The 144,179-nt window shown below is 37.1% G+C and overlaps 2 protein-coding genes and 1 pseudogene across 3 annotated transcripts; all 3 read left to right on the top strand.

Annotated features, from left to right (window-relative positions):
• The first annotated feature begins 29,512 nt into the window (after positions 1–29,512).
• On the top strand, positions 29,513–50,739 carry LOC149077089 (glucose dehydrogenase [FAD, quinone]-like). The gene is made up of 13 exons (XM_089242339.1): positions 29,513–29,597; positions 34,623–34,627; positions 36,136–36,295; positions 37,591–37,793; positions 38,943–39,126; positions 39,230–39,361; positions 39,779–39,900; positions 40,004–40,171; positions 41,526–41,676; positions 44,441–44,586; positions 46,243–46,420; positions 49,259–49,481; positions 50,464–50,739. The coding sequence occupies exons 1-13, from the start codon at positions 29,513–29,515 to the stop codon at positions 50,600–50,602; spliced, it is 1,896 nt and encodes a 631-aa protein (XP_089098465.1). The 3' UTR covers positions 50,603–50,739.
• Positions 50,740–56,453: 5,714 nt separating this feature from the next.
• On the top strand, positions 56,454–73,430 carry LOC149077088 (glucose dehydrogenase [FAD, quinone]-like; the record flags this gene model as incomplete). The annotated part of the gene is made up of 11 exons (XM_089242338.1): positions 56,454–56,619; positions 58,309–58,511; positions 59,423–59,606; positions 59,701–59,832; positions 60,277–60,398; positions 60,500–60,667; positions 62,544–62,694; positions 63,695–63,840; positions 66,290–66,467; positions 69,553–69,775; positions 73,236–73,430. Coding segments are annotated over 11 exons (1,812 nt in total), but the record flags the coding sequence as incomplete, so codon positions are not given.
• A 13,558-nt stretch (positions 73,431–86,988) lies between these two features.
• Positions 86,989–115,082, top strand: LOC149077087 (uncharacterized; annotated as a pseudogene). Its single transcript, XR_016193955.1, has 13 exons — positions 86,989–87,046; positions 88,094–88,098; positions 89,051–89,210; positions 94,095–94,297; positions 97,071–97,254; positions 97,351–97,482; positions 97,744–97,865; positions 102,195–102,362; positions 105,441–105,591; positions 106,300–106,445; positions 111,092–111,269; positions 112,912–113,134; positions 114,895–115,082. The product of XR_016193955.1 is annotated as an uncharacterized LOC149077087 (transcript).
• Positions 115,083–144,179: the final 29,097 nt, after the last annotated feature.

The following is a 144,179-nucleotide window of genomic DNA, read 5'->3' as shown; positions in this document are numbered from 1 at the left end:
ATTTACATATTTTCAGTGATATTTGCATTCGTGCAGCACCCTCTGTCAGCAAAAATTTGAACTAATTTAATTCTATACCAAATGAATAATAAATAAGTACATCCCCGTTCATGAGACAAACTTTTTCGCAGACCGCATTCAAATATATCAATTCCTTTGACTACTATGAATTTTTGAACTATTTACGAATTCATTAAATAAAATTTTGCTTCTCTCCATAGTGCTTCTTGCATTGACTTAAAGCTTGTCTTTGTTTGAATTAGCGATTACGCAAGAAGTATTCTTGTTTTCATTAAACACTTACGCTAATAATCATTATTATAGCCCGGATTATATTCAGTTTACCCCTTTTCATTTAACAATGAAAAGGGGTTCTCTATTTGATTTTATGCATTTATATAATCAAATAGAGAATAAGTACATATTTCTTCTATTGATTACGTTGTACTTGCAGGATTATTTTTCTGTCTCTTTCCATTGTTCAAATTTAATCATATTTCTTAATTTTTTTCAATAAAATATTTTTCCATTGCGTGTTGTTCATTTTGGGGAATATTTTCAGTCAGTGCGTACACTTATAAGTGCATGTTTTTTACACTTCTAAATACACGTTTTTGCATTTATTACGCATATATTTTCTTATTTTACTGCATATATTTCTTTTTCTTATGTTAGGCTAAGTTCAGTGCTATAAATATGCATATTTTTCTTTTTGTGCATGCTTTACATTTTTGAGAAATTAGCATTTTCAAAAATGCAAAATTTTTCTCATTTCACATATATTTTTTATGCGGATAATACATATGTTATTTAGGGCATAATAAAGAATTTTCAAGGCATATTCTTTATTTCATGCATATTTCGGAATTTTTAAATGAATATTTCGGAATTTTTAAATGAATATTTCGGAATTGTTAAATGCATATTTTCACAATTTTTATGAATGTTTCTATTTTCCGGTATTTTAAAATGTATATATAGATATATTTCATTTTAGCTTACATTTTTCTCTAATTTTTCGTGCCATAATTTTTAGATTGGCTTGTTATCATTTCTCGAACATTTTTGATTTTACAGCATATTTCAGCATTTTTTTTAAATGCATATTTTGCCATTTGTTTAGCGCATATAATCCACGGCAAATTTGCTATTGGCACGCTTTTTATCCCGATAATAAAACTCCTGTCGAAGTCTACCGGTGCATAAATCAATTCATTGCAATATCTCATGCGGTCGCACAAGGTGGCGTTATAGGAAGGATGCAGAATCGGGGGGGGGGGGTAAGAAAAAAAAATTGCAGTGGAATTCGGAAAAAAATTTTATCCGTAAAATTCAAACTATGATTGTAGTAGATAAAATAATTTGCAAAAGAAACAGTAATTTCTGACGAATTAATCCCCAGCTGAAAACGCAACCAGGTGAATATTGTCAGTTTATGAAGTGTAGGAGAACACAAAGCCTGGGGTAAACGTTCAAAACGACTTGATTTCTCCATATTACGAATATTCCGAGAAGCTGCTGCCTGCAACGCTGCAGCTGACCCCCTGTGTTGACCCTCGAGCAGAAGGAAGTTTGACACCCTTGCAGTATGTGATGGATGTAAAATGGCAAGTTGCTGTTCAGCTGAGTTCAGTTGAATTTTTTAGTTTTGAACATGGTTTTACTAACGTTGCGACGTTTCAAATGTTAGTTTTGAAAAAATCTCTAGCAGCCCCCTCTGGTTGATTAACGTGAAACACACATTTTGGAAATCTTCTGCCGTAGGTCTACCATATCGGATCGGGATGAGATCATCAATCGGATACCGTAGATGAGACTATAATCTCTAAATACCGGACAAGCAAAAAGTCCTGGACACGTTTTAAAAATTAGTAAAAATTCAATCGATTCACATAAAAAAAGTATATACTTTGCACTGAAATACTTATCCTGGCCCCCCCCCCCCAGTTTTTTTTGTTTTTTTTCGATAAATTAATAAACAACGGTTCAAAGTTTTACTCTCAGATAGCGCTGTATCACAAAACTCAACACAAACGTTGCATAATTAATGATTGAAACTAGAGCACGGATTATATGCAATTGCACAATTGCATATTTTAGTACTTTTTATAACAAGTGCATATAAATGTATAAATTCACTGAAATTTTTGAATAAGCACATATTTTTAGTATTTCTTTTCCTTCTGATCGCATTGTACTCATGTTTGCAATATCATTTTTATCTTTCTATTCTTTAAATTTAATAAAATTTCTTAAATTATTTCAAGAAAATATCTCACCATTGCGTATTGTTTATTATAGGGTGTCTTTTTAGAAGGCATTTTTAAATGCACATTTTTCATTTTTACGTCATATTTCTGCTTTTTTAAATGAGCATTTGTTTTCTTCATTTTTTGCTTATATTTTCCTTTTTTAGGGAAACCTCAGCATTTTGAAATGCATATTTTTTGATTCCAAGTATATTTCTCAATATACCTTTAATGTCCTTTAAGACATATTGGAGAATTTTTAAGGCATATTTTTTTCCAGCATATTTCGGTATTTTAAATGCATATTGCAGAATTTCATGCATTTTTTCTGGCACTTTGAAACACATTTTTTTTCGTGTATTTTTCCTTTTTAGTGATATGCTTCGGCGTTATTAGATGGACTTACTTTCGTTTATCACGCATATTTTTGATTTCATGGCATATCTTGGCATATTTGAATACGAAGGCCACAACAGACAAAATGCCAAACGAGGTGGCTGAGAAAAGATACCCATAAAAAATATGGATCTCAAGTATTTATCGAAAATGCAGCAACACAATAAGAGCCATAAAAAACCAATGATTATGATAAAATATAAATACACCGCCCGATATAAAAGCATATATCACGAAAGAAAAAACTAATAATTATTACTGCCCATAGAAAAAGATTACGGTGGTTGTTTTAATCTTGAATACAGATTTATCTTTATTTTTAGTGCAGATTTCAGCATTTTCAGCGCATATATTCCAGGCTCTATTTATACCAATTTGCAGTACGATCAATAAATACTCTTTGTAGCTCAGGCTACGCCTAAACTGGTGAAAAGATGCTTATGTTGATATATGGTTGTTTAAGTAACGCGAATCGTCATAAACATTAATTATGTACTGTTTGGGTTGCATTTTATGGGTTATGTCGAGTGTATATTGGCTCGTGATATGTAATTTAGTGCATACCGCATCTTTTTCCGCGAAAATCGATTGGTTTTTAAATTAATTTTTAAAATATGTCGAGGACGTTTTGCCTACCCTGCACATGGAGATCCTTTCGAAGATGAATAGTTCGCCGAAATAACTCAGTAAATATTACTCTTATGAAAAACATGCCATTGTTTCCGATCTTTTCCGCAAATGTGACATCAAAAACATTTGTATATGAAACTTTTTATGACTTACTCCCTTTATGGAATAACAGCAAATACTGAATTACTACTTTTTAATAACAATCGGGAAAATAATTGAAAAAACGGGTTCGAAAAAACAAAATAGATTTGCCGTATTTCTAGACCTATTTACCGGCGCTTACTCTTTTAACAATATACTCTTAGAGGCTTGCGGTTGCTTAAATTAGTATTTTTAAAGACAGCCTCCGCGCGAGGCATATTTACTAGTTGCCAGGGGACAAAAAAACAAGTATTTAAAAATAATTTTTGTTACGTTGCTCCTAAAGGTCAGTAGAAATCCATTGTAACGACAATCAGGGTAAAATTGTCGCTATAACGGACTTCTCGTTACACGCGGATGTTTTTGTAATATTAGGTCTTTCACAATCACCTGCAAATCACTCGTTCTATCGAGATGGTCGTTATAAGCCATAATCGTTATAACGGGCTTTTACTGTACTAAATCTATTTCACACTACTATTACTTCTAAACCATACATGCACCTCGTCCATATTCGTCTGCGGAAGTTCTTAACGAATTGGTACATGTTGGAATGTACGTATACGTGTTGTGAGGCTGATTTGTAGTTTGTTACTACTACCACTACTACTAAACCACACATGTACCTCGTCCATATTCCTCGGCGGAATTTCTAACGAATTGGTACATGTTGGGATGTGCATGTCGGTGTTATGAACCTAACGTGCAGCTTGTTTCTGAGTAATGCTTGTTACAGTGCTGCCATCTACCACATATATTTTGAACTATGAGTGAAGTGTAATGTTTGAAGATTTTATCGTTGTAGGCATGTTGCTCTCTGCGGCGCGACTTTTTAATGCGGAGATCGGCTCACATTCTTGCCTCGAAGTTGAGAATCACAGAAAACCAACTTTAGCTAATCACCTTTGCGGGGACGGTGGGGTTTAAACCCGGGTCCTTTGCTGCTTGTTTCTGAGAGTACGCAGACGCGGCGAGCCTCAAAGAAACGGGTTTCCAATTGTTTGACGGTCATGTGTCCTTTCAGAATTTATTTCTCTCAATGTTTGCAGCTTCATCCCCAGAGGGTTGGAAAGTGCATTATAAGCATTCTGAGGGCACAGGTCTACCGATAAGAGACACACAATTACGGTACACAACAACACTGTTAACCATGCGAGTATTACAGTGGAACGTCGCTTGTACGACATTCAAGAGGCCAGGTCAATACGTCGTATAAATATATAAGTGGAATAACTGACACTTTAAAAAAAATGGTTTTCCTCTCTTCCCAGACATACAAAATATTATAAAATTCAATGTATTTAATAGCATCTCCAATTCTGTTATTAAAGAATATCATTTCAATCATACTTGAAGGAAAACTATTAAATTGCATTCCAAACATTGTGAACCTTCATTCGTATGTCGGGGTGCCGTGGATGAGACTTTCACAGCTCATAATTTCAAATCACTTGAAGAAATAGAATTTAGCAGAACATTACTTTTTTGGGACACGGTATTGGGTAAAAAATTGCAACAAAATCTTCTCGACTTGGGAAAATTTCCCATCCTGGATTCTCATTTTTTTGGCTGTAGGCGATTTTGAACCAGCAGCTTGACATTTGATTTTGTTTCTCTGCTTTATAATCGTTTTCAAAGTTAACATACAGGGATATGCAACTGCTTTACAAGATCAACTTCCGTCTTTCACTTGAAATTCTTGTCGAGTTCTTCACAGCCAGCAAGCGAAGCACAACAACGAAAGAAAACTCTACAGGAAATGATCGAAAGAACTTACTTTTTCTGTATGTGTGTGTCTCTTATCGGTAGGCCTGTGCCCTCAGAATGCTTATAATGCACTTTCCAACCCTCTGGGGATGAAGCTGCAAACATTGAGAGAAATAAATTCTAAAAGGACACATGACCGTCAAACAATTGAACCCTTTGGGGCTCGCCACGTCTGCGTACTCTCAGAAACAAGCAACGAACAAACCACATAAGTCTACTCTAAGTGGTCATAAGACAGCTAGCTCATTCACAATTTTCGTATACGCCAGCAATCACCATAAAATTTATGGCTTTTGCTTTGACAATATCAAGAAGAACAGTTGCATCAATTCACTGCACATAAAAATTGGGCTCATTTGATGGATATAAAATGACGTTTTTTCAAAACATTCGGAATTCAAGTCGAAGTGAAAATGTCGAATAATTGAGGTTTTGCTTCGAATAAATAAATTATTTTTGAATACAATTGGGACCGAAGAGAAACGCCGCATAAGCGCGAAAGTCGTATAACTGCGCGACGTATCAACAATTCTCCACTCTGATTTCAACATTAGGGGGGGGGGGGGGTGTTGATACTCAACTCTAACAAAAAAAACTAATGTAATTTTATCCCAGTATTGATGGATAAAATTTTGAGTATGATCATATTATTTTTTTTGCAAACTCCTAGACATTCTAAAAATTTAACATCAATCAAACATGTAAACTCCATCTATATTGTGGTTTACACCAAAATACTTATGGAAGAGTCGAGTTCTCTTTTGATACATAATTAAATAAAAGGTCAAAATTTCACTCACAGATCATATACATATATATACACACACACATACTTACATCACAAAAAACTCTACAAAACGAGTAAAATGCGGCACAAACAGTGCAATGTTTTTTACGATTTACGTTGCATAAAAATACCACACATATTCCAATCTGAGCACCTTTTTTTCAACTCGGGCTACATCTAAACGGATTAAAGAATACTGGAACGAAAATGTAGTAGTTTTTCCATATAACGCAAATCGTGATAACATTAATACAAATACAAATACAACGCCACAACAGGCAAAATGCCCAACGCGGTGGCTGAGAATTATGCACTGATTGTGTAGCATTTTGTGTTATGTGGAGTTTTTAATGAGACAACGCCATTCTATCAGTGAAGTTTTAAACCTTTTTTTTTTTAAATACATTATTTTGCTTTTGCATTATTTTATTATTATTATTATTATTATTTTATTTGCATTATTTTTACATTATCTTGCTTTTGATAAAATACATATTTTATCAAAAGCAAGAAGCTCCATCTAGGCCATAAGCATTTTTAGTGTAAGCTGTTCTTTTCTGTGTTAAAGGTTAATTTTTATCAATTTTTAAAATCTGTTTAGGACTTTCACTAATTTTCAGTTTAAACAAATGTCCAATGTTGCTTACGTCCTGTAAAAGAAAAGTAATAATAATTATGAATCTCTTAGTGATTTGAATAATGTTTGAAATATCGAAAAAAGCATCAATTATTTTAATGTTGAAATGGATATTTCGAGTACGCTACTGGAAACAATATATATATATATATATATATATATATATATTGAATTATACATTCCATACTCAATATATACTTGTGTACATAGATATAGGGATAAGATAATAAGGCAAGTAAGTATTCAGGTGGGCTTGAAAATGAATCTGGAAAATACTAAATTTATGACCAACTCCTTTACGTTGAAGAAGACGATCTTGCTCAACAACACAGACATAGAAGAAGTAGAAAGCTACTTGTATGTATACCTGGGACAAGAAATAACCATGGACAACGGAATCATTAATGAAATAAACAGAAGGATCACTATCGGATGGAACACTTTCGGCAAAAACTGTGTAATTCTGAAGAGCCACATGCCATTATGCCTGAAAAGAAACGTGAGTACTAGAAGCACTGACTTATGGAGCTGAAGCATGGACACTCACAAGCAAGATGATGCAAAGGCTGCAGATAACACAAAGTAGCATGGAAAGATGTATGAAAACACATCACAAGGAGAGATACAGAAAACGAATCACTTGAATAAGGAACCAAACAGAGGTACATCATGTCATGGGAAGAATTAAACGTCTAAAATGGAAATGGGCTGGACATATTGCAAGAAGATCGGACAGCAGATGGACTACAAGTATTCTAGATTGGTACCCCCGTAATGTTAAATGTCCGAGAAAGCGTCCCCGCACAATATGGATCGACGAGATCAGGAAAGTGGCTGTAGTCAACTGGATGGCTAAAGCATCAGACGGGGCAAAATGAAAAAATTTAGCGACCTTCACCCAGCAGGGGATTGAAAATGATTGATGATGATGATGATGGCGTACATATACTTACAGGCTGATTCAAGATAACCAATGAAATAAGCAAATTTAAAATGATTAAAATATTTTTTCAATGAAACAATTTATAAATGGTGATTTAATAAATTATACACTGCTCAAAACAATTAGGGGAGCACATGGTTTTAACAAAATTACGCAAAGATATATACCGATAAGTAACATAAAATGAATCATACATAATTTAAAGCCTAGCAGGAAACGGAAGAAGAAAACTTCATATGCAAATCAAAGTTCATGACGTCAAAAACCAGAAAAAGGAGATAAGGGCAGAAATCGGGATGTTGCAGAAACGTCTGTTTTACTGCCGTAACTGTGAAATTCGATTGCGCAGTATTTTTTTTTTTTTGAGACAAGGTGACTTGAGGATGTCTCAACAACGTGATTTACCGGAATCCATGGCATGGCGTGTCATAGGCAGACTGGAATCCGGGCACACACAACGTAGTGTCACGGACGCAGTTGGAGTCGCCAGAAGTGTTGTTGCAAGGCTGTGGAATCGATTCCAAGAAACAGGAAATGTTAGACGTCGACCAGGGCAAGGTCGGCCATGCGCCACTACAGCAACTGATGACCGGTATGTACGGTTAACAGCCCGTCGAAACAGAACAGAGAATGCTACGCAGCTGCAAAGACGGTTGCTCTTGGCAACAGGACGAAGGATGTCCAGCCAAACAGTACGTAATCGGCTTCATGAGGGAGGGCTCTATGCACGTAGGCCAATGGTCTGCATTCTGTTGACCCCACGCCACCGTGCGGCCCGAAGAAGATGGGCTGCTGAACATCGAGATTGGGAGCAACATGATTGGAGCCAAGTGCTGTTTACAGACGAGTCCCGATTCGGTCTGGAGTGTGGCACCTGACGTGTTCTGGTATGGAGGGACAGGGGCACTCGAAATAACCCCGCATTCGTTCGTGAAAGGTCACAATACAGACGAGCTGGTTGGATGGTATGGGGTGGAATCAGCATAGGCGGACGTACGGACCTGCATATCATTCGGAATGGCACTTTGACGGCCCGAAGGTATGCAGACGAGATACTGCGACCTCATGTGATCCATCCCTTACGCTGGAGCCATTGGAGATTCCTTTGTTTTCCAGGATGATAATGCCCGACCACATAGAGCTCGTCTGGTGGAGAACATGCTTGAAGCTGAAACAATACAGCGTATGGAATGGCCAGCGTGCTCTCCTCACCTGAATCCAATCGAGCATGTTTGGGACATGCTCGGACGACGCATTGCTGCGCGACCAAGGCCGCCTGTTACTGTCCGAGACTTGCAGATTACACTTCTTGAGCAGTGTAACAGTATTCCCCAAAATCTGATCGATAACCTCATCGCATCCATGGCAAACAGGTGTGCAGCAGTCTTAGCTGTTCGAGGAGACCACACGCCCTATTAAAACTCCTGCATCATGTCTAAACAGTACTTTTTTTTTATCGTTTACATGTAACCAAATTGTTGCCCTAAATCATCTTTTCATGTTTTTTCCATATTTTCAAAGAATTAAAGCTTAATTCCAAATTTTTTTTACGTCTTTTTTCTGTATTGCGCATTGATACGCGTGTACTATCCATTGTATGCCAATACGTGGCTGTCTCGTACTTTTTTGCTTGCTCCCCTGTTTGTTTTGAGCAGTGTAGTATTTATTATAAATTTTAAAATTCAGTAACAGGAAAATTCATATAAATGAGCTTTTAATACAAATACAAAGGCCACAACAGACGAATTGCCCAACGAGGTGGCTCAAAAAAAGATGCCCATGATATATATGGGCGGCAAATATAACTAAAATACACCAACCCGATGTAATAGCATATATCACAAAAAAAAAACTGAAAATTCATGATATATAATACACTGCCCATAAAAAAGTTGCGGTTTGCCTCATCTAAATGTGAATAACTATTCGATTTATGACAATATGTTTATCATACTTCTTTTTAAACGTGACAACTGTGTTAGAATCCACGACCATCGGAGGTAAGCTGTTCCATTTATGAATAACCCTGTTGCAGAAGAACTCCCTGCGACACCACAACCTGGAGTTGCCCCTTACTAAATCATACTGGTGTCCTCTTGTCGAAGAAGGTGATTGACGGTGAATTATCCCTCCAGCCACGGGCAACGCTAATAGCGAGTTTCGCATTTTCAGTAAAATTTCGCGGGCACGCTATTATCGCGTTCTATATACATAGCGGGTAAAAATACCCATCGATTTTGTTCGGAAAAATTCAAAAACCGCCAAAGTGTGAAGTGTACATAACTGTGCATGGTAAGAACTTTGAGCGCTTGTGAAACTTAACGTGTGCACTAACTGTCTCGTGTAAAGTATCGCTAATTAAAGAGTTTTTCCATCCGTTGCTGGCTTGTCATTTCTGCATCTTCGTTTATCTTCCAGCTGATCAGGTTGAGGTTTCCGACCATACATTCCTAGGTGATTGTGTTTTGTTTTTGTGTTTTATACCTCCCCTAAAAGTTTGAAAGTTTTGAACAACCCTGTATATTTATATAATTCAACTGTAATAATAAAACAAACAGATCAGAAAATTTTAACGATAATCTTTACTACTTACGAACTAGCATAAAATATAATTCACAGTCGTTGTTAAATGAAGTAACATTTCGAGTCCTGCTGGTGAATATTATAGAGACTCTCAATTATCCGTCATTCACGGGACCAAGTGTTATGCCGAATCACCAAAATCGTCGGAAGCCCGTATTGTAAGTGCCGTTATTCAAGTTACAAACATTCAAGTAAAAACATAATTACGTACCCGATTTATAACGAGCTACATTTTTTGTCTCGCCCATAAGATTATCTCTTATCAGATATGATGTAGTGAATCAACTGATAAGAACTAAATTTTTTCCAGGTTAAAGGCTCCTTACGCTCCACTTGTCAGTTTTGTCTTTGCTAGGCAAGGCGACCATTTTAAATCCATCGCAATGTAATTTGATCAATGTGCGCGAAGGACAATAACAATCAAAATGTAACACGTTGAAGGACTGTCGCGTCATCTGTTAGCCGAAGCTGCAAATAATTCGCAAACCGGCTTATTGTAATTCAAATTCCAGTCCTGCTTCTTAAACTATGTACTTGTTTCATCTTTACTTCTATCGCTGTACCCATGTTATACACCATTTTAAATTCAGAGTCCTTTCTGAAATATCTTGTGTTTCGGATGAGGGAGGTTCTACTACATTTTTTTGTATAAACCCATGCTTCAATTTTCTCATTGAAGAAGAAGACACTGCTTACGGTGTATTGGGGTGCATTGCATATTATGGTACTTTGCCTATTGCAATGCATCACGTATCGAAATCAGAGTGGGAAACTGACAATTGAATGACTATTTTGCAGGCATTCGCAATGCCTGAGGAATATTTTGCTTGATAATTAAAGATGTGATGAGTAGTTAGGTCCATTGGAGGAGTTGGGGAGGGGGGGGTGGACGCCGAAGGGTCAGGTCCTAGTATAATACAATATAAATGCTTCGTATATTCATACAGCTGTTAGTAACCTTTCAGCTTAGTTTTTTTTCATCTAATATAATTGTCAGTTGTTTAGAAGTGACACCAAATGATTCTGATGATATTTTGGGGAGTGTTCATGTATATGCATTTGAATTTTTTCTAAATTGAAAGATACTGTTTTTTTCAATGTGGATAAGGTGTTATAAAAGGTTATAAAAATACGAGGTGACTATAAAAAAACTATCCCGACATATGGGCCCCTAACTATCATACCATTCACAGAAACTGAATGAAATTTTGGCATAAGGTATTTTGAGGTATCCGTTCAAGAATGATATGGAAAACAACAGTGTCACTCTAACAGTTACGGTTACAGTGAGAAAATTTCGAAAATATCAAATGGCAACACCAAGTTTTTTGTATTGGAATGCGATCTCCATACTGAAAAACACCAAATAGCATTGGAATGGCACCTGTGGCACGAAAATTCCCGGAGCTAGGCAAGGAAAAAGTGAAAAGGACTTTGCCGTGCACCAGAGCATTAATGTTCGTTTCATTCGTCACACTGTTTCTTCGGCTGAGATCCCAGCCTGATTAGTCCGCCACAAGGTCACGTGGAAAATTTGTGAAACACAATAAAATGCTTTATTTTATGCTGCTTCTATCTTTGTCCTCATTGGTTGTCCTCACTTTTAGCCTGCCTACCGCCGGTGATTTTCATGCTACAGTTTCCGTTCGAACGCTATTTAGGGGTTTTCACAGTGGAGATCACATTCCAATACAAAAAACTTGGTGTTGCCATTTGATATTTTCGAAATTTTCTCACTGTAACCGTAACTGTTAGAGTGACACTGTTGTTTTCCATATCATTCTTGAGCGCATACATCAAAATACCTTATGCCAAAATTTCATTCAGTTTCTGTGAATGGTATGATAGTTAGGGGCCCATATGTCGGGATAGTTTTTTTATAATCACCCTGTATGTTATAACTTTTGCAGATTGTGTCAATGTAAATCACTATAGTGATATTGAATTATTTGATATTTTACGTAAGAAAAAGGAAAAAAAACCCCATTCATTTACTAGATTGATTATTGGAATGCATTGAAAAGTAGATAATAACATAAATTTTCTGTAAACTCATATAACCACTTTATAACCTTCCGATTCATTTTACTTTGATCTAATATGTATTCTGAGATGTTCAAAAGTCACGTCGAATAATTCTGATGATATTGTGAGAGTTTTCATGTATGTGCATTTGGACTTTTTCTGATGTAACTTTTGCAAATTGTTGTAATATAAATCACAATAGTGATATTGTATTATTTAATATTGTAGTACCGATAATATTGTATGTAAATACATTTATTCACTGAATTCGTTATTGTAAAGTATTCAAAAAAAATATATTACATAATGTAAACACCCTGAAAATCCATATAACCATTGCATAACCTTTTACCATAGTTTATTTTTGTTTTGTATAATTGTCAGATGTTCAAATTTATTCAAACCCGATAGGAAAAAGTTCTTATACGTATATTATAAAAGAATCAGAGATGATCGTTTGCACGCAACCATCTTGGCATTGGATAATCAATATCTTACCTAAGTAGAGAAACCAAGACGAAGAAGACGTTTTTTTAATTTCTTTTTTATAGAAAACACAAATGATCATCGAAAAACTGGTGAATAGAGTTAAGTAAATAAATTATAATAAATTAACTTTTGAAACATAATTTTTGTTCAAGTTTCGATAGATTTAAAAATAATTAAAGGCATCATGTGAGCTTGTTGATACTTTATCTCTTCATGATGATCAACTCGGAATTTTTATTAGTTTTTGTACACGACACTTTCATAACGGTGCGTGCGTGTGGGTCTTTATATTTGTCATCAAATGAAGAGTATCAATGATTGGGAAACACGTTTAATTTATTACTTACATCCTTTCAACAGAAATAACATTCAAGAGACGTTGAACACACCCCAATCAAACATAAAAACGAGTAATGAAGTTAAGAGATCAACACCATAAAAGACAAAATAAGAAATATTTATTGAAGTGAATTTGATTGAATACTAGCAAAAATACCCGGTGCTTCCCGGGTTTTCTTCAATTACTGAGAGGTTTGGAAAAGTCACAAATCATTATGAAGGGGGAATGAACTGTTACACATAATACTGACATTATTAAAGAGGTGGAAAACCATTGTAAAGACATGTACATGTCTGAAAAGCATTGTTTGAGAACCACGGCAACCAAAGTAAACATTCTGAAAGTGACTGTTGGAGCCCAGGAACCATTGTTGCCCGACGGTTTTTCGGGCTATGGTTCAATCCCCAGTCCTGTTTGGTATATATGCAAAATTTGGCAATGATCGGTCTAAAATTGTAGATTTGTATATAGGACAAACATAAATACAAACATCATACGTTCATGAAAGAATGGGAAATTTCAGTGAAAACAGATTCTTGGGCCTTTTGATACGCACAAATATTACAGGGTGGAAGAAGTACCCTGGACACATTTTGAAAATTAATAAAAAGTCAACCAATTGGCATAAAAACGCGGGTTCGAAATAAAATATTTATTATGGTCTAGAGCAGTGGTTCTCAACCTTTTTCGGTCCATGGCCACCCCATTTGGACCATATTTTTTCTCTTGCCCCCCCAAGTGTAATCCGAACCCTTCCCAGTTATTGGGCAGATTTTTTGAGCAAATCCATAGTCAACAAAAATTTAATGAGTAAAGTCGACTCCTCAAACAGTGAGGATTCTGGTAATACTTCTAATATCAGTGCCGTCTCATCACTCAACACCACGGGACCCTCCTAAAAATATATCGTTCTGGCACCCTCACAATTAGCTGGACGTAGCAGCTTATACATATTTGTTTAATCTCGCAAATCATGGTATCAAATATTTTTATGTAGGCCTCCCTATAGCCATCAGACTCAGAGCCATGCCCGGATGCGCCATCGCCGACTCTATTCATGAACATCGAGTGGGCCGTAGATGGATCCACGTGTTGAGAGGGCTCTGATTCTATGCACAGTGCCACAGTGCCGTCTTAACGCATGGGCCTACCCGGGCCTCAAGAGAAAAGGGTCTCACAAAAATGAGATTCGGTTGAAATTTTCTATAATTTACCGGGTAGGGAATGGAGGAAAAATGCATATTTTGTACGTGGTCATTACAACAGTCATAATTTTTTATTTTAACAATACTAAACTATTGTCAAACTATGCTCACCGGCTGTGGAAAGAAGAGAATATTCGTGATAGTTACTTACTGAGATCAAGATTATTGTGAATTCCCCTAGAACTTTTTGCATTATAATATTTTGTCATACGATAGTCAGTTTTTGTGTAGATTGTTTAAAGCAATTTTTCCTGACCTATGGTCATGACTCCTAACTTGTTCGCAAGGGCGAAGGAATAAGGAATATTTATGTTATGGTAAATGTGACAAATCCGGTGATTATGCGTAGTCACCTACGCTTTCGGTAAATTTGATAAATTTTGCGAATTTATCCCATTTACTGTTGATTATGCATAATCCTCAGCTCGTTCGTTAATATGAATAAATCGTATATGAATCACTTAAATTTACCAGACATTCTATATATAAACTTAAGTCTAGGTGAACGAAATCGATCGTTAATTTTGACTGTGTTTGTATTTATGTTGATATATGTGAAGAAAGCTAACACTAACAGACCGATGATGGTTTTATGTTTTTAATCTTCATAATTACTTGAATTCAATTTAATTTTTAAAGGCAAAATGTGTAGCGCACCCATCACGTATTGGAGAAACTGATAAGTGGTTGAATTTAATTGAATTTAAGCAATACTTCCACGTGGTTTTCTTTCCTCATATTTATCGAATTTTCCAATTTTATGTGGGAAATTATGCATAATCGCCGGTGAAAGTAATCAATGTAGGAAACTTTATCGACATTTACCGAGAGACGATTGGTGAGATGAATAATCGTCATTTATTATTGAATGATTACCATTCAGGTATTGATATCTCTTTTGCAAAGAACGGGGGAAACGGACTAATATCACAACATTGTAAAAATTTGTTTACAGTTATCAGGACATCGGATAATGTTATATTTTTTCCTCGACAAAAGTTTTTTTTTTGCGCTTTCTAAAGCTAAGGTTTAACAAAACTTATTTTTTACTCCTGCGAGCTATCGTTATATCGCTGAAACACTTTCTAGGAGAAGGTTTTCACCTTCACCCTCCTTGTTGACAAACATTTCCCTGCTATGTCCTAATCGGTGCGTAGTATTCGCTGCGATCCATGTACGTTCAGTTTTTGATCAGTTTCTTTCGATTGGCCAGATTCAAATTTATTTTTCCGAGGTGGCTTTCTCAAGGGAATGTATAGAACGTACCATTTTGAAAAATATCGTGATTCGTAATGCACATTAGAAAGTTTCATCCTAACAATGACCGCTTCATTCCGCCTTATAACGGCTGAATTATAAAAACCCAGGATTTTAGTTTTAAAAGGCAATTTTTTTGCCAAAAGAAGTCCCGTTTTAAAAGGAAATAAAAAAAAATGGAGTGATTGAACGTTTTGCAACCAATTAGTATGTGGAAAGAAAAACAGTTGTCACGTTTTACCAATATCCATATACCATATATCCACTTCGACCAAACGGGATGTATTGCCAAATGGTACTTGCAAATGGGACTATTCCAGATATAGTTATCATTCGGTTATTATTATCAGTAACCCCAAGTCCCGGTGTGATCTCATTAAGCAGCTCCAACTGTATATTTGAAATTTCCTCAAAATCAGTCATAATGTATTTCAACAATTTTGAAAATTATATTATTTCTAAACTAACCACTTTCCATGATTTTTTACATCAACTTACAGACTGTAAAAAAAAATAACAAAATATCAAAGTTCACAGGATAATGAATCACTGAACGAGATAAAATCTACTGGTAAATACACTGCTCAAAACAATTAGGGGAACACATGGTTTTAACAAAATTACGCAAAGACGTATACCGATAAGTAACATAAAATGAATCATCCATAATTTAAAGCCTAGCAGGAAACGGAAGAAGAAAACTTCATATGCAAATCAAAGTTCATGACGTCAAAAACCAGAAAAAGGAGATAAGGGCAGAAATCGGGATGTTGCAGAAACGTCTGTTTTACTGCCGTAACTGTGAAATTCGATTGCGCAGTTTTTTGTTTTTTTTTTGAGACAAGGTGACTTGAGGATGTCTCAACAACGTGATTTACCGGAATCCATGGCATGGCGTGTTATAGGCAGACTGGAATCCGGGCAAACACAACGTAGTGTCGCGGACGCTGTTGGATTCGCCAGAAGTGTTGTTGCAAGGCTGTGGAATCGATTCCAAGAAACAGGAAATGTTAGACGTCGACCAGGGCAAGGTCGGCCATGTGCCACTACAGCAACTGATGACCGGTATGTACGGTTAACAGCCCGTCGAAACAGAACAGAGAATGCTACGCAGCTGCAAAGACGGTTGCTCTTGGCAACATGACGAAGGGTGTCCAGCCAAACAGTACGTAATCGGCTTCATGAGGGAGGGCTCTATGCACGTAGTCCAATGGCCTGCATTCCGTTGACCCGACGCCACCGTGCGGCCCGAAGAAGATGGGCTGCTGAACATCGAGATTGGGAGCAACATGATTGGAGCCAAGTGCTGTTTACAGACGAGTCCCGATTCAGTATGGAGTGTGACACCTAACGTGTTCTGGTATGGAGGGACAGGGGCACTCGAAATAACCCCGCATTCGTTCGTGAAAGGTCACAATACAGACGAGCTGGTTGGATGGTATGGGGTGGAATCAGCATAGGCGGACGTACGGACCTGCATATCATTCGGAATGGCACTTTGACGGCCCGAAGGTATGCAGACGAGATACTGCGACCTCATGTCATCCATCCCTTACGCTGGAGCCATTGGAGATTCCTTTGTTTTCCAGGATGATAATGCCCGACCACATAGAGCTCGTCTGGTGGAGAACATGCTTGAAGCTGAAACAATACAGCGTATGGAATGGCCAGCGTGCTCTCCTCACCTGAATCCAATCGAGCATGTTTGGGACATGCTCGGACGACGCATTGCTGCGCGACCAAGGCCGCCTGTTACTGTCCGAGACTTGCAGATTACACTTCTTGAGCAGTGTAACAGTATTCCCCAAAGTCTGATCGATAACCTCATCGCATCCATGGCAAACAGGTGTGCAGCAGTCTTAGCTGTTCGAGGAGACCACACGCCCTATTAAAACTCCTGCATCATGTCTAAACAGTACTTTTTTTTATCGTTTACATGTAACCAAATTATTGCCCTAAATCATCTTTTCATGTTTTTTCCATATTTTCAAAGAATTAAAGCTTAATTCCAAATTTTTTTACGTCTTTTTTCTGTATCGCGCATTGAAACGCGTGTACTATCCATTGTATGCCAATACGTGGCTGTGTCGCACGGTTTTCTTCACTTTTTTGCTTGCTCCCCTAATTGTTTTGAGCAGTGTATATAGAATGTAATTTTTAAATATTCTTCTTAAGGGGTGTCACCGACCCTGAATTTGATTTTTCAGAAAGGCTTTGAGGAATATTTCATTCATTCGCAAATCAAATGCAAAAAAATTTCGTATCAATAGTTCAATTTGTAGAAATGTGCGCAGACTGCGCACATTTCTACTATAATTCATTAATTCTTTCTTTTATTTTGGAAGAACAAATTGAACTATATATATATATAAACACAGCCATCAATAATTGGGTTAACACAACTCATACATTTAGACCAGTGATTCCCAACATGGGTGTTAACGCCCCGGGGTGACGGAATGTTTCAGGAGTGCGGTAGAAGCTACTGGTATAACATAGGATCCTATGGGTTAGATTGCGTTGGGGGCGATGGGAGAAAGGAGAGAGAAAGGAGGAATGGCAGAGATGGGGCGACGGAGGAAAAAAAATTCTGTGGATGGGGCGATGGGACAAAAAAGGTTGGGAAACTATGATTTAGAGACCATAACGCCCACGTTGGGAATCACTGATTTAGACTATCTTCCGTAAAAGTTTCCCAGTATCTAGCATCATTATAATCACGTTCATTATAATCTAGTTCATTTATAACCACGTACCTTTTGAGTCTCGCTCGCAAAAGGAACAATGGAGCAACGCGCCACCATTACATTTTGTTTAAAATTAGGTAAAAGCGCCACAGAGAAACTTTTAAAATGATTCAGACTGTTTGTGATAATGAAGCAATGAGTCGAAAGAACTTTTTCTAGTGGTATGCAAGATTTCGTGATGGTGGATAGAGTACTGAAGATGATCTCCAAGGCCAGGAATTGACAGTTGAATTGTCCGTTATAAAGGAATTCCAACTTTATGCATTGTTTTTATGTTAGCTTATCTGGGGGATTAAAAAAAGTGTTCGTTAAAACGAGATTTTCGCTATATCGGTATTCGTTAAAACGGGTTTCAACTGAATTACGTGGGTGTTATAAATCGTTTAAAATATTTTGTTTTTGTGAAGATGGCACTGATATTTTATCCATTGTTTACACTAATTTTGAAATCAACCGCAAAATCTGTGGTCTTTTCGGACAATGTTCGTGAAACAACACATTTGTTAAAAAAAAGTTAAATAATTGTTCGACATGTGAACTATTAAACTACAGTGTATGAATTAAGAGTACTTACAGACTTTTGTAATTGAACAGTTAAAACGTGAAATTTCATGTTTTTATGTGTATTTACATGCATAATAAATTTCAGACGAATTAATACATTGTCTAAATTAATCATTATTATGTTTATGGGAAGATGAATTGCCTTTCCATTCAATCTTTTCGACTTCTAATGCCTCTTCTAAAAGCACCTTTTCATCCAAACCAGATACATGTCCGAAAAACTGCCTTAGGCCGGGATTACACTGTAAAAGTTTTCCCCAAAGTTATTTTTATAAAATTTGAAAAATTCAACCAGTAAGATTATCGGTTGGATTTGCTCGAATCTAACCTATGATCTTTATTGGCTGGATTTTTTAAGTTTTATAAAAGGGATTTTATGAAACTTTGAAAATGCAGCCAATAAGACTATCGGTTGCATTTGCGCAAATATAACTGGTACCGATTATTGTTTGCATTTTTCAAGTTTTATAAAAGGAGTTTTATCAAGCTTTTATAGTATAATAATATAAAACACTTTATAAACATTTTTGAAAAAATATTTTATAAAACACGAAAAATGCAACCAATAAGCGTATCAGTTACATCTAAGCGAATGTAACCAATAGGCTTATTGAATGTTGTTTTCAGGTTTTGTAAAAGATCTTTTATCAAACTTTTATAGTGTAATACCGCACCGGTATTATAATAAAAGTTTGATAAAAGTACTTTTATAAAACTTTAAAAATGCCACCAATAAGATTATTGGTTATATAAAATGCACACAATCCCGTGTGTTTACGTATTATTTTATTGCCGTGTTTTGTTATTCTTCTTCAAAGTTGTGTCGTCATTTTCCGTAAGCTAGCATTTATATACAATGTGATGAAAAAACACTAATTTCGTGTGTTACTTACACCCTGTTTTGGATTAACACAATTTGATGTGATATTTTTTCCCTCAAGAAATATTTTACTTATGAAATAAAATTGAATTTTTATTAACTTCTGACATTATATAAAGACATGGACATCAAATCAACGTTTATTACATATGAATAAAATGAAAAGATATGATATTCTGTATCCAAAAGTTATAATTCGAATATAATTTGATTCCTTTTGTGTGTAAATTATTCATTTCTAGGTTTACTTTATGTCTTTCTACGAGTATTTTGTATGTTTCATCGAAATAACGCACCATTTTATTAATTTAATTACCGTATTTTAACGTGTATAAAGAACCCTCATGGATATAAGGAAACCCCGATTCTTTGGGCATTAAGAGTTATGGAAAAAGTTTTCATCAAATATATATATATATATATATATATATATATATATATATATTATTTTAGGATGTGTAAGAAAAAAAATTTCTTTATTGATCATTAAAAACCCTTAAAATCCTGATCACTCGCATCTGATACGTCACCATCAGTATTCATTATCACCATTAACATCACTCTTGTCGTAAATTGCAAGGGATTGAGTAATTTGTAAATATCTATAATACTATTCATGTGTATGAAAAATACCCCCTATTTTTGCGACACAATTTTTGACACAATTTTTGGCAAAAAAGAGGGTTCTTTATACACGTTAAAATACGGGACTTATTTTTATACAGCGAAACCTCGCTGCAACGGTACTTGATGTAACGGTTAAACACTCAACAACGATTTTTTTTTTCTTCAAATCTTGTTTGGAATTGCCTGTAGTCTAATGTTAAACTCCTCGCGATACAACGACATCTTTCACTACGATAGATTCTTCTATAACGATATTTTTAGGTGATGTTGGAACCACTGTAACGATATTTTTTACATTTTACTAAAAACCGTTAAGAATTTAATTTTAACTTCGTCACTGGTTTTCTGTACTTCTGAAGACGTCCAATAACATCAATGTTTTGCAGTAAAGCAGGGGTTCTTAAACATTTTCAGCCGCGGCTTAAATTCAACAACATCAGTTTCGCGACCCATAGGACTATTTATTTTTGAACTTGGTAAAACCTATGATGCAATAAGTGCATTTCTAACAGGACTGTAAGTAGGTTTGTACGACTCATCTAGGAAGCCCCTGCGAATCAAGTCTAGCTTGTGACGCAAGGCCCAATAATCCCTAACTGTAAACTAGATTTGTACGATCCTTCTCGGAAGCCCATGCGAATCAAGTTTGTGCCGTGGCAGAAAGCTCAAAAATCCCTGGCTGTAAGTGTATTTGTGCGACCCATCTCGGAAGCCTCTTCGAATCAAGTTTGAATCGGGACCAAAAGCTCAAGTCCCTGGTTCTTAGTGGATTTGTACGGCCCAGCTCGGCAACCCCTGCGAATCAGGTTTGGTTCGTGATCCATAGAGTCGCTGGCTGTAAATGTATTATTGCATGGCCTATCTCGGAAGCCCCGGCGACCCAGGTTTGGGTCGCGACCCATAGGTTAAGAATCCCTGCGCTAAAGGATCACTGAAAGCTAATGAAGTTATTTGTACTGCTATACTTTCTGTGTAAGACACAGAAGTGAAATGCGAAGTGAATAAAATTTCTCTGCAATGGCTTTCCTACAATAAATATGGATGTGCGTCACGGAAAGAGATGGATTGTCCAAGCCGATACAGCGATTGAAGACTAACTGTAAGCAGTGACCTTTAAATTTCCCTGCACAGGGTTACCAGATTCGAAAACTGAGAAAGGAGGATGCCTGCGCCCGCAGCCTTGGTGAAGTCACGTATTCCAATTTTGAACAATAGATGGCGCCACTATTCCGACCGCTAAAACCGGTCACAACAATGATTTTTCCCAACTCCAAAGCAGAACTGTTGAAAAAAGCTGAAACAGAAAAAATTCTGTGTATTTCCAACAACTATTGGTGAATGCGTGTGCGAAAAAAAATGCAAAAACTCTCCCATATCAATGAAGAAATATATGTTTCAAAGCGGGGGGGGGGGGGGGGTATAAATTAAGGACAATTCAGAATCACACGGAAATCGAAATCTAAAGTAAAAATTTCACCTGTAGAATTATCACACACATCTGCAAGAATGAAAGAATGATATGCAAATTTCAGGAAGCCACCAGATGATGCCGATAGTACGTCACAATGACGAGAGTGTAAGAGGGGGGGGGGTATATAAGGAATGGTGGCAAGGAAGTGAAATTGTTCACAAGAGTTCTGTAAGGCGCTCAGTGCCATAAGCGAATAGTTATGACGCAGAGGACGATTTTTTACGTGGTAGAATTATCGGCCGCCTGTAATGTGGGCGTACTCAGTGGGCGAATTGCCCAAAGTGTCATCTCTAGGCTTTGGCAACGATTCCAAGATAACGGAAATGTCAGTAGACGTTACAGTACAGGTCGCCCCCGAGTTACAACGCCGAATGAAGACTGGTATTTGGCAGTAACTGCCAAAAGAAGGAGACGGAGCACAGCATCCGACCTGTCTCGTCAGCTATCTGCAGCCACGGGTACAGACGTTTGGGAGATATTGGTCTATATGCTCGCAGGCCTGTCAGATGTGTTCCGCTCACGGCAACTCACTGTCGGCAGCGATTAGCCTGGAGTAGAGAACATACAATGTGGACATCGTCACAGTGGGCTTGTGTGATAGATAGATAGATAGAACCGCTCACAGCCCCGGACTGATGCAAAGCACCTTACTTCCGTTACCTCAAAAGAGGCAGAGTTGTGTCGGAAAAGTTACGAAAGCCCAGAAAAAACTAACGGACAACGCTTTTTCCCCCCACCTTTGCTCCATTTTTTGAATTCGGATATCTCAGTGAATATTGAAATTTAGAAACTTTGAATTTTCTTTTGTTGGCTTCAGGAGAGACAGGGCAACAACTTTCTAATTGGAAGTTAGAGGGCAGGGGAGACCGTATAATTTATTTTATTTTGTGATACACTGTATTCTCACTCGCAAAACTGGCACAGGGAAAGTTTCGAACACCTTTTGAGCATTTTTTCAATTGAAACTATATCTCTACGACGGACCATTGCGATGGTAAAAGCCGCATTAGCACTCACAAGACCCCTGTATATATGAATAATACATGATCATTGGATGAATAATTCAAATATCTTACCTGTGGCTGCAATTGGGTAGAAAATTGTGCATACATATCAAGATATTCAGTAAGTACTTTATGTTCTTTATGAAATTGAAAAATACACGGATTTTGGCTATATTATTATTTTTTCATGTTGTGGTAATATAGTACGTGAATGTAAAAGAAAAATACCAAAATAAAACGATATTAGTAATAGAAAGAAAAATTGTACTTACATTTCTAATCTAAAGACAAAATATATAATATACGTTATATCTAAAGTGCATTGTTTATGATTAAAAACTCACCCGAGCATAGCCCAAATTTTCACGATATCTTAATGTGATCATGCGATAGAGATTGGCATGAAAAATGACGATATTAGGCAATAAAAATATAGTTCAATTTTTGACCACCAGGTGAAAAGTGACGCTTTTTTTATTGAATTTTCCTTTTTCCCATGGGTGTTTCTCAACTTTTCTGAACCCAAAGACCAGTAAAATGTCTGGAAGCAATTTGACGGACCACTTGTGTCCCCTATTACGGGACAATTCCTTTAATTTTAGTTCTGATTTTTTCTTACACAATAAATATGGAATTTCTAATATTTAACTACTGACATGAATACATAGCGTTTTCATAATACCTGAATTACATTATGATAATTATGACAATAAATTCTCATCTAACATATTTTTTAGGGTCACCTTTTTTTTCGCAATTTTTCAGCAATTTTAATTCAACAATTGGTGATTGCGCCTACTTCTGGCAACGTTTTTGATGACAATTGGCGATTTTACCCTATTTAAAATTCCCGTTTAACATATTTTTCTCAATGAAAGGTGGTCATTTGAATATCCCCCACGTGAAATACATTTTTGTTTACTGCGATTTGGTGCAATCCTTCATTTCCCTCCACCCTGTAGCAATTAGAAAATTGCATTTGAGGCAATAAATTGAATTTTTCTTCACTAAATATAGTAATACCCCCGTATTTCTCGCATGCCGAAGGATCGCAATTCCCGACATTTTCTACGGTGATATATGTATGTATGAAGGTATAATTTTTATGAACCGATACGGAAAAAAACTGATGATAATTACAAATGTTGAATAACGCTTCATTTAGCTAGAATTGAGCTTTATTAGAATTTATTTTCATCAAGTCTACTTGTGCGGACCATAGGTCGAGAAACACTGATATAGGGTATATATACCAAGTTTTTCAATGGAAAACGTCCGCTAGAACGGGCGCTACATAGGTCTGAGTAGTTTCAGTATACTCATCACTGCTCAGATCCACGTGGCGCCCGTTCTGGAGGACGTATCCCAATGAAAAACTTAGTACACAGGGTGATTCCGAAAAGATGGGAAAACTTTAAGTGGTGATAGCACATACCAACATAGGCGTACGCAATATTTTCTGGGAGGGTTCAATTTTTTTTTCTTCTCGGGGGGGGGGGGGTGTTACGTTTTCTTCCTGCAAAGTAACACTATCATCTCGGCTTGAAGGGGAGGGGGTTATAACTCCAAATCCCCCCCTGCGTACGCCATTGCACACCAATACAAACAATTGTCATAAAAAAATGCATGGTCCATCATGAAACGCTAAGTGCGTTTGCGTTTCATGTTAGACCGTGCATTCTTCGATGGCAATTGCTTGTATTGGTGTGTACTATCACCTTCTAAAGTATTTCCCATCTTTTTTGAATCGTCCTGTATAACCTATATGCACCATGGGAACAAGGGAAATACAACAAAAAAACGTCATTTTCTCAGCTGGTGGACAAAAATTGAACTATTTTATTGCATAAATCTCTCCCCCATGGTCTCCTCAATAAAAACTCATAGGTCGTGAAAGAAAAAAAAAATCAAAATTAGTGGAAGCTTACGACAATTTAGAGCAGAAACTCCTTGATTAGGGGCCCTGAACCAGGACGATGTGGTGGGAGGGGCGAATATTGTGTGAGCTTTCATCGTCCCGTACTTTACGGGACAGGGAATTTTCCCATTTTATCCGGTTCTAGAGAGGGGCGGTCGTTCCCCTCACTCCTCCCCGGATCCATGCCTGAGCGATGGCAGACATCTTCAGCTGAGAATGAAGCGGGGATAGAGACATGTTTCTATATTCGAATGGAGTGAAGGTAGAAATCTTCGGCTGTGAATGTAACAGAAGTAGACATCTTCGGCTGTGAATGTAACAGAAGTAGACATCTTTAGCTGCAAATGAAGACTAGGCTTCGAATGAAGCTGAGGTAGACATCTTCAGCTTCGAATGGAATGGAGGTAGGCATCTTCAGCTGCGAGTGAAGACGAGGCACACATCTTTATCTGTGAAAGGAATGGAGGCAGGCATCTTTAGCTACGAATGGAACCAAGCATTTTGTTATTTAGTAGTACTATTTAAAAATCGTTTTAATATTCGAAATAGATCCACTAGTTACGAAGTTGATAGTTTCGCTGATTTGTGGGTCACGACTAAAAGCGTTTAAGAGCCCTTCGATTTAGTTGTCAAAGCTATAAGATTATTTTTAAGAACAGAAAAAATTTAAAAAACAATTTTTTTCATACACCAGACTCTCAAATTTAAATATCACGTGATTCATATCTGACCATACACCACAGTGAGAAAAATAAGACTTACATCCTGAAGTAAAAACAGTGCAGAATTAAATTATTTCACACATTATTTTAGAATTGAATGTATCATTCTAGCACCGGGATGTGTGTGTGTGTGTATGTGCCTTATTCCATCCTGTACATAGGATTTTACCATGGAAGGTTACGCTCATTGGCCTACATCACTATTGCGTCGCTAAAACACGAGGAGAGGCTAAAAAGGCAAAGGGTTCAAAATGGTTTAGATGCAGTTATGTTACGGTAACGGGGCCGTATTCACCAACATAGGCGTACGCAGAACTTTCTCGGAGGGGGGGGGGGTTTACGTTTTTTCCTGTAAAATAACACTATAATCTCGGCGTGAGCGGGTTAGAACCCTAAAACCCCCTTTGCGTACGCCAATGTTCACCAACACATTTTAAACTACACTCACAGGTTAAACGATTAGCGATTGACACGGATTGGTTAGAATCCTCAATTTAACCAATCCGTTTCGATCTTCAATCCTTTCACCTGTGATTGCAATTTAAACTGTGTCGGTGAATACGGCCGTTAATGTGATAAATCAGTATTTTTTCATAATCGGCAATTGTCTCCGTAAGTTTGGTAAATTCGTCGCTTTCTCCGGCGATTATGCATAATACTCAAAAGCATCAGTACTAAATTTGACGGATACTGAAAGAATAATCGTTTTATGGGCAGGGGCGGAGGTACGGTAGGGCATGGGGAAACAATGCCCTCAGCGTCAAAGGTGGAGTCATCTGATCTAATTTATATGTGTATATATGAATCATCATGATGATCGTGCCCCCCCCCCCCAGATTTTCAAGTCTATCTCCGCCTATGTTTACTGGTGATGATTATATCCAAGTCTACCTGATTAATTCGATAAATACTTGAAATCTGTCGCTTTTACCAGTGATTATGTATAATCGACTTCAGGGGTCGTGAAACCCCTTTAAATCGTGATAGATGAAACATACTAGGCATTTGGGAATTTTTGTCATATTTATCAAATTCATCAATTACGCTAGGGTATTGTGCATAATCACTGGTGAAAGTGGTAAATTTAAACTATTTATCAAATTAATCACAAACGCTGGGATATAATGTATAATATCCCATAAAAATGATAATTATTCTTTTAGTATTGATCAAATTTACTGCCGATGCTGGGGTATTATGCATAATCACTGATTAAAGTGATGAATTTATCAAACTTACGGAGACGATTGACGATTATGCAATACACCAATTTATCATATTTACCGTACATGTATTGTATACCGAAGCATTTTGAAGCGCTTGCTTCCTTAGCCCCGCCTCGTCTTTTAGTGACGTAATAGTGATTTTGGCTAATGAGTGCAACCTCTTGTTAAAATCTAATGTATAGAATGGAATAACGCCACCGGCGTTACATTATAAAAGTTTCGTAAAAGCTCTTTTATCTAATTTGAAAAATTCAACCAATAAGCGTATCTGTTGCATTCAAGAAAATGCTACCGATATACTTATTGGTTGCATTTGTAAGATTTTATGACTTTTATAGTGTAATTCTAGTTTAAGATAAAAAAAAACCCAACTTCAAATAATTTTAAATACAGTCAAACTCGGTAGTAACGCCATCGAAGGTCCCATGAAATTTTGTTGTTATAACCGAGTTGTCGCTACAACCGAGAAATACAGTAATACGGCGAGTCAGTTAAAATGAATTTCACGGGAAAAAATGATATTTGGCAAATAGGTGGCATGAATGTTTATAGTCACAATTTACAAATTATAAAAATTACCTTCATTCATGATTCAAGTAAAGATTAGGAATTAAAGCAATATTTATTGGAAAATGAGGCATTTTTATGAGGAAATTGTCGGGAAGGACAAAATACGGAAATATTTGGTATAGTCGTCATGTCAGTAAGGCCGGGAATACACTATAAAAGCTCAGTAAAACATCTTTTACAAAACTTGAAAAAAGAACCAATAAACCGATAGGTTACATTCTCTCGAATGTTGTAACCCATACGCTCATTGGTTGCTTATTTTTCCAGTTTTATAAATGAACTTTTGTAATACTTTTTATGGTATAATCCCGGGCCTAAGTGAGTCGGAGCATCAATAAACATGTAATAAATAGAACTTTTTTTCAACGCTATGTATGAATATAACAACAGACGAAAATTTCCACAATCTAATCTTCGGAGTTGCTTGGGAAAACGTCCTCAAAACGAAACGGAAAAAGACGATAAATTTGTCGTTACTCCCGAGGTGGTTACTTTTCATCGACGTTACAAGCAAGGCTTATTAACAATATTTTCCATGAGAATCAGTTCCGGACCTCCACTTATTGCCGTTATAACCGAGTTTGACTGTAATTAAGGTTGAAACCATTGACTACTACTACTAAACCACGCATTGTTCACATTTTTCTGCGGATCTTCTAACGAATTGGAATGCACGTGTAGTGTAGTGTAATGTGAACTAAACTGGGTAACTAAACTTGAGGTAAAGTTTGTTTCTGTGTAATGCTTGTTATGTGTAGTGTCGCCATCTGCCATCAGTTTTTATAATTATGAGTGAAATGTAATGATTGAATAATTGTGTCGTTGTAAGTGAGTTGGCCTCCGTGGCGAGACTTTTAACGGGGAGATCAGCCTGCATTGCGAAACCACTGACTACATAAATGCAAGCAATACTGTTGCTTTTCTTTTTGTGGTTATTGCGCGTAAGCAATAAAAATTGAACCCCTTATAATAGGCATTACTTACTCCTCCTATTAATGAGACATATTGAATAGAGATGAGAATAATCAACGTACATGATACGAGTATATACAGGGTGGACAAAAAGTCCATAGAAACTTTAAAAATTCATAAAAACCGGAAAAATAACCGAAAGAGAAACCGGTTTGCATCTATCGGCTGTTTTAAGTTATTTTTTTCTTCTTTCCTGTTCCAAAAAAGTTCTCGCGACCTAGCGATGCTAACCCTAAAAACCGTTTTTTAGTTCGGTTATTTTTCCCGGTTTTCAGGAATTTCTAAGGATTCTACGTACTTTTTGCCCACCCCGTATATATTTTTTTCGGTCCATAACATCTTCCACGGAAGTGTTTCACTCAATTAACGGTATTTATCAACATTTTGATGAATCAAAATTAGTTTAATTAAAAAAGGCTTAGTAATGAAACCTCCCTTTAACGGACACTTTTCTGATACCCGGCACCGTGGAATAGGGCTCAAATGTATTTCACTCTCTGTTAGAAGACAGTAAAATCAGGCTAAATTTTTTTTTTTCCTAACTCTTATTTATTAATTATTAGTCATAAACTAAGAATTCATCATATTCACCCGAGATTGTTTTTAATCCCAAGCTCATGTTGGTAAATATGATAAATCGTCATTTAATATTAATTACTAGGGTTCAGGATGATGAATTCGAATGATGAACTCGGTCTTGCTTGTTGATAATCATGAACAAAGTCATCTGTTCAATAAAGGTTATAAATTTCCCAATATTTATCAGACTTTCACACTTCTTTTGGGAATTATGTATAATCACCGGTAAAAGTTATATAAACGTAGTGAAATTTAATCAAACTTTCTTTATCGAGACGGTTAGTAATTATGCATAACCACAGGTGGATCACCTTTGAAGTGGCATATGTATTTTATCATTAAAATGTATAGGACCCTATTGCGATCGAAGTCAAACGTCGTATAAATGTGAAAGTCGTATAAACGAGGTCCCACTGTATATCATACCTCCTCAGCAAAATTTTCGGCCCCATGGGTGTCCGCTATCGAGACATTCTACTGTATTAATTTTGAAGTTAAAATTACGAGTAAAATAGTGAAGAGTAAAATATTCATACAATATATTAATCAGGGTGATTAATATAAGAAATAAGAGTCTCTCACCAACGGAATCGAAGAGCATAAAAAATATTGACGCAAGTAAAGTTACGACGAATAAATGCTTCATCTTCTTATTTTGGTGTCGAACAAAAATCTGCTAAAATTTCGTACAAAGAAATTCAACTGGAACTGGATCGATTCTGCCGCAAGAGAAACTTTTATAAACACCTGCGTCATTTTCTAATGAACGTGATGAAAGTTAACATGAGGTTTGAACAGCTTTCGGCATTTTATGGTGAAATTGCCAATGAGCTTCCTCGAAACACTGCAAATTTACCTCACATGTACAGTAAGGTGGATCGAAAAATCAAAATGTGGATAAAAGAATCGGCATGAGGGTTCAAAAGTTGTCTTTTAAGAATATTAGCATGAATGCAAATTTTTTCCAGCATATTCAGCATTTTTTAAGCATATTAGCATAAATGCAAAATTTTTTCAACTTCAATTAATTTCTTCCGCTGCCCCAAGACACTTACATATTTCTCAAAAGTCGATTTTTATGGAAATTTTGGAATTAAAAAAAAAAGAGAGTTAAAAAATCGATTTTACAGGGAAAATAGTACAGGCAGAGAATGAAAAATCGTTTATTGTTTATTATTAAATGCATACAATTATTTATTGCAGTAAAAGTTTGAAGCCATGGTAAAAGTTGATAGGAATTGTCAAAATTTTCGTGTCATACCCCAGCACTTGAAAGATGCATTCGCGTGTCTGAGGCGTCGGAAAGTGTGTGCGGAGAAAAGGAGAGACAAGGCTTCATATTGAACAGGATAAAATCAAGAAGCCATTTATATCAAACAATTTAATACAAAAAAGCATTACCACATTTAGAAATATGTAAATCTTCAAATTAATAGAATTAAAAAAAGTCATTATATATAAGTTCAATTTTTATAATTTTTATGATTTATTGCTTTGATTTTTGAATTTATACTTCATGTATTATTATAAAATTACTATTATTTATAAGTTTATACTTTAATACCTGAACACTGCAAAATTTGTAAACTTTTTCATTAATTTACAATTTTTATTACTTGTACAAGTACAAAACTAAAAGGTCAGTTTCACCTGAAATAACTCGTGAACCGTTGGCTATAGAAACATATATTATGTTTCCAAAATTCTGTGTCCTTTTCGGAGTTTAGACATTTTTTTCTCGAATTTCTAGCAAAATACTGGGCAAAATCCTTCTTATATTTTGGTCACGTGACCCCCTAATCTTGCACTAGCAATTTCCAGTGAAAATTTAGTCACGAGTGTATTTAGGGGACCGAAAAAGTTGAATAAGAAAAAATCGATCAACCCTGCATAATAAAAAAACTGCAAATGATTTATATCTTTCACAAAATATTTTACCAACTTCGTTCAGTACCCGTGTGCATTTTCGTGAGAATAGCACGTATATTCATGAAGATATAAATGTTTTTTATATAAAATATTCATCGCATGCTTTTCTCGCTTATAAGGGGCCGTTCAAGTATTACGTAAGCAAGTTTTTAGCCATTTTTGACCCCCCTCCCCCTCTTGTCAGCAAAATTTCTTCATCAGCGCTGCCCCTCTGAATCCCAACTCATATTTTCATAAAGAAGGGTTGCTGACGTAAGCATTATCCAAACCCCCCCCTCCCCCTTGTCATCAAAAGTCAGCAAATCGGAACCCCCCCTCCCCATCGATGATGACGTAATACTTGAACGGCCCCTAACACGAAGTTTTCAAGCAATTTCTCTATGAAATTTTCCGAAATATTATCACTGCACTTGAGACATCCTATGTAGGAATGTAAAATTGATTAATGCATTAACATTTTGTTACTAAATCAATTTATTTATTTATTACAATGTGACAGTTCATAATTTAATGACATATGAATACTTTTAGTAAATCACTGTTAATTGCGCATGCGCAATAAATATAAATTTTATTTTTCATAATTTTGTTGCCAGGTATATAATGCAGCTAAAATTCCTGGAAATTGAGAATGATATATTCAGATTGATATATAAGGGATTTTCCACAAATTGGTATTTGGATTATTTTATGTAATTTCATTATTTCGTTAAATTTCTTCATTTTGACATCATACACGTGTGTTATGTTCAAGCATTTTCCCCCAGGGCCGTCATTTCAACTTTTTCCGGGGGGAGGGTGGCAAAGCACATGTAGTCAATGTATGTATATATATGTATTTGTATATATATATATACACCATTTTTAGTGTATTTTCGAACGCCAGCTGCCCCTCCCCCCCTAAATGACGGGCCTGCATTTTTCTTATAGGCGAAGCGCAAATTGACCGCTTGCAGCGTTCGCGACGCGACGCAGAGCGGCGCTCTGTTTTGCGGCCAACGGAAATCGAAAAGACAGCGCAAATTGAGAAACGAGGTCACGCTACGCTAATCGCGTTTACTCGCGCACTCGTTGGCGCTGCTGTTGAGCCGCAGAATTTCGTGTCGCACGTGCACGATTCTTTGTATTCGGTAGGGGTTTGATAAAAATTAAGCAGTAATTTTGATGGAGTTCGCATTCTCTTATGAAATATTGTTTAATATACGTATCAATGTTATTTACATAAACACGGTATTATTAATTATTTCTTTAATTAATTCCCGAATTATTTTATTTATTTCTGAATTTTTATTAATATTATTGTTCTTCCATAAGTTTTGACTATTCATTAGCTCTAAATTTTAATTCATTAAGGAGTTATTTATAAATTCGGATATCATTATGGGATTCATTAATTTCTGAATCTTCATTGATACACCGAAGAGTATACCTCCCCTCGAGAAATATTGAACGAAATACGTAATTTCAGAATAAGTGGAAGAAAAAATTTGACAAATATTGAAAGAACTGATTAATCAAAAAAGTAATTTCACAATTGATTTCAGAATTAAAAAAATAATAAAATACAGTCTTCCCCGCTTATACGGATATCGACGATGCCGGCACATAATATCCGATTTAGAAAAAGTGGGAAAGAATATCATAGAAAGGAAAGAAGCATTGCACATTTATTTTTTTTTTTACCATTTTTTCCCAAATTTTGAATACAAATATCTCAGGGATAATTGCACTTACAAGCGTAATTTTTTTTGTTGCCCTCAGAAAGGCAACAACTTTAAACATACTATTAAAGAAACGATAGCTAAATTTTGACGGTAAGTGAAATAATCATTGAAATACGTATTTAATTCGAGGAAAATAAAATTATAGCAATTCAAAACACTGAAATAAAATCGAAATGTTTTTCTAATGCGTTCGAACTGAAGTCGGGGAATAAAAATATCAAACAACTAGTTCTTTGTAACTTTTTTTAGAATTCGAGTTAAATTCTTTTATCACAATGTTCTCACCTGCCGGATAAATTCCGTTATCAGGCCAACCCTATATGCATACATGAAAACTGTGTGACAAAACTAGTCACGTAACGACTGAGTAAACTTATAAGACCATATAAGGTTCTTACAAGAATAGGTACAAAGTAGTATCTTCACGTGTTGCGTGGAAGTTGCAATTTTTTTTCCTTGGTTGGAAAAAAAAAACTATGAGTGTCATACCCAAATCTGCTTTTGTGATTCTAATCATCATTATTTTAATCATAGGTAAGAAAATTTCACTAATAACCAAGTTGTTAAATGATGAATGTAGAAAAAAAAAATTCTTGTGAGAGTTTAATCTTCTTATTTCTTCTAAAACACGTTACTTAAGGTGACTGCCTACTTTCAAATGAGGAATTTGACAAAAAAATCTGAAATCGTTTCATGTGTTCACTTGGATGCGCAGTCATTCTAGAATCCAAAACCATTTCACTTTTATCCCTTCAATAACTAGAAGCAAAGTTATTGCAAATTTAGTAAAACGAATTTGAGGGGTTGGAGCACGCAAATTTTCCAAAAAACACATTTTCGATTTTTTCAATTGCCAAATACTTTGAAGTTTTCTGCGTCGAACTGTGTAAAAGTTTTTGTATATATATATAATAAAATTTTGAAAACATTTTAATATAAGTTGCTGACAGGCATTACACATGCTAATGTTTTTTTCACTAAAATGCTTTTCTCTCAAAACTAAGTTTTTTGTTAGATAAGGAGCATTTTTTCCTACACCACTCATTCAAATGTCTTCAAACTTTGTGTGCCTTTATACACTATGGTGTTACGTACTTTAACAAGAGGATTTTTGTATTAAAATTACTTAAAAAATTTTTGTGGCACAAAATATGGGTAAATTTTGGTGATTTTTGAAAAAAAATGCATGTTGTTGATGTTAAAATTCGAGAAAAAAAACAACCAACAATTAAAATCCTAAAATCTCGTGTTAAAGTATGTAACACCATAGTGTTGAAAGACACAGTGTTTCAAGACATTTAAATTAGTGGTGTTCGAAAAAATGTTCCTTATCTGGCAAAAAACTCAGTTTTGAGAAAAAATAATTTTAGCGAAAAACATTAGCATGTGTAATGCCTGTGCCAGCAGCTTATATTAAAATGTTTTTAAAATATTTTTTTTTAGTCCAGGTAGAACAAAAACTTCAACACAGTTAGACGCAGAAAATCTCGTAGTATTTAAAAACTGAAAAATTGGAAATGTGTTTTTTGGAAAATCTGCGTGCACCAAACCCCTTAATGCTTGTAAGATGAAATCATTGAATTCGTTTTCTTAAGATTTGTGTGTTTTCCTTTTCCCATTTTACAATAAACTCTATCTCTCTAAATTTTTTCTAATTTTTCGCATTTTTTCTAAATATCTTTATGATACTTTCCCACTGAATTTTAAACAGCCCTGGCTGTACAATTAACTAAAAACTAACTGATATGTTTAAAACTTTTTTATATACTTTTACATGATTTTGAATTGAGAATATCAACTATTTTTTACGGAAAATGTGTAATTTTTCACGTAAACAATCACATCTCAAAAGTTTTCACATTAATCTAAAACTTTTGGTTCGTTGCAGAGAACGATGCTATAGCAATGATCTACGCGAAGAACATGTTGATACAAACCGTAGTTTTTATTGCGCATTCTCCAGCAGAACTACTGAAAATATGCTAAATTTACTTACAAAATTGAAAATAAATTTCTTTTATCAAAATCTTCATGAACATTTATTTCCTTAATTTTATGCCATATCCAAACCAAAACTACATTCGTTCTATTCAAAATAGCCTTTTAAAAAACATAAAAGAAGGTAGGTAATAATAAATACTTGAACTGGCGTCTAAAAACATTATGTGATTCTCAATATAATGCCTACTGCATACTTAGATCTCAATTTATCTTGTATGTTTATCTTTTTTTTCGCAAAGGGAACGTAAGTATTATGCCTCAATAATTTATCTAGTTTATTTAATTTTATTTCTCAAAATGGGTGATATCACCCGATGGGGATGTGGAAAGAAAGGATGGAATGAGCTACACATACAGTATAGGATCCCGCAGAATGCATTTCGAAAAAAATACGCAGTGATTGTGAATAATATTTGGGGACTAATTTAGATAAATTATGCACAAACTTTTGTCTCTCGGGAAACAGTTGAATTACTACCACAAGGACCTAATATAAATGAAAAAACTTATATTGAAATTTATGTATAAATATGTTGATTTCGCGATCGGTGTAATGTGTGGAATTTATGTACATGAAAAAATATTGGTAATTTACATAATTAATGTGGACTGAGGAAAAAAGTAAACCAGCTTTTTTCATTAGTTCCAGTTCAACCTAACACGTCATTTGAGAAATCAAATGAAACTTAAAAATATGGCAGCAGGTTCTCTCTCTGTGAATCTTTTCATTTTTAGAGATAGTGCTGTAACTAGTTTTCTTCAGTGTCCCCTTCTCAACATTGATTTTATTTTTTAGTGGAGTGTTGGTTCGACTTTCCTCCTTGAGGGGGCAAGCGGAACCTGACGCTGATTGTGCTTTAAAATCATTCATAAAACGATGATTCATAAATTTGAGAAGTTCAAACAAAATGGAAAAATCATTCAAACCATAAAAAGCCCAAACATCTTGTTGTTTTGGTATAAAAAGCTAATTTACAATTTTAGTATACAGAAAATTCACGATACAAATTAATTACTTTGGAAAGTAGAAAACTTACAATGTAAAAATATCCCCCACCCCGTAAATATTATCCGACATTATACAGTCAACGCTCGTTTTTACGAACCCGTACGGATTTGATAACACTGGTAAACAAGGTTTTTGTATCTTGGATGCTGAGTACTGTTTCTTACGTATTTTTCGATGCTGATTCTGAATCCGTCGTCAGAAATCGTCTATGAGGCCCCAGTTTACCGCAATTGCATTTTCCATTGCTGCGGGTTAGCCTAACCAGCCTCAATACGTTATACTTAGAAGATCAACATTTTTAGCCTAACAATGGGTATTATGACCATTAAAACTTGCCTCATCTGACTAAATATTGTGGAATAGTACATCAAGATTCTTTTGAGATACCTCTGATCATGTGCTAGTCATGGGGGACAAGATAATCACGAGTACCTTTCACCCTTTTTAGGGAATTCCTGACCAAACTGTCCAGCCTGGGCGGGGAAATAAGGAGAGAAATGAGTTGGTGTACTTTCGGACGCCATTGATGCTGATCGTCAGGGCCGTCATTTCAACTTTTTCCAGGGTGGGGGGGGGGCAAAGAGGTACGCATGCATATATATATATATATACCATTGTAGTGTATTTTCAAAACCTAGGCTTAGACTTAAAAAAGAAGCGTAAAACCAATTTCTTTTAAGCGCTTCCCAATTTTAAAGGATACAACTGAATTGCATTCTCATAGGCTTTTCAATTTATTCTAGGACAACGCAGCGTCCGCTTACAACGTCACTGCCGAAAAACAGTATAAAACAGAGTATGCGGATTCACCACTACTTCCGATTCTACTGGCATCACTTTCCGTTCAAAAGCACACTCCGGAGACTTCGGAAACGATCGATGACGAGTATGACTTCATAATTGGTAAATGTTTTTCCCCATGAGTTGTTTTCGATTACAAGAATTGCACAGATTCTATTGACAAACTCATTGGTCTTATATTGATACATGTATTCAAAACTGAAAGGTCTTTTGAAAAAAAAATAATATTCATCCTTTATGGTGCATGTATTGACATCCTTAAAAACCAATCCCATTATACCAATTTCTTTTCCTCTCTTTTTTGAAATTTTAGAAAGCATATCTTTTAGTGTCGTTCAGTATAAAAATACAGCTATATGAGTACAATAGTTTTCAATCTAGGGAGAGATTTGATTTCTGATTCCATGTTGGTGTCAGTTTTTGAGAGCTGTTGAAATTTTACCTGTTCAAAAACTTATAAAATCGCACCAAATTGCGGGACTCGGAGATTAAATTCTAAGGTAAAAACTATTCGACTTCTAAAAGATTTTTGAGATAAAATCAAAACTAAACAAGATTTTAAGTGTTTATAGATAACATTAAAATCAAGCCAAAATATTTATTGTTGTTGAATAACTCTTTTATCCAAGAAAATCCCCTTTAATTAATTAAATTGTTGTTTTGATGTATTTTTCAATGAAAAATTTCCAACAGCACTAACTGACATCCATTTTTGTAAAAAAAAAAAGTTTTCAATACGTTTCTATGGGACTGAATCATAGAGGTTTTACTGGTTCGTAATGAACGTTTCCTCTTACCTTTTTCTCAATTTCCGTGTCTCATTGATGCATAATTTTTTTTCCGGGGTTCAAGTATTTGGCGTATTTAAATGTTAAATGAGTTAATGTTTGTGAGATTTATATAGTTACTAGCTATGTAATAATCGGCGCTGCCCGGGTTCCCTTCAATTGCATTCATTTTTCAACTGAGCATTGAAAAAGTGACAAACTATTACAAAAGCACGAACTATTATGCATAATACTGGCAGCACTAAAGACATTTCAAAATATTATAAAGGTATATGCATGTCTGGAACGCATTGGTAGGGAACCACATTAACCAAAGTAAATATTCCGAAAAGGATTGTTGAGGCCCAGAAACCATTGTTGCCCGACAGCTTTTCGCCCACATTCCGGGAATTGTCCTGCTCTAACGAACTTTTAAAGTAGCCTATCGTTCAAGTCCGGTCCAATTTGGTATATGTGCAAAATTTGTCGACGATAGATAAAATTGTAGATGTGTATAGGTGATATACAGACACACACAGACAGAAAATCAATTTTGTATGTATAGATATCGACTTTATGTTGCTCTCTGTTATGTTTAAGCTCTCTAATGAAGTACAAATTTTAATGTAGTTGGATCCGGTGCTGGTGGATCAACTGTAGCTGCGCGACTTTCCGAATTGTATGGCATTCGCATTTTGCTGCTCGAGGCGGGAAAATCTGCACCTCTTTTGACAGAATTGCCGGCTGCCTATGGACAGTATTTCAAAAGCGACATTGACTGGGCCTATACGACCGAATCTCAACAGAACTGCTGCTACGGTCAGAAAGATAACGTGAGAGACATTATTTATGTAGAAAAACCATCATCCTCACAGACCTGAACGAGGAATTTTGAATTTTAAGTTTTCTACACTTATTTTTAACTGTGAAAATATGCCTAGCGTATTCTTCCGCATGCCATGCCGAGAAACAACAAGAAATAGCAGCATGTCGGGAATGCTCATATTTTCCGACAACTCGGGAAATTCTATTTACATATGCTGGAAAATTCTTCAATTTCTTCATTCTAAAAATCAATAGAATTGGCATACTGCGATCATTGTAAAAAATTCGCTTTTCCCAGCATATGCCCGAGTGCACCACACCCAAACATTCATTGAGCTGGTAACCATCGAGTTCTACGGGGCATGCCGGCTAAAACGGTAAAATTAGTATCTGTCGACAGATAAATATGAATTGCTACCCCAAATATTTACAAGATGTAGAAATAATTTTGAGGTCTTGCTGAGACTTTCATTTAGCTAGTTAGATTTTTTTAAAGTGTGTTTAGGCATGGCTTATGCACTTACATAAATATATCTATTACAGTACTATAATTTTCGAGGGAAAATATGTAACTACGTGAGCGGTTAAAAACCAGTGAGGTGCGAGATACCCAGAACATGGCTTGGCCTGAGAGCCTATGATATTCAGACTGCTCTGCAAATAACCAGTGTAGGGAGAAAGCTCACTGAACCCTACCTCAGGGAATGGGAATCAACATTGTTTAAAAAGTTTCGTTCACTATAAATTTACTTACAGTAAAAATTCAATTCAGTAAATAGAAAGGGAGCTCGCTCCTGGATAAGAACGTGCTCATGATAAGACAAGACGGTTGCGGGAATAAAATATGGTCCGAGGGGGACAATGGGGGGCCCGAATAAATGTATAAACATTGCTCTAATGTTTGTTCTTTTCCACTCCTTTTTACGCTCTTTCCCCTACGTATTGTTTTTTTTTTTTTTTTTTTTTTGTCATGTACCGTTTTTTGAATACACCTGTATGTTGTTCATTTTCCTTAATACTAAATTCACTGTAACAAGTAAGAAAATGTAAAAATATGTAAGAGAATTTTCGAGACGAAATTAGCGGGTTAAATGTTCTTTAAATTAGATTGGACGCTTTATATAATAAGGTCACATTAGTTTTACTTTTATGCGCAGAAACTTAATTTTCCAAGTGGCAAAGCTGTAGGAGGTTCGACTATATTAAACGCCATGTTAGCTGTCAGGGGCAATAAACTTGACTACGAAGAATGGAAAGAAATGGGTGCCGACGGGTGGGGTTATTATGACGTCTTGCCTTACTTTAGGAAGCTCGAAGATAACAAAGTATTCAGTAATCCCGGTGAGTATTTTAATAACTTCATAGCCATAATTTTATGTTCCCGAAGAAAGTTAATATTTTTTTAAAATCATGAATAAGTGTTACATTCGTTGATTTTTCGTAGATTACCACGGAAGAAATGGGCCGATCACAATTGAAGAATTTTCTTTCAAACTGCCGTTATTTTATCCGGTCTCTGAGGCAGCAGCAGAACTCGGGTACAAGTATGGCGATTCAAATGGCGAAGACCAGAATGGTTCGCAAGATATTATCTCTGTTCCAGCCGCAATTGTTTGACAAAATTAAAATAAATGTCTCTCATCTTTTATAGAGGCAACTTAATATTTATTTCTCTAAGAAGTCTATTAACTTGCATAACATGTTTTGAGATATCACGCATCGTTCCAAATGTGTTAATGTGATAAATAGTCCAAAATTGTCCAAAAACAAGGCTATATATCCGAAATCTTGCTTTAATTTGATTCTCACATCACTTCATGGATGAAATTTTTCTAAGGTAATGTATGATAACTTCATTTATTCATACGATCATGCAAATACAAAAAGTTTTGGTAGGCGAAGCCATCATGTTTAGTAAGTGCAGTTTTCGAAAATGAATATTTTTAACAGATGGAACAGTACCTATCCGATGACTGCATTCGTGATTTCGCAGGTTTCTTCCACATCCAGAGCACCACCAGGGGCCACCAAAGATGCAGCGCAGCCAAAGGCTACTTAGTGCCATCAGACAAGAGACCAAACTTGAATATCGTATCGGAGGCTTTCGTCAAAAAGGTATCCGAGTTTGACCTCATTTACTTTTGTATATTATTCGATGTTTATCTCAAAATGAGAGAGCTATATCATATCCCCACCCCTCTTAACATTAATTCTCTAGGTTGTGATCGAAGATGGACGAGCAACTGGTGTAATTTTCGACTTCGATGGGAAAGAACGTCAAGTAAAAGCTAAGCGGGAGGTTATAGTGTCAGCTGGAACAGTCAACAGCGCCAAGCTTTTGATGCTTTCCGGCGTCGGTCCAAGAAAACATCTAGAAGAAATGAATGTAATTATACTAAATCATTTTCTTTTTCTGATCCTATAATTGCGAGTAGAGTAGAGTAGCGCTCGAGTTTGGGGTTTCAAAATTTTGAGGATGGGATACAACTTCGTTTATATACGACTTTCACACTTATACGATGTTTGGCTTTGGTCGTAATTGGTTCCTACAGATTTTCATGTTGAAATGTTTCTGCTACTGTAAAAATGATATACCAGTGGTTATATGCTGAATCACAAATGGCATCGGTATAAGAAGTTTGGGCAAATTTCACTACATTCATCACTTTTGTCGGCGATTATGCATAAATCCCTAAATAAAGTTGGAAAGTCTGATAAATATGGCAAAATTTATAACATTTTTCTCTTCATTACACCAATTAGTTATTTTACTCAGCACATGATAGAGCACTTCGCATATATTTTGCAATAAAAATTAAATTAAAATGGGTGTGAAGATGACAAAAAAGCATTCATAACACTATCATCAGTCTTGTAATGTTGGCATTCTTCCAACATATCAACAAACAAAACGAAAATTACCATTAGAATTCCCCATCCTGGCCCATGGTTATGTTCAGTTAATTAAGTCATTAATTGACGACTTATCGGGTTTATCAATACAAGCTTGGAATCAAACATAATCGTAGTTGAATATGACAAATTCTTGGTTTATTACCAAAAATCAATAAATTTGAGTTTGAAAAAGAATTAGAGTTTGCCTAATTTTACTGCCCGCTATTTAAATTATCCGCTAACGGGCAGTGAAATACATTAAAGCACTATTCCACGGGACCGGGGATCAGAAAATGTCCGTTAACGGGGAGTGTCCATTAGGGAAGGTTCCACTCTATGAGCAACATTATACGACAAGCACACATCACCGTACAACAAAATTATACTTCAAAAAATATATACGATATTATGCAAGCAATCGATATATTACATTATTCGATATACGACATTATACATAAAAAATTACAAAGAGGCTCAGGTTGAAAAAATATGTGTCGATTTCTCTCTACTGTTCCAACTGGGGGGGGGGGGGGGGGGTCATTTGCTGAAGTTAAGAGAGGCTAATATAATGCTTTACTTCAGCGCCTCACGCCATAGTGCGTGAACTAAGGGAGGCAGGTTTTCCAGTGGTGTGGATGGTATCATGCTTGCCCGGTTTGCAAGAGGGCCTATGTTCGAGTCCCGGCGGAAACCAGATGTCTTTCCTTTCCGTGTCAACCTGGGTATAATATCCGTAAAATATCAGTTTCTTTGAGATTTTGAGCTGAGCAGAAAACTGTCCATCTGTCTCCCTGAAATGACAAGATTATTATGCGTGTCAAATACTTTTTTTCTTTTTCAAATAGATACCAGTTATTGCTGATCTTCCAGTTGGACAAAATCTTCACGATCATATCATCACTCCAATGTTGTTCGAACTAGATGAACATTTCCCTACTTACATCAACAATTTGACACAAGGAAAATACATCGTCCAATACGTCGTTAGCAAACAAGGTAATAAACACTTTGAAATATACAGGGTGGCCGATAACTCATCCACCAAAATGAAGAGACGACAGTACACTTTAAGACAGTAATTTTTTCCCCAACTGCGTGTGAACCAAGGGTCACAAATAACTTTTATTTCCAGCTCATGTTGACATGTTATTTAAGTTACAAGAGATAAAGGGTGGGAGCAATGTCCTAAAATTACACTACTTCACCAAACACCAACTCTGGTCATATCGCTATATTGCAATTTACTGCCATTAGTGAGATGGGTTGGAAGTGAAGGTGCTGTCTATTGGTGGCCGCCTCGAGTTCGTTTGGGAAAATATCTTATCTATATCCTCCCTTGGGTTCGAACCCGGGACCCTGACAACAACCTTCACGATGGCAGACGAGCATCTTACCACCATGCCACTCGGGCACCTAAAATTACACTGGCAGTGAAAATTAACCCCCCTTTCGCCCCACACGCGTATGCGCGCAATCATAAAACCATCGGAGAAGAAGAAAAAATGATACTATTTTCTCATCAGTTTTGGAATTTCATTGTTGGTCCTCATGATATCCTGAACTGGTATAGCCATCTAGACAGACAAGTGAAGAGAGTGCACAGACTGCAACAAAACCTACAGAGATCAGCAGGTTCACGACGGGGACTGTAGCAAAAACCGAGAGAGTTACTTTACATCACGTTAGTAGAACGTGTCTACGTGTATGGAGCAGCCATATGGTATAAAAACCCAACAGAAACGCTGAAGAAAAAGGTGGATTCAGCTCAAAGAGGGATGTTAATCTATATCACCGGAACATAACATACAGAACCACCCTGACAAATGCTCTTTACATTGTGATAGGATTGCCACCACTATCAGTACGACTAGAAGTAGAGACAAAATCAACATTGCTAACAAGAATGAGACAATTAATACGAACTGGTGAAAACACATTACGACCAGGGGATTACAAGACCAAACAGACGGGATGGACATGTCATCCAGCAAAGCATCTGACAGAAAAGCATATCGTGACCAAACAGACAGAAGACACTGACCACCATAGAATTTATACTGATGGTTCATGCACACTCGATGGGATAGCAGCTGCATATGTAGATGGTCCAAGGGTATACTGTAATCAGCAAATGGTCAGCCAAACTAAACAACAACAACAGCGTTGTCAAGCCGAATATTGTAATAATGAAAGCGACGAGAGCAGCAAAACAAAGTAAGATACCAACTCTAATTTGCTCCGACATCCTGTCCAGTCTTCAAGCCCTAAAAGATCAAATATCCTGTCACCAGATGGTGAGACAAACTGGAAGTCTCCTCCAAAAGAACCCGCAAGTAAGACTCGTGTGGGCCAAAGCACACGCGGGAGAGTGGGGAAACGGACTAGAGCGGGCAGGGAGGCGAAAAACGCAACAACGGAAGGGGAACTACTTGAACCACCTATACAGCTTTCCATCTCGGCTGCAAAAACCTCACTTACAAGGGATGTGACTGTTAAATAGCAACGCAGATGGGACGAGAACCAGGCCTAGCGATACACGACCTCATCCCAACAGTTGGCATGAGATGCAAAAACTGATATTCATGTCAAACCACGGGCAATTCCCAGCGTACATCCATCTCTCCAAGATTAGTAAAAGACAACGAATACACCTGCGGTGGAGTGGGAGATGCTATGCATTACGCAGTACATTGCCCGAAAACTGCTCCCATTCATTTTGGAAGCCACACCGATCGAAGCCTGTGGTGCTGTGGAAGAAACAGTTCCTTCAAAACGCCCCGCAACCGGGAGATTACACACCCTTGTTGAGCTCGTAAGAAGAATCGTCAATTTCTGCACAACAAATACAAATCGATGGAGGGAGAAACAAGTAACAATGTTCAGCCAGCTGAACCAAGGCGATCAGAGAGACTGCGGCTGAAACAGCAGTCAGCCTCACACGCTTAAGAAAGCAAAGGACTTGACTGACATAACTGTGCTGTGTGTGTGTGTGTGTGTGTGTGTGTGTGTGTGTGTGTGTGTGTGTGTGTGTGTGTGTGTGTGTTTTATTTTTATTATGTAATATTTTGTTTTGTTTGTCATGTTGAGTGTGAAATTCTGTCATCATTGTTTATCAACCTGGTTTATTTTTTCCTTTTTGCATTTGTTTTTGTAATATGAGTTTTATTGTCATGTAAATAATGTATATTTTTACATATAGGTTAAAGCACCCGACACTGCCTAGTCCCTTAACCGGGGCAATGGCTTAAGTTGGCATTTGTCGATAGAGCCTGGGCGATGAACGGCCTAAAATGGAACAAAAAAGTCCTCGTGATGTGAGTAAGAGTACCATATTTTGGCCGCTTCTGAAGGGGGGGGGGGGGGGCGATGAAATTATGCACTGAATACGTGGGTTGCTACCCGGGATTCGATCGCGGGCATTGTCTGTCTCGACATGAACTGTCATCCCTTTCATTTTAACTTGTTATATCCTAACGGTACCTTAAAGTGTTTGATTAGAAAATTAGTTTTAAACCAATTGTTAAAAAAAAAATTTTTTTTGTCTTTAGAATTAGAACGGCCTACAAAATAATTTACATGCTAACTATCTATTATTATTATAACATTTATGCTTTTATTTTAATTTATTATAACTTTCTTCTTATTCTACTTTTTACAATCTCGGATATAAAGGGTTAACGGTTGAATTCCGGACACCCAGCATATGGAATGCCCAATACAAATATACGTCTTTTATACATTTTATCATCATTCTGCATAGGTCCACTGGCAATTCAGTTTAATATAGGGGCGACAGCTTTTCTTCAGAAAGGAGAACAGCAACTTCCGGGAAAGCTGAATGATTATCAGATTTACTTCAATGAAGCGAATGTAACGCTTTTGACATCTTTTAATCTGAAGGAAGAGGTAAAAAGTCTCTTTTTTTTTCATATTCATTTCGCCTAGCTTTAATCGTCCATATGTAATAGATGGTAGTATACAGGGTGGTTCAGACGGTTAGTGTATCTCTTAGGACTATATCGCAACCGTTGACTTAAGAAGTATACTTTCAACTGCAGAAAGTTTTCAAATGACATGCGGTTTCTTAAAATGCCGTAATTTTTTTAGGGTGTCGTGTACATAGAAAATTTGAAAAAAAGCAAAAATTAACTGTTTATACAGTCACCGTGAGTGCCGAAACTTCCGATTATCAAAATGCAGACCATGTTCCGAAAAGTCCTTTGCTAAAAGTTACATGTATCCAAATCCAATATTTATGGAGATATTTGACTTTGAATGTTTCAGCATTTATCGCCATTGATTGAAGGTGTGGTTCGCAAATTGAGACAACATGTGCTTAATTCCAAGTGTAAAAATTCTGTAAAAAATGTAATTTCCATTGTGAGTAAAGAAATAAAATAGTTTTACTCTTCAATAACTACAATGATATTCAACTCGTTCCAGTCAAGTTATTTCACAATGAATTCGTCTTTTCATTTGCCTTTCTTACGGAACCAGTGGTCATGAGCAGATCCAAGGTTTTGGAATGGGCGATTTTGAAAGGTTCTTAGGATAGCAATGTATTTTACTTGATAGACCGATTTTTCACATATTATCCGGCTCCGAGATGGGTGATCACTCCCATCGCCCCTATGGATCTTTCGCCTTTCTCTGGATCTGCGCACGCCAGTGGTTTGAAGTTGGAACCAGGGACGCAATCCATGCAATTTGATTCTATCTGCAGGAGAGACACTTACACCACGTAGTGGGCTTTTTTTGTCTTTAATTTTTTTTTACTATTTCACATCTTGGTTCTCAAAAGGTTGCGTAATTATTTCATTATAATTTTGTTATAGAAAGATGAAAAGTATCTGAAGTAGTAAGCGATGAAAAAGATTTATCTTTTATATACTGAATAAAATGATCTGAATAAAATAAACACATTAGTTGTGAGAGGTTATTCCAGTCCCAAAACACAGATATTTTTAAGACAACACGAACCTGTAAACACAGCAATAAGTCGCCAAACCATGGTAATTTGTCATCTTTATTATCTCGATAGATATTGCATTTAAAAGTATGAAATTTTTTGTAGATAACTTTTTCGATGCAAGTGCTTCATTTCACTAATTGGAAATTTTTGCACACGAAAAGTACGTAAAACGTTAATTTTTATATTTTTATATTTATGACTCCTCAGGAAAAATATGGGATTTTCAAAGAAGCCGCATGTCATTTGAAAACTTTTTGTATTCGAAAGCTTTACTTCTCTAAAGTCAACAGTTTGAGAGATATGCAGTCCTGTGGACAAACAATTTGAAATCCCCCTGTATAAATTCGAGACGAGAACATTTCTTTAGTGTTCAAGACTACAATATTATTAGTGAAAATTTTTAAAAATAATTTTCAAGTATTTTAACTGTTATCCTTCTATAAATAAGCTGTAGCGGTACTTATTATTTTTGGAGGATCGCTCTGTGGGATTTCTTTTCCGCTCTATAATACAGTGATTCATGTTGTTCACAATTTTGAACAGACAGCATTGAAATAGTTTTAACTATTATAATTTCATATTCGTCACAGGTATACGCAGCAATGTTTTCAGAATATGAAAACAAGAATGTCTACAGTTGCGAAGCACATTCATTAAAACCCAAAAGTCGAGGATCGGTGAAATTACAATCCAAAGACCCATCTCACGATCCTCTCATTGATCCGAGGTATTACGAAAATGAAGACGATGTCACCGATATTGTTGAAGGTACGTTCAGAGCGCTACATATGAACACTACATATACATGTATTTCCACCGAGAACAGGAAAGAAACATGAACAAATCACGTTTTATGACGATCAAGAAGACAATTTATCCTATCACCTATCCTTTAAGCGCTGATCGTGATGATAGCATTGGAAATACCTATTTTTAGACTTCATGTGATAGCTTTAGATTTTGTGCAAAGCTTTCGCCAACAAACCACGAGGACAGCTGAGAATTCACTATTGGAAATGTTGAAGCTGAACAACGATCTCTTTCTCGTGTGGACCATGCGATTAATATAAATATTAAACATTTTTAAGAAACAAAATGTTTCGTCGAAATATTTTTAGACACGACTTCAGATAATTTTGTCTTGAGAACATTGACAGTTGTAAGGGAATGACTAGTGCAACTACTGCTAGCGGGTTTAAATTATTTTTTAATCAGTTTATCATACTCCATCTTTAACATTAAAAGTGCTGCACTATACGTTATACCTATAAGGGCCGCTGAAAAAAAATGAACATTGCACTTACATCACATCGTACATTGCTGCTCCATTTTGATGATGTGAACATTTTTATATTTATATATTCAGGTTGTTTTCATTTAGACTATTTAGTTGTTCACGCACGCTGTGGGTGTTAATATAAAACATAACATAACATAACATGATTGCTCTCGGCCGTTCTAGGTATAAACGTCGATATCTCCAGAACCAAACATCCAATGTCTTCAAATTTTTTGTACGCAGAGATAAGTGCTGAAATAATGAAAAAAGTCACCAACAATTGAGTGCGGTGTGTACCTTAAATACTGTCGAGATTACAGCGTTTCTAAAATTAAAAACAGTCAAAAAAGACTGCTCCGACCGTTCTAGTGTTACGCTCCCCACATACACGTTCAGGTAATACTCTCAGGAAAAATTGATCAGGCTGGCCTGTTTTTTTTTTTTCTCGGATTCAGTCTGAGTACACATTCCGCCACTCATGTTCCGGAATGTCTTTCAGTTCACTGGTGGGTGATGGACGCGACGGACGAAAGTTTGGCTGTTGCCACCTATGTACTAGCAAAGACAGTGAATTTTTCTTTTTTCTTCATAGAAATCGCAAGAAAAGCATGTAGGAAAAATGTGATCCAAAGAGTAACTACAGAGAGGAAAAGGGGAAATTTTTTCAACATAAAACTTGCTTTCAGAATTGAAGGTTTTTTCCTACAGATTGCCACAGATTAATTGCGGGTGAACGAAGCGACAAATTTATACCCACTAGCACTAGTTGCAACAGTCATTAAAAAAAATACTCTGTTGAAAATGGCTGTTTCACCTCACGAGAGACTTACGGCGACATTAAGATTTGTGCATGGACCCCCTTCCCCATACCAGAACAGGGTCCCCCCAGGCTACTACTACTTTACCATATCAACTCCGGTCATATCTCCATACAGAGTAGGAGACATGTTCTGGTTTGGTGGTGGTCATATCGCCATACAGCAATTTATTACTGATCGAGTAGAGCCGGAAATTAAGGCGCCATCATATGTAGGGAAAAGAATTTGTTATGTAGGTTCTTCCCCTGGATCGAACCCGTGATCTGACGGTAGCCCTTATGATGGCAGACGTGAATATTATCATTGCGATACTCCCATTTTACACTGCCCATTCTGTAATGCATTTATAACATTAAAAAGCAAAAAATAATGGTAACTGTCCCGGTTCTAAAGCTGCAGTTCTGTAAGCAGCAGTCGGCTGAAGTTGGTTTTCTGCGGTTCCCAACTTCGAGGCGCGAATGCGAGCCTATCTCCCCTTTAAAAAAATTCGCCACAGAGAGCAACAGACTACAAACGGTACAAATGTATATAATTCAATCATTACACTTCACTTGTTTCACTTCTGAAATATAGATTGCAGCACTGAAAAAAAATCAGACACAACACTAGAGGCGCACTCAGACTGTTAGGTACACACACCTACACTTCCGGCACAACTCACTAGGTAGTAAATTGTCCATAAATGGCGATAGACCCAAGTTGTGCTCGTTTGAAAGAAAGAAAGTTCTGTAAGCACCACCCTTGTTGAAGCCACGGATTTCTGGTAACTGGTTGGAGCTACGAAGATCTCAAGTGAAGAACTATAAACTCTTCCAGAAATTCCCGGGTCATGTTGACTAAATCGTGAGCTAAAACAAACTGATCTGATACAGCACTCACTACACACACTCCGATCGGCATGCACATTTCGAGAATGTGCACTTATTCAGAATTGTGCAGTTTTTTCATCAGACCGCCTGAACAGTCCCGAAAATTCTGAGTTGGTTTCCACCACACACACGTTCCGCAAATATTGCCAGGACTGCACAGTGTTTCCTCAGAAAATTTCCGGAATGTGTATGGGCTCCTATACATTAAAGCTTCGCGATGAGGAGGAAAGAAATAAAAGAAAAGAATAGACACACACAGCTAGAATGAATTTCTTTACTGGCATTTGGGCTAGCTATATCGCCAGTGATCGTAGAGGTGTTCATTTATCAAAAATTTATATCACTGAAAAATGGTTCAATTTTTTCAACCGACTTGAAGAATTTTGTAGTTGAAAACATTCAAATATGTATTCTCAAAATCAGTATGTATAATATAATTTAGAATCTTTTATAATGCAGTCTTAAATGCATTGGCCCAACTTGCAAAATACATAGTTTGCTCGATAGCTAAAGCTTTGTCGGATTTCCCTCCCCCATCGGTTTCTCATTAATATCATGTCATGAATAGTGAGGAAAAATTTACATATATTACTTATAATATATTTACTCAAGAGATAACAGATTTTTCTTGATCTATCAGGCTTCAAGACTTGCCTTAAAATAGCAAGAACAAGTGCCATGCAGAAAATCGGAGCAAAGCCGACCAGAAAACTGCCACCGCAATGCCAGTCGTACGACTTTGAAAGCGACGAAGGATTACGTTGTTACGCGCTGTCTTTTGGAGTGACTGTTTTTCATCCAGTTGGCACGGTGAAGATGGGTAAAGTCGACGACCCGACTACCGTTGTGGACTCGAAACTACGGTAAATTTTGTAAGATCAAGCTATAGTTACGTGCATTACACAGAAAATAGCGATTCCGTCAACTTCATTATTACTTACTGGTTGGTGATCTGGCAGTGCCAGATACCAGTCTCAGATGTCCTCTGGTAAACAAAAACATTAATGACGAGGTTATCCCTTTGTGGGCCAGAGGGATAGCACTTCGTTAGAAGAGTTCTTACTTTACAGCGCCTCCCGCCAAAATGAGGAAGCCCCACTCCCCCAAATAATTGCCCTTGCCAATTTTTGTCTAGTTTATGAGTTCGGCTAAGAAGCCGAATTCACAGGGGCTGCTCCTTACTATCGTAAGGGGCCGTTGAAACAATGCAGTACCGTTGTTTCCTGATGCGGACACTCGACATAGGAACCCAAAAAATTTTATAAAAATGTATTGAAGGTGATTCTAAGCGTGGTAGGAGAAAGATATCTTTTCGTTTGAGATTTTGCCTACTGTGGTCTTTTCATTTGTAGTGGTTAAAAAATATTTTCAAAAGAGTACCATGATGGAGGGATATAGGATATCGTTGTATCGAGGGGAATTCTGGTTGAACTTCTTTCGATACAACGCTATTTACTCGATACATCGCTTGACAAAATTCAATTCCAAACTAGTTTCTTTAAAAATCTGTCATTGCAGAGGGATTTATCGTTATATCGAGTACTGCTGAAGGAAGGTATTTTTGTTACTGTATTTTATCGGGTCGGTCAGAAAACGATTAAAATACGAGAACGTCCATATATTGATCAATGCTCACCGTTGGAATTTGTTAATATGTTAATTTTCACTTCTATCCAAAAATCAATCAGTGTGAAAACATGGTTTCCATTTCCTAAATACAAAATACTAACTACAAATACAAAAAATTATATATATATATGCAAAAACTGTCCTCGACTATAATTTTTTTTCTGCGGTGATATGTTTACATTTTTTCATGATGATTTTTTCCCTCTTATATTACAGAGTGAAAGGTATTGACGGGCTCCGAGTCGTGGATGCGTCAATTATGCCAATGATTCCATCTGGCAATACTCAAATACCAACTATGATGATTGGTGAAAAAGCATTTGATATCATCAAACGAGATATGGTACTATATTGATTTCCGATCGAATATTGTAACGTGATGAAAAATATATTCAGATGCTTTTCAAAAGTGCTCCAAAAATAAATATTTCTTGAAGCTGATAGTATTTTTTTTCCTGTTCAACAAAAATAATAAAGCTATCTGTATATTTCTATGATCGTTCTATTATTTGTAGACTGATCAAGAGAAAAAACGATTTGGTGAAAGGAATGTTTGAAATTCGAGTTCGTGGATGGTAGCCCGAGTGACGCAGGGGTAAGGTGCTCGTTCACCGTCAAGGTCCACAGGTTCAAATCCGGGCAAGAACATTAGAAACAAGTTCTTTACCTACAAAGTCTGGGGCGACCACTGCTCGATGTCACGCAATCATGACACGCATCATGTTCAGACACGCATTCATGTTGCAAGGGGTACTATAGTTATTAAAATATAAAATGTAACTTTCTATACGGACATACTATGCCCAAAAATCCAACTAGGAAGTTGTTGCCCTGACTCTCCTTATGATGTCAAAAAATTCCACGTTTCCAAGTGAAATATTCACTGAGATATTCGAATTAGAAAAATGGTAGAATGTTGGGGAAAAATAGCATTGGAATGCGGGCAAACTGTTTTACCACGTGGAAACGTGGAATTTGTTTTTGTTGGCTACAGTAGAGAAACAGACAGGGTACAACTTTTTAATTTGATTTTCGGGCACAAGGTGTCCGTACAAAAACTAATGTGTTTTATTTTAGTTACTAACAACCCTTTGAAACATGAATGACGTATATGAGTAATGCTCGCTATTTGGATACTTTTTCTAATTGGCAGTATGCCTCTAGTGACAATGTTCGCCAGTAAAATGCCGTGCGTATCGTTACCTGTGCCCCCCCCCCCGTATATATTTTATGGTAAATGTGAAAAATTCGGTTATTATGCATAATTCCAGACCATTTTGACAAATTTGTTAAGTTTTCCGAATTTATCATATTTACCGGTGATAAATAGACAAATACCGATGTTCAAGACAGAGTCAAAATGTCCGACTCCTTGTCTTGAACGGTGAGTAACTCCAGCTATAAAGATTATTTTGTCTTTCCACTATTTGTCTCTGCTACTGAAGAAGGAACTTCATACAGTTCCGAAACGCATTTAACTGTTGTTCTCTTCTAATTTTTGGTATGCTCACGTTGTTTTCCCTAGTATATTGTCTCACCCAAAAGGTAATTCCAACATTCTGAAGGTAACATTCTAACGATAGCTAACATTACAAGATTGGTAATAATTTATATGTTTTTATTATTATAACATTATTTTCATTTAATTTAATTCCTGCCATCACGTACGGGAAAAACTGATAAGTGGTTGAATTTGGGTATATTTCTGCATGATTTGTTCCATATTTATGTTATTTATCACCTACATTCGGGAATTATGCGTAATCACTGATAAAAGTCATAAATGTAGGAAAATTAATTTACTTTATACCGACGCGATTGGTGATTATGGGTAATCACTGATTTTTCATATTTACTGCAACATATACACATGAGTTCATACCATTCTCACAAAATGAGTTTTGATAGCTTTTCAATGAAGTATTTTCTCTAACATACAGATGTGGGGTAAACGAAGTACTTGAAAATTATAATGAATATAAGAAAGACACCTGAAGTAGCAATTATTAAATTTGTGAATTGAACCGATAGTAGAAAAATAAAAGAATGAGAAAAAGTCCCCATAAAAATACAGTAGGTTACAAAAATTCAGTAAAATGTTCCGCATTGCAAGGCATTGAGAACTAGCGGCACATTTGCAATATTAATAATATTCTCGCATATATCTCGAGGATTTCTTGCATTAAGTTTGCACCGGTTCAGTATATTACATCATTTATGTCTTCCTCTTCCGACTCGGAAACGGATTATTTTAGATGATTCATTTTCTGAGCTTGATAAAAGCTCTTCTCTGTCACTCATTTTTTTTTTACATTGTTTCAATATTGCCGCAAGTTAAAATGAAGGTGATGAAACAGTCAATTTATAATAGGCAACTGAATAACTGAATAAACATTTTTGAGATAGTTTCTTATCAGGAAAGAAACAATTTTAGCTAACAATAAAAGGAAGGAAAAAAAAAGAATTTCAAGAAGAGGGGTTTAGAGGGGAAAGGAAAATCTTTATCTGTTTTCACTTGTACTGACGTTACGTTTCTTTCAAACTTGCTAGTACAATGAATAGGAATGTATTTTGTACAGGTAATACGGGGTATTTATCTGTATTTGAAGAATGGTCTACTTATCTCAACGCAAAGCTAATAAAGCTGAATAAATTCCTAAAAATTATGTTGAATTCCCCCCCCCCTCTCCCCGTGAACTTCCGTATCTCTGCTCATTACTATGTGCAAGATTACAAGAAAAATAAATCTGAGATCAAAGGATCCACCTATGGACCCTTTGTCACCGATGTTCAAATGATGAATTTTTTTCACAGAGTAATTTCTCAATCACAAATGAAAAACTTCTTCTTTACGGTCACTCCTCTTTTACGGACAAGTTGTTTTGTTCCGCAAGAGAGGGGATTCACACTGTATTTCATTCATAAACGGATGCAGGCGCTTCGAACGAGGGGGAGGGGGTGGATTTTCCTCCTCCACTCTCCGCCTATGATAATACAGATTTATTTTTGAGGAAACGGAGGGCGGTAGGGCAAAGGGGCAGGGAGGCAGACCCGTGCACCGACCCCCCAAGCCCATTAAAAATTAGGCAAAAGAAATTATACAGTGAAACTCTTCTAAGACTACAAGTTAGCCGCTGATCGCATACAGAGGTGGCCGCGAAATAGGGGTTATTTTTGTATTATGTCTATGGAGCCTATTTTCCGTTCCGAGAAAAACTTGCCGCAAAGGAAAGAAAAATTGTTTTGGCCAGAGACAGAGAATAGGTTTGGCCGCCTATGAAAGTTTCACTAGATTTATGTAAAAAAAATTGAAATATCAAAAGAGAATATTCTTTATATGTTATATTTACCAATTTCTGTTAATATAAATGTTTTTTGAAGGGTAGTAACTCAGAATTTCTCAGGAAGAAAATTTTTGTGCCCCCCCCCTCCCCCGAAGTCTTTTATGCCTCTCTCGAAACGTGCCTCTCTCCTGTGTACGTCACTCGGTAGAGGCGACCAGTCCCCTATGTTTCCGCTCATGATTTTATTGTTCTGCTATAGGTATTTAATTTTCAATTGCAACGCACAATTATTGAAAGGTTGCATAAAATTTCTATGATAAACACAACGTTTAATAAAAATTGGCGACATTGATAAATTGACAGAATGAAATATGCTACAGTCTATCAAGGTCTTTTACAAGAAAATCTGTTTCCCTTTGTTGACGGAATTATCTGATATCCAAGAATGCTTCTATATCACTGCTGAGTTCCTAATACCTCCCCAACCCAAAGTAGTCTTCGTGATAATCCTCGAAGAAAACCGATGTCAAACAACACTCAATTGTTCATTTGTGTTCGTCTATGAATGAGTATTTGTGTTATCAATGTGTAGGAAGGTACATGTGCCCCACAACTCTTCTTTTCCCGTGTCCTTTTATTTTAGAGATCTTCAAGTGAGGGGCAATTTGAAGATTAAAAATGGAGAAAAGAAAGGGGCGTATGACATGACAGTATTAGTGTCCGGTGCAATACAAAAGATATGGGGGAAGGAACTGGTTTTCTCCGACGCAGCTGTGCCTTCGTGGCACTTTCGAAACCATTTTTGGTGAACGCATATGTGAGTTGCTGCCCCTTTTGGTACACTAGAGTTTTGACTCACATATGCGTCGCGGCCCCTCAGCTGGTTAATGTGGTTCGGGGAGGTAAATCGTATTGCGCTAAGAGTGCGGAACGGAAAAAGATTAAGAACCACACACTGTTCTAGAATCTAAAACTTTTTTACTTTCATCCGTAAAATAGCTAGAAGCAATTGTTATTGCGAGAATTAAGTAAAACGAATTTAATGCTCTTCGTCTGAAAATGAAATCTTTGAATGCGTTTTCTGAATATTTGTGTTTTTTGCTTTACGAAAAACGTGATTTCGCAAGCATTTTTCAAATTACCCCCCTCTATGAAACTTTTTCCCTGTATTTTAAACAGCTCTGGCTGTACAATGCACTAACAAAAATTAATCAATATGTTTGAAGCTTTTTGATTTACATAATTTTGAATTGACAATATCAAGTATTTTTTTTGTACAAGTACAAAAAAGTAAAATACAATTATAAGTTTGTACTTATAATTGTATTTTTTTTCACGTAAACAATCATATCTGAAAAACGTTTTCTTAGTATTCTAAAACTTTTGGTTCATTGCGCAGAACAGTGTCATAGCAATAATCTGCGTGAACAAGAACTTGTTGACACAAGCAGTAGTTTTTAATGTACATTGTCTAAGAGAATCACTGAAATTATGCTAATTTTACATATTTTACATATAAAATTGGTAATATTTTTTTTTTGCCGAAAAATCTGCGATATAACATTTATTTTCTTTATTTTATACCATATCCAAACTAAAACAACTTTTGTTTTATCCAAAATGATATTTTTAAAAAAATACCCCGGAAGGTCACCAATAATCAACACTTGCACTGGAGCCTAAAAAAATTATGCGACATTCTCAATATATTATTTTCTAAATTATTATTACTATTTTTTATTATTACTTTATTATTCTGAATATCAGGCTTACTATCTAGTTATATCTCAGTTAATCTTTTATGTATGTTTATCAATTTAATTTTTTTTTCGTACAGAGAACGTAAGTTTTATATCTCAATTATGTATCTAGTTTATCGAATTTTGTTTCGCAAAATCTGTGATATCACCCGATGGGGCTGCGGAAAGAACCAGAAGGGATGGAAGGGGCTACACATGCAATATAAGATCCAGCGGAATGCCTTTGGAAAAAAAAGACGCAATGATGGTGGAATGGAAAATATTGGGAGACTGATTTAGAAAGGATTCACAAACTTTTCGTTCCTCGGGAAAGAGTTGAATTACTACTTCCATGACCAAACATGAATTTAAATGAATCTATATTAAATATATATTTATATTTAGATCGGTGTAGTGGAATAATGTTGCAGCTAAGAGGCCAATTATTATAAGTTACTAAAATTTGGGAAACCGTTTTGTAACTAATGATAAAGTTGTAATGATTGATAAGTATAATTTTCCATGTGAATGTTGATGATCAAGTTGGAATTTGTTGTCATTTGACGGATCCCAGAAAAATTAATTGGCTAATTCGAATTTTTTTTTATAATTCGAAACTTTTTCCAGTGACTTTGGACTTTGAATTAACCAAGTTCGAGTGAATCTTTCTCTACCCAATGCCTCCTTTATCTTTTCTATAAAACAATGAAATACTTTTTTAATTGCTCTGAGTTCTGCATGAAATTCTTGCGTGAGCAGGAGTTTGCGTATCCTTGAATGAAAACAAATTATTCGAAAGTAAGTTATTCTGTCTCTCTTCCCCCACCGAAGGTAATTTTTATTCATAGCGCCCCCCCCCCAACATTCCTAAGACGATGCAAAAGATCTTATACTGTATACGTAGCTCCTACCAATTCCGTCTGTTCCAGCACCCACTTCTTCCTTAAGCGAGTGGTATCACCCAATTTCACGAAACTCTCGTTAACTGGTTTCTTTAGGCAGTTGGTTTTAGCACTTGTAACACAAAGACTGATCAAAAAAATTTTGATTTTCAAACTACTGAAAATATTTAGAAAAAAAAATTGAGTGAATTTAAAATAATGAATTTTTAATTCATTAAGTGAATTTATGCGGTAGTACCAGTGATAGAATTTAATGACTTTCTCAAAGGCTTTTGAATTGATTACAGTACAGCGCTGCGTCCGCTTACAACGTCACTGCCGAAAAACAGTATAAAACAGATTATGCCGATTCGGAACTACTTCCGATTCTACTGGCATCACTCTCCGTTCAAAAGCACACTCCAAAGACGTCTAATACGTTCGATGATGAGTATGACTTTATTATTGGTAAGTGTTCATCCACGAGTTTTTTGGGGTTTTTTTTTCGGTTCAATGAAATTTAAATGCGCAGATTTGATTGACAAACTTACTGATTTCCTCCATATAGATATCGGTATTCAAAACAAACTGAAAGGTTTTCAAAGAAAAAAAATTAAATAGTATCAACTCTCTTATATGGTCCCGCTTATACAGGACGGGCAAAAAGTCCATAAAAACTTAATCGAATAATAATCGAAGTAAAAAACGGTTTGCAGGGTTAGCATCGCTATGTCACGGGAATTTTTTTAAGACAGGAACAAAAAAGAACTCAAAAAACAGCCGTTAGGTGGAGCTGACGTACACAAGTCAAAGAAAAGATACGCAAATAACGAACAGAATGCCCCGAATCGTTTATTACAGCAGTATGTGTTCCACATGACCACTACCAGAGGGAATGACACATTATCGCACACTATACACATTATGTGTCTCCCAAATCATCATTATCATCTCCAGATATAACCAGTCTTCCAAAAATTCTGTATTATCAAGAGGAGAAAAACATCTGTCTCTATATATATATGTCGCCATCTGATGGTCCTGCATTTACGAGCTGATGTGATACGGTGTTGCAAGGTTTCACCTTTTGTATACCGCATTTCGACGATGTTCTCTTGACATCTACAAACGCTAATGAGCACAAGGAACATTTGCGTCAAGTGTTCAAACGCTTCTCAGGATTCGGAGCTCGCTTTAACGCTATCAAATGTATCTTGGGGCAAGAGACATAAGATACTTCATTCATGTTACAAGGGGTTGTGTAGCTTTGACCTTTGAAGACCGGACACACCCCGCTTCCCATCTCATAGAGATATCGAAGCGTTCCCGAAGGGTGGGTGTATCCGAAAAGTTTTATTATAAAAACAAAACATTGTCGCCTCATACGAAGGCAATACATTGTGTAGCTGTTGAACTATAAAAATTGACTTTTTATACGGACACCCTCTCCTGAAAAACCCTCTATTAGAAAGTTGTTGCCCTGTCTAACCCTGAGGGGCTTGAACCCAATTGGCCTCAAGAGAGACAGAACAGACCGAGCATGACCAGGGCTCTGTTCGTTAATCGATTCGTTAATCGTTATATTGTACATTCGTTACGATGCAAAGAACGAACCTACATTCGTTAATCGTTATACATTTGTGTTAATCGTTGTGACAATATACATATACCTCAGGAGAGACAGGGAAACAATCTAACCACGTTTTTGAGAAAAGGATGTCCGTGTAAAAAGTTAATTTTTATGGTTGTACTATAAAAATTAACTTTAAATAAATAACCCTAAATAATAACTATACTACCCATTGCAATATGAATGACGTATGTGAGGTCTACAATTATTTGGATACTTTTTCCCAATTGGAAGTGCCTTTAGGATGAACGATTCACCAGTAAAAGGTGGTAGGGGGAGGGGATTATGGAATCACCCCCTGTATATGACCATTTTGCTGGTTCGTAATGTGTGAACCAATTGCTTTTATCTTTTTCTCAGTTTCCATATCTCATGGATGAGTAATATTTTTTCCTAGGATATATGCACATACCGAATATTTTGCGTATTTAAATGGAACCCGAGTAAAATGTTGTGATGTTTATAAAGTTATCGATTTTGTTTCTGTTGTGTTTAAGCTCTCTAATGAAGTACATATTTTGATGTAGTTGGATCCGGTGCCGGTGGATCAACTGTTGCTGCGCGACTTTCCGAAGTGGATAGCGTTCGCATTCTGCTGCTCGAGGCTGGAAAATCTGCACCTCTTTTGACAGACTTGCCGGCTGCCTATGGACAGTTTTTCAAAAGTGACATTGACTGGGCTTATACGACTGAGTCTCAACACAACTGCTGCTACGGTCAGAAAGATAATGTGAGCGATATTATTTGTGTGAAAAACATCCGTATATAACCTCCTCAGACCTGAACGAGAAACTTTGAATTTTTCGGTTTTTACATTTATTTTTAATTGTGAAACTACCAACCGTATTCCCCCGCATTAGTCGGCATGGAGGGAAACCACGAAAGAGATCAGCATGACAGGAATACTCACGTCCTCTCACTTACCAAATGAACACTCCAGACTACTATGCTACAAAGGCAACGAATTGAAATCCCGTTCGGATAAGTTGACATCTGGTGACAGTGTCAGCAATCTGAACTTACTTTAGTCCGAGTTAGGTCTGGCTGTCCATGTAAAGCCCCGTTCAGCGCACACGAACTTCAAGGAGAAAGGGGATTCGTTGCCTTTGTAGCGTAGTGGTCTAGTGCGCTCATCCGGTAAGTGAGATGACGTGCGTTCGATTCCTAACAAAGGGAGTTGAATTTTCTTTTCTGTATTCATCTTCTCAATAGCCAGCTTTTGAAACTTCGGCAACAGTTCACTATAAATTAATTTTAAAAAAATCAAATAAGAGTAAGTAGAAAGGGTCTCGCTCCTGGAAAAGAGAGGGGTCTTGATAATACCAGACACTTACGGGAAGAAAATATGAACAGGGGACAATTGGACTCGAAAAAAATTAATAAACAGTGTTATGATATACGAACTGTTCTTTTCTACTCTGTTTTACGTTTCTTCCCCTACGTATTGCTCTTTTTTGGTTGTTCGCAGTTTTATGAATACACGTGTATTCTGCTCATTTTCTTAATACTAAATTTACTGTGCCCAGTAAGAAAATGTAGAAGTAGGTAAACAGAATTTTTTCGAGACGAAAAATCATGTGTATTTATTAAATAAGATCGACGCTTTATAATTGGGCCATATTATGTTTCTCTTATGCTCAGAAAGTTCATTTTTCAAGTGGCAAAGCTGTAGGAGGTTCGACTATATTAAATACAATGTTCGCTGTCAGGGGCAACAAACTTGATTACGAAGAATGGAAAGAAATGGGTGCCGACGGTTGGGGTTATGATGACGTCTTGCCTTACTTCAAAAAACTGGAAAATAACAAAGTATTCACTAATCCTTGTGAGTCTTTTAGTAATTAAATAGTTTCATAAAGTTATGTTTCCGAACGAAACTATTATTGTTATTAATGAGTGTATATTTCGACGATATTTAGATTACCACGGAAGAAATGGGCCTATCACGATTGAAGAACGTGCTTTCAAACTGCCGTTATCTTATTTCGTGACTGATGCAGCAGCAGAACTCGGGTACAAGTATGGTGATTCAAATGGCGAAGACCAAAATGGTTCGCAAGATATTATCTTTATTCCAGCCGCTAATTGATACGTATTATTCCGACAAAACTAAAACAAATATTTCACATCTTAAAGATAGTTTAATAGAAATGCAAGCTGAAGCGAATTTAACATGTATTGATTGATTCAAAACCTGTTAAATTTGATTTAACCATATTGTTCCAAATGGTAATGTGAGTAATAGGAATTCACGGTTTTTGTGAAGCTATTTATCCAAAATCTTACCGCAATTCGGCTCTCCACTTCACTTTTTGGATAAAATGTTTACTTATATAATTTAAGCTAATTTGTATCTCTTCATACAATCAAATAAACTCAAAAAGTTCTAGTGGTCTGAGCTAGTTTTCTTTTTAAAAAAATTATATGCTTTGAAAACTGGATATTTCATAATAAACGGAATAGTCCCCATCTGATTTGTTTTTATGGTTTCGCAGGTTTCTTCTACATTCAGAGTACCATTAGAGACCGCCAAAAATGTAGCGCAGCCAAAGGCTACTTAGTGCCATCGGACGATAGATCGAACTTAAATATCGTGTCAAAAGCTTTTGTGAAAAAAGTACCACACTTTTACTTCATTTACCAGTGCATTTTATTTCATGATTATCTTAAAAAATTAGAAATATCATATTTTTTTCTCCTTCAACATCGATCCTCTAGGTTGTAATTGAAGATGGACGAGCTACAGGTGTAATTTTTGACTTCAATGGAATAGAACATCAAGTAAAAGCTAAGCGTGAGGTTATACTGTCAGCTGGAACAGTCAACAGCGCCAAGCTTTTGATGCTTTCCGGCGTCGGTCCAAGAAAACACCTAGAAGAAATGGATGTAATTTTTCTAAATCATCTTTCTTTTTCTGAGGCTATGTTTACGAGAAGTCCCGAGTTTGGGGTTTAAAAATTATGAGGATGAAATACATTGATCATAATAATTCATTAATATTTTATAGTCCAGATGTTTTTTTTGGTACTTCCTGGATACTTCATGCTGCCATCTGGCTTCCATTGGTCATCTTTACTTCAGAAAATGGAAGCGAGTTGGTTGCATGGAAACGAAACAAACAAAACTTGACAACATAAATACGTTTGGGCCCAGCATACACTCAGAACATACATTCTCCGGCATGTGCCGATTCGTTAAGAAATTCCGTAGAGGGATGTGTACGAGGTACATGTTCGGTTAAGTAGTATTAGTAGTAGTGGTACTTCGTTGGTACAGTTCGTGTTTTATAACCCCCCCCCTCCCTTCCCCCAATAGGAAGTCCCCTGGTTGCTAGATATTGCGTTTTTTGTATAGCCCATGAATTCTGCTAAGAAGCCATATGCGAGCCGATCTTACCGTCAAAAAGTTTTGGCTCAGAGAGTAACAGGTCTACAACGGTACAAATATTTAATCACTACACTTCCCTCTCGAATTTTAACAATAGATGGCAGCACTAAATATTCATACATAACACCTAATACACATTCACTTTTCCGGCACAGCTCACGCGGTAGTAAATTACTCATGGCGATAGACCGGAGTTGCGCTTGGTTGAAAGAGAGAAAGCTGGATGTGCTTATAATATTATGAGCCCGAAGATTCTTAAATGTTGGGAAGCCTCGTAGCCTATGTGTTCTATAAATTTCAATCCGAACGCTCTCATCAGACCTATTGTCCGTGGTGTGTGACCCCCATCCTCCCTTTGTATTCTCATTTGCTCTTTGTCTATGCTCCCAGGCAATGAATCTTTGCACTGACATTTTTTTCTCCCCGTCTACATTATTCATAAATGTTTTTTTTTTTAATTGTGCACTTGCTTAGACATACAGTGAAATCGCCTCTTAACGGACGCAGATGCTGCCACCCCTCTTTTACGAACGAATTTTGTTGTCCTTTTTATGGATTTATGGATGAATTATGTTGACCTACCGGTGTCCGCAAAAAATAGGTTTTACTGTAATTCTTTCTTATCATCATTATATTACATTTTTTATTGTACTACCGTATGTATGTACAGTATATGTTCGAAAAATTTCAGTTTTCTTGCAAATAGTTTTACTGGCTTCAAATTTTGTAATTACATTCTAGCCACCTCTAACTAAGCCATCTACTTATTAATTGATAGGCATGATGTGCAAATCAATAAAGGTTCAGATTCAGTTTATGACAGTCCCAAAAATGCCAAATTACATGCATAATCATTTTTGATACCTAGAAACCTTGCTGTTATGTGGTCATGTGGTCGTCGTGATTCACCGCAGGAAGTGAAGTAGTGATTAGCTCTATTTTGTTTTTCTTCTCTAGTGATCTTTCTCTAGTTTTCCAACTTTGAGCGGAAATGAAAAATCTCGCTGCAGCGAGTAAAAAAATTAGTATTTGAATTGCAATCGTAACAATATTCATTCGTTACCAGCTTTGTCTGTGCAGCATCTAACATGCACGTGTTTATGTCAGGTGCTGCCTAGACGAAACTGGCTGACATACACAAATGTATGTCATACATACGTGTACGAAATTTACATCAAATACTCTCACAGTTAGGCTCCTCAATAATCGGTTGTGATAGTATCACAATCGGTAATGATCGGAAAGATCTACAATTTTAGTGCTCTATTAAATTGAAGTAACGGTGCAAAAACTATTTAACGAGAGACACACTCAAGAATACAAAAATATCATGTAAAACATTGACCGTATCAAATACTTTTATTTCTTTAAATAGATACCAGTTATTGTTGATTTACCAGTTGGACAAAATTTCCACGATCACGTCGACGCTTCAATGGTGTTTGAACTAGATGAGAACTTTCCTACCTACGTCAACAACTTGACACAAAGAAAATACATCGACCAATACGTCGATAGCAAAGAAGGTAATGAATACTTTCAAATATACAAGGTGACCGATTACTCTTCCACCAAAATGCAAGTACACATCACGACAGTGATTTTTTTACCAATTGAACGTAGGATCCCAAATGACATATTTCCAACGCATGTTAACATTGTATTTAAGTCAAAAGCAGCAAAACAAGAGGAGGGAGAAGGTCCTAAAATTAACCAAGGAGTGAAAGTACCCCCCCCCCCTCCTTATATATACACACACACGCATAAAACCATAGGAGAAGGAAAAGGATAATACTTTTTCTTTCCGTAACCGCCTGTGACTAGAAGTGGAAAAAAAATCCTCTTACAGAGCACCGTATATACAGAATTTCATTGTCGTTCCTCATGATATGCCAACCAACAATGAAATATTTTGGTTGCTTCTGAAGGATACGTGTGGGTTGCTACCCTACTTCACCAAGCACCAACTCTGGCCATATCAAAATTTACTGCCATTAATGAGATAAGATGGAAATGAAGACGTTGTCTATCGGTGATTGCCTCAAGCTCGTTAGGGAAAGCATCTTATCTATATCCTCCATCGGGTTTGAACCTTGGACCGTGACAGCAACTTTCACGATGGTAGATGAGCATCTTACCACCATGCTACTGGGTTGCTCCCCTGGGTTCGATTTCGGAAATTGTTTGTCTTGACATGAACTGTTATCCCTTTAATTTCACCGGTGTAATTCGGGACAACCCCCAGTGTATGGACATTGCCCGAGTGGCACCGTGGTAAGATGCTCGTCTTCCACTATGAACGTTATCCATGGGTTCGAATCCATGCATAGAACGTTAGAAGCAAGTTCTTTACCTACCTCGCCTGGGGCGACCGCCGATTGATGGAGCCTTCATTTCCCACCCAACTCCTGTGGTTGGAAATTGCCGTATGGCGATATATGGCCAGCGTTGGTGTGCGGTAAAGTAGTGTGGGGACAAAATGCACATTCTTCTTATATATACACATTTTGTTATCATTCTATATAGGCCCACTGACAATTCAGGCATCTATAGCAGCAATAGCTTTTCTTCAGAACGGAGAACAGCAACTTCCGGGAGAGCTGAACGATCATCAGCTTTACTTCAATGAAGTGAATGTTTCAATTTACAAATCTGTTAATCTGAAGGAAGAGGTAAAAACACATTCTTTCGCATTTATTTTCGTCTAACTCCAATCGTCCGTATGTAATAGATGATAATATACAGGGTGGTTTCGACGTGTATTACTTCATTGTTTTCAACGATTGTCACTCAACGGTTGCCGAGATAGCTGTGCAACCGTTGACTTTAGAATTTTACTTTCAACTACAAAAGTTTTCAAACAGATGATGTTTCTTAAAATGAAATTTATTTGAAGGGTCGTATATACATAAAAAACATGAAATGTCTAGGTCATGTTCGGAGAAAACATTTGCAAATTATTACATATGCCTGAATGCAATATTTATGGAGGTGCAACTCGAACTTTGAAGTTTTAACATTTATCACCAATTATTGATAGGGTATGGTTTACAAAATTAGAGAACACAAACTAAGTTCATATTGTAAAAATTATGTAAAACTAATTGCCATTGTGAGTAAATAAAAAAAATAGTTTTACTCTTCAGTGATTTCAATAATAGTCTTTCCAGTCAAGTTATTTTACAACGAAACCATCTTTTCATTTGCGTTTCTTATGTAACCAGTGGTGAAGCGCAGATCCATGACAATGTGTAGGAAGGGGCGATTCATAGTTCTTAGGATAGCCATGCATTATACGCGATAGACCGATTGTTGCCTTATTTACCGGCTCGGGGATGGGTCATCACCCCCATCGCCCGCTTTCTGGATCTGCGCTTGCCAGTGGTTTGAAGTTGAAACCAGCAACGTTTCATGAAATTTGATTGTATCTGCACAGGAAACATTTATACACCACAGGTTGAATGTGTGTGTGTGTGCGCGCGCGCGTGTGTGTGTGTGTGTGTGTGTGTGTGCGTGCGTGCGTGCGTGCGTGCGTGCGTGTTTCATTTTCACTTCATTTCTTCATCCTCGAAAGTTTAAATAATTATTTCATAATAATTTTGTCCTAAAGGGATGAACCTGAAATAGTGAGTGATAAAAAGAAAGAAAATTTTTAGATTCTTAATAAAATAATCTGAATTTAAAAAAAAAAACAGTACTTGTGAGAGGGTATATCAGTCCCAAAAAACAGAAATTTTCAATCCAATACGAACTTGTAAACATAACAGCAATAAATCACCAAAAAATATAGCAAATTTTCATCTTTAATCCTTTATATCCTAGCGGTATTTTAAAGTGCCAGGTGTTAGATAATTTGTTTTGAACTCACTAATTGTTTCAAATCATTTTTTTTGTCTTTAATTAGAACTTAAATGACCTACCAAATAATTTGCATGATTACTATTTATTTTTATCATTACATTTATATTTTTAATTCAATTCAATATATGTCCGATTAATAGATTAATCGATCAATTGTTAATCGCAAATGAAAATTTTAGTTGAATTAATGGACTCGATTAGTCCAATTAAAATTAGATTCAAATTCTTAGTAAAAATTCATAATTTATTTTTATTTGTTTGAAGAAACGATTAGATGTTTTAAATTATGTTTTTAGATGTAACATTTTAGATGAGTGACCATACTTAAAAATATTTGAATCAATATTTTGATCAAATTTCTCGACATGGGGAAAATACAAGTGGATTCTACGAAAATTAGTGAGGATTTCAGTATTAAATGGGTTTTTTTTCTTTTTTCAGTTATTCTCAGTTCCAGAAGACAAGACCGAAATTTGTTGTCTCCATTGTGAACAGCATTTTTCCTGTTCGGGAAACATCAATTCCTTCCCCCTCCCCTCCTCTCCTCCAGTACCATGTGAGAGTTATTTCCTTTTCCCTTTGAAACTGCTCTCAAATGGTACTGGAGGAGAGGAGGGGAGGGGAGGGGGAAGGAATTATATATATAATACTTGAGAGTATTCGATTAAAGTTCGTTCAATCGATTAAACATTTTTGATTAATCTGTTAAAAAGTTTGATCGATTCCGAGCACTTATTTATTATAATTTTCTCCTTTGTTCTAATTTTCACAATGTCGGATATAAAGGGTTAATATCTCGATAGATATAGGTATGAACGTTTTTGTACATAACTTTTCCGATCAAGTTACATACTTCACTAATTCGAAGTTTTAGTACACGAAGACTGTATAACACAAAACTAGCTTCATTTATAATTTTTTTTATTTATAATTCAGAAAAAATATGAAATTTTCAGAAGCCGCATGCCATTTGGAAACTTTTTGTAATTGGAAGTTTACTTTTGCTTCTAAAGTCAATGGTTTCAAAAAGGTGTAGTCCTGTGGACAAACAATTTGATTCCCGCTGTATAAATTACCGATCAGAGACGAGTGTGAATTATTGATTATATTATCATTATATTATTATTATTTACTTTATTTGGAGTATCGTTTTTGTAAGATTTCTTTTTCACTTTACAGTACAGTGATCCATGTTGCACGCAATTATGGAAGGACAGCATTGAAATAATTGTGACTATTATACTTTCATATTTGTCACAGGTATACGAAGCGATATTTTCGGAATATGAAAACAAGAACGTCTACAGTTGCGGAGCGCATTCGTTAAAACCCAAAAGTCGAGGAACGGTTAAATTACGATCCAAAGACCCATTTGATGATCCTCTCATTGATCCGCGGTATTACGAAAATGAAGATGATCTCAACGATATCGTTGAAGGTAGGTTTCAGTTTTCCTGAAGAATTAGTGTTTTCTTATTTTCTCATGTGATAGAACGTATTTAGTACTGTATGCAGCAGAACTAAGACTCTAACGATTGTATGCCCGTTATATAGGGCTATCATATATTTCCACCAAGAAAACGAAAAAATAAAACCTATAAAAATAATAAAACTTTTTCCATGACCATAATGAAAACAATATATCTATCACTAATGCTTTAATCGTGATGAGAGCATTGGAAATGCATATTTTCAGACTTCCACGCGAAAGCTTTAGATTTTACACAAAGTTTTCGATAACAAACCACAAGGATTGTTAAGAATTCACTACTGGCGCTTCTAATCAACGAATCTTCTCTTCGTGTGGACTTTGTGATTAATAGGGCTAGGATTTTTATGCCCTAAAAAGTGTTTAAAAAAAAAAGCTCTACAAAAAATGCATTTATGCTATACAAAAAATACATTTATGCTCCACAAAAATACATTTATGCTCTACAAAAATGCTTTTATGCTCTACAAAAATGCTTTTATGCTCTACAAAAATGCTTTTATGCTCTACAAAAATGCTTTTATGCTTTAAAAAACTGCAAATATGCCCTATAAAACGAAAAATATGTCATAAAATGTTTCATTTCTATCTCAGATAACATTACTTTTAGCAAACCAATATGACAATGGGAAGTGTTGATGCAGTCTAAACTATTTCAAACCTTTACTTATTATATGAAGAAAAATTCTCCGTTTCACTAACCACCACTAAGCGTATCAGAGAATCAATAACATATCTTTCAATTTTTTTTTTCTTTTCACAGTTAATGTACCAAACACACATTAAGAAATTTTTTAATGTGAAAACAGAAAATAAATACGCTTTTTTCTCGTTCTCTAGTCAATTGAGACTTCGCCGCTAATTTGTTTGGTCCTTATATGTTTCTGGTTGAGGTGAATGTACTTGAATTGTTTTCATAATTTTTTGAGCATGTCAGCTTGGGACCCTTTCCTTGTGAGACAAATTTGATATAATTTCTACTCAATGTTGGAAAGGTGTGCCCAAAAATGATACAGCCACCTGTTTTTTTTTCGGTTTTTCCTTAATATGAGTTTTTCCTGATAAACAGTGGCACTTGCTACTACTACTTATCCGAACATGCACCTCGTACACATTCCTCTACGGAATTTCTAACGAATCGGTACATGTGTATTCTGAGTGTATGCTTGGCCCTAAATTTATGTGGTCGAGTTGCGCTTGTTTCGTATTCATGCTGAAGTGAAGATGGAAATGTTTGAATTCTAATGTTTTGTAAGTATCGTGTCGTAGGCTTGCCTGCTCTCTGTGGAGAGAGTTTTTTCGAATGGGGGACCGGCTCACATTCGTGTCTCGAAACCGAAAAACTTCAGAAAACTAACTTCAGCCGACCACCTTGTTTCGTGTTCATGCTGACATCTGGCTTCCATTTTCTGAAGTAAAGATGGAAATGCTTGAATTTTCATGTATCGTGTTGTAAGCCTAACTGCTCTCTGCCTGAAAGACTTTTTCAGATGGGAGGGTGTCGAAGTGCTGCAGCACATTGGATTTTACTTTTTGCAGCAACATTTATATATCGCACAGTTAGCACAAAAAAATCGTTTCAACATATTCATATATATTCATTTCAATAATTATTCAATAACTCCTTTATCCATTGTAAAATAATTTCTATCAGAAATTACGAAATCATTTCTCTCATTTATTTATATAAATTGCTATTGTTTCACTAATTATGAATTATATATATTTAAAAAATTATAAAATTATTTCTTTCATTGATTCTGAGTTTCGACCAATTTGTTCCGGAATTATTTCTTTCATCAATTGTAAAATTATTTCTCTCATTAATTCTGGAATTAATCGTTTTTAAATGTTTTCCACTATTTTCTGAAAATGATCGACGGGTCACGAGAAAACGATCCGATGCCCAAGTGTGACCCGCTAGCCATGCGTCGAACACCCCTGCAATAAAGCGTCGCGATGAGAAGAAAAAAGATAAAAGAAATAGACAGTTGGAGTTAATTTATTCCATTGGAATTTGGACGATACAAAGTATTTCACCCCGATCGTAAAAAACGGGTTTAGTTTATCAAAAATATATATCTCTCACTGGAGAAAAGTTTAATTTTCTCAACCGACTTGAACGATTTCGTTTTTTGAAATATTCAGATATTTTGCTTTCTATGCTAAAAATACTATGCATAGTATATGATATGAAATGTTATTACGTATATAATGCAGTTATAACATTGGCACGACTCGAAAAATACAAACAGTGAAATATAATGATAAAAATTTTAGGTCGATCCCCCAATTATTTTCTCAACATCATGGCATGAACACTGAGGAAAAATCTACAATATACAGGGTGATTATGTAATTGCACTTCCCGCATTTTTCTGGAGAACCATTGATCCTAAAGACATACTTCCAGTTAAAAAACTATCCAAACATCGTGTAGAACTCAGTTACGTTATTCATATTGCAAGGGGTTGTATAGTTATCAAAATATAAGTATTAACTTTTTATACGAAAATCCAGCCCTCAAAAATCTGACTAAAATGGTGTTGTCCTGTCCCTCCTGAGACCAACAACAAATCATGTTTCTAAGTGACATATTTATACAGATATTTGAATTTAAAAGCAGAGGAAGGTTGGGAAAGAACAGCAAAAATCAGGGAAAAGAACCGTCGTCCGTTAGTTTTTAAGCTGTTTTTTCCCAACTTTCCTCCATTTTTTGAACCCATATTTCTCTGAAATTTTCTTGTTGGCCCCAAGAGAAACCGGGCAACAACTTTCTAATTGTGATTTTGAGAACAGGGTGCTCGTGTAAAAAGTTAATTTTTCTTTTTATTTTGATAATTGTCCAACTCCTTGCTACATGAATGGCGTAATCTGAGGTCAACACGCTATTTGGATATTTTTTCCAGTTCGAACTATGCTTTTAGGACCAACGATTCACCAGTAAAATGCGGGAAATGGAATTACATAATCACCCTGTGTAATAGTTATAATATATTTACTGAAGATATAACATGATTTTCCTTGCTATTAGGCTACAAGACTTGCCTTAAAATAGCAAGAACAAATGCCATGCAAAAAATCGGAGCAAAGCCGACCAGGAAACTACCACCACGATGCCAGTCATACGACTTCGAGAGCGACGAAGGGTTACGTTGTTACGCGCTGTCTTTCGGAATGACCGTTTTTCATCCAGTTGGCACGGTCAAGATGGGTAAAGTCGAGGACCAGACTACCGTTGTAGACTCAAAACTACGGTACGTTATGTATGATTAAGCTACAGTTATGTACGAGTATATTACACAGATAATAAAAATACCGTAAACTTCATCAACACTTGCTAGTCGCTGATCAGGCCGTGCAAAAAATACCAATCCGAGACATCCTTGGGTGAAACAAAAAAAACAAAGAAAAAGAAAAAGAAAACCTAGTGTGTGACGGAGGTTAAAAAATACAGGTTGAACGTGGACAATTCTGCCAAACGAAATGAGCTGATAGACGAGCAAAGCGGAATATGAAACACCCTACCAATACTGACCTATCTCGAACCGTTTTCGAGCCATAGAGATTATTCGATGATGGAAGAAAAATGCGTGAAGTCTGAAAAAACTTTGGCTTGTGGAGTTTCTTAGAGACCTACACTCAAACTAAGATCATATTTGGAAAGAGTATAAAAACCACATAAGGTGACAGCAATTCCATCAGAATATTCTGATTTAATGGAGAGCTATAAGCGCGCGAAAATTGTCGAAGTTCGAAATCGGGAAATTGTCCCCCAAAAATTTTAATCACCAATTCCGCAAACACACTTCCAGGTAAATCCGGTCAAATTTACTAAAAAACTTGTTCATTCCCCCGTCTTTCGAAAAAGAGCTCCACAATAAACCATATCGGTGTTCTGGTTCAAGAGCAATTTAAACTTTTGTTCGCAATACATCACCGATACCGGCATTCGTCGAAGTAGACATTCGACGAAAATTCGGAATTGGCGGTTACAGACTTTGGCGACAATTTTATTTTGCAGAAACCATCGTATTAGGTGACACCCTCTCCCTATCAGGATATCTGAATTGAATGGCAAGCTACAAGCGCTGAGACACTGGCGAAGTGCGAAATCTACTAAATTGTCTTCTTCGACAACGCTGGTTTCAAGAAAATTAGAATGGAAGCAGGGTGGCAAAATTTGTATAACCTCCTCATTAAATCCGCATCTGCCCAGATTGCAGGGGACTAGGTCAGCGAGTGACCAAGAGAGTGATCTAGAGAGTTTTCAAACCCCTTGAAAGGCCAAAAGGGTGAGTTGGAGCGTGAGCAAGCATGTGAATAACCAAAAGAGTGACCTATAAGGCAAGGAACCATGTCAGGAGCTACCAAAAATGTGACCTAGAGCGTGTGCAAGCATGTGAGTGACCAAACAGTGTGCAAGCATGTGAGTGATCAAACAGTGTGCAAGCATGTGAGTGACCAAACAGTGTACAAGCATGTGAGTGACCAAAACAGTGTAAGCATATGACCAACACAGTGTGTAAGCATATGACCAACACAGTTTGCAAACATGTGAGATCACTCGGATCTCACCAAAAATCGTACAAAAATTGTCAAATTCAGGTAAAGTTACCAATTAGAGCCAAAAAATTTTCGAATTCAAATAAGTATGCCAATTACAGTTGCAAAACTAACTAAGGCAAGTAATATTTTGCCAATACAGCCAGAAAAATTGTCTAAGGCCTTGATTACACTATAAAAGTTTGATGAAAGATCTTTGCAAAATTTGAAGAAAAAAACAACCAATAAGCCTACTGATTAAATTTTATAAAAGTTTTATAAAATAATTTTAACAAAAAAAAACCCTTTATAGTGTAATGGTGGCTTAAGTTTATGATTCCCAAACTTTTGAGTTTGTTTGCAGCAGCGTCTTTGCCCTCGTGAACAGTCTAACGAAGAACTGCTTCACGGTATTGAACAGGCGCGCACATTAATAAGCACAGCGCAGGGTCCCTAACATTGGTTCGCGACGGTCGAAGGAGCCACGGCACACATTTTGAGGACCACTGGTCTGAGGAAAGTAAGATTGCCAATCACAGCCAAAAAAATAGACAAAGGCAATTAACGATGCCCATTACAGTAAAAAATTATTCAGAATAAGTGAACTTCCCCATTACTTACAAAAAAAAAAGCCAAAGGTGTTCAATTATGTCATGAACGTTTAATGTCCATTCTTGATTTTAAAAAAATATATATAAACCTCGTTGAAAATTTTTGGAAGAAATAGGACATTTCATGAAAAATTTGTGATGCACAAAATTACCGAATGTCCTGTAAAATACGAGTCACAGGGTCACCCAATAAGTTATATACAAGTTTCTGTCTCGCGAGCGGTAGTATTAACCTAAATTTTTGGCGAACGAACTGTAAAGGTTGTGTACCCCTTGTTGTAGAGGGTTTTACACTGGAGTATTTATAGGGGGTGCATAGTGGAGCTAGAGACCAGGGCGGCAAGTTCAGAGAGGCGGCAGATTAGAAGAATGAGTGTCCAAGAAAATTATAATGGATGCAGGGTCCCGAAATTTGTATAACCCTCAATAATTCTGCCTGTGCCCAGACAGCAAGGGACTAGGTCAGTGAGTGAACAAAAGAGTGACCTAGAGAGTTTATAAAAACGTAGTGACTAAAAGAGTTATTTAGTGAGAAAGCATGTGAATGTCCAAACGAGTGAGGGACCAGGAGGGACTAGGTCAGAGAGTTACCTAAACACGTGCAAGAATGCGAGGGACCAAATTAGTGTGCAAGAATACGAGTGACCAAAACAGTGTGCAAGCATGCGAATGATCAAACAGTGTGCAAACATGCGAATGATCAAACAGTGTGCAAACATGTGAGTGATCAAAGCAGTGTTGGAAGCATGTGAGTATCAAAAGAGTGTGCAAAGATATGAGTAACCAAATCAGCTTGTAAGCATGCGAGTGATCAACACAGTGTGCAAGCATGTTATTGACCAAAACAGTGTGCAAGCGTGTGAGTGATCAACACAGTGTGCAAGCATGAGAGTGATCAACACAGTGTGCAAGCATGTTAGTGACCAAAACAGTGTGCAAGCGTGTGAGTGACCAAAACAGTGTGCAAGCGTGTGAGTGATCAACACAGTGTGCAAGCATGTGAGTGACCAAAACTGTGTGAAAACACGTGAGTGACCAAAACAGTGTGCAAGCATGCGAGTGTCAAAACAGTGTGCAAGCATGCGAGTGGCCAAAACAGTGTGAAAATATGTGGGTGACCAAAACAGTGTGAAAACATGCTTCTGACCGAAACAGTGTGCAAAAATGTGAATTAGTAAAAGAATGATCTTAGAGATTTAGAGACACAGTTGTACATGGAGTGTCAAGAAAATTAGACTAGAATGACAGAAGAGAGTGGAAAAACCATAAATGCGAATTCTCATTACATCCAGTGTCGCTGTACATAATGATGAGGGAAATTTTACTGTATTTTTATCAGGGCAGCCAGAAACATGAAAGATACGAGAACGTATCGATCACATGCTCACACTACGGGAATGTATTAATAAGATAATTTCATTTTGCAATTCAATAGTTAATCCGTATGGAAAAATTTCGCTTTCCGAAACACAATCAAAATCATGTGAAACTTCCCTCGACTAAGACTTTTTTCTCTGGATATGCTTCCATTTTTAATGATAATTTTTTCCTCTTATTGCAGAGTGAAAGGTATTGACGGGCTCCGAGTCGTGGATGCGTCAATTATGCCAAGGATAACATCCGGCAATATTCAACTACCAACTATGATGATTGGTGAAAAGGCATCTGATATCATCAAACGAGATATGGGACTATATTGATTTTTTTTTCGCGAATATTACAATGTGATTAGAAGTAAAAAAAGATTTAGAAGTTCCTCGATTGCTTTAAAAATGAAATATTTCGTGAAGTTTGATATATATTTCTTCTTTTTTCAGCAAATAAAGTTATCGATACTTTTATCATCATTTTATTATTTGGTGACACTGATCAAGAGGAAAACGATTTTATGAAACTAATGTTTAAAATGCTAGTTAATAGATGGATCTAAAACACATACACAGGATGATTCCAGAATATCTCTTGCCACATTTCACTGGCGAACCGTTGATAATAGAGGCATATACTTGCAATCAGTAAGAGTATTCAAACAACGTGTAAATTTAGGATATGCCATTCATGCTGCATAGGGTTGTACAGTTATTGAAAAAACTAAAATAAAAATAACTTTTTATATAGGCATAATGTCCTCACAAACCCAGTTGAAGCGTTTATTTCAGGAACCCCATATAAGTACAGAATTTCAAATTTTTGGAGGTATTGAAGAAAAACCCTTTAACACTTAACTAAAAAAATATATTTTTTCACGAAAAAATTCCTGGATGTGGAGGACAGTTCGATTTATAAAATGGAAACGTTATATATTCATTAAGGTTCAGGGGAGGGGGGATAGAAAAATTTTCATCCTCTGTAGTTATGGGGTCTCTGCAATAAAGTTAATTTTTAACACTGTTTTAGCCTTTTTATGATGTAAAAATCAATTGAAGTTGACTTTCTAATAAAACTGGGTTTTATTTTGGTCAATTTCATACACTTTGTAGAAATAAAATTGTAATTTAAATTACAAAGAGACGGGTTGGGGGTCTTTATGACATCCATAGTTTTTGGTTTTTTTTTCGCAATTTTCGGATACTTTAATGTTTTAAATCACGGTATGTCATTTATATACATAAATAGGGTTATAGCACAAAAAATAAAGGGTGAAACCACTGACCTGTTGATATAGTTTGATTTTATCTAGCACTGATTGATTAATTGATTGATGACCGCTCACGCCCAGAGCTGTTGTGCAAGACAACTTCTTCTCTTCACCTCCTAGGAGGCTGGGTCGTGTCGGAGAGCATCTTCTATTTATTCAACAAATGAAAAGTTATAATATACATTCTATGGAAACAATCCATCAGAAGACATTGAGGATACATACAATCAAGATTAAATAAAAGAGAGAAATGAAATAAAAATGAAATACAAAACCAGCGAAAACGGATTAAATACACGCTAATTTGCACTAATTAGCTATGCACTATTATACACATTCTGTGGAAACAATCCATCAGAAAACTTTGAGCACAATTCTATTCAATCAATATTAACATAAAATAAAAATGAAATATAATTAAGTACCCAAGAAAAACAGGCAAATTTATACAAATTGGCTATGCACCGTTATATACATTATCTAGCACTGAAAGCATTCGGCACAAATCACCAATCTCGATGCACATTTGCGGCACACTGGTTTTCTGAATTGCTTACAAGATTGAAGCGTTTTATTGTTTTCGCAGTTCATTACTTCGCATTTCTGTCGTTTTTTTGTCTCCGTCAATAGGTGTTTTGCATATCATCGCATTTTGAATTGTAGTTTTTAAATTCAAATACACTCAGTACGGGGGGGGGGGGGTACAGTTGTTCAGCTAACTGCAATATGTAAGTTCGTCGAGTGATATTTTTTCTTGTCACTTGTCCGTACAAAATCCAAGCATTTATCGCTGAAATATCGAAACTGTTAGAAAATACATGTACTGGCCAGTGACGACTTCCAGCCCTGGTTGTGTATAACCGCACCATTTGATCCACGACGTCGACTCCATATTTAGTTTTGTTATAATAGGCAACTGTTTCTGGGGTCTTTTTTTTTCGTTTTCGTTGAAAGTTACACCAGTATGAAGTGAACTCAGAAAACTATTTTCATAATTTTTTTCCTGATAGGATGTCAGCGTGATATCAGTTCCAGTTTTGAATGTGATCGACGAGTACAGATCTTGTTTTCCCGTTTTTGCAGTTAAAGGAACCTCATGACGGTCTTGGAAGGGTCCCAATGAAGCTTGTCGATTTCGATTTCAAAAATGCATATAATCTGCGATGTAAAATAATGATATGCTATTATGTTTCCACCTTTTTATAGATAAGGTTAAGCATATCATCTAAAATTTATCTGGCTTGCTTGGGATATACTGTGTAAATGGACATCTTGTTTTTCAGGGTGAAAGTTAATCGTCGACAGTTAGATTGGGCCCGGGTTTGTAGCAAGTGGCACAGGGCATGCCGCTGGGTGGTCGTGTGGGCATCGTGGTGGACTCTCCCTTATCCCGAGGATCCAGGTTTAAACCCCGTTGACGGCACACAGATGGTCGGCTGAAGTTGGTTCTCTGCGGTTTTCCAGCTTCGAAGCGCGAATAGGAGCCGGTCTCCCATTTGAAAATGTCTCTCCGCAGAGAGGAGGCAGTCCTACACCACGATACTGACAAAACATGAAAATTCAAGCATTTCCATCTTTACTTCATAAAATGGAAACCAGATGGCAGAATGAACACGAAACAATCGCAGCTTGAAAACATAAATACGTTAGGGTCGAGCATACACTCAGAAGACACATTCCGGCATGTGCCGATTCGTTAGAAATTCCATGGAGGAATGTGCACGAGGTGCATGTTCGGATAAGTAGTAGTAGCAAGTTTCACTTTTTATCAGGGAAAACTCATATTTAGGAAAAACCGAAAAACACAGGTGGCTGTATTATTTTAGGTCATACCTTTCCAATCATTGAGTAGAAATTACACCAAATTTGTCTCACAAGAAAAGGGTCCCAAGGTGCCATACTCAAAAATTATGAAAAAATTCAAGTACATTCATCTCAACCAGAAACATAATAAGGACCAGAAAATTAAGGACGGAGTGCAATTAATAAAGGCGTAGAAAATTAATAAAAATGACTACAGTTGGCTGCTCATCGCCTACAAAAAATTATTTTCACACTTTTCACACTCTATAGCTTTACTTTTTCTTTCCCCCCCCCCTCTTTCTTTGTATATGCTATACGCTATGGTAAGGCGACTTGATAAGGCCCCTATTCTAGTGGCTATACGCTATCGTATATTGTTTGAATGACGTCACTCAAGATTGAAGGGTTGCAGTACTTTTTAAATAAGTCTTGGCTTCTATTGATGTTCAAAATATTAATATTAAAAAAAAATTTAGCGACCCAATAATATTTTCGCCGGATATTCCTATATATATATATATATATATACATATTCTTTTTTTTAATGAGTAGAATTAGTGGCAATTTTTTCTAAACTTTGTCGAAGCATGCCATCTCTGGATCCTTTCCTCGTGTTCGTGAGAACTTTGATGCGAAGTTTGAAACACTTGGTGGAACATTTGCGATTGATTTTGTCAGGAAGAATTTTCTGAGTGATACTCTTACCTTTGGAAGTGGTATATTCTTTGCCCTAAACACTTGTGATTCGTATATTATATTGCGTTTGTACCTGCCTGAATTGACGACCAATTTTTCTGCTTTTCTTCAGAGTTTTCACGTCTGAATTCAAATAAGTGATGTCGCTTGTGGGGTTTCTGCACCAAACGAATATTTCAGGGACGCAAGATGGGGGTATACACAAAGTTTTTTTTTTAATGGGTTCCTGCATCAAACGAAGCGTCAATCAATCAACTTCAAGAAAACAATACAAACTCATTTTCGAATTTTTTGTTAGTTATGGAATGTTTCCTGAAATAAGCACTTCAATTAGAATTTTGTTGCTACTCTGTCTCACCTGAAACTAACTAAAAATTCAACGTTTCTCAGTGTAGTATTCGTTAAAGTATTTGAATTAAAAAATTGGAGAAAAGTTGGGAAAAAGCAGCATAACAACTAATGAGCAACGTTCTTACCCTCCTATATACATGCTGTTCTTTCCAAACCTTTTTCTGATTTTTGAATCTATTTAACAGAATATTGCGGTTAGAAACGTGGATTTTCTTTTTTTTTGTGGCCCCAGAGAGACAGGGAAACAACTTTCTAATTATTTTTTTTTTGAGGGCAGGGTGTTTGTATAAAAAGGTATTTTTTAAGTCTGTAACAGGCAAGCTGTTGACAAGGATGTACAGTAATACTTTTATTCACGAGACACGTGAGACTTAAGTTGTATCGAGAGAAGAAGACATTCTCGAGGAGTTCGATTTTAACCTTCATGACGAAGGGTTGTGTGTTTCGCAGGTTAATGTAAAATAAAGGAATGCTTCATGTTCGTCGCTTCGTATACACCTCACCAATCGTCACATTGGCGCCCAACGTTTTAAAATAGACGCGTGTGTGTTTTTTAGCGAAGCGGACATCCTAATTAGGTACCAAGTGAGTGAAAATGGCCTATTTAGCGAAATATCGAAAAGACGAACTCCGTCGCCTTGCCGAAGAGGTGGGCGAACCTACCGAACCCGAGATGAAAGTGATAGAGCAGAAGAAAGAATTCGACGAGAAGAAGCCGAAGAGAGGAACCGGCGAGCAGAAATGCAGTTCGAACTCGAGAGACTGAGGATAGAAGCGGAGAAGTGCCAAGCTTCCGTTCGACCGGCTGTGACAAATCGGGACTTTCAAGTGTCAGTTCCGCGTTTTGAATTATCGGATGATATTTCATTGTTTTTGGTCCTGTTCGAACGACACATGGGATTACACCAGATTCCGGAAGAATTGTGGATTACGTATCTCATCAATAGCTTACCGAAGGAGGTGGCTAGGATCTGTGCCAGGGAGCCTGACCGATAGTTCAAGGACTATCGGTATGTCAAGGAACTGCTGTTAAAGCGATTTAAGCTACATGCGGACAGATTTCAACAACTTTCTGTAGAGCATCGGAAGAACTCTGAGAGTTCATGGCGTGATTTTTATTTTGAGTTGAAAACGTATCTTGAAGGGTGGTTAACAGAAGTTAAGGTTACACATTCGAGGACTTGATTAATCTAGTCATAGCTGATCAGATGAAGGAGTGCCCTCCACAAGTGAAAGAACATTTCATCCATGTATGTTTCATCGGGCCATGTTGATCGGAACTAGCTGAGAAACTCGACGCGTATGAAGATGCCAGGAGTACCTTTACAAAGAAATTCAATCAGCAGTACGATGTCGAGGGTCGTCGAAAACAAACACCGAGGAAATATCCATGGACGTCATCAAAACCAGTGATTCCACAGACCTTTCGTGCAGATGAACAGACACTTCCCATGATCAGCCTGGATGAACAGCGACCTATAAGCTGCTATGGATGTGGATATCCTGGGGTAATTAGAGCGCAGTGTCCGATGTAATCCTGAAACGACAGCGACAACCGCTCAGTTTGGTCAGTTGGAACTGAATCTATGCTCTTCTGTAACAAAACCCGTTGCATTGTTAAAAATTCATGTAAATGGCAAAGTGGGAACTGCCTGTGCCGACAGCGGTGCTACGCACTGTATCGCAAGTGATACTCTACATCGTATTTTGAAAGAGCAAAACGCCGATTTCCATCGGGAAACTATCGAGATGTGTCTTGTAAACGGACAGCAATCAACGGTGAATGTGTTGACCACAACGGTATTGGTCAACATCCAATGGAAGCGACTAAGGACGAAATTTATAGTTCTTCCTGGAATCGTCGGTAACAGAACTCTTTTGGGAATCGACTTTCTAGAGAAAGCTGGTATCGTGTTGGATCTCAAGCGAAAGCAATGGTTCTTCGGGGAAAATACTCGGAAGCCATTCCACTTCGTGAACGAGTCTAAGGTTAAAACTGTTCAACATGTAGTAGAGCATGTCAACTTGAATTCTTGCCAACTACGACAAGTTGAAGGAGAGCAACGGAAACAAGTGCTGAACAGGTCGTGGAAAAAAAATGAAATTTTTTTCAGTCCAGGGGGAGGGAACACTCCCGAAGGCAAACTTCACCATGGTGATATGCCATCCGAACCCCAGGGGTGGGATCGGTCTAGACGTCTCAGGAACCAAACAGGTCGCGTCCGTGACTATCCACGTCCTGCTGTCCATAGCGACGATCCGCAAGAAGCTTTCATCACCAATCGGTGCAAGGACAACCACGAGTTACTCCGACAGGCAGGCAAGTACTAGACTTACGTTTCCGCAGGAACGAACGAGTCGAACTTTCCGGTGCCAGGCGACGCAGTCCAGGATCACCAGGATATTATCACATACGGCATCGTTGTAAAATGCCAAGCCAAACAATAACGTCTAGCAATAGGTTCCGTGAGTCAAAGATCCAAACAAGTGTAAGCAGTGCTAGAGAGGGGAACGATAAATGTAGGGGGAGTGGCTTTAAATATTCTGATCAAAACCCTAACGCGCGTCGATCAGAAGGTCGCAGCCATGTCCAAAGAGGTCGTGAAAACAGGTTGACTCCCTTGCGAAGCCTTACAAGAGTTTCTGTGAAGCAGAAGGTGGAACAAAAACGGGATGAACGCAAAGGTTATGTTGACAACGGTTCCAGGCAGAGTTCTCGAAGGAAGAACTGGTCGACAAAGTTCACGCCACAATGAGATGGACCGTACCCTGTGCTAGTCCAGAGATCGCCTGCGAGGTACATAGTCGCTGATCCGGCCAAATCGTGTGTCTCTGTCAGCTTATATCGTACTTCTGCTTTCACACCATGTGCGAAACCGGATGCTGTATCCGTAGTGCCATCACGAAAGAAGGGACGACCACTCAAAGTTGGAACTAACAAGAATACTGAACAACTTCCCATAACGCCTATTGCTGGTTCCTTGCCGGGACGTCCGCGAAACCAGAGGGGGAGTATGTAACAGGCAAGCTGTTGATAAGGATGTACAGTAATACTTTTAATCACGAGATACGTGAGACTTAAGTTGTATCGAGAGAAGAAGACATTCTCGAGGAGTTCGATTTTAACCTTCATGGCGAAGGGTTGCGTGTTTCGCAGGTTAATGCAAAATAAAGGAATGCTTCATGTTCGTCGCTTCGTATACACCTCACCAATCGTCACAAGTCTCAATTTTTTTCTATTTCACGTGTTAAGAGGTAATTTATAATTTTTATTGAAAAGATAGACAAAATTCTGAAATCATAAATTTTTTCACAGAAATGAGGGTGAAATAATTGCGGATTTAGAGGGAAATATATAATTCAACAATCAGTGAGTGTTTTGTTGATAAAAGAAAAATAAACTTAAAATAACTTAAGGAAAAATTAAAATTGTCTAACTAAAAACTGAAATGTTTGGTTTTGGTTGCTATCAACAACGTATGCTGAACGAATGTTTCGCGATATACGGGAATCTGGCTCTGGATATCGGAATCGTGGCCGGAGATTTATTCTGCGACAACAACATTTACTTCAGTGATCATTGAAAGACTTATCTGACAATATCGTGGTTTCAAATTCGTTGCACTCTCGTACAGGTATGAGTTTACTTTATTGGTAGCCAAAATAAATCATCGGTAGGCAATAGTGATTCACAATGTTTCATGATCAAATGAGTACGTTTAGTGATTCAGTAATCCCGAATCTCGTTTATTCTGTTATTCTGTACAAATAATGCGTCACCTCTAGACACATTAGAGCAGTGTTTCTCAACAAACTGGTTTTGGGTTCAGAAAAGGTTAGAAGAGTTCTCTCCCGATACGCGAATCTGGCGCACGATATCAGAATCGTGACCGGAGGTTTCGAAATTTATGGGGTTCTTCTATCCCACAAACATTTACTCCAGTGATCATTGAAGGCTTATCTGACAAGTGTTCAAATCCGTTGTTCGCGTGTATAGGCATAAGTTTATTCATCGGTATTTCTCAAAAAAATTATTTATACGCATTCCGTTTATTCTTGTCCATACAAAGAGTCGCCTCTGGACTCACCAGAACAAAGATGCCTAACCTTGCGAGTCGTATTAGACCGACGACAGCTATCACTATGGCTCCAGCACGCGATTTAAAATTAACATAAATTAATATCTTAACCTTTTCAAGTATCACTTTATGAAATAATGAAACATATATCATGCGTTTAGGTAGGTCTACAAAAGATTTTGGTGGGTCATTTTAGTTGTTATTAAGACAGGCCCGTCATTTAGGAGGAAGGGCCTAAATGATGCCCCCCCCTCGGGTTTTGAAAATACACTAAAAATGGTATATATATATATATATATACATACATTGAGTACATGTGCTTTGCCCCCCCCCCTCCCTGGAAAAAGTTGTAATGACGACCCTGTATTAAGGCCTACAAGTCTATTTTTTTAAAAATAAGAATTAGTTCGTATGTAACGAATTTATTTACTTAGAATAAATTAATTTAAAAAACTAAATAAATTATTTATTAATAATTAAAAACACTTGAAGCTAGAAACTTGATTTTCCGATTTTGAGAGTTCACTACAAACTTGCAGCACCTTGAGTGATACCGAAGTTATTGCTTAATGACTCAGGTGACGAAAATACTGAACAAAATGATCCAGAGGAATTACGAAAAAGTAAGTGAAAAATGCTGAACTCGTGCTGTAAAAACACTGCGTCATTTTCTGGAGCAAACTGAGAAGATAAGGCCCAAAATATTAGCCGCTCTTGCTGTTATAGATGAAATTGTGAGGGGGCTCACATAGTGCAAACAATATTTATCAATCTGAACTTGTGGATTATATTAGATATGGTATGTAAATAAAATTAAATTGAACAAAAAAAAAATCGAACGTATTTAAGTGCATTTGCATACACTATGCAATGCTGATTGTGTAACCAATAATTTCATTAGTATATAGTAACGTATAGTACGACATTTTTTAATTTTATCAATCAAATTTTTCAAAATTCTTGACGTGTCTATTCTTACTGAAAAAAAAACCTGTGTTCCTCGAAATTTTCTCTGTATCGAATTTTTTCTCAGTCCCGTCAATTTCGAGATAGAGAGGTTTGGCTGTATTTTGAAGTACCATCAGCACTCTACGCTGAGAATAAAAATGAAAGATACCAATTCAATGCAAATATGTTGAATATACTACAATGTTGTAGGAATATTTAATTCATTTAATCACGGAGAGAAATCCATAATTTGTTTCATACATTTTTACGGCACTCTTTTTGGAGTTCAAAAGTGTATACAATGCAATAAAAACCTTATACAAAAGTGTAATGAAGTTAACACTTTTATATAACTGAATTTAATTAATTTACCTATTAATTATAATTTATTTGGTTGGCAAATAAGTACCACAAAGGTAGTATTAACAACTTGGATTTGGAAAATATATCAAGAACAGGATAATCTGTTAGTACACTATGATGATGGGTCTGCCTTCCGATACAACGACAATCCTTAAAAAGATTTATTTTTATGATTTTAGCTTACCCCACTGAGTATCGTTATATCGGTATTTCATTCATTTGTTCTGAAAATAAAATAAAATAAACCACGCTAACATTATAATGGAATTACAATTCATACCCCATTGCTCATAATTGATGAAAATTGTGATTAATAAAAAATTGTTACAGAATTACTATATAAGAGATAATTTCTGAACTACTCATAGAGAAATACTTTCAGAATTGCCAAGAGTAATAATTCATGGTAAAAAAGAGAAAGTTTTAAAGAATAAATATATCATAATTAATGAAAACTTAAAAGGAATGAAAAAGTTTCAGAATTATCCGGAAAATTTTCATTTTTAAAATAAAATAAGTGATTAATAAAAATAATTAATTAGTTAATTAAATTAATTAAAGGAAATTTTATTTGTGAAAATCGAATGAAAGGAATAATTTCAGAGTAGATGAAAGTGTTCAGTAATATGAGGAACCGTGTTTAGTAACTGACAATACCACGGTATGACTTGGTGATCCGCGGGCTTTGTGGAAAGTTTAATTTGGCCCGCAATGTGTCTGGAAGGTTAAATAATTTCAGAGTAGATGAAAGTGTTCAGTAATATGAGGAACCGTGTTTAGTAACTGACAATACCACGGTATGATTTGGTGATCCGCGGGCTTTGTGCAAAGTTTAATTTAGCCCGCAATGTCTGAAAGGTTGAAGATCTCTAGTGTAAGAAGCCTATATCCCCCAATTGAGTAGCATTTCATATTCAAAATTATGACCTGTCGTATATATAGAGTCTCCATTTTTTTCTTGAATTTATATCCTCTTCAGACCCGAACAAAAACTGGCTATTGATTTACTTTTGATTAATTTGTGTTTATTTTATGACGAAATGCCCTTTAAGAAATTTTTTAAATTGGTGACTAATTAATTAACTAATTTTGTTAGATATGTTTACTAGAACCATTTAGATACACATACAAAGTTTGCTGAAAAAAGTATCCGACCATAACTTTTTCGTGTGTGAACCAATGAAGCTTGGATTGGTGCACGTATGTAGGCAATTCCAGCGCGCATGCTTGATTTTATTTCCGGCCGGTAGACCGCCGATGAATGGGGAAGTGTAAGTAAGTGAGCACACCATCACATTTTCGTTTTCGACAGCCAGGAAAAACTTGAACAACGATACCCGATTAACCGTGAAGGAGAGGCCTATTGCGACACAGAATATCTTGGCAGTAGTCCTTGGTCATGGTTATGTCGTGTTGTGCGTACTTTCCCCTGGAAGCAGGGCCGTCATTTCAACTTTTTCCGGGGGAGGGGGGCAAAGCACATGTACTCAATGTATGTATATAAATGTATATATATATACACTAAAAATGGTATATATATATATATATATATACACTTAGGGGGGTTTATACACAAAAAGGGTTTATATATATACGTATATATATATATATACCATTTTTAGTGTGATCTAATCATGATCTAAGAATCGAAATCTAAATTGATATTATAGCGTCCTTGGCACGTCTGGACTCGATAATCAAAGTTCCGTTGGTGGCGGTCCGTCCGCGTTCATTGGATGTCACAAGTTATAGTCGCTATGCCGTACAACGACGAATCGATGTCACGTTTGCGTCACACGGAGTCCTGGTCCAAGTCAGCCAATGTTCGGACACCCTGGTGTTTTAGCTCATTCTAGGCACACATTCCTGTTCCATAAGTATCCTACATCTTAATTCTCCTGGAAAATTAGGAGATTTTCATCATTCCCGAAGCTACATCGGCTGGCTAGCTGGACTATGGGTGGCATTGATTTACCACGTTTACAGATAAGTGTTTATAGTTTCTCCAATAAAGTTCGCCGTTCAACGACGTATTAGTTTCGTGAATTTCCAGTACCCCTACGTGGCCGCAAGTTGTAGACCCTCCCTGGTACCAGCTTTACTGGTCTGGAAGGCTGAAATTCATCCTGCTTCTTCCGTAGTCCACCCTTCTTGTCGTGCAGCAAATATAGATTACGGTCTAAAAATTGAATCAAATTTTGAATGCGCGAGAGAAGTTCATTGGACTTTTTAGTATTCCTCTCTTGAATGCCGTCATCTCATTTGTGAGATGTCACTTTGTGACATCTGACCAAAATGAAACGCTGATGTGTGTGGACATTGGCAGACGTAATGCCATAGCGAGCCCGTAGCACCACACTTACAAGCATTGTGAGATGATCGTCCAAAGCGCTGCAAGTATGTCGGAAATGGACCATGCTCAGTTAAAAGGATCGTTTTTGTTCGCGGCCACACACAACTTGCGCAAAGACACTCGACGTTGCATCTTGTAGGCGTCTTTTGTTGAGTTCTTGTTCCATTCAACTTGCCAAAGATGAAGCATTCTGTCTTTCAAGATATTGCGGACATGACTCCTCGGCCAAGGTAGAACAACCAAGTCTTTTAATGTTGTCGCCTCCTTGGCAAGTTGATCGGCTTTTTCATTTCCAGCAATACCTACGTGCGCTTTGACCCAGACTAATCTTATGTTGTCGTGAGCGCGTAGGATAAGACGAATACTTCGTACGTCAAGGTTAGGTGAACGAGGATCTTGTATGGCTAGGAGGCCAGATGCGCTACCTGTCAAGATTGTCACTGGATGAAGCATCTCTTCCGCACGTTTAACAGCATTGAGCATCGCAAAAATCTCGGCTTGGAATACGCTATTCTCTTTAGCTAACCTTCGACTCCATTGCTCCTCTATTGAACCATCTTCCGCTAGTACCACATACGCGCAGGCAGTAGCCTTTTATGTTTTAGAGCCATCAGTGAATATTTTCTTAGAGCCTAAGGAATCTATATTATCAATACCAAATGGCACTATTTGAGACTTGGTGAGATTTCTGCTTGGGTGAGAAACAGCCATTGCTTATGTCGCTGCTCAAATTGGTGTGACAAAATTCGCTGCTCGTCCAATATTATGTCCTTTTCAAGATGTAGCAGTCTGGTCTTAAGAGCCTCGTACTCCATGTACATACTCAAAGCTGGGTTGCCTGTAGCCCCATACAAAACTTCATTCGCGGTTGTAACGTATGCTCCTGTAACATATAGAAGAAAGGGACGCTGTGCGATATCCAGACCTCTCTTTTGCTTTTGAGTTGGGTGCTGATACCAAGTGGCGCATACGTATGAAAGTTGCCTTTGTACAATAGTCTTATACAAGATGTTTCGAAAGGCTCGCTGCATTCCCCATTTCTATCCGGCCAATCTGCGCAATAATTTCAGTGTGTCATTTACTTTATCGACCTGTTTTTGGATGTGAGCCATAAAGTTCAATTTAATGTCAAAATACACAACAAGGTATCGTATTATCTGAGACGGTCGAATTCGTATACCTTAAATGCAGATCTTAAGTTTCTTCTTTTTCTTTGGGTGCGGCCTCGAGAAGCTGGTTTTTTCTACTTCCATTTGTAGTTTATTATTAGCCAGCCAATTGTGCTCAACTTTCTGAACACTGCCTGTGCTTCATCCGTTATTGCTATATGTGGTCTTCGCCGGATATAACAGTCATTAGATATAGCAGTCCGACGTATATATGCGAAATCTTTACCTTTTTTTGCAGTATATTCAATGACTGCATGTGAAATGGACGACTTCGGTGATGTCACAATCTTCGCGCGGAGGCTTCCTGCTATAGAAGGTGTTGACCAAACCACGTTTCCCTAGCGATAGCGTGATTGGTTTTACGCACGGAAAATTATGGTCGGATACTTTTTGAGCCTCAGTGTGTATATGTGTACCTTAGGTCTTAACTTGGAAGACGAATCATTGGAAAAATCCATGTAAAATTGTTAATAAATGAAGGTACCCTTACGTGAACCTTGGAGCGAAGAAGGTATTCGTAAAACTCAAAATAATGGCCGAAACTTTTTTTTTAATGAATATGAACAAGAATCGGTTCACGAATCTTACTGAAGTAGTGGAATAACAAGAATAATGATCTTTCCACGAAAAATACTACAATAACAAGTTTTTTTTCTTGGTTTTATGGATTTCTCCAGATCACTTTTTTTAATCACAATATTCTCACCTGCTGAGATTTCGATGATTTTGAGATTTGGAGAGAGAGAGAGAGTACGTGAAAATTTAATGTCATACGAAAATATCGTTATCTCAGAAAACCGACTGAGTAAACTTACAAGTTTTCATGTATCCATTCATATAAAAAGAGCCAGATCATATTTCCCTTTGCGTATTTTATATGAACGTTGTATTTTGTGGTAAATCGCAGGAAAACTATGAGTTTCATGCTCAAATCAGCGAGTTTGGCATTGACCATCGTTATTCTAACCATAGGTAAGGAGCTTTTTGAAATTATATCAATTTACAAATACAAATACAACGCCACAACAGGCAAAATGCCCAACGAGGTGGCTGATAAAGAGATGCCCATAAAAATATGGATGTCATATATTTAAAAAAAAAAAACAGCAACCCTATTAAAAATGCAATTAACAGAATAGTTAAGTATAAAACCTCAGAGAAAACGTCTTATGATATATATACCAACATTATCATCACGTGCAATCAGATTTATGATGCTGTTAGGCATCTTCTCTAAATCTGCGTTGCATGTACCCTCAAAAAATTCACTTTCGAGTACATACTTATATTCACCGCAAAATATTTTTTATTTATTTATTAGTAGATAAACTAAATTCAGTTAGCGCCCACATAAAATTTAAATAAGATTTATAGTTAAATTCAGTTAGAGAGAGATGTATTGCCCTAGTAAAGCTTTATCGTGATACAATTTGGTAGTACAATACACAAAAAGTAGCAATACAGAAAACTTAACACTTTCGGTGATCAGGTGGTATTAAATGCCGATGTTATTAGACGTCCTCGGAAGAACTTAAATATGTGTGACAAGTTTTCAATTATAAGTATTAAAGGATATTTTTCGAGCGAAAGTGCATAACAATATATCATTGTGTAGCGATTTTGAAAAATCTAAAAAAATATATCGTTATTGGGGGGGGGGGGGGTAGTAAAAGATATTGTCCTGTCGAGAGAGATTTAGCATTTGTCTGTAGAGGCGATTTCAAACAATACTTGAAAAATATCGTTGTAAAGGGATTCCTCGTTACATCGAATATCGTTGTAGAGGGATTCGTCGTTACATCGAATATCGTTGTAGTGAGGTTTCGCTGTAAATTTTATTCCCCCAAGAATATTTTGAAATATTGATTTTCAGATTTCAGAAACATATTCCTTGATAATCAATACTTGGAGACTTAAAAATATGCTTAATATAATAATTTCTATGAAGAGTTACATATTTTTTTTTCATGTAAAATCTATTTTATATGCTTATTTCATTTTTTCCTTTTTTTCGTACAGGGAGCGTAAGTTTTTTTTTACACCTTGAATGTGTGACTTATTTTAGACCATTTTATTTCCTAAAAATGAGTGATAGTGCCTATTACTCAGTGAGAGGCAGCGCACTGCAATTGTCCGTGTTAAGCGCACGTCCACGCCCATATACAAAGTCGCTCAACAAATCGCTCGATTTGTCGAGTGACAAGTCGCAGAACACATCCTGCGCGATTTTTTTAGATGTGTGTGGACTTGTTCTGTGAATTAGATTTGCGACTTTTCATATATAAAAGTCACAGAACATCTGACTTGTTCTGTGATTGTCTCGTAATACGTGTTCTGCCACTCGCTTAGTGGCAGAAATATAGTATATGATATTGTTTGTATATGATTGTGGACGCATCCTAAAAAGTTACCTATACAATGTACAGGGTGTTTATAATTATATTTCCCGTATTCTGAGTAGCTTCTGCAAAAAACTAACAGTCCGAACACAGCCAGATATTTTCAGGATATCTTACTGAGACGCTTAGACCTAAGTGGTGCCCGTTCTGGTGAACGTAATCCATTGGAATTTGGTGGGTCATGGGAAAAATATAACTAGGATAATGAAGAGTCACTTTTTCACTTGGTGGTCCAAAACTGAAATATTTTTATTCCGAAAATCACTCTCCCATGGACTTTTGGAAATTTGGCTGTTATTCGGATGAGTCTAGTCTTTAGTTTTTGAGGAAAAACTACTCAGAGTACGGGAACTACGCAAACCCCTGCGAACCAAGTCTTGGTCATGGCCCATATATTAAGAAGCCCTCATGTAGAGTTTGAAAAAAAAAACTCTTGTGAAAGCCGTTGTCGTCTTCTAGTCAAAGCATTTTTTTAATCTGCTTGCCAATATCCTAAGAGTGCGAAAAAAGAATCAGAAAAAAAAACTGTGAAGTTGTTCTGAACTGTGTTCTCACTGGCGTTTTGCATTTGTTATAGGACAACTCAGCGTCCGCTTACAATATCACTGCCGAAAAACAATATAAAACAAAGTATACTGATTCACCACTATTTCCGATTTTGTTGGCATCACTGTCCGTTCAAAAGCACACTCCGGTGACGTCGCAATGGTTCTTACAGGAGTATGACTTCATAATTGGTAAATATTTATCACGTGTTTTTTTCTGATTTTATTAACTCAGATTTTCAATTAAACTTATCGCTCCTTCATAACATCTATATTCAACATTCGAAGGTTTCAAAAAACATGAGTTAAGAGCTTTTGCGTTGCTTGCGTTAATTTCATTCTATTATTTTTTTTATAATTGCTAATAATATAAATGTATATGTTACTGTTTAAGGAGGTTCGGTAAAAAAGAATATAACTTATATTATTTTTCTCTGTTGTGGTCAAAATGACCGCTACCGTCGTTCTAGGTAGATCGAAATTCTTGTCATCTATTTGAGCAGTGGAACTTAGTTTTGATTGTTGTATCTTAATTTTTAACCTACTGCTATAAGGGTTACAAACTCAATCATAATATTTTGAAGCATTTTAATAACCAATAATTAATCAATTAATAATTAATTAATTAATTTAATAAACCCCCCAAAACAGTTTTCCTTTCATATTTCATTTATGTTATCACAATTTTTTTTGTGAAAAAGTTTTGGCATATAATGGGGTTAATAATGAGAGGAGAAAACGTGAAAGGTTGACCCTTTATATAAATTTCACTGATCCTAATTATAACTGGCATAATAGAAACAACCAAATCTTTTGTAGAATGCCTTTTTGATCAAGAATTCTTTCTCCATTTTGGGCAGGTGATAGTACACCCCCGCCCCCAACTGAACAATATAACAAGGAAGAGAAAATGATATTCCATAATTTTTCTATTATTTACACTATACTCATAATCCTAGGGGCCGTTCAAGTATTACGTCAGCAAAGTTTTAGCCATTTTTAAGCCCCCTCCCTTGTCAGCAAATGTCAGTGAAACTCTAACCCTCTCACCCCCCCTTGTCAGCAAGATTTCGTCATCACTGCCCCCTACCTCCTAACGCATATTGGTGGGATCCAAATCGTACGCGGGAGAGTGGGGGCTCATGCGCCCCCCAGACAAAAAAAATATTTTTTTAATGAAAAAAATTAAGAAAAAATTAAAATTTCGAAAGAAAATACCTTTAATAGATTGATGACCGCTCACGCCCAGAGCTGTTGCGCAAGACAACTTCCTATCTTCACCTCCTAGAAGGCTGGGTCGTGTCGGAGAGCATCTTCTATTTATTCAACAAATGAAATAATTATATACATTCTATGGAAACAATCCATCAGAAGACATTCCACATACAATCAATATTAACTAAGAGAGAAATGAAATAAAAATTAAATATAAACCAGCGAAAACAGATCAAATACACGCCAATTTGCACCAATTAGCCATATACTATTATATAAATTCTGTTTAAACAATCCATCAGAAAAATTTAAGCACAATTCAGTCAATATTAACAGAAAAGAAAAAATGAAATATAATTATGTACGAAAGAAAAACACGCAAATTTACACAAATTGGCTATGCACCATTATATACATTCTATGTGAAACAATCCATTAGAAAACATTGAGCGCAATACAATCAATATTAACATAAAATAAAAATGAAATAATACTGAAATATATATATATATATACAGTATATACCAAAGAAAAAGATTAAACACACGCTAATTTACACAGATTAACTATGTACATTTACATCTGGATGCTGAAATTGGGATGTAGAGGGCATCTCCGAGGGAGGACAGGCTGCCTGGATTGATCTTTCTTTACTCCTGAGTCTTGTGATCATGGGACTCAGGCTAGGAATTTTTGGTCTTGGTTCTGAAGGAGTCGTCGTACTATTACGACGATTAAGTACATTCGGAGTCGTCGGAATTGTCTGTCCGGTTAATTTGACGTCTGAATTTTCTGTTTTGCATGTTTCAAGATGTTTCACAAGTTTTATTATACGATTTGCAGTCAAGAGACTTCTGATGATGCGCTGTTTCTAGAGTGTCAGCTTGTCCCAGTCTGGTGAGTTAAAATGAAACTCTTTGGGGTCTTGGGACTCTGAGATGAAATGAAAATTGTTTCCCTCTTTTTCACTTGAGACACACTACTATCTCGAATCTTGCCGGATAGGTCGGGAATGGCCCGTGTTCGGTGAAAATGGTCGATCGGAATACAGTATTCCGATATTGTAGTTTGGAGATTTTAGTTTTTAGATTAGTAGTTTTTCTCTTCGTTGTCGCTGAATATGCTGTAAGCTGCTCCCACTCCCTCCGTTGTTTTGGATCCATCCGTGTATATTATTCTTCCACGTGTTACCGGAATATATATATATATATATATATATATACATATTCTGCATAATATAATAATATACATTGTGACCCACCATTTAAGCCATACATGGTAAACCCTTGACCCGCAGACCAAATATGGCCCTAAAGGTTATCTGAGGTGGCTTGCCCCCTCAAACCCAATTTTGCAAAAATGAACTAAGCGGCACATTTACAAATCGTTTAAATGACCCGTGGCATAATTCCAGAGAATTTAAGTGGCCCGTGTGTGTGTGTGTGTGTGTGTGACACATTTTCAAATCACCGAAGTACGCCTCAAAGATCACTTTCACATTCAAAGATCACTTAAGTAACCCGGATACAGTTCCAGAACACTTAGACGATCCGTGGCACATTTAGTGATACCTTGAGTCACATGTGGCGCAGTTTTAGAGCACTTAAGTGGCCCCTAGTGAGGTTCTACATCACTCAAGTTAACCGCGGAACATTCCCACATTACTTAAGTGATTCGTCGCATAATTACGGGTAACTTGAGTGATACGTGGCACAGTTCCAGAGCACTTAAGCGGCCCGGACACATTTCCAGAGCACTTGAAGAATCCGTGAAACATTTAGAGATCACTAAAGTGACTGTAGGGGACTTATTAATAGGGTGAATGTTATTTCACGCGCCCAGTAACCATCGAAAGGTTTTTTTTCGTTTTTGGCGCACCGAATAAGATGCCATTAAGAATATTTCATATGTTCATAAAGGGTGGTTGATTACGTAAGCATCATCCAAACCCCCTCCCCCTTGTCATCAAAAGTCAGCAAATTGAACCCCCCCCCCATCGATGCTGACGTAATACTTGAATGACCCCCCATGCTACCCAAAAAGGAAGCGAACAGATGATATATCTCAAACGCTCTCTTTCCTTCTGTTATCAAAATGAAAATAAAAGCTGACTCCGCCCACTGGCAGTTGATCTGATAGGTTTTTTTTTTTGGGGGGGGGGGGAAAGATAATTTGGTAGGGAACAAACAGAACACAGTATCTGAGCCGATAAGAGGCCTTATTATAATTCGGCTTACATTGCCGAAGTAAGAGGGTTTTAAGGAGGAGAAATATCTTGTGAATTCCCGAAACATAAAATATCAAGTTGGTAGAGATATCTCATTAATGCCACTGAGATGGTTATTTTTTTTTTTTAAACTCAATCATTAATGAAATCAGATTGCTATATCCACATCGTTCCCAGTTCAACATGAGCGAATAGTCATTTTTCTAACATAAGACTGGTGTTACACGTCATTACTTAAAATCAACTGTAATTTCTCATCGTGCTATTCACAAGTGTCTAACAATCTTATTTCATTAATCACTTCGCGTACAAGCTGTTGGCGAGAAATTTGAATGATCTGTGTCAGACGTATAGGCGATAAATTTGGTAGCCTTGTTCGCACGTTAAAAAAAATGGAAGAAAGTTAAATATTAAAAAGACACCAACGAATAAGGCAAATACACGGAAATGCAAAAATCCTAATGCGTTTCGACACCAATGGGTGTCGTCTTCAGATGGAAAAATATTTAACCATTGTGACTAGTGGTTAAATATTTTTTTCCTCTGAAGACGCCACCCATTGGTGTCAAAATGCATAAGAATTTTTGCATTTTCGTGTATTTGTCTTATTCGTAGTTGTCTTTTTAATATTCTTGGGCAAAGTTGATGGACTCTTCCATGAAAGTTAAAGAAATAATGAAAAAAGCCATAAGGGGGGTGGAAAGACACAGTACAGACAGTAGATAGTTGTATGAGAGAGATAAGAGATGTATAGTACCTCTTGCGTTTTCGCTCTCACCCACTTGTTCTCCTCCTCACTTCCATGTACAGTATACAACAGGAGCATTAGTTCTGAGAAAGATACATTATACGGGGAGGGAATGCAATGGACAACGAGGAGAAGGAAAACACACCAAACATCGTTTCATAAGCCCCGTTTATATTGGAAATATATAAATCCCGGGAAGTTACCGGTGACATGGATTTTCGCTACAACCCGTTTACATGGCGTTTAGTTTATATCGGTATCCCCCCCCCCCTTCTTTCCGGAAGTCGTCACTGGTCACGTGTGTTGAACGGAAGTGGTTGGAGCTAACATTAGTTTTCGCGGCACAAAGGATTATGGGAGAGAAGAGAGGCCAGGGCCACCCGCCATTATTCCGCAACAGAGATAAGACTCTTTGGACGGATTTCTGTCCCTCAAAGTTGCCATGCAGGTAATAATCACCAAAGCAAACCCCCTCCCCAATCTTGCACTTGTAAACGGGAATATAGGGTCACAATAAAGCCTCACGATGAGCAAAAAAGTGGTTGACGAAACACTCAGTTAGATTGAATTTATTCCACTGGAGCATGGACGCAATATTACGTCCCTGATCGTAAAGGAGTTAGTTTCATTCCGTATGAACCATTCACTGGTTTGTGCGTAATACAAAAAGGTTTCTTCTCTCTCTCACATAACCGTTTCCTCATTCACATTTCGCCAATGAATGCTTCCTTCCGGGTTTTCTTGCATATGGAGTATTTTGTTTATTTTCATTCAACACGAGTAAATTTTTGTTAGACAGTTAAATACACGTAATTAAACTTGCCGAATTTTTTATTTTTAGTTGTGTTTATGTTTATATACGTACTAACGAGTTATTCTGACGTAGTTGGATCTGGTGCTGGTGGATCAACTGTAGCTGCAAGACTTTCGGAAATATATGACTTTCGTATCCTGCTGCTAGAGGCCGGAAAACATCCACCTCTTTTGACAGACTTGCCGGCCGCCGAAGGAGAATTCTACAAAAGTGACACCGACTGGGCATTTTCGATCGAGTCTCAAAAACATTGCCTCTTCGGTCACAAAGACAATGTGAGCGATGTTATTTCAGAAATTCATCCAAAACAGGAAATATTAAAATTGTATTTATCATCATAAGTTATGGCCGCCGTTTAACAGACGCGAAGTAATATGTGGACCAATAGTGTCTTTATAATTTCGGGTCCCTTATAGTAGATCTAATAGATTTTGTGGAGGATGGAAATCTGAGTCTAAAAATTCACACATTATCACAGAGTACAAAAAAATGATGAAAATGTCCCTACAAAAAAGAACTTAAACTCACAATTAAACTAACATGAAAATTAGAGAAAATTTGCAACAAATATTACTAATGATGTCGAATTTATAAAAATGCAGAGCTTGAAAAAAATTTAATGAAAGAAGGACCAAAAATTAGAACGTAATGAGATAAATAATCTCAGAATTCATGAAAATAAATTGAAAATTATTGTAAGAAACTCAAAGAATTGACGGAAGAAATGATTAAGAGTAGATGAAAATTCAGAGCTGATCTAAGAAATTATTAAGAATTTATGTAAGAAATAGCTCAATTACTGGTGAAAGTCTGTTATGATTTTTGGATCCCCTATTTTTCCGTGGGTTCGTTTGGTCCACAACTTGAAATAAAAATCTGCTTGACAATCTCGCGCGATAGAAGTGAAACTTCTAGGGTTAACATGACTAGATTCACGAATTTTCGAAAATTTGTAATTATTATAAATATGCTGATATAATACAAATTATGTCAAATAAAGTTTAAAAATGCATAAAAAACAACTTGCACGTATGACAAAATGACTCGAAGTCTATGTAACTGAATAAAAATTTGTGTGAAATGAAAGAAGTGACAGCGCAGCCAATAACAATTGGCTGCGTCACAGAGCTGGCACTGTGATGTCACAAAACTTACGTTTGAGTGCGGAATATTCTCTAGTGTGGCCAGGAGGGTGCGGCGTCGCGGGCGATAGGGAGACATAATATAAACTGTCTTCGTCCCACTCAAACCGTCCAAACCAACCAACTTTATTTTCTTACAGGCTGAACCTCTATTCACATCCTCATAACACCACCACCACCTCGACCTATCTGTTTCTCGGACCTTCATCACAAAATCGGTTAGAGCTGGGGTGGCCAACAGCTGTCCCACGAACCATGTGCGGCCCGAGACAAGATGAGAAAACTATTATACTTCTTAATTCATACAATAAATAATAATATTGTGATATTATACTTTTGATATTAGTTTCGATTGACGAAATTGTGGTTCATGTAGAAAAATTATGTCTGATTTGACAAAAACAATTTCTATTGCGCGTGCTTGTGTGCGTGTGTGTGTGCCGATTTTAGCGTAGAAATGTGGAAATTTAGTGAGGTTTTCCGCTACATCAATAATTTTAAAAATTGAATTGAATCTTTGGTTTTCGAAATATTGAGTTAGAGATACGAAGCCTAGAAAATTAAATATAAAATAATGAGGCAGACCCACTTTTGAAGTGGATATTCGTGCAATAACATTGATATTTCACATTTTTATTTATATCTTCTCAAGCGGGAAAATGAGAATTAATGTCTCCGTATTGTCCTTTTTTATCTAATTGCATAAATCCATATAGTTTAAGATGTTTTTAAATTAATTATGGGCCCATATAAATTACATTGAAGAACCGCAGCTTTAATCAAATACAAATACAACGCCACAACAGGCAAAATGCCCAACGAGGTGGCTGATAAAAAGATGACCATAAAAATATGGATGTCATATGTTTAAGATGTAATCAAGCAGTTTTTGAAGGAAAAACAGGCAGATCGATAACTTGAAGTTAAAAAACAAATTCGAAATTTCTAGCTCCCATTAAAAAGAAGAAAAAACGATTTATTTCTATGTTTCTTTAATTTCTATTTGTTTCTTTCATGAATCGCACTGGAAGTCGCCATATTGGTTACCTTGTATGTCCCGCAAAAAAAAAAAGAAAATATCACGTGATCCAAAAAGCCTCATTGGTAAAAATATTCTCAGGTATTTATTTATCAGAAGAAAAAAAAACTAGAAAAGAATTTCTCTTCGCATGAATAATAAGTTTCAAAATATCAAATTATTTTTTTGTTTGATAGACTTTGAATGTTTTGTGAAGTAACATTCCTCACTCTGCTTAGAACATCAATATTCATATTTACTCAGTTTTCTAAGAAAAAGCACAGATCAAATATTCTTTTTCAAAAAATGAAAATTTCAGTTAATAATTATTTCTAATTATATATAGTATTAAATTAAACGAAATATAGTTAATTTGTTAAGTTTCGTCAGTGCCATAGCAAGCAACCATGCTGTGTGTGGGTTTATGAGACGGAAATTTTCTCCTCAAGTGCATATGCGGCTTATGTCGCGGTGTTTTACCCCCGGTACGGCCCGTGACACTGCGTCTAATTGAGCGCCCCTTGAGCAGAGAGAAGTTGGCCACCCTTGAGTTAGAGGAAAAAATATAGTTAGATTTTCGAGGAAAAACAGAGCTTTTCAGTTTTAATGATGAATTTCTTCTCCCTCTCACAGAAATTCACTCTCATGTCGCTTTAGAAGTTTCTTCCATAGAAGTTTCACTTCAAAAATTAATTTAGTTACTAGAGGCAAACTTCTATTTTCGTGCTTCCCATAATGATTTTTTTTCACTTTCGTTATTGTGAGTTTGCTGACCCCAGTGCAACCGCACTTGTTGCACATCCCTATAAAGGTGGCTATGCTCCAACGTCCCGTAAATACGATTCAATACTTCATAATTATACATGGATTACTTTCTTTTATACGCAGAAATTTCCATATCCAAGTGGCAAAGCGGTAGGTGGAACAACCATATTGAATTTCATGTTAGCTGTCAGGGGCAACAAACTTGATTACGAAGGATGGAAAGAAATGGGCGCCGACGGATGGGGTTATTATGATGTTTTGCCTTATTTTAAGAAACTCGAAAATAACAAAGTATTCACTAATCCTGGTGAGTCTTTTAGTAATTAAATAGTTCGATAAATTTATGTTTCCGAATAAATAATTTTTTATCGCCATTAATGAATGTTTGATTCCGATGATTCAGATTATCACGGAACAAATGGACCGATCACGATTGAAGAACTAGCATTCAAAGAGCCGTTATCTTATTCTGTGACTGATGCAGCAGCAGAACTCGGGTACAAGTATGGTGATTCAAATGGCGAAGATCAGAATGGTTCGCAAGAAGTTATCTTTATTTGACCCTCTATACGTTATACTTACTATTCTAACACAATTATAATCGAAATCATAAAGGGATAATGCGTTCTAAATGAAAAAAAAATTTCTCTGAGGCTTTCTGTGAGGCTTTCAGAAATATCAGTTTCTGAAAGCCTGATTGAAATTGATATTATGAAAAAAGCGAGGCATTCAGAAATTCATATTTTTCAACAAACTGAATAGTAGCCATCTGATGATTGTATTTGTGATTTCTCAGGTTTCTTCCACATCCAGAGCACCATCAGAGACCGCCAAAGATGCAGTGCAGCTAAAGGCTACTTAGTACCATCGGACGCCCGACCAAACTTGGACATCGTATCAGAGGCTTTCGTGAAAAAAGTAGCGTACATTTATTTCATTTACCTGTCGACGTGTCATTCTATTATACTGTATATCTTAAAATGAGCTATATCGTATTTTTTGAATTGAAACTACTTTATCCAGGGGAGTGAATTTTCAAATCCGCCATAAAAAGTGTAACGGAAATGACGTAAGCTAAAGTGAAAAGCTTTCCTTTTCCCTGAAAAACGGGTGGGACAAATTTCAACTTTAAATTCGGGTTTTTAACCAATCGGAGACGACGCGGGTTTCCAGAATATGAAATACAGACGTACTCTGTTCACACGTTAAAGTACCAAAGCAAAGCCTGTTTAGAGGTGTCGCGAGTTTGGTACCCGGTTCGTCCTTGTCAGAAACTGTCCTGACACAGGGGTACAACAGATACGGCGACATGACCGCAGAAAAAGATTGCTACCGCAAGGAGTCTGACACCGAGGGCTTAGCGCACCAACCTCTCGGTGAGTATAAAAAAAGATTATCATTCGGAATCGACAATAAATTGTAGGTCCCGGTCTGATTAGCCCTCGTGTGCAGAAAATGGCCGTGGTGCGACAAAAATTATCAAATGATCAATGAGCTAATTCAGCGGTTCACAAACTTTTTCAGTCCACGTACTCCCAGTTGTCTCGGTTCCTTTCCGCGTACCTCCCGATCCCGAATCCGTCAAACTCCTCCCCCCCCCCCACTCCAAGCTGTTTCACTCATTACAGCTTTCGAAAAACTTGAAAAAAGGTACATGTTGAATTAAATGGTCTATTTTTTTTCATTATTTAGCTTTTTATTTTTCAAGTAAGCAAACAAATTAACGCAAAGATTGGGAAAAAAGTTAATGTGATAATTGGGACTGTATTGAATTACAAAGTTTCGAAAAATTAAGCTCAAAAGAGGATAAATACAAACTCAAATCCGGAGCTGCGTTCAATTTGCTTCTATGTATATTTTTTACATAAGTATACGAAGAAAACGCCCGTTCAACAAGCTCCGTGCTAACAAACGGCAACAAAAACATTAGGCTTTTCTAGGCTTTTAGGAAAACCTATGGCTTTTGTAGAAAGTTCACTGTATTCGTCACCGCGACGAGCCTAAAAACTGACTAGGTTCACCATTCCGCCATTGAAGAGGATCTTCAGAGTGGTATCTTATGCGGAATCTAGCAATTTCCCTTTTTCTGGAATCGACAATGAAGCCGATTCAAAATACTCTTCTTTGAAAGGATCAGATATCTTCCGATCACCCATTTCCAGCTCTGAAAAATATTTTTCAAACGATGATTTTAATCAGTCCAAGTGACCGACTGTTAAATTTAGTTCAGTTCGTTACAAGAAATCGTGAAGTTCGAATAATTCCAAAGAAAGAGCTACCTCGTGTCGAAGTTCGAACAGCCGCGCCAGGACGCAACCCCGAAACAATCACCAAACTTCGGTGTGCAAAAGCAAAGCGTTGTGAGGGCTGTCCATGTCTTCACGCAACAATTCAAACAACCTGTAGTTGGTAAGATTCACTTTGATAAAGTTGACAACTTTGACCGCTTCATCAAGGACGTTGCACAAATTAGGAGGCAAAGGTTTCGATGCAGGGCTCTGTTTGTGAATATAGCAGTGAGTCATTTTATCATGTGGGTGACTTCTGCCACGCGTGCACGAAGGCCTGAGTAGCAATCTTCCGTGGATTTTGCCTCATCTGTGGTGAGCCCAACGCATTTTGACCATTGAATTCCTATTTCAACAAAATAATGATCAATTGCTTCAAATAAGTCTTTAACAGTCGTACGACCCCTTCAATGGGTTACAAATAAAAAGATTTTCTTTGAATTCTCTTTCAAGTACTTGGTAATTACACTTAGCACAGAATATTGCTCAAAAAACGTCGGTACTTTCGTCGACTTGGATAGAAAAAAATTCACAACCTTTGACACGACTTATAAACTGTGCTCTCTACATCGTCTGACATGTCCTGTATTCTTCGAGACACCGTATTATTTGACAGAGGTATTAAACTCATTATAATAACACTTTCCTCTGCAAGCATGCATTCGACAGAATCTTTGACGCACGATGAAATTAAAGTTTCACCAATGGTGTGATTTCTTTTCCTCGTCTCGTGATATGATAGCTATAGTAGTAGTAGGCCTTAAAAAAATTAGCTTTGACAGAATCACTTTTCGCAGATTGAAAATATGTTTTCACGTTTACAGGTGCACGGTACTTCATTTTGGTGTTTTAGTCAACTTCTGCTTCCACACAGATCCAGTTTTTAACCAATGATCCATAGTGTAAATCACGTGAGTAGTAGCCGCTTGGTAGAAAAATTGACGTAGAAAATTGTGGGAATAATACGCACACGCCTCAATACAAACGCCCACAACAAAAGTTAAACACAACACGAATTAATTAATTCTTAGTTTTTAAGAAAACCCCGGTATGTGTCAACAATCAAATCTAAAACACCGAAGAAAAGTGAGCCGAGAGAAAGGAGTACGCGAATGAGGATCACATAGGTTGGTCGCAGGCGGGAAGAGGGAAGGCCGATCCTTCCAGCGGACGTAACCCCTCTTCCATCGAAGATTTTATTGATAGCGAGGTCAATATTAAACCTGATAATATTAGTAAAAACCTCTACCTACTTTTTAAAATTGTTTTTTAAACTTTTTTAATTGTTATTTTTTTAGATGGGTGACCGCCGTTACCATTTTCTTTTCGCGTACCTCTAACGGCCTTTCACGTACCCCAGGTGGTACCGCTGAGCCAATTCATAGAAAAAAAATCAGCATCACGGAAATTGAAACGCTTTTTATAACTACATCTACTACAGGAGTCTCTGACAACGAGCCATTGTTAGCGCATCGAATGGTGTTATGGGAAAGTCTCCACCTTCAATGACTAGTGTGTCGATGGGAGTGGGTTCAAACCACGGTACGGAATGCCAATGACACTTTCTAACTTTTCTAGCCGTCTTCAAATAATAGCAAATATAGGAAACTGCTTTTTAAGTGAAACTTCTTTAGGGACACGGTGCAGTGAATTCGTTTCATAGAAAATCAGTGTCACAGAAATTGAAACTCTTTTATCACTACATCTACAGCGTGGTCGAGTCTCTAATAACAAATCGTTCTTAGCACATGGGACGGCATTGTGTGGTAATGTCTTCTGCGTTGATCACTGTGATTAACGGGAGTGGTTTCTCACTCCGTACTCTGGGTAGAAAATATATTTGCATCATTTCAGCACCCGATATCGTGAGAGGGATCTTACCATAGCCCCGTTTATATGGAAAAGGAAAAATCCGGTTTCCTTCACTCCGTAAAAATCCCAAAGGATTATGGAAGGGGGGGGGGGGGTATGCACCGCAAAAATCCTCATAATAGAAGAGAGTGTAAATATATTTCTCTACGGGGGAAAAAAGTCTTCAAGCCTGAAATCACAATGCGCTGTCGCAATATTATACAAATACAAGGCCACAACAGGCAAAATGCCCAATGTGGTGGCAGACAAAAAGATGCCCATAACAAATATGAATGTCAGATATTTCAAAAATACAGCAACCCAATTAAAAATGCAATTACAAACAATATACATACATGATAAAATATTATGCAATGCCCATAAATAATATTTATGTTTGTCTTATCTGAGAATGGAAAGCTTCTCGATTTACCCCAACATGTTTATCGTATTTCTTTTTAAACGTGTCAATTGTGTCAGAATTTACTACCCTCGGGGGTAAGCTAATCCCACTTATTAACAACCCTATTAGAGAAAAACTCCTTGAGACAACCTAGAATTGTCCCTTACCAATCGATACCGGTGTCCCCTTGTAAAAGCAGTCTATTGACGGTGTACTAGCAATTCATGGTCCATCCTATCCATCCCGTTCAAAATTTTGAGCACTTCGGTCATATTCCCCCCGGCGACACCTGCATTCTTCCAATATTGTATGGCTGCGTATTGAACATATAAACTGGTTTTCTAAAGCCGCTAGTTTTTCTTCCTGTTATAATCGCTGTGGAAAATTAGTTCGTGAGATTATTTTGGGCCTCTCAAATCCATATTCGCGCGATGTTTGGAGATTTCGGAATCAAAAAGTTTTTACAGGACATATTGTGACACATGTATACATAATTAGTACGAAATTCATAATAATAATGTAAAAATTATTAAATGATTAAGTTGTAATGTATATGTTGATGTACCTGTAAAATCCGTTTCTCTCTCTCTCTCTCTCTCACCATCGTATCAACTACTTAATTTCAAAATTTCTTTTGCAAGTTTAATTTCTATCACGCGAGATTCTCACGCTGTTCTTTTCCCCCCCTCAACATCGATTCTCTAGGTTGTAATCGAAAATGGACGAGCTATAGGTGTAATTTTCGACTTCGATGGGAAAGAACATCAAGTGAGAGCAAATCGTGAGGTTATACTGTCAGCTGGTACAATCAACACCGCCAAGCTTTTGATGCTTTCCGGCGTCGGTCCAAGAAAACATCTAGAAGAAATGGATGTATTTTTTTTAAAATAATCTCTCTTTTTTCTTTTTAGCTTTTAATTATGGCTATTTCCGACAATGGGTTTCAAAGACGAACAACAATGATATTACAGTATATGCTTGTTTCAAAAAATCGGAACATCCCAGAAGTTTGCTAGTGCAGTTCATGAAATGCTGAAATTGGAGAGCAAAACTTTTTACAGTTTGGTTGCGATTCTCATCTTCTGAGAAGTTCTTCTTGAGCGTATTTGTGGTAAAAAATTTGCGTAAAATTACATTTAATATCTCTTAGGGCCGTATTCATGGTTTAATCATGTTTGAGATCAACATAGTTTGGTTATAAACCTGAATTTAACCAATCGCTCATCAAAAAATTGTGACTACAGTTTAAACCGTTTGAATACCGCCCTTAAAATGTCAAATTACTTTGCCCCCATGTTTTAAAAAATTAGAACATTTGACTCTTATAAAACGCGTTACAGTGGAATCTCAGATCATGAGCATTAGGCCTGCCGTGACCAATAGCCTCTTTATAAGGGATTCCCATATCCCTGAGACACAATATTAATGTTATATACACTCATGTTCATAAATTAAGGATAATGCCAGCTACGGCGAATAAAGGTTCAGAAACAAAACAAACGTTACTTATTCATAAAGCCCATTTATTAAACAAAAGATAAAGAACAAAAACGATGGTGTATGTATGATACCATTCATAAAAACTACGATTTTTGCTCCCTGGAGCAATTGTAAAAAATTTCTCCTTTACAAAAACTTACTATTACATGGTTGGTATGATGGTTAATACATTGTATGTCTCCCATGCGATGAAATACAGTCCGTACAACGCCTACGCATGCTGAGTATCAAATTATCGATCTGATCTTGTTGAAGATCACTCCACTCAGCAAGCAATGCTCTCCGAAGTTCCGGTACACATGTAGGAGGTGGTTGATGGGCTGCAACTCGTCGGCCAAGCATGTCCCACACATGCTCTATCGGATTCAAGTCAGGTGAGAATGCTGGCCATTCCATACGGGTTATTTCCTCAGATTCAAGGCATTCGTTTACGATGTTTGCTCGGTGAGGACGGGCGTTGTCCATAAACACAAATGGTAACGGGTACCTGGCGTTCTCCATATGAAAGTCCGACGTGAATCAAACTGCAAGCTAAGTCTGGACCCGTCGGAAAACATCACACAAACCCACTGTGACGATGTCCACATTGCATGTTCTCTACTCCAAGCTAATCGCTGCCGACAGTGAGTTGCCGTGAGCGGAACACATCTGACAGGCCTGCGAGCATATAGACCAATATCTCCCAAACGTCTGTACACGGTTTGCCTTGAAACTGTGGTACCCGTGGCTGCAGATAGCTGACGAGACAGGTCGGATGCTGTGCTCCGTCTGCTTCTTTTAGCAGTTACTGCCAAATACCGGTCTTCATTCGGCGTTGTAACTCGGGGGCGACCTGTACTGTTACGTCTACTGACATTTCCGTTATCTTGGAATCGTTGCCAAAGCCTAGAGATGACACTTTGGGCAATTCCAAGTTCCTCGGATACTTCCATCAGAGTACGCCCACATTCCAGGCGGCCGATAATTCTACCACGTAAAAAATCATTCACATGCGTCCTCTGTGTCATAACTATTCGCTTATGGCACTGAGCGCCTTACAGAACTCTTGTGAACAATTTCACTTCTTTGCCACCATTGCTTATATACCCCCCCCCCTTACACTCTCGTCATTGTGACGTACTATCGGCATCATCTGGTGGCTTCCTGAAATTTGCATATCATTTTTGCAGATGTGTGTGATAATTCTACAGGTGAAATTTTCACTTTAGATTTCGATTTCCGTGTGATTCTGAATTATCCTTAATTTATGGACATGAGTGTATTTTTAATTTTTTTACTTTATAAATTTACTATATAGGGGGCCCTGTAAAAAATCCTTTCGTGGGAATTCAGTGAAGACCCTAGACAAGGATCAAAATCCCTTGAAATTGAAATTACTTGCATCCGTTGGAAGAGAATCAAACGAAATGAAATACAGTGCGGTCTTGGCTAAAAACAGATAAAGAGGGGTTTGAGAAGGAATTTCGAAAAATTCCTAGTACCTCGAATTATCCGGATCTTCGAAATTTCGAGACTCGAATTGTTGAGACACGACTGTACATATAACAGGAATATTTTCATGCAAGTGGCAATAAACTTGATTGAATAAGTGTACATCTTTCTTGGTTACATATGCAAGCCCAAAAATTCCTTAGCTGTAACTTCCGACTTGTACTGAAGACTATGCATAAGCGAAACAGCGTGTGTATTTGCTTGGGCAGTATGAGAAAACGCGTGCGGTGATAATAACGAATACTTCGTACTGCGTCCATCTTTGGCCTTGAACATGGATTTCATGCATCAAGGCATTGAATCGATATGTCTTTTGCATGGATCTGGATTGATGCTCAACCATGTCTCCCATTGTGGCTATTGTCGAGCTGGCTTGTATTTTTTAGTAGCTTCTTTTTCTAGTACGACACCCCCAGTATCTCGATAGGAATAGAATCAAGTACCATTATCAAAAACCATTAAAAACCCCGAACCATCACCGAAGTTTGATGGGCGTGGCTGAATTCTTTCCGACACTGCCACCAGACGGCGACTTATCAGAAGATGATGCCACTCTCCGCTATTACTACGAAGCTTTCGACAGCTGGCTGATGCGAAGATAAATCCGAAGGCAAGTGAGAGGACGTGGGTTCGATTTCTCGAAAAGGTCAGTTGAATTTTCTTTCCTGGATTTATCTTCGCATTGCTCAGCTGCCTAAACCTGTGTAGTGATAGCGGAGAGTGACATCATCTTCGGATGCATGAAACTCAAATAATCAAATGCTCAGTAAGGTTCCACAATAATTAATTGTGTCGCAGCCTCCTCTTTGAAAGTGATGTTGTAAATTGTAACTTCCGCGATAGGATCAACAAGATTGTGTTCTTTTATGGCGTTAAAGAATGTTAAAGAGAGACATTCAAGAACAATATAAAAATTTGAAGTAAAAGATTTATTCGTATCTGTTTTTATTTCTTTAATAGATACCAGTTATTGTTGATCTACCAGTTGGACAAAGTTTCCAAGATCACGTCATCACTCCAATGTTGTTTGAACTAGACGAGGCCTTTCCTACCTACGTCAACAACTTGACACAAAGAAAATACATCGGCCAATACGCCGGTAGCAAAGAAGGTAATGAATATTTTGAAATACAGAGAGTGCGGGATAGAGGTATCCACAGAAGTAATGAGTTGTATTTAAGAGAATCCACACATGTTTAGTTTTGAAAGTGCTGCATCGTGGATAGGGAATTGTACTTAGTTTTCCATGAGTTTCCACGAAGATCACGAATTCGAAGTGTCTTTTTTTTTTTGAGACACTTTTTGCAGCATTCGCGCTGACTACTAGAACGACGGACGCCGTGATCGGCTAAAGTTGGTTTTACCCCGGCACCTTCGTGATTTTTTCCCCTTCTCGCTAAGGTAAGATGGGGGGAAAAAACGAACATCACGAAGAAACCGGCTTTACGTAGCTTTCTCACTTTTCAAGGTGCGAATTCGAGTCGATCGAGTATTTCGAAAAAGTCTGTCCACAGAGATCAATCTGGCTTACAATGTTTAAGATTCACGCACAGTACAGAAAAAACTTGTAACATTCTAAGTTGCTTGCTTCTGAAATCCGAAAGCAAATATCAGCACTTCTAGACCACATGAAAGGAATTCCTGAGAAGTAACCATGTGTGATTCTCTCACTATAAGCCGTTATTATTATTTTTTTGGATACCTACCGGGATGATACCCGGACACCCTGTATATATATATAAGTATTATACTACAAAGTGCACATACGTGTGTGTGTGCTTATCGATTCTTTTATACTTTTTATCCTCACTCTATACAGGTCCACTGACAATTCCGGAATCTGTAGCGGCGATAGCTTTTCTTCAGAACGGAGAACAGCAACTTCCAGGAAAGAAAAACAATTACCAGCTTTACATATTAGAAACGAATGTATCAATTTTTAAAACTCTTAATCTTAAAGAGGAGGTAAAAAAAAAACCTGTATTTTTTCCACACATTTATTTTCGTCTTCCTCAATTGTGGATTCACATCACTCACCGTGTCGTGTCAGACATGGGAAACATTCTTTGACATAAAACCAGTGAACGTATTCATGTCTATCGTATCGTGACTGCGCAGGTGAATATAATAATAGGAGGAAAATGTCCTAATTGTCAGACTTATTATATACAGGGTGATTGAAAACTCAACGTACAAACTTTTAGCGGAGATATAAAGCTCAAAAACAAAACAGAATCACAAAAGAAACAGAACGGAATCGCAAAACTTTTTTTTTGTGAATAACTGTGGATGGTAAGAACTTTGAGCACTTATTGTACACGTACTATCCTCGTGTAAAGTATCGCTAAATGAAGAGTCCCCCCCTTATTGGCTTGCCATTTCTGCATCTTCTTTTATCCTCCACCTGATCAGGTTAGGGTTTCCGGTCGTACAGTCCTATGTGATTCTGTTTCGTGTTTTCTACCTCCCATTAAATGTTTGTACGTTGAGTTTAGAATCATCTTCTATTTATACTCTACCATTATACATGCGTGAAACATCGTTGAGCTGGGACCCCTGCTACCACTACACCCACTTTGGCCATATCGATATATTGCAATTTACTGTTATTAATGAGTTGGGTTGGAAACGAAGACGCCATCTGTCGATGGTCGCCTTTTAAGCTCATTAGGGAAAATATCTATATTCCTCCCCGGGTTTGAACCTTGCGACCGTGACGGTAATTTTCACGGTGGTAGACGAGTATCTCACCACCACGCCACTCAGGCGCTATGGGACCCCTGCTGTCACCAATAAAAAAAAACCTATCTGCTCGACGGTTTTTCGCCCACTTCGGGCATTTGTCCTGCTCTGGCGAACTTTTAAAGTAGCCTATTGTTCAATCTCGGTCTTGTTTGGCATATTTTCACATTTATATATAAGATAACATTACTTTTTAATATTTCAACGGTAAATTAGTTAATAGTTTGGCTCAAAATAGCTGAAAAAGTAAAAATAATTTTGGTCAAGTTTTCGGGTCAAATATACCCTGCTGTGGGGTGGTAAGAACATTTATGGCTTTACAAGATTCTTTTCTTTTGTAGATGGCAGCAGTAGTTTTAGTTGTGCCCGAGTGGCATGGTGGTAAGATGCTCGTCTACCATCGTGAAGGGTGTTGTCAGCGTCCCGGGTTCGAACCCAAGGGAGGATATAGATAAGATATTTTCCTTAACGAACTCGAGGCGACCACCGATAGACAGCGCCTTCACTTCCAACCCATCTCACTAATGGCAGTAAATAGCGATATGACCAGAGTTGGTGTTTGGTGAAGTAGTAGTAGTTTTAGTTGATAATAATATGCTCGATTATTATACTCGAGGGGAAAAAAAACTATGCTAGAACCTCTGTTACCACATTTCAAGTAAAAGAAACTATTCGTTATAATTAGAGCTCGGATTTCTGTCTTTGTATATATATACTAAAAAAAAAAAACGTCGTTGTTGATTGGTGAAATATCCTGAAATTCAGGTTTTTTAACCAATCAGCAATGACATTGAATTGTGAAAGCACGAAAATATTAGCTCTTGAGTGACACGGGTGCGTGGCTGTAAATAGATTAATTATCTGAATTGGTGTCGCTGATGGTAACTCGTGAGGAAAATTGGTAAATTGTGGGGGGGACTATTTGAACTACTTTTTTTTAAATTTGATTCTATCAAATAAAAAGAATTATTTGTTATTATTATTTTAATTTTGTGCTTTTCTAAAGCTAAATACAGGGCGCGTCCGTAATTAAAAGACAATTTTAAAGTAGCCTACAGACGAAACCAGTCATCAAAAAAGTGTGAAATTTTCTGGAGGACTTCATGAAGTGTGGGAATTTGTTTCAGCGGAAAAAATTAGTTGCAAATGTCATCACCAGAGAGCGTTTCATTTTGAATACCTGTAGTAAACATGTAAATTTATGTGATGTCACGCAGAAACTCTTACAAAACCTAGAAACATTCTCGCAGATCTTGTTTCTCAATTTGTTTGCTGCGCACAATGGCAATAGGTTTACGAAATCGCGCTTTCTTGGTCAAATTGTTTTACCAAAACAGCAATTCCGCAGTAAATGCTCTACGGAAATATCGGAATTATTAGAAGAGGATTCGAAAAGGTCAAATGAATGTTAAACCTTAACTCGTTAATGTGATAACAAAATTTAAATACCACAGGATCGTTTGCTGTTCGTCCTGGAAGAGGAAGAAAACCCGTTTCTACACACGCAGTACAAGAGGTTTTGCTTCAGGTGGAAGATCATCATTTGAAAATTTTTTGTCACACCACGGTCATTTTCTGCACACGAGGGCTAATTAGACCGAGACCTACAATTTATTGCCGATTCCGAACGGCAGGCTTGTTTTTTATAACCGTCGAGAGATTGGTGCGCTAACCCTTCGATGGGGAGCTCCCTGCGGTAGCAATTTTTCCTGCGGTCATGTCGCCGTTTCTGTTGTACCCCTGCGTCATGATAGTTTTCTGACAAGGACGAACCGGGAATCGACACCTCTAACACCTCGCGACACCTCTAAACATCCTTTGGTACTTTGGGCGAGTATCTTATCGACCTGGACTACCGCACCCCTCAGGTGGAAGAGGACAGGACTTCAAATTCTCGTTGTTGCGCTAGTGTCAGGCGTGCAGCACATTCATTGGATAGGCCGCGTTCTACTGGCCATAAGATCCTCCGATATTATCAGTACAAACTACTTCACCAAACACCAACTCTGGCCATATCGCTATATTGCAATTTACTGCCATTAGTGAGATGGGTTGGAAGTGAAGGCGCTGTCGATCGGTGGTTGCCTCGAGTTCGTTAGGGAAAATATCTTATCTATATCCTCCCTTGGGTTCGAACCCGGGACCCTAACAACAACCTTCACGATGGTAGACGAGCATTTTACCACCATGCCACTCGGGCACTATCCGTACAAACTGTCACTTGTGCAACGGTTGCTTTCACATGATTATGACGCTCGACTCAGCTTCTCACTGCAGTTTCCCTAATCTATATCCTCTCCGATCCCCGTGCCTTAATCCATGCGATTTTTGGCTTTGGGGGCATTTGAAACGTCCGGTAAGTCGTGACAATCCAAGAACTTTACCTGACCTTAAAGGCGGCATTTCACGCCAAGTGCTGAACATTTCCCGCACACACTTCGGTTAGTTGTGGAACATACCATCTTGCGATGTCTCATGGTATCTGAAAATGATGGCTATCATGTAGAGTATGTTTTGTTGCAGTAATAATTGTTAAAAGTTTAACAATTGCTGAAATTATAAACATTTGCCTAAATGTGTCGTTTCTTAATAAAACGCCCTCTGGTGGCGTCATGTGCAACCCCCCCCCCCCGAAACAAATTCCCACACACTTCAAGAAGACTTCCACAAAATTTCACAATTTTCTGATGACTGGTTTTGCCTGTAGGCTACTTCAAAATAGGATCTTTTAATTATGGACGCCTTGTGCACTACTTGTCATATTTATAGTTTTTTAAGAGCGTAAATGCATATTTTATAGAGAATTTTCCAGAAGTTTTTAGAGCATAAAAATCCTAGCCCTAGTTATAATTATCAAAGTGAAATTGATTGTTAGTTTTAAACAGCGTTAAAGCATAAAAATGAGTATTATGTAGTATGATGACTTGATTGTTTGGTTTTAAACTGCATACAAGCGCAAATTTTCTGCACTGAAGTGCCGGTTGATATGTGTTGGGTGCTTACAAGAACTGATTTTGCGACAGACATTAAAACAAATTATACGATATCGTAAAATTATAAACATCGTATACGGCACCCCGATATACGAATGAAGATTCAAGGTTCAAACACACCAGCCAGTGTTTTGGCGCATAAAATTCACACCTCAGTATGCATCATAAAAATGAATAATATATAGTGTAACCCATTTTGTTTATTTTCATGCCACATACGAGTTTGAAACGGAAACCAACTTTACTTAGGAAATTGTACCAGATATTTTTATTGGATAGGTGGGTAGCAGAGATCCCACACATTTGTGATAGATATTTTTCATATACCTTTATACAGAAGAGACATATGCGTATAAATATTGCTTGAATTCTGTGATTTAAACAATATTTATGCGCATCTCTCTCTCTCAAAAATACCGGAACGGAAAAGCGAATAGAATTCGTCTTCTGTTTAAGGCAACGTAATTTATCTTTCTGACGCACTCAGATTTCGGAACAATCTTGACAAATATCTTTCATTCACACATCACTTTTTCAAAGTTATCAAGGAAGCCAAATTTGCCTTTAGCAAAATATGCCGACAAAATTCGGATCTGTCTATCAACAACAAATTAATTCTCTGCAAAAAATTATCATCCAATTTACTCTCTTGTAATGCTTGTTATAAAATACGTATGAGCATGTTATAGTCTCATATACGCTATAGTCTATACCGCATGTTATAGTATGTTATAATTCCATCTACGGCATATGGTGTCTGATTTCTTTGATGTACGTCTTGTCCATATACACAAATGCACAATATTGTGCATTTGTGTATACGGTTATGCCACCTTAAGAGGCAACAAAATTTAAATAGTTTTGTAATTGCTACAGGTATACGAAGCACTGTTTTCGGAGTATGAAAACAGGAACGTCTACAGATGCTCACCGCATACATTACAACCGAAAAGTTGAGGTTCGGTCAAATTGCGATCCAAAGACCCATCTGACGATCCCGTCATTGATCCTCAGTATTACAAAAATGAAGATGATGTCAACGATATTGTTGAGGGTAACTTTTCAATTTTTCTCGAGAGTTGGTGTTCACGCCTTTGCTAAGTGCTCTTACAAAATTTTCATATGATAGAATGTGTTTAGCATGTAGCATAATTCTGATTATAACGTTAACGATTACACTAGCTCTTTACATCTAGCTATCATTTACAGTACTTCCACAAGCCGCATGAAAAAAAAAACCATCTTATATGTTCTGTCGTTCCATCTTTACGGGCATACGGCAAGGTAAGTTCGACTCAGCGACTGTAATTACATGACGATATAAACAAACAAACAACAATTTTGACAATACAACTGAGCTTTAAACGAACTTAACAAAAAGAACATGTATAAAACTTTAAAGTAAATGTAAAAATATGAGGCAAATTGACAAATAAATACACAAAGACATTAAGACGTAAAAATAAAAAAATAAGTTAAACATATACGATTAAAAGCAAAATGGAGGATATAAAATATGCAAATTAAAAGTAAATGAAAACCTTCTAAATATGCAAAATTTAAAAAAAAAACACACACATACAAAAACATATAAGACTTGGAATTTAATTCAACAGAACACAAAATAAAAAAGTACTTAAAATATAAAATTAGGAAATAAAAGACAAAAAAAAATGATGTAGAATATGAAATTGGGATGGATCAAGAGCTGTAAATTCTGAACATACACAATATGCATGTACTCTATTATACAAAAGGCGGATTTATAGCTCACCGGTTACGCACCCGGGACCCCGGCTTCTGTAAGGTCCCGAAAAACGCAAACTTCGCACTTTTTTTCTAATTTAACGGCCCCAAAATTTTCTTTTGCACCCGGATTCAGAACCTACTTTAATCCGCCTCTGAATATATACGACGTAAATACAAAGGCATGTGGCCAAAAAACATAACGAACGATTACATTCTAGAGTTTTGCCAATTCACACACACACACGTACACCTCAATGTCATACTTGCGAAACCGAGAAACTCGGAAAATTCGGATTATCTGGGCTTCTAGTTGCCACAACTGGAGAGTTGAGTTGCACGTTCTCCCTCACGCGGCACTACTAAAAAAATCTTAATGCCCTGCTGATTACCCGTGAGTGCTTTGAGCACCGTGATTACTGTGAGTCCCGAAGAGTAACTGCTAATCATCCGTAAGATGAGTCAAATTTGCAAGCACGCATAGGCACACACACACACACACGCGTTGTAAATATCCACTATTTTGAGCGAGTGATAGTTCTATATGATGAAGGAGCTTTATTTCGATAAAAGCAGGTGGCGATTCCTAGAAGGTTTAGTAACTTCGACTGTGGCAGCTATAATGCGGATCAGGAAAAACTTAAAGCAGGAGTTCTCAAACTGTGCGCCACGGCGCCTTTTTGCGCCTCCAACCTTTGTCAGAGGCACCACGGAGCGGTCACCGTGACATGAAGGTATTTCGAAAATATTCTTTGTTAAACAGCTCTGCGGAAGAGCTCGCGGATAAACATTGAATAGGAAACAAAGGCGCCGCGGGTGGAAAAAGTTTGAGAACCTCTGGCTTGAAGGGTTAATACCATGCCTATGAATGAATACGAATGGCACATTTATGTGACGATTATATAAAATATATACTCAAGAGATGACGTGATTTTTGTTTTATCTGTTAGGCTACAAGACTTGCCTCAAAATAGCGAGAACAAGCGCCATGCAAAAAATCGGAGCAGAGCCGACGAGAAAACTGCCACCAGAATGCCAATCATTCGACTTTGAAAGTGACGAAGGATTACGTTGTTACGCGCTGTCTTACGGAACGACGCTCAGTCACCTGGTTGGCACGGCCAAGATGGGTAGAGTCAACGACTCGACTACCGTTGTAGACACGAAACTACGGTAAATTTTGCAATATGAAACTATTGTTACAATTTATTGCAATACTAAATGAATGAGAATATAGGATACTAGCTATAATACCCGGTGCTACACGGGTTTTCTTCGATTACTGGGAGGATTGAAAAAGTGACACACACCGTCATAAAGGTATAAACTATTAAATGTACTGGCAGAGTTAAAGTGGGAAAAACCATTTTAAAATCATAATCGTGTCTGAAACACATTGCTAGGGAACCACGATAACCAAAGTAATCATTCCGAAAGTGATTGTTGCGACCCAGGAACCATTGTTGCACGACAGGTTTTGCCCATTGCGGGTATTTGTACTGCTCTGACAAACTTTTAAAGTAGCCTATCGTTCAAGTCGCGTCCCGTTTGGTATATATGCAGAATTTGGAGACGATAAATTGTATATTTGCATAGAGAACACACACACAGACAGAAAATCAGTTTTATATACAGTGTGTCGAGTAAGTGCTAGTTCTGCCATTATTATCTCATAAACTGTCCGTCGTAGAGGTATAGTTACAATTTAAAAAATGCTCAAAAGACATTCTTAAAGTTCCATGTTTCCAAGTGCAATATTCACAGCAATATTCGAATTCGAAAAGGGGAGAAAAGGTGGGAAAACAGCTCTAAAAATGCGGAAAAACCGTTTTACCCGCATTTAACGCTGTTCTTTCCCAACTGTTCTCCGCTTTTCGAATTCGAGTATCTCAGCGGATATTGCACGTGGAAACATGGAATATTATTTTGTTGGCATCAGGAGAGACAGGGCAACATCTTTGTTATTGTAAGCTAGATCACGGGAGACAGCATAAAAAATTAGATTTTTTTTTTTTGTTTTACACGCCGTATTTTCACTCTCAAAACTGGCGCAGGGTAATTTTTGAATGCCTGTTTAGAAATTTTTAAATTGGAATCATTCCTCTAAGACGGACGGTTGATGAGATAATAAGGGCCGAACTAGTGCTTACAGGACACCATGTATAGTCTCTATAGACATGGTGCTAGAGAGAGAGGTTAGTTAAAATTTTTCATTCTCCATTGGCTAATCGTTGTGAGAATGAACACGGTTCCTATTTTCTGAATGTGCATTCATTATGACAAAACTTTCCCTAACTACGCTATTCTCTGTGATTATATACAAGGTGTCCTATAAGATAGTAAATAATATTAAAAATCATAAGAAAATTGAATTAATTGGTATATTTGAATGCTGTTTGCGAAATAAGTTGACTTAGGAAGAATTTTTTTTGGTTTAGGAAAAAAATTTCTAAAACTTTTTTGTCGATAGAGGGCGATGCGTGTAAGTATATCACTGTGAATACGTAAATCAGAGTAGTATAAAACGTGCGGGATGAGTGATTAACAGATCATTTCTGAATTTTTCAGCCACTGACGCATAAATAAGGTTTTCATCGTGATGTTGGCATTGGTGGACACCTTCCACATTATTGTTGAAGTTTTACTTCAGACACGGATCGCCTTCTGAAGTTTCACGAACGTTACGGACACAGAAGATATTGAAGAAAATTTCACCCCAATCACACCCGCCCAACAATTCTTCCTGGCCCTTTATCGACAAAAATTCCAACTTATATATATATTTTTTTTCTGTACCAATAAAATCAATCTACGTGAGAATAACTTCTTTGCAAACTGTATTAAAAATATACAAATTCCTCCAATTTGTAATTACTTATGAACTTATGGGACATCCCGTATTTTTTTGTACTAATGTTTTTCTCTTATTTCAGAGTGAAAGGCATTGATGGGCTCCGAGTCGTGGATGCGTCAATTATGCCAATGATTCCATCTGGCAATACTCAGATACCGACTATGATGATTGGTGAAAAAGCATCTGATATCATCAAACACGATATGGGACTATATGGATTTTAGGGATCAGAAAAAAAAACATATTTAGATGTTTTAAAATGGAATATTTCGCAATAAATTATTTCTCGTATTCATTCATTTTTTAGCTATCCACAAGTTATTGCTCCTGTTTATTTATAATATGCCCCCCCCCCATGGTCCGGGAATTTTTCTCCTCTTTTTTTTTTTACTCGGGTCCGCAAATCCTTTCTCCAATTTATTATTTGTCGGTCCGTAAACCAGTTTTAATGTTTCCACACCTGCAATAAGGTAAAAAAGCAGCGTTTCTCAACTCGAGGACTAGTGATATGCTTGAAGTAATCCAACGGACCACACTTGATCACAGAAAGAATAGTGTCTATAGATCATACGTCCCTACTTTACGGGACATTCTCGTATTTTTGGTCGTTTTGCCTTCTTTAATGTGTAAGTTCCGTACTCGCAACGAACCTCATTTGAATATATAATCTCCACTTTAATCGGAGATAATTTTGATAACTTAAAAATCATACAATAATTACGAATATAATTTAGGTTTGCTCATCATGCGTATTTTTATTACCCAGCATTTTTTCAGTTCACTGCAATTTACAGTTCTTCATTTCTTACCCATCCAAACTTTTCAGAAACTTTTGCGGGAATTTGTGACTTTGTCGAGTTATTGGCTACGTTTTTGTTGATCATTTGCGTTGTCAAGAGTCACGTTTTCACGAAGATCAATTATGTCACGTTTTTTGCCGTAATTAAGATCCTAATTTTCAATATATGTGGTCTTCACCTTGTCACGATGAAAGATTCTCCCCTCGAAACCCCCCCCCCCCGTGAATACCTTTTTTTTTCACGGCAATTTACATTATATCCACGTACTTTAGTAATTTTAACAATAATTTGCAAATTTTTTACGAAAATTGCATTTTTTGTTTAAAAGTAATATTTGGGATCGCAGTTTCGCCCGTTGTTTTCTCGATCAGATATGGTTACCCTAAATGTATGAAGGTCTAATATTTTATAAGTAGCCCATTAGGTATTGCTAATATCAACTATAACAATCAATTATTTATTGTTATTTATATATTTTATTGTACTTTATATCATTTATAATATTATTTATAATTTATTATTATTTTATTCAATTAGAATTTTTTAGTTAGGCGTACGGACCACCCGTGTCATTCATTATTGCGGAGCATAGATTGAGAAACGCTGCTCTAAAGCATGAATATATCCTAAAAGAAACATACCAGTCGAATAAAGCGAGCATTCACTTTCTTGATATTCAGCACATAACTATTTCACAGCAGAGACGCGAATGGCAGGTATGTTGAGAGAATACCATAATGTCTGATACATGTAGTAACTTCCCAGGTTCACTCTTCGACTGCCTGCGTATAGAGACAGAGCGGCGTACCGTGATCTGACTAAGAGGAGGAGGAGGTACATGTAATAAACTGATACAGCTGAACTAACGGCAATAAGAACTGGCTCGTAAGAGCTTATGAAGAAAAAAATGGGACTGAAAGGGTTTTTTTTTGACAAAAACGGCAGAATGGTGATATGATTACGAGTACGGGAAATATCATGTGAAGTGGATGCATTCTAGTGAATGAATATGGATGGTCCAGTTCAAAAACGCAACAACTCAGAACATTGCAATTGATGAGTTATGCATGTCATGAGAACGGTAGAAAATGCTTCCATACAGGGTGTTTCAATCTGTTCATAGAACTATCTTTGCAACCGTTGACATGTGGTTTTTTGAAATGTCGCATTGTTTCTACACAATGCCGAAACATAGAAAAATAAAGAAATTATCTTTTTATAGAGTCCCATGTGCGATTAGTGAAATGTAAAACCGGCTTTGAAAAGCAATTTGCAAAAAACTTCATATTTTTCACACTAGAACGGCTGGAGCAGTCATTTTGGCGGTTTTTGATTTTGAAAACGCTATAATGTCGACAGCACTCAACGTACACACTCTATTTTAACACAAAGCTTCTGGAGCCGAAAGCCCACTCGCTTGGGCTCGCCAGCACCGCCATTGGGCTGTTGACGACTGAAAACACGTTGACGGGTCTGACGAGTCGTGTTTTTAGTTGAATCGGCCGTGTACGGGTATGAAAAAAACCCCATACAACCATGGACTCCGCATATGAACAGGAGACCGTTCAAGTTGGTAGAGGTAATGGCATGGTATGGACTCCTAATAGGATTGCACATTACTCTGAATGATGATCGGTATGTGAAGATCCTTTCTAATCACTCACACCCATTCATGTCCTGTATGCATTCCGACGGGCTTAAACAATTACAACAGGACATCGCGACACTACACACGTCCGAAGCTGCTGCTGCCAAGTGGCTCCATACTCTTCTGACTTCAGCATCTCTTCCATCCACCACCTAAATTCCTAAACATAATTATTGGGGATACGTAAATTTCGTATTTACGAAATAACCGCGGTAAATGTAAAATTCCCGAAATAAATGCGATAAGTGCGAAATTTGCCAATTTCGATGAATAAATGCTAAAATTTGATTTTTTTACTACTTCTTAGCGAAATCTAGGAAATTTACACTTTCTCAAGTGGGAAAGTCGTAATTTTGGTCAGTACTTTAGAGTGTGCTTGAAAGGGAAACCACAAGCGTCACTTCTTTGCCCTTTGACATTGTGTTAGATGTGAATACAGTCGAGTTCGGGAAGTGTTTGTAATAACAACGTGTACGCTATAAGCGAGGCGTTGAAATTAGCTTACGTAGCAATAGCATATAGGCTTTTTTAAGATTATCGTGGACAAAATAAGCTTATGCGACACATAATTGAAATACGTAATATTATGATAAATTATACAGCATGAGTATGGTTTTTGATTGATATCTGAAAAGTTATGAAAATTTATTAGAAAACGCAAGATATACACTGAAGAGCCAAAAAAACTGGTACACCTGCCTAATATCGTGTAGGGCCCCCGCGAGCCCGCGGAAGTGCCGCAACACGACGTGGCATGGACTCAACTAATGTCTGAAGTAGTGCTGGAGGTAATTGACACCATGAATCCTGCAGGGCTGTCCATAAATCCGTAGGAGTAAGAGGGGGTGGAGCTCTCTTCTGAACAGCACGTTGCAAGGCATCCCAGATATGTTCAATAATGTTCATGTCCGGGGATTTAGGTGGCCAGCAGAAGTGTCTAAAGTCAGAAGAGTGTTTCTGGAGCCACTTCGTAGCAATTCTGGGCGTGTGGGGTGTTGCATTGTCCTGCTGAAATTGTCCAAGTCCGTCGGAATGCACAATGGACATGAATGGGTGCAGGTGATCAGACAGGATGCTTACGTACCTGTCACCTGTCAGAGTCGTATCTAGACGTATCAGGGGTCCTATATCACGTAAACTGCACACGCCCCATACCATCACAGAGCCTCCACCAGCTTGAACAGTCTCTTGTTGACATGTAGGGTCCATGGATTCATGTCATGAGGTTGTCTCCATACCCGTACACGTCCATCAGCTCGAAGCAATTGAAACCGAGACTCGTCAGACCAGGCAACGTGTTTCCAGTCCTCAACAGTCCAATGTCGGTGTTGTCGGGCCCAGGCGAGGCGTAAAGCTTTGTGTGGTGCAGTCATCAAGGGTACACGAGTGGGCGTTCGGTTCCTAAAGCCCATATCGATGATGTTTCGTTGAATGGTTCGCACGCTGGCACTTGATGGCCCAGCATTGAAATCTGCAGCAATTTGCGGAAGGGTTGCACGTTTGTCACGTTTAATGATTCTCGTCAGTCGTTGTTGGTCCCGTTCTTGCATGATCTTTTTCTGGCCGCAGCGATGTCGTAGATTTAATTTTTTACCGGATTCCCGATATTCACGGTACACTCGTGAAATGGTCGTACGTGAAAATCCAAATTTCATCGCTACTTCGGAGATTCTATGTCCCATCTCTCGTGCGCCGACTATAACAACACGTTCAAACTCACTTAAATCTCGATAACCTGCCACTGTAGCAGCATTAACCAATCTAACAACTATGCCAGACACTTGTTGTGTTATATAGGCGTTGCCGACCGCAGCCCCGTACTCTGATTGGTTCCATATCTCTTTATTTGCATACGCATGCCTGCACCAGTTTTTTTTGTCTCTTCAGTTTATACAACAACATGCAGACACTTTTGGAAACGATAATGATTTCTTTTTGGAGTTGTTGCAAACGGTTTTTCCCTTTGAAGTTGACAGTATGGTGCAATTTAAAAATTCAGAAAAAATAACCCCTCTGATGTTTATGAATTTTATATCACCAATCAATAATACGCTTAAATTAGTAAAGCTTTTCAACAGTGACTGAGTTGATTTAGAAAAATTTTCTTTAATCACCGCCACCAATAAAAATATCGCAAAGTAATAAAAACAAGTAAATATCCAATAGGTTCAAAAAACAGACGGTACAGTCTTAACAGAAAGACGGGATTTTATTAAATGCCAAAAATTTTATTGCCAAAATAGTTATATTTATTCTCGACAGATAGCGCTAAAGTCTCATATTTCGTGTCATCTGTTGATGAGAAATACAACTATTCTGACAAAGTAAAATTATTGAAAAAATTCAGGTTTTTTTTTTTCTTTCTTTTTGTCTTTCTTAACTTTTTGGAACTTCGGAAAAAAATGCTTGCAGCAAAGCATTTGAAAAATAAGGTTAAATAAGGAGAAAGTAGAGATATATTACTACAATATATGCTAGTTCTCTCAACACTGAGTACTTTAACACTTTCCAGTTATACGGTCGGTTTTATTCGAATTGTTGTTTTTTTTTTTTTTTTTTGTGAACGAATGTGAAATTTGTGATTTGGAAACTTTTTTTTGCGAAATTTACGTATCTCTAATAATTATTATTCAGCACATATGGATACCTTCCAACGTGCTGTACGAAATCACTTCGCACCGTTATGAAATTGTGGACTACCCTGAGAGAGAATCATGGATGCCTTCACCCATTAGTGGAGTCCATACCACGTCGGGCTGCAGCAGTTCTGGGTGCTCTGGGAGACCCAAACGATGTTAGGTGGGTATACCAGTTTTTCTGGCACTTCAGTGTATATAACACGAGCATATATTTTCCTTATAGCCTCCAATTGAGGATTATAAAGCCTAGTGCGTATGACACGTATACTAAGTGAGACAGCATCATATAATATATCTGGCAGATGTAGTAGTAGTATAGCGGCTAAACAAACGGTGGGAGCAATAAAAACGATGATTTCCTGAACCAAATCGTTGCGTCTGGAAAGAGAAGCTCTCACCATCCATGTTCTTGTTACGGCAGTAAAACGTAGGTAAAACGTTTCAACAAACTGCTACACTGATACGCTCCCAGGTAAATTTTGTCATGAACAAAACTGAAGAAACACATTCACCAAGAAATACAGAGAAAAAAAAAATAAATACCGTATTTTCCTGCGCATTTATCCGAGGCGTCATATAAACGATGGTTTTGCATTTTCACTAATTTGAGAAAAAATTTCATCGTATAACTTAGTCCGCATGAGAGAATTTTATTGATCAATAATATAATCTTCAAGAATGGACGAAGTTGTTCGCCATCTTTTTTCATTTTTGTATAAAATATATAGATTTTTCTATTTCCATCTATACGTTAGCTATAAATTTCTGGGAGATTATTTTTTACAAAATGAGAAACATTTTATAGTTTAAAAAAATCTATTATTGAAAGCATTTATTTCTACTTTTACCTCTCGGGGAAAATAATCATCGCGTAAGATGCAGAGGTATATGATTCGCACTGAGAAATTCCAATTTATTTAAAATATATACGGTACTTCAATCGCCTTTCAAGGACAAAAAAAACCCCGAAGAAACCATGAAATTAATTATCTTATTTTAATATGTATAAGGAACCTCCTTTTTGCAAAAATTGGGTCCAAAAAGGGTTCCTTATACATAGCATGAATGAATGAACGCCAGGGTCTCTGCCGCCGGACTTATCCCGTTGCCGAGATCTCTTCCAGCCCAGCTTCGTGGCAGAGTCTAGAACAAAGTGAGTATGTACACCTAACAGTCTGAGTGTGTAGCTAGTGTTGTGTATGATATTTCAGTGCTGCCATCTATACTTCAAATTGTGAGTGAAATGTAATGATTAAATATTTGTAACGTTGTAGGCCTGCTGCTCTCTGTGGCGAGACTTTTTAACAGGGAGATCGGCTCGCATTCGTGCCTTGAAGTTGGAACCACAAAAAACAAACTTCAGCCGACCACCACTGTGGGGTTCGAACCCGGATCCTCGCATCACGAGTCCGTCACTATAACCACTCGACCACCACAGCGGCCCTTATACTTAGCTAGTATTATAGATAGATAGAACCGCTGATGCAAAGCAACTTACCAACTTACTTCCGTTGCCTCAAAAAAGGCAGGGTTGTGTCGGAAAAAGTTAGTAATAGTAGTGCCACCCCCCCCCCCTGCCCCTTGCTCGTAAATATCAAATCGCTCACGTCGTTCTCTTTCATAAAGAGTATATCTTTTAAACGTTTTCCAAATTTTAAACCCAAAAAATCAGGGGGTTCCTCACACGTGTTAAAATACGGTAATTCAAAACTATCGGAATATATCAATTGGTATATTAATACAGTCGGTCCTGCTCGATCAGATAACGGATAAACGGATAACCCACTTAAACGGATAAAATCCTCCGTCACCAAAATTTCTCCCAAGCGGGAAATTTTAACATTGTTAAAATTCTCCTCTTAATATGATAATTTGAACGACTTCCCCTCACTTAATCGAATTTTGGCATAAACCAAGGCGCCAACTTAGGCTCATATGTGCATGACATCTTCATGGATGACTTTCCAGAAATATCAAATACTGTATTCGGGCATGTATGCAGATGATGTGATATTGCTCAAATCAAAGGATGGCCCAAACATTGCCCTAAACGAAATACAAGACTATATCTACAAAAAAAACTGAAAAGTGAAACTATTTTTAATAAAGCCAAGCTCAACCCAGACAAATGGTTTTATTTGGATGACCACAAAATAACTACCGATCGATACATCAATAAACATCATGGTCCAAGGAACAACCCCCCTCATCAGATAACACTGGGCGATATAGACTTAATTTTCAATTACATACCTCCAATAGAATAAAGCTTGCTGCAGGCTCTCTGGACCAGATATCAAAATTTTGCAACTCTAGAGCCATGCTTAGCTTAATTGCCTTAAAAAAAATCATGATGCACACACAAGTAATTCGACTATCTCTAACATATGCCGGATTCGCTTGGCAATATGCTTCCAAAGGAAATATGTACTAACTTTTTCGAAACAGAGTATTAAGACGCATCGCAGGAGCTCGAAAATACTTCAAAATATTTGATTTACACAAGGAACTGAAGGTGGAGGCGGTTTACAAATACGTCAAAAGGATCTCAAAGAATTATTACGAGAAATTGGAAAACTCAAATATATGAGACACTTTCAAGATATAAAATCTGGCCAGAATACAGTTCTGGCTCCTCTTCCCTTAAAATTGATAACATTTGCCTTACTTCTCACCTTGATATCGCCACAGGATTTAATCGGGCTTTTTCCTGTTTTTTCCTTTGACCCCCCCCCCCTTCTCAGTACTTCTTTTTCGCTTCATTATTCAACTCTAGTCCTGCCTTCTTCACAAAAGAAGGAAAGAATTCTGAACCTTTTAAAAAATTGAAACCCCACGCCACTGGCCCCGATGGGGTCCTAAATCATGTTCTAAAAATTGTGTGGTGGTTTGGTCAGGACATGATATCTCCAAAAAATGGATTTTTGATCTGAAAGTACGTCTTGCCAGTTAGAACTAATTAGAAGTGAGATAAATGCACAAATACGTGCGTACGGCTAAACAACATGCTGATGTATGATATTTGCATTTTTATTTGTGCGTATGCTTTATTTTGGATTTTTGAATAGCAATGAAAATGCTTATATCTCAAAAATGTGAGTTTGGAGTTGTCATGTTCTGACCAAACACCACAGAATTTTGCGCTGATGAAATTTCTAATTATATTTTAATTATCTTCAACGTCGTATTAAATACATCTAACTTGGCCTCTGACTGGAAAATTAATAAGATTATCCCAATTCATAAATCAGGATCTCTTTCAAATTTCCTAAATTTCAAACCAGTCGCTATCGCCTCTACTTACTGCAAGCTTTTTGAGCACATAGTTGCCAAGGAAAAATCCGCTCACACCTTGATTCAATAAACTTCTTTTTCCTCAAATCAACACGGCTTTCGATCACCTTTATCAGTAAATACCCAATCAGTTCTTTTCATACACGATTTATCAAGCAGTATCGACAAAAACGTCCAAACTAATATATAATAACAGTATACTAGAAACTGTTTTTGGATAATTAGAAATATATATGTTTAGTGAACTGTGAGTATAATAGAATAATGGTGAGTGTAAAAAAAATATATTTATTTTAAGTTTATAGAGATTGTGCAAGAGGCAATAAAGTAACCAAATTTACTGAAGATGAGTGAAAGGCAGGAAATATATAATGATGATTTAGTGAAATGATGATACGTGAAAAAATGACAGTGACGTGTATTATAGAGGGGGAAGAGAGAGAAGAGAAATGATGATTGTGTGTGTGTGTGTGTGTGTGTGTGTGTGTGTGTGTCTTAATGCACAGAGAGGGAGAGGGTGGAAGCTCTGACCAACTGTGATATTGATTCTATGATATTGATATTTTTTTGATATTGATAACTATAACATTGATTTCAAGAAAAATTAGTGGGAAATAGATGATTGATCGATCCTGCGTGTTGGGCTGAACGCACAGCGAAGAAAGGTTTTTTTTCCTGGGGTTTTTAAAGTTTGAAAATAATAATGATAACCATTATCAGCAATAGTGATCACGTCATTAGTGGCCCCAAGATAAAGGAAATGTAGACCATAATACAGTAATAATTAAAACTGGCGCTCCACATGACTTAGATCGTAGTTTCCCAACGTTTTTTTGTCTCATCGCCCCCTTCTTCAGAAATCTTTTTCTCCCATCGCCCCCCCCCCCAACGCAATCTAGCCCATAGAATCCCATGTTATACCCGTAGCTTCTACCGCCCCCCTGGAATTTTTCATCCACCCCCCAAGGAGGCGTTAACGCTCACGTTAGGAATTACTCACTTTAGATCGACACAAACTCCATATTAACTTAGGGCGATCGAATAATACGCTTCACGCGTCAACTGTTAATAAACAGCACCCATTATACACATGATGGTTTTTATTCAATGGCACATTTGCAATTAATGGAAAATATATTACTAAGTTGAGATGCGGGATGCGGAATGCAAGGGATGTTACGCCGAGTCCTGCCCTCAGGGCTATTACAGCGGCTTACAAAAGGCCTGGCAGCTAAGATAAGTTGAGATTTAAAAAAAAAAACACATTTGTGAGAGAGTAGGTACTGGGGCAACCAAGTAAACTCCCCAGCGCGACCCAACCCGCAAAGGTAAAAGGCTTATATCCCTGGAGGGACAGAGCCTGGGTTGTGACTGGTTTGTCGGGGCAACCAAGAAGCATTCGGGTTGTCTTGAATACATGTTTAATTTTTTATTGTTCTCTGTTCAGCCAATAGAGGGCGCTAACTTTCCAAGTGAAAAATAAATCTTAGGTATTGTGATCATTGCGTAATTAAATACAATTTTCATATCATTTTTTTTATGCCTCATTTATTAGAAAAGCTTTATTAGTTAGTATTGATCCTTCATCAGTTTTCAATATACAAACTATACTAACGTTGTAAAATGACAATTGAATTGTTCCCCTCTTAATCAGATATTATGTGCCGTAATCGTTGATATCCGATTAAGCGGGGCTGACTGTACATCTGAACAATGCAATGCATAATTCTTTTGCGTGCGACTTTGTTCAGATAAATTAATATGATTTTGTGACACTGTAAACGGAATCCAATTTCTGCAGGTATATGCTGGAATATATATCAATTTTCAAATGTCTTTTACATGAAATACTCGTGTCACAACAACCTCTGTGATCTCTACGTAGTTTCAAAAATGCCATACCCATTCATTTATTTATTCCATTGGATATATTTCTAATATATAGTGTGTCCCATAAATTCGTAAGTAAATTTTCCTGCCTCTGGCGCTTACATAAGATTATAATGATGACATTGGTGGATTATGCCCGGTTGTTGAAGTTGTTTTACCACGGCCACGAATCCCCGGTTGAACCTTTGCGAAGGTTTCGGGTACAGAAGGAATTGAAGTATGGTTCAGGTTCAATGACTCTTAATTTTTTTTTCGTGCAGCGTCTCCTGTCGACAAAATTTTTTTTCTGTACCAAAAAATCCCCCCCCCCATTCGAGAAAACAGCTTTTTCTCCACCCGCATTGAAATGTACAAATTTCTTCACTCCAGTTTTAAGAATTTTTTAACTATTTGCGAATTTACGGGACAGCCTGTATCTGTAGCAAGTAGCAATAGATTTCTTTTAAATATTTATGAGTTTTAATAATCTTCTTATCTACATTCACACTCACACAAACCCCACACACTCTCTATAAACTAAACCAGAGGTCTTCAACCTTTTCTAGTCGCGAGCATTGCGTGCCACCCATCATCAATAAAACGAGCACCTGCAACCGCAAGTTTGACATGCGAAGGCATGAAATCAGGATGATTTCAATCCTTGAATGCAATTTGTGCAAAGTTTTGATTGGAACGTTAATCAATTGCTCGCGAGCACGAAATTGGACACGAGCATCGAGCACTCTGGGTGCTTCAGGGCGGCACCGTGGTGCTCGAGAGTAGCGGTATGAAGATGTCTGAACTAGACATTAATTAGGAATATTCTAAATCCGCATTCAAGTATTACGTCAGTATCGATGGGGGGGGGGGGGGGCTCCGGATCGCTGACTTTTGATGTGATAAGGGGGAGGGGGTTTGGATAATGCTTACGTCATCAACCACCCTTTATAAAAACATGAAATATTTTTAATGGCATCTTAATCGGTGCGTCAAAAACTAGAAAAAGCTTTCGATAGTTTGTGGGCACTTGAAGTAACATTCTCCCTATTCATAAGTGCCCTACAGAACTATAGTGATCTCTAAATGTTTTGCGAATCCAAGTGATCTGGAAATGTGTTCGGGCTGCTTAAGTGCTCCGGAACTGTGCCACGCATCACTCAAGTGATCCGTAATTATATGCCGCGGATCACATAAATAAACTGAGAATGTGCCGCGGGTAAATTGAGTGATGTAGAACAGCACTGGGGGCCGCTTAAGTGCTCTAAAACAACGTCACATGTCACTCAAGGGGATCTCTAAATGTGTCACGGATCGCTTAAGTGTTCTGGAACTGTGTCCCGGGTCATTTAAGTGATCTGAAAATGTGCCATGGGCTGCCTAAATGCTCCGGAATTATACAACGGGACACTTAAGCGATCAGTAAATCTGCCGCTTAGTTAATTTTTACAAAATTAGGTTTTAGGAGGGTAGGCCGCATCAAATAACCCCAGGGCAATATTTGGTCCAAGGGCCTTTATGCGATTTATCATTATATGGCTTATAGAGGGCGGGTCGCAATAAATTTATTAAAGCTAAATTTTGAGCTCATATCCTTCAAATAACATTAAAATTAACAGACCCCCCCCCCCCCCCGTGTACGTCTCTGATCCCACCAATATGTGTTAGGATTCAGAGGGGAAGAGCTGATGACGGAATTTTGCTGATAAGGGAGGGAAGGGGTCAGAGATTTGCTGACTTTTGCTGACAAGGGAGGAAAAATGGCTAAAAATTTGTTTGCGTAATACTTGAACGGCCCCATGAGAAAGAGAAGAAATCTCTAACAAAGAGACTGCGTTCCCCAGAAAGTTTTCTAGCAGAAATAATAACACTATTTATTTACAGATAATTAATTCCCCACCTGTCAGCACGTTGACCAATCAGAAATCGAATTTTCACGTGCTGACATGCGGAGTGGGCGTAGGTTGAGAAATGCAATAAATACGCGCGATCGTTTCAGTCGTTTCAGTTATCATCAATAACGCCAAGTGCATACGTATATATCGTGACAAGGTTTTTTTTCTGTACCGTAAAAACGTTGAAATCGCGCAAAATGAATGCAGTAATTTGTTTATGTTTACTTATGGCACTCGTGCCCGAATTGAAAGGTATGTACATCAGAAATAAATATAATACAGTCCAATCCCGTTATAACGAACCCAAAGAGACTAGAGGAATCACTTCGTTATAACGAAATTTCTGTATATAGGAATTTGAGGTTTTTGCATCGGTACCATAGAAACTTATTTGGGAAATTGAAAAAGCTTTCGTTAAAACGGGATTGGACTGTATATACGTTGAAAAAATAATAAGTTCCGGACTATTGGGAATAATGAGAATACAGATAATGCGGGTTCATGCGTTTTCCTTTTTTGGTTGTTTTTTTTTTCAACCTTGCTGTTCAGATATGCATTTTTGAGACACAAATGCAGATTTTTAAGCCTTGTTTTTTTGTCACATCATTCTCTCTACCTCCACTGCATCCATTACACTTCTCTGGGATTTGATATGCTTCCACTACTAGTTTATTGCTCTCAACCAGTTCCCCAAAGTAGGCAATATCGCCCCCTCGTGGGCGATGGAATGGTCGGGGGGGGGGGTTGACGACGATAGAAGCTACGGGTATAACATGGGATCCTATGGGTTCGCTTTAATTGGGCGATGAGAGAAAATTTTTCTGAAAAAAGGGGGCGATGGAACAAAAAGTTTGGGAATCTATGCTCTAAACGTTACCTTTTTGACGTCTTAGATGAAAAAAAAATTAATTTAGGATAAGATAATTGTGTGGAAGAACCTGTGTAAAGGCTAATAAATCTGATGTCACCTGCGAGCTTTTAGTAGAATGTTGCCACCGTCCATTTCATGGAGCCATTCAGCATATACATACGCTCCAAGGAGGGGAAATTCTATCTGTCTTCATAACTTAGTTGGTAGAGCACTCTTCCGGCAAACGAGAGATCGGGGTTTGAGTCCCCGTGGGAGCAGAGATGAATTTTCCTTTCCTGAAACATCGATATCGCCTCACTCAGCCAGTTTTCTGTATCTGTCGTATTTAACATCTTCACTATCAAGTATGGGAGACGGGTGGCAACACTAACAAGAACACGGAACAGGCAGATCTCTGACAATATAAATACGTTAGGCCACGAATATACATATACACACAACACATTCCATAAAATGGAGTAGTCATTGCATAATGCATCATGCATATTATGTGTGCAATCGTATTTACGATTACAAAAATATAATATTTATTGTTGTTTTTTTCCTTCCAACAGCTCAGGTAGGTTTTTCATATAGATGAACGTGCACATTTTGACCATTGTAATAGATATATTTTAATTATAATATAAATTAATATAATATTAGTAAATAATATAAGTTAATTAATAATATAATATAAGTTAAGTTCATTAATATAAGTTAAGATCTTGGTTACAAAGTATGAATGAATTAAATAATTTGTTCATGCATCCACGTTTTCCATTTCTTTTTCTCCTTTGCTGAGTTTTTCTTCTTTCAATGAAGTAAAAATGCTATCATGTAATAATTTTTGCAAATTGATAAGTTTTGTTAATAAAACTTTGGATAATTAATTGAAATTTAACAATTTTTTTGAAATCACTATATATTCAAGATTATAATCTTATTCATCGTTTGAATCTCTCCATAACGTGAAAAATTGCATCATTTTTTTCAGAAATAATCATTATGACGACGGATAATAAATAATTGTCAGTTGTAACATTGATTATTATAAGCAAAAGAAAAACATCGTTCAGTTTATATTTCTTTCTCAGACCATAAAATTTAATTCTTCAAAATAAAGTGTAAAGTACTGATGTACAATAATTTGCATTTTACAAACTTTGAATGTTCTGAAAAATCAATAATAATTGTTATAATTTTGAACGTAGAGCGTAAGTATATTTTTATCCAAACATGCAATATATATATTAATAAAATTACATTATTAAGTAAAAGAAAGCAATATTCACAATTGTCACATAAATTGAAGTCTATCACAAACTGAGTATTGGAAACGTTACATTAAACAGGATGTAAGTAGCGAGATTATTTAGCTCAATAGCAGAAATATATTTATAGTTTTCATTACAATAAGAAAAAACGACTGCACAATAAATGTTCAATGCAAAAATAATAATTTCATACACAAATCACTGTTATAAATTCATTATATATAAATAATTATTTTAAAATAATAACATTGTATAAATTCATAAACATTTTCAAATTCTTTGGATTTCTTCTAAAAGAAGAAAAACTAAAATGCTATTAAAAATGTCCAATTTTTTGTTGCATCAAATAAGTTTCAGTTTCATCTGGTGTAAATAAAATGGAAATCGATGTGAAAAATGTCATCAAAAAGTTGTTTTTGATGAATGTTTAACTTTATATTTATGCAATAAAAAAAATATTCATTACTAAGAATAATAATTAGTATTTTTGTCATCACATCGTATTTCATTTCGTGATTCTACTATTCAGTTTGTAGGAGTAAGTAGCTTACATTTCAAAAACATTTCCCATATTTACCGACTAAAATACATAGGCCAACACTCTGTGTGAATGTATATGTTTCTGTGAAAGTTCGCGGAAATCAGTTCGTGATTGACCCGGCCAATGCCAGAATTTTTAGCTTTGGCCGGCTATCACAGAAATACCCCGACATCGCTAAGAAATTAGCAATGACAGAGTCATCTCAAGAAGAAGACAATATGGAAGTAGTAGGGGGTGTGAGGAGCAAGAAAGCAGTGACAAAAACTATTCGGTTTATTTTTAAAGTACTGGACTGATTAAATGCATTTTAATGTGAACACAGAGACGGAAAGGAATTGGATTTAGTCTTTAAGCTTTAAAATACATTTTGTGGAAGTTGGAATACTTATCAAAATCCAACTAAATTACGATTGACCAGTTTTTCCAATGGACGTAAATTCGGTATGGAAACTTTGCATAATATTTCTTTTGTAATTTTAATCGCGGTTCTGAGCAATAATTATGTACTTTCATGACTTTATATTGTCAGAATTTCGTTCATCTTCAAATAATGAACCATTTCAATTACTATTATCAATGTATTTTACAATTTCAACTGGACTTCGTTTCAAATGCGGGCACTTGTCTTATACGGACAATTTTTTTTCATGAAGAGAGACCACTGAGGATACTCGTGATTATGGCTAGCGCCGGTATTAAAGAAACGTCGAGTCGGAGCTCAAACTTACGAAGCCCTGAGAGACTATTTTTCATTGAACAATGCCCACGAAAACCTAAATATGACAATATCTAAATTGATAATCACGGAAATTTATCAAGTCAAAATTTCTCTTCGGAATCTCTAAGGAGTAATTATACTCTCTCCAAAGAGTTAGTGACAAATTTTACAATATACTAGTGCGTGTTTTATCTTCTTTGGGCAGTGCTGCCACCTGCATTTCTACTTATTATTTATAGATCGGCGAGTAAATGAATGTATGTATGTATGATCAATCATAATGTGAATCAAAATCAAAACAAGAGACCATACGTCCCGTATTTCCCGGGAAAGTCCCGGTTTTTTCTGTTTTTCTTTCCGTCCCGACTTTTTAGCGAAAGTGTCCCACTTTTTACACGAAGCTTACCTGAATTTTTATTCATTATTGAAGTCAAAGAATGAAAATACTTTCCCACTCATAAATTATATTATGATAACTATAAAAGAGAATATTAATCTCTCACATTTGTCTTGGTGAACGTTTTATTTCGTGGAATTCATTTAAATCCACTGCAATTTGCAGTAATGCTTTATTTCCCACCATTTTGATTTTTACGTAATTTCTCCTATATTTGGCAACTTTATTTACTTTTGGCGATAATTGGCGATGTCCCGTATTTTCCCGTATTTGGAACCCCAATTTCCCGTATTTCTTTCGAGGAAATATGGTCAGCTCACGTATGAGTATTTGCAAGCGTTCAAGCAGAAACTTAAATTTTTATTTCGTATGAAGGGTGTAAGTATATAATTGAAATTATTTTTATTAATTTAATGTGACAAAAAATTTGCTTTGCACATTATTAAATTAACTAACGTGGCTATCTGATTAAAATCATGCTTATAAATATATTATTTTATAGTAGAAGGAATAACGAATAAAAATTCATAAATGATCAAATTAATAATAATAACTCATATCATGCTTATAGAATTAATATTCTCTCACACAAATGAATGAATGCAATAAATAACCCATGGGATCCAATACTAAGAATTCAATTATTCGAAAGTATATACAATAGCATTTCTACTTTCCCATATAAAAGACGTGGGTTTTTTTTTTAACAACAAAACCTTTTTAGCTTCAAATCTCAATAAAACATTACGGTACGCTATGCCATAAACATGGCCGCAACTTTTAACGTGAATGCATAATTGAATGGGGTGTTAGGTACTGACTTAAAATGAAACGCGTATCATTGGGATTTGTCTCAAAAATATCTTGCAGCACCATTAGCTTCAATTTGCGTTGCGAACCTCTCGCGATATAGCGTAAAGCAATTTCGTCGAAAGCGTGCTGGCAGCCTCGTGCACAGACCGGAAAAGACATTGTTACGAACGGTAGATACTATCTTTGCTAATATTTAATTAATAATATTTTATATATCTTTTAATACGTTTGTAACTTTGCGTTCTATGTTATTCATGCATCGAAATGAAAATGAAAAAATAAGTCACAGAAATAAAGTGGCAGAAAATGTCCGAAAAAATTTTGAGAATGCTTATCTACAGTGTGATAATTATTGTGTAAAATACAATAATTAAGTAAACTAATCATTATAAACCCCCGAGGGGCACTGAATTGCTTCTCGCTAGATGCTAATGTTGCTCCCTGGTGGGTAGAATGCGTAAAGTTGACTGAACTGAGCTGAATTGAGATTTATTTGCCAGTCCCACGACACAATTTTTAATGGTCGCTCTACTGGTCTTAGGCGTGTTCCGCTAAGGAAGTGACATATTTTGTAAAGTGTAAATAAGTGTGTGTATGATGGTATGTTGAGACAAAGTTGGGAATTGAATTAAGCTCCAGCCATTTTTGTAATTTTCTCGCAAGTAAAATGCCGCCGAGTCCAAACAGCACCTAAAAAAGAGAAAAAAGAATGGCTCAAGTGCAACGGCGAGAGCCCGCCTGCTTCAGGATTGGCTGCTGCTCTGAAAAATAAGCAAGGAGGTAGAAAAAATAAAGTCCAGTGGTGAAAGAAAGAAGAGAAGAGATAGAGAGTTTTTCTTTTTACAAAATTTTTTAGATTTTTTGGGTTTTTTGAGATTTTTGAGAGATTACATAAAAATAAGGAAATAAAAAACCATAGGTGAAAATAACGCTTAATAAAGAGGACGAGACAAAAAGAGAGGGGAAGAGAAAAGAAGGAGGGGTCCGGCCCGAGACAGGAAGCTCGGGAACTATTGGCTGACCGGTACTTTACGTCAGGCGGTCTAAGGCGCCAGACTCAAGGTTGTATCGACATTTCAAGCGCCAATGACTTCTTCAGTAGTGACATAGATTTATCTATGCTCATCTGGATTTTCTCCGTAACCTGTTCGAGGTGGAGGCCTTCCTTTTTCATTAGCTTGATCATGGTGGCTTGGAAGGAGATGGCCAACTCGTCGACCGGGTCCGACTGGCTTTCTTCCGCACTTGTGTCAGGGGAGAAGTTGATCGCTTTCGGCTGTTTCCTCACTGCTGGCGCTGACGGACGTTTCGTCGTTGTATGGCCTCCTTGAGTCTCGGGAGCTGGTTTCTGGGTTCTAGCTTTCGCATCTTGCTTGGATTTCCTATTGTAGGGGGAAACGATACAGTTTCTGTAGTTTGCAGTGTGAAACTGTAAGCAGTTTACACACTGGGGTTTGTCCACTCCTCCTCGAATGTTGGTACAGTTCTTGGTGGCGTGTAGGCGAATGAACTTCACGCATCTTTCTGGAGCCAGGAAGGTTGCAGAGTGGTGTCCCCAAGATTGACAGCGGTAGCATATCGCGTGCTTCTGGGTTCCGCGTACTCGATACTTCTCAACTTTTACTCGAAGATGGTCCAGTACAGTGAGGTCCAGGATTTTCGCCGATTCCGGGACGTTTGGCATATCCACTTTCCAGAAGGGCAGCTTGACACCGTCTCATCTGCTGGGCTCTGTATACTTGAAACCCTTCGTCCTGTAAAGAAAGAATGACATCCTCGGTAGAGAATTCCGGATCTAGTCTTCTGACTATATACGAGTCAGGTTTTTCAGAGTCCAGTGTGAAGAATCGAAAGGCAATATTCTGCGAATTGCAGTGCCTAGTTATGGCTATGTGATCATTCTCATTTCTGGGAAAATCGTGACCTTTTCTCAGTCTAGCCTTGAATTCGCTCGTACAGATGTTTCCAAGGTCGCTTGCCCTCAGTAGAGATGAGTATTGGCGGTATTTTCGGTCGGCTGGGTTTAGCTTCTTTTTTCAGGCTGGATCCTATTGGCTCGATAGCATTAGGAGGCGGAGTCGCAGTCCCATTGCTCAGAGCTACAGGAGGTGTCTCCGGCTGATGGGGGACACACGATTGGCTCATTGATGACCATGGGCGTGGCTGGAGCATCATGAAGCATGGATGTGGGTTCTTCAATCATCGTGGAGTTCCCCGAGAGCGGGAACGGGACCGGCGTGAATAAATCTAGACAATAACCTCGTAGGCACCTTGGGCATGGGTTCCAGCTCCTTCCTCTTCGTCTTCTTCCTTTTGCGTACAATATCACAAGAGTCCAAGGGGCACTTATCTGTCAGATGGAAAAAGTTTTCCACTATTGACTGCATGATCGCGTTAATTTTCGTAGTGTCCGTCAGCATCCTTCCTTCCTGAAAAAGAAGAAATGTTTCTCTAAAAAAAGAATCGGCCTTGCATGTCCTTTGGGTATTTCGGGGCGCCATGATGTTGTCTCTCTGCCCATCTATCTTGAACAGGAAGGCAACAGTCGTCGTTATCGCGCTGTTGTCTCTGTCTAATTCACTGATGGAGTCATCTTCAAGCGTTCTCTTCAGCTTTTTCCCCAGGATGGTCCATTTCGGTGTATTAGACGGGATCAGCACCGAGTGGAGGTAGCAACACTTCAGTATACTACAGCTTGGCATATTACCTATAAGAGAAATCTGAAAAAGTGAAAGCAGCAGAAAAGAACATGTACTGTGTGTAATGAGCTTTCTAGAACATGTAAACTGCTCGTTTGCTCGTCACGACAGCACGTATCAGAATGTGTAAAATTCAGACCAGACTAGACCAGAATTAAATTTTGAGCCGATTCCTAGCCCATGGGGCCAACTGCCGGCATAAAAACTGGCCAAGAAGGCCTATGAAGACGAAAAAGTGATAATGTTTGTAGATAGTTATATGTTGCATGTATGTGTAGTGAATGTAAAGAATTGGTCAAAAGTCATGATGTAGCGAAAAGCAGGTAAACGCCGCCACAACCAAGAAGCAAGTCCCACAGTCAGCAGTCAGCAACATCTGTTCGAAGTGGAATGGGGGAAAAACATCACATGTGGGTCGTGACCCAAAAAACCCCCAGCAAAAACATCAAAATTGCATATAGGTAATAAAGTTCTGTTTCAACTCAGTGCATCAGAAATCAATGGGGATTTAAGTTGGTAAAATTTATCTAAACAATACGAGTTCAACCAAAAAGACACTTCGCACTCTTTTAAAAAAAAAACACAAAACATTTACATATTAATACGCCATTCAAAGTCCAGTGTGCAATTTGATTGAGAAAAACTTATGAATATATAAGTCAAAAGATGCAGGTCAGATAGATACGAATAATGCGAATAGGTGCGAAAAATGTCGAATAGATGTGAATAATGTCAAAAAATACAAATAGGTGCGAGAAATGTCGAAAAGCAAATAATTACAGAGTATGAAAAAGTGTGGATATGTAAAAATAAAGAGGAGAATGTGCATTTCAAAAAATATATATACATGAAAGGAAAATACTTTTACAAATTTTCCCATGTAAGGAGCCCAATTTGCTTGCACCTCCTATATTTTCTCAAGAAGTTAGTGTCATAATCAACAATCTCCTTCAGATGTTCAGATTGAGAATTAAACATTCGATCTCTCTCTCTCTCTCTATCTCTCTCTCTCTCTCTCTACCTCTCTCTCTCTCTCTCTCTCTCTCTCTCTCTCTCTCTACCTCTCTCTCTCTCTCTCTCTCTCTCTCGAATTGATCATTGTTTAATTTCTTTATTGTTTGTTTGATTATTTATGTATGTGAAGATGTGAGGTATATCCAAGTCTTGTCTGATGTTTATTTCACGAACAAACCAAGGGGCTCCAACAAATTTCCTGAGTATTTTGTTCTGCGTGTCTGTAATTTTTTGATGTTCATTTTACAAGCATGCGCTCAAGCTAGCGAGGCATAGAGTAAAGTAGGTCTTATTATGGATTTAAAGAGAATGATTTTGTTCTTTAATGAAAGTTTTGCCTGTGGAAATGTGATACGATTGAGCATTCCCAAAATTCTATTAGATTTGATTATTACATGATCAATATGTAAAGAGAAGGATAGATTTTTATTGAGAATACAGCCCAAGTATTTTATTTGTCTAGCAGGACTTAATGACTGTGTGCCAATTTGCAGTCGCCTGCCTGGTAATTCGCGACTTCTAATAAACCAAAAAAATTTACATTTGTCACTGTTCAGCTGAATGGCAGATTGATCACACCAGTATTCTATTTCATCCATAGTTTCTTGTAAATTGTCGAAGGCCTGATTTGCGTCACTACTGCTGCACAAGACTGCACAGTCATCTGCAAAGAAGGATATTATTCCATTTTGCGGACAAGGTATATCATTAATGTATAGGAACAGTTTTGGCCCCAACACAGTGCCCTGAGGCACAGAGGCATGAATTTGTTTTATCGAAGAAAGTGCATTTTGTATTTTTACTTGAAAAGTTCGACCTAAAAGATAGTGATAGAAGAATATGACCATATGCGAAGGCATATTTAAATCAATGAGTTTGGAAAGCAATGTAGCATAATTGCAACGGTCGAATGCTTTTGCTATGTCTAAGAATGATGCAGCCACAAAGTCAAAATTGTTGAAAGCTTCATTTATGAACTCTGAGACTCTGACTAGCTGTGCTGTGTTACACAAGAGTGCTCAGGTCGAAACCTGTGTTGTTCGGATCTAATTAAGTCATTTTCAAAAATGAATTGAGTAAGTCTGTTTGCAACGATTTTTTCAAGGATTTTACTCCAGTTACTCAGTAAGCTGATTGGTCTGAAGTTTTGTGCCAAAAGTGGGTCAGTCCCAGTTTTGTGAATTGTTTTTAGGACAGAATGCAGCCATAGTTTTGAAAAATAATTTAATGTTAAGGCACCGTTAAAAATATCTGTTACGTGAGTGATGATATTTTCTGGCAGGCATTTTAAGGCCTTATTGCTAATTTCATCAGCACCTGGTGCTTTTTCGATGTCCAATGAGTTAATGATAGAATTAATTTCATCATTGGTTGTGAGGTCCATGTGACTAGTTCAATTATTTGTGTGATGGTGAGAGAGAGAGAGAATGAATTGTGCGACTTTTCTGCGAAGTTGTAATTTTGTATTGTTTGGCTGGTTCCTATTAGGTGAAAATTGTCCTTCGTAAGTTGTTGCGAATGCTTCGGCAATTTCCTGATCTGTGTAAACAATTGTGTTGTCTGTTTTTTTAATTTTGTTAATTCGTGAAGTCTTGGGCTTACAAATTCGCCAAGCTTTCCATAAATTGCCGTTTTCTGCCGTAGCATTTCCTACAAAATCGGAAAAACGGTCATTGATATGAGATGCAACTTCTTTTTTGATCTCCTTTTGGAGTCTGTTTAAAATGATTCTGTCTAAGGCACCTCTGTACCTCTCTCTGCCACTTTTTCCTAACTCTATTTTTATGTCTAATTTTGTCTAAAATTTCTTTAGGCAAGCCAAATTGATTTTCAAATTTTTTTTTTTTTTTGAGTAGAAGATGCTTTAATTGTGAAACTAATAAGATGAGTCAATTTGTCAACCGCTTGATCAATGTCATCACTATTTGGATTGTCAACAGTTTTTAGTGTTGTTGAAGAAGGCCTGTCATTATAAGCGTTCCAGTCAATGTGATTTACCAAAAGTCTTTTTCTGGATACTAAAAAGTCAATGTTGAAGTACAGGGGATTTTGAGAAGTATACAACATTGCCTTAGTAAATATCTGTATATCACACAAAAAGTTTTTTGCCAGTCCGAAATCGATAACATCCGGCGAACCTCTGTTTTGAGCAGGGAAATGGGTTGGTTGTGGGGAAGAGATCACTTGAAGAAAATTGTCAATACAGAATTTTCTAAGAATTTTACCATTTCCATTTGTTGACTTGGAGAAAAACAGAGAAGACTTACAGTTCCAGTCACCTGCTACTAGGACAGGTGATCTGGTGTTGAATATTTCTTTTAGAAAATTTAAGTCCAAGCTGTTATTAGGCGGTTTGTAAATTGCACAAAAGTTCATTGAAACTCTATATGTATAGAGACCGCTACAGCTTCAATATCAGTTGAATCAGAAAGAATAATTTGTTGATAGGGAATACAATTTTTAATAAATATACAGACCCCTCCCCCTCGGTTATGTAGTCGATCCCGTCGGACGCATTGATAACCACTTATATTAAAAACCGTACTGGGAAGGAACCAAGTTTCATTGATAAATGCAATATCTATTTGATAATCAAGAAGCGTTTGAGTAAATAAGTGTTTTAAGCCTCTAAGGCAATTGGTGTTCCAGGCCATTACAATGAGTGGCCTAGGAGGAGCATCAATTGTTTGAGCTATTGTTGCGCGTTATTAAAATGGTAATCAAAGCTGAGTGTATTTGTTGAATTTTGTTGTTGTCAATGTTAGCCCCTTTCAACAATATTCCAAATTGATTAAGTTTTCAGTGTCCGTACAATTTTTAGTCATGTTGTCAGGGTTGGAATGATTACTTTGTATTTTTTTTGTCAATGAGATAGCATTTTGATCAGAAAAGTCCACTTCATCATTTGAGGTAAGATAGCTATCATCATTTAATGTGTCTGTGTCACTCATATCCAGTTCTTCTGTGTAGATAATAAGTTGGTTCCCTTTTTTTCTTTCTTTTTTGGAGAAAATAAATGCTCCTCTCTCCCTGAGGCTTATAAACAAATCCTACTCTCCTAGCAACATTATAGAAATTTTGTGCATCGTGACTGGTCGAAGTTAGGGTGTGCCATTACGTCACTCATAGTGAAATACTTGACGAAGTTGAGCGTGTTTTTTTTTCTCTATCGTTTTATTTTTCGCACGTGGTTTCAGGCGATTTCTGCGATTCCTCAAAATTCATTGTTTTATTTTATTAATTTCAAAAAGGCTTAAATTATATTATTTACACTCATGTCCATAAATTAAGGATAATGCCAGCACCGGCAAATAAAGGTTCAGAAACAAAACAAACGTTACTTATTCATAAAGCCCATTTATTAAACAAAAGATAAAGAACAAAAACGATGGTGTGTGTACGATACCATTCATAAAAACTACGATTTTTGCTCCCTGGAGCAATTGTAAAAAATATCTCCTTTACAAAAACTATTACATGGTTGGTATGATGGTTAATACATTGTCTCCCATGCGATGAAATACAGTCCGTACAACGCCTAGGCATGCCGAGTATCAAATTATCGATTTGATCTTGGGGAAGATCACTCCACTCAGCAAGCAATGCTCTCCGAAGTTCCGGTACACATGTAGGAGGTGGTTGACGGGCTGCAACTCGTCGGCCAAGCATGTCCCACACATGCTCTATCGGATTCAAGTCAGGTGAGAATGCTGGCCATTCCATACGGGTTATATCTTCAGATTCAAGGCATTCGTTTACGATGTTTGCTCGGTGAGGACGGGTGTTGTCATCAATAAACACAAATTCTGCGCCCATGGCACCCCTAAAAAAACGTACATGTTGTTCCAGAATGATGTCCCGATAAATTCGGGCTTTCATGGTTCCGGTTTGAACATGCAGATCTGTTCTGGAACCCAGTATAATTCCACCCCAAACGAGCAATGCTGCACCACCGTAACGGTGTCGTTCAATGATGTTGTCTTGGTGGTAACGGGTACCTGGCGTTCTCCATATGAAAGTCCGTCGTGAATCAGACTGCAAGCTAAACCTGTACTCGTCGGAAAACATCACACAAGCCCACTGTGACGATGTCCACATTGCCTGTTTTCTACTCCAGGCTAATCGCTGTCGACAGTGAGTTGCCGTGAGCGGAACACATCTGACAGGCCTGCGAGCATATAGACCAATATCTACCAAACGTCTGTACACGGTTTGCCTTGAAACTGTGGTACCCGTAGCTGACGAGACAGGTCGGATGCTGTGCTCCGTCTGCTTCTTTCGGCAGTTACTGCCAAATACCGGTTTTCATTCGGTGTTGTAACTCTGGGGCGACCTGTACTGTAACGTCTACTGACATTTCCGTTATCTTGGAATCGTTGCCAAAGCCTAGAGATGACACTTTGGGGAATTCCAAGTTCCTCGGATACTTCCATCTGAGTACGCCCACATTCCAGGCGGCCGATAATTCTACCACGTAAAAAATCATCTACATGCGTCCCCTGTGTCATAACTATTCGCTTATGGCACTGAGCGCCTTACAGAACTCTTGTGAACAATTTTACTTCTTTGCCACCATTCCTTATATACCCCCCCCCCCTCTTACACTCCCGTCATTGTGACGTACTATCGGCATCATCTGGTGGCTTCCTGAAATTTGCATATCATTCTTGCAGATGAGTGATAATTCTACAGGTTAAATTTTTACTTCAGATTTCGATTTCCGTGTGATTCTAAATTATCCTTAATTTATGGACATGAATGTATTATTAATTACATTTAGAGATACGTAAACTTCGCAACAAAAAAAAAGTTTTAAAATCAGAAATTTCGCATTTATTCGCAATAAGGAATTCCAAATGAAAAAATTTGACATTCGTTAGTTAATTAAAAAAAACACACACACACAATAAACAACTCTCGAATAAGTAAAACATAGTTCAAATGAAAAATTTCGCATTTAAAAAAAACGCCTATATTACTGGAAAGTGTTAAAGTACTTGATTGGAAGCTAACATTGTAGTACAGTCGAATCCCGTTATAACGAACTTCAAGAGACCGGAGAAATCTCTTCGCTATAACGAAATTTCGTTATAAAGGAATTCCAGATTTTTGCATTGTTCCTATGTATACTTACCTGGGGAATTAGAAAAGTGCTCGTCAAAACGAGATTTTCGCGGTAACAGTATTCTTTAAAACGGGATTCGACTGTAATACATCTACTTTACCCTAATTTAACATTATTTTTCGAATGTTTTTTTTATCATCTTTTTTCGAAATTCCAAAAAGTTGCACATACAGTCCAGTGCACTTATAACATAACCCGCATGTAGCATAAACCGTGGATATAGCATAGGTTGTATAATCCTTAGAATTTGGCCCCATTCATACCAGACCAGACCAGAATTGAACATTTTCGTTGGTTCCTAGCTTTTGCAGGCTGTCTTCCGATCTACAAATTGCCCGGGATTGGCATATGAAGGAAAAGACAAAACGGAAGGTTTTAGGGTTCTAACCCCCAAGCCGAGATTATAGTGTTATTTTGCAGGAAAAAACGTAACCCCCCTCGAGAAATAAAAAAAATTGAAACCCCCCTTGAGAAAATTCTGCGTACGCCTATGAGTGAGCGTATCTGTAGAGAGAATTTTTATGTCAATCCAAGTGGGTAATTTACAGATATTTGAATTCAGAGCACTCATCACGAGAAATATTTACTATTATTTTGAAGGAACATTTGTTATGGGGGGGGGGAAGGGAGGGAAAGAGGAGCTAGTGTTGTGTTACCCAAAAATCCCCCACAGATAATATGAATAATTGAGAGATTTTAATTAGAGATTTATGTCACAGATATGCCGTTAACATAATGAATATCAAAAACTGAGTAATTTTCAAAAACAATAAAATTATAATAATTGCAGTATACAATTGTTGATACAATTATCGATCACAATCCACAAATGCCCACAAAACAAAAATAAGTGTGTTATATCTTATAAGTTTACGGAAAAAAAGGAATAAATGAGAACATATGGGATATATTTGTGGTTGACACATTGCATTTAATCTCATGTATGAGATTAAATGCTATTATATATGCACATAGGTGTTACGCAGAATTTTCTTGGGGGGGGGGGAGTTCAATTTTTTTTCCTTCTCAAGGGGGGTTACGTTTTCCCAGCAAAATAACACTACTATAATCAGGACATGAGGACCCCCCCCCCCCCCCCGCTTTGCGTACGCCATTGCATATTCAAATAAATGCGGGTTACCATATTTCAACAGAGTACTGATATGGTAAATATATAACACAGATTTTTTTTTTTAAAGTACAAAGCTAGTTCATTGTCCAGGTCACATCTAACACATCCATAGGTCCGGGATGCGTTGTGGGAACTCAATGGCCCATTCATAGTCTATATATTTTTACCTCTGTTATAACATACCCTGCTTAAAAACACACTGGATAAAACTAACAAAAAGAGTGGTCTTAACCCAGAAAATAATCCCGGGGCATCCCGTATGGCGAACTACTGTATATTTACGAGGCCGGGGGTTAGTATTCCTTACGAAGGGTAGAAATTTGAAAAGGAAGGTACGCGTGGCATGCGATTGTTCGAATAGAAGAGCCGGATTCTATGGACTCGGGCTGAAGAATTCGAAGAGAGAATACGCATGTTCGAAAGGCTGCTGTAGGCTAGCAAGAATTATAGTAGCTGTATATATAAATGAAACCGTTTCTACGTTCTCAAATCCTTCTTCTTGTGGGTTTTTGAGCAGCTCAAGTACCTGTCGAAGAAGTACGGGAGATCTCCGGCAAAGTATTAAGACCAGAATGACTGCATTCGATTTGTGTTAACGAGATGTACTTGCAGACATCAAAAACCTTCTTTGATATATCTATGCATTCCTCAGATATGGACGTTTAAGTTATTTCATTATGCAACTTTTTTGCAAATCCACAGAGTATCGTCAGATGATTCAAAAGGCTTATTCACGTCAAAAGTTAAAAATACTGTTGTATTTCGCGTACAAGGTATTAATTAATTTTAGTGTTTGAGATGCAATTTAATCATCGTAAAAATTTTCATGTTACACTCGATATCTCACACCAAAACCAATATTCTGGACATCATCCACGTCATGAAAAAAACGTTTCACAATTTGTTTTATCAAATATGATAAAAGATATGAGATATGAGATATTTTATATCTTTGCAAATTTATTTAAGCAAATAATCGAATTTTTCATTTGTGATACAGTATAAGGATTCTCGTGAGACCGGTTAGATATTTATCCTTCTCTTAATTTTCTTCACTTGTATTTCCAAGGGGGTAAGTGTTATCAGACATCGATGTAGATTTAATATTTTTGCTCTTCCAGAAACAAACAAATTTTCCGTATTTATCTACAAATAATCCGCAGATCACATGTTAAAAACATCTAAATATTTTTAGTAGCAATTATATACATAGGATGTGTCTCATAAATTCGTAAATAGTTTAAAGTATCATAAAAATTCAAGAAATTGATGTATTTGAATGCGATTTGCGAAAAAGTTATTCCCACGAAGGTCGATTTTTTTTTGTTAAAAAAATTATTTCTAATTTTTATCGACCGAGGGACAGAAACACCAGTCCTGCAGGAGTGACTGGGCCTGAAACTTTCTTCAATATCCTCTGTTTCCGTTACGTTCGTAAAGCTTAAGCCGGCGATTCGTGGCTGAGGTAACGCTTCCCCTGCAGTGCTTTATACACCATTTTGTCAACACTGCAATAAAACCTAAAATATAAGCGCTAGTAACAGGAAAGTTCAGAAAAATGATTAATTAATTTAATTAATTTATTTATTCAATATTGCTTGGCCGAGGCCTATACAAGGGAATGCGGTGGTGAAGTTTGACAGAGGAGACGATTGATGTTACAGAGGAAATCAGAAACCGTCGTACAATCAATAATTTTTGATGGGAGGTTGTTCCAATCGTTTATTGTTCCAGGAAAAAAATCAAATTTGAAACAATTTGTGGATGCAAAGATGGGTTTCAATTTTTGTGAATGGTCAATTCTGTTTGGAAAGTATGAAGCTGGAATTAGAAAATTGGAAGTGTCGATATAAAAATTGCCATGAAGGATTTTGAAAAGGAAAGTTAATCGAGAGATATGTAAACGGTTGAAAAGCGGTTTCATGGTGAGTTGGCGCTTGAGTTCGGTAATGAGGCAGAGGATGGCCAACAGTTAAAAATGAAGCGGGAGGATTTATTTTGAATAGATTCTAATTTGCCGATATTTGAGAGAGTATGGGGTCCCAGATTTCACAGACATATGAGAGTACAGGAAGGATGTAGGTTTGGAAGCAAAGATGTCTGAGGTGACGGTTGGAGTTTTTGAAGTTCCGACGAAGAAAAAATAGTTTTTGGAGACACTTATATGAAAGACGTAATCAACATGGAGATTCCAACGAAGGTCGGCAGAAATAATTATACCCAGATGTTTATAACTAGAAATTTCGGTGATTAAAGAGTTATTGTTAGTTTAAGAAGAATCGAGGGGAAGTCTTTTGCGAGTAATTTTTATAGAAGCTGTTTTTTTAAGAATGAAGGGGTAATTGCCAGGGCGAGCATCATTCCGATACAATGTTAAGGTTATTTTGGAGCGATGCTTGGTCGGATTCGTTGTACACTGTTTGGAAGATGGCGCAATCATCTGCAAATAGTATGATGTGGCAATTGATGGAATTAGGGAGATCGTTAATATAAATCAAAAACAATAATAGCGAGAGAACCGAACTCTTGGGCGTGCCAGACTTAACTTGGAGAAATGGGGAGTTCTGGCCCTTGAAGGAGGCAAACTGACTGCGGTTGGGGGTAAGGAAGACTTTCACCCATTTAAGCAGTTCAATACATAGGATAAGGTTTTGAA

The sequence above is a fragment of the Pholcus phalangioides genome, unplaced genomic scaffold (assembly GCF_987345545.1).
Source record: "Pholcus phalangioides strain wild (caught in Gottingen) unplaced genomic scaffold, Ppha-v1.0 ptg000015l_1, whole genome shotgun sequence".
Classification (NCBI taxonomy): Eukaryota; Metazoa; Arthropoda; class Arachnida; order Araneae; family Pholcidae; genus Pholcus; species Pholcus phalangioides.
This window is presented reverse-complemented; position numbering and strand designations above follow the sequence as displayed.

Coding starts and splice junctions, on each gene's coding strand:
- LOC149077089 (XM_089242339.1), top strand. CDS start 29,513: ATGAGGTTTGAACAGCTTTCGGCATTTTATGGTGAAATTGCCAATGAG. Junction 36,296..37,590: donor CGAGTATGACTTCATAATTG/GTAAATGTTTTT, acceptor ATTTTAATGTAG/TTGGATCCGGTGCTGGTGGA. Junction 37,794..38,942: donor GCTACGGTCAGAAAGATAAC/GTGAGAGACATT, acceptor TTTTATGCGCAG/AAACTTAATTTTCCAAGTGG.